At 64.8% G+C, this 134,968-nt stretch overlaps 6 protein-coding genes and 1 pseudogene across 8 annotated transcripts; 4 read left to right on the plus strand and 3 right to left on the minus strand.

The window, feature by feature from the left end:
• The window catches only part of LOC118501024, a 27,348-nt pseudogene extending 583 nt beyond the window's left edge, over positions 1 to 26,765 (minus strand).
• Positions 26,766 to 32,617: 5,852 nt separating this feature from the next.
• LOC114499456 (trafficking protein particle complex subunit 12) lies at positions 32,618 to 51,527 on the plus strand. The gene is made up of 12 exons (XM_028515647.2): positions 32,618 to 32,743; positions 35,182 to 36,398; positions 38,543 to 38,659; positions 40,390 to 40,503; positions 41,814 to 41,952; positions 43,899 to 44,011; positions 44,736 to 44,808; positions 46,112 to 46,185; positions 47,345 to 47,443; positions 49,603 to 49,703; positions 50,038 to 50,125; positions 50,271 to 51,527. The coding sequence occupies exons 2-12, from the start codon at positions 35,187 to 35,189 to the stop codon at positions 50,511 to 50,513; spliced, it is 2,373 nt and encodes a 790-aa protein (XP_028371448.1). The 5' UTR covers positions 32,618 to 32,743; positions 35,182 to 35,186; the 3' UTR covers positions 50,514 to 51,527.
• Positions 51,528 to 52,156: 629 nt separating this feature from the next.
• Positions 52,157 to 70,589, minus strand: RNASEH1 (ribonuclease H1). Of its 2 annotated transcripts, XM_036027624.1 has the most exons (10): positions 70,374 to 70,589; positions 69,971 to 70,086; positions 67,203 to 67,376; positions 65,510 to 65,609; positions 64,624 to 64,678; positions 64,187 to 64,271; positions 63,508 to 63,632; positions 62,543 to 62,673; positions 60,331 to 60,341; positions 52,157 to 52,171 (listed from the first exon to the last, which is right to left on the minus strand). In XM_036027624.1, the coding sequence occupies exons 1-8, from the start codon at positions 70,493 to 70,495 to the stop codon at positions 62,587 to 62,589; spliced, it is 864 nt and encodes a 287-aa protein (XP_035883517.1). In that variant the 5' UTR covers positions 70,496 to 70,589; the 3' UTR covers positions 52,157 to 52,171; positions 60,331 to 60,341; positions 62,543 to 62,586. The 2 variants fall into 2 exon arrangements, with proteins under 2 accessions (XP_035883517.1, XP_028372578.1); XM_028516777.2 differs by lacking the exon at positions 60,331 to 60,341 and having other exon boundaries at positions 62,535 to 62,673.
• ADI1 (acireductone dioxygenase 1) lies at positions 52,871 to 57,196 on the minus strand. Its single transcript, XM_028516849.2, has 4 exons — positions 56,993 to 57,196; positions 54,751 to 54,870; positions 53,918 to 54,097; positions 52,871 to 53,755 (listed from the first exon to the last, which is right to left on the minus strand). Exons 1-4 carry the CDS (start codon positions 57,110 to 57,112, stop codon positions 53,636 to 53,638), a joined length of 540 nt encoding a protein of 179 aa, XP_028372650.1. The 5' UTR covers positions 57,113 to 57,196; the 3' UTR covers positions 52,871 to 53,635.
• A 2,768-nt stretch (positions 70,590 to 73,357) lies between the features above and the next one.
• RPS7 (ribosomal protein S7) lies at positions 73,358 to 77,596 on the plus strand. Its single transcript, XM_028516394.2, has 7 exons — positions 73,358 to 73,503; positions 73,703 to 73,786; positions 73,904 to 73,975; positions 74,298 to 74,441; positions 74,870 to 74,934; positions 76,976 to 77,126; positions 77,485 to 77,596. The coding sequence occupies exons 2-7, from the start codon at positions 73,712 to 73,714 to the stop codon at positions 77,560 to 77,562; spliced, it is 585 nt and encodes a 194-aa protein (XP_028372195.1). The 5' UTR covers positions 73,358 to 73,503; positions 73,703 to 73,711; the 3' UTR covers positions 77,563 to 77,596.
• Positions 77,597 to 80,899: 3,303 nt separating this feature from the next.
• Positions 80,900 to 88,910, plus strand: COLEC11 (collectin subfamily member 11). 2 transcript variants are annotated; one of them, XM_028516890.2, is made up of 7 exons: positions 80,900 to 81,063; positions 83,652 to 83,795; positions 84,263 to 84,334; positions 86,736 to 86,807; positions 87,701 to 87,754; positions 88,170 to 88,265; positions 88,481 to 88,910. In XM_028516890.2, exons 2-7 carry the CDS (start codon positions 83,678 to 83,680, stop codon positions 88,870 to 88,872), a joined length of 804 nt encoding a protein of 267 aa, XP_028372691.1. In that variant the 5' UTR covers positions 80,900 to 81,063; positions 83,652 to 83,677; the 3' UTR covers positions 88,873 to 88,910. The 2 variants fall into 2 exon arrangements, with proteins under 2 accessions (XP_028372691.1, XP_035883518.1); XM_036027625.1 differs by having other exon boundaries at positions 80,901 to 81,062; positions 83,647 to 83,795.
• Positions 88,911 to 93,391: 4,481 nt separating this feature from the next.
• ALLC (allantoicase) lies at positions 93,392 to 105,554 on the plus strand. The gene is made up of 12 exons (XM_028517717.2): positions 93,392 to 93,505; positions 94,442 to 94,536; positions 95,826 to 95,876; positions 96,326 to 96,413; positions 97,395 to 97,520; positions 98,457 to 98,536; positions 99,170 to 99,302; positions 102,353 to 102,508; positions 102,813 to 102,886; positions 103,725 to 103,836; positions 104,581 to 104,705; positions 105,328 to 105,554. The coding sequence occupies exons 2-12, from the start codon at positions 94,447 to 94,449 to the stop codon at positions 105,532 to 105,534; spliced, it is 1,242 nt and encodes a 413-aa protein (XP_028373518.1). The 5' UTR covers positions 93,392 to 93,505; positions 94,442 to 94,446; the 3' UTR covers positions 105,535 to 105,554.
• The last annotated feature ends 29,414 nt before the right edge of the window (positions 105,555 to 134,968 follow it).

Genomic DNA, 134,968 nt, shown 5'->3' on the forward strand with positions numbered 1-134,968 from the left:
CCACCCGCCCACAGCACTCACTCACCTGTCCTCCGGACGGCGCTCCTCCTGGTCACTCAGGTCGTCGTCGTCCACCAGGTGGCCGAAGGGCTCGGACGAGATGGACACCATGTTGGAGGGATGACCCGGCTGTCGCTGCTGCCCCCGTGAGGACCAGCTGGTCGTGCGAGTGGTTGTAACGGACATTCCACACCTGGGGGCGAGGGGCGGCAGCTCGGGCTGGGGCCTGCCCGCCGCGGAGCGGGGCCACCCGCTGGGCGCTGGGCAGTGTCCAGCCGAGGGGCGGGTTTGATGCGTATTCTCCTGAAACTGCCGCCTGAACCCCGAGGACGGACACGAGGCCCCGCTGGGGCAGGAGGCTCGGCCGCAGCAGGAGGCCTGGATGGCAGGCGGCTCCCGCAGCCCCGCAGCCCCGCCTGCAGCCCCGGCCGGGAGCCCCCGACACTCGCCCGGGGCCCAGAGGGCTGAGCGCCGCAGTGCCGGCGGCTGCCGGTCCGCCGAGCGGTGGAGAGTGCCCACAGCCCGCACACCGGGGCCGGCGTCTGCCCCCACAGCGGTCACTGCGGCCGCTCCCTGGATTCGTCCAGGGCGCTCCCTGGAGCGCCCGAGCACCGTGGGCCTCCTAACCTCCTGGTCGTGGAAACAGTGTAGCTTCCGGCGAGCAGCTGAGAGGGCTGGGGGCAGACACCAGGGAGTCGGCGGCCCAGGGACCCGCCCCCGGCCAAGTGAGGCTCCTCAGAGCAGCCGGGCCTGCCCTGCTGGGTGGTTGCTTCCTGTGCGTGCACACGCGGGCAACCACAGACCCGCACATGCCCCACTTGAAACGAGAGCCGCTGCTGCTGTGTGCACCCTCCTGCACCCGCGACTCCCAGCCAGGCCCCGAGGTGCGCGCTCCCACAGCTCGGCGGAGGGAGGGCGGGCCTGGGGCACCCGTGCACGCGTGTGCTGTTGCACACATCCACCCATCCTGACCCAGGGCCTTGGCCCCCCCCCTCCCGTGGCCCCCCCCCCCGTGGGTCCCCCCGGTCAGGCGCGTGGGGGTTTCCAGCACGCCCCCGCACTTCGTGCTCATTCCCTGCTGCGCACTCGAACGGCAACCGTTTCGAGAGGACGCAAAAGCTAATCGTCTCCCCTCCCTTCCCGCGCTCACAGGTCACACACACGCGGACTGGGAAGCAGCGCTTCCTCCTCCGACGACCCAGAGCCCGGCCAACTGGCTGGGTGGCGGCAGCGAAACCCAGGCCGGCCCGCGGACCCCCAGAGGGGAGGGAGCGGGCGACCGCCCCCCGCCCCGCCCCGGCCGGCACGCCGATGCCTCTACCAGTGGGAGTGCTCCTCCAGGGGTCCTCACGGGCTCCGAGACGCTGCGGGTTGTCCCAGAACGTGACCTTGCAGTTCGTCCCCGGCACTGGCCAGTAGTACTGCTGTTGGGGTTGAAGTCCAGGTCCCTCACCAGCTGCCCATGGGCGTTCTCCGAGGCAGTAGATCTGGCTGCGGGCGGGAGCACGGGCCTGCGTCAGGCAGAGACAGCCAGCCGCGACTCCCAGCCCCCGGGGTCCTGGCCCACCTGGCATCCCAGGGCGCCCGGCCTGGGGCTCCCCGGCCGCACCAGAAGTGGCTGCAGGGCGCTACGGAGCCCGGCGCCCACACCAGCTCCTCCCACACTGGGGACGCAGCACCCCAGGGACCCGCGGACGGCGGGGGCCCACATGGCCCTGGAGGAGCGAGTGGAGACAGGCTGGGCAGGGCACTGGGCCCGTGCCTGGAAGGGCACCGCAAGGAAAGGGTGGAGAAAGGACGGGAGTGGTGAGGGATGAAATGCCCACCACGGGCACGGGAGGCCAGGGAGGGACCAGCAGGACAGAAAATCCGCCACAGACCGGGGTCAGCGTTTGCCGGGGAGTGCGTGGCCGTTCCTACCCACACCCTCACCGCCCCGGGCGGCACCCGAGTGCCGGGATCCCGCACAGCCCACCCGCTCCGCGCCCAGAGCTACAGATGCACGCACGCATGCCCGACTCCCCGGCTCGCGCCGCTCCAGGCTGCTCCCCACAGGGCCTGAAACCCCCGGTGACTGACTCGCGCAGCGGACAGCTGCACCTCCCGGAGGGGGCAGAGCTCCATCACCATGACAACAGCCACCTGTCAGCGGGCACCTGGGACCGGAAGCTGCTCCCGTGTGACCCGTGAGAATGCGGCTGCTGCGTGTCGTGACAAGATGACCCGCTCCGGTCACCCATCAGACACAGAAGCAGTCGCAGGCCATGCCACACACGCAACCAGGGAACCACGACGCCAACTCTGTGAACGGCCAGTGCTGGCGGGAGGCCCGCCCGGAGCACCCAACAGCCGACCGAGCACCGATGGGCCACGCCACGGCTGCTCACGGCGGGGAGGAGAAACCAAAGGAGACGGAGGCGGACGAGCCGCCTGCCCCAGATGCACCGGCCCCGAGGGGCCTGCGTGGGCGGGGGGCAGAGAGAGGACGCGTCCCCGGGCCCCGCCCACCACTGACCTCATGGTCCGCGTGTCCCAGCCTCGCACGGCCGTGTCGTTCGCCGTGGCCACCTGGGTGCAGTTGTGGTGCGGGCTCCAGCACCCCGAGGTGAACTTCAGCTGCCCTTTCCCCTCCAGGGAGGCCGAGCTGGCCAGCTGCGAGGGAAGGACACGGGAAGGACGCGTGACCTTTCCCCAGAAGCCGCTGGAGGGCGCCCCGGGCCACTGGGGGGCAGCGCGTCCGCATTGGGGACACCGGGAAGCAACCAGGTCTTGCTGCCCAGCCTCAAAAGGCGGGAGTGAGTGTTCGGGCCCCGTCGGGGAGAAACGGTCACAGCAGGCACGGCAGAGGGCAGCCAGCACATGGGCAGACCCACCGCCGAGCAGGGCTGCAGGGCGCGCTGAGAGCGAGCCGGCTGGAACCGGAGGAAACGGCGCGGGCCCACACACGGCTGGCTGCCGCCCCCGAGACGGACGCAGAGCCGGCGCAGCCCACGCGGCCGCGGCCCGGCCCGCCGAGGGGGACGGCAGCTGGGGCCTGACCACACGAGCCGCACGCGCACCCCCTGCCCCCTGCCTTCAGGTGTCCCCAACCTGCCACACAGACGTGACCCGAACCTCAGCGGGCAACGGCAACGGCCTCACAGACACCCCTGGGCCGTCTTCGGGCAGAACCCCCGCCTCCCAGATGCGGGGGGGGGGGGGGGGGGGGCGGGGTCTGGGGGAGGTCAGGCCCAGGTGCCCTCTGACGGGGAGTGAGGGTCACCTCACCCTCTGCCCCCCCCGCCGGGGGCTTGTGCGAGCGTGTCACACTGACCGCCTCGTCACTCCGACCTGGGGCTGAAGCCCGGTCCCCAGGGTGACTTCTGCGGGGGTGAGTGTGGGGGCCGGCGTCTCTGCGCTCTCCGCCACTGGTCCCCGCCGGGCGCACGGCCCCGTCCCTGCCTCGTCTGAAGGCCGGCCCTGCTCTCAGGGACGCTGGGCGAGGGGACCGGGACCCGGAGACAGGGGCCCAGAGATCTGGACGGAGGCCCGAGGGAGGCCCATCTGTCACTCCCGGATGCCACAGCCCCCCGCAGCCCCCCAGCAACGCGCCCATGCTGCTCAGACGCTGCCCTGACCCCCAGGAGACCCGGGCCACACACCCCCGTCCTTGGTGTCCCGTTCCCCCCAGCCACAGGCCCACGCCCGTGCCGGCCACCCCGGGCAGCCCTGCCTGGGCAGGCCGACCGGAGGCACCGGCCGTCCCCACAGACCTGCAGCCGGGGACGGCGCGGCAGACGGCACGGGCAGCCCCGGGGTCCCCGCTCAGCGCAGGGGCCCGTGGCCCTGGGGCAGGACAGTCACCCAGCCCAGGCTGGGCGGCGGTTTCCGCGACAGACCCTCAGTTTTCGGGCGCGTTCTCCACTTTCCGCTGCCGGAGAGAATCCTTCCGGAGCTGGGGACACACCGCCCACCGGCACCCGGTCTGTTCTGTGTCTGCTGACGTGCCGCCCGGCCCCGACCGGCAGGTCGGGACAACGGCGGTCTCCAGCGCTCCCGGAACCGTGTGGGACACCTGCAGCGCCGCCACCGCCATCACGGTGACCGGTCTCGGGTCCCCCCGAGAGTCGTGGCCGCGTCAGGCGAGCCCCGAAGCCCCTGTGCCCTGGGCGGCCCTCCCAGGGGCTCCGGCGACACGGACGCTGCTCGGTGTGTCCGGGGTCTGGCCCCGCCGTGAGTCCCGGGAGAACGCCCGTCTTCACGGGGCTTCCACGGGCTTCCGTGAGCCAGCCTCCCGCAGCTCGGGGGGCCGTCCCGCCTGCGCACTGGACTGGGCCCTGGTCACTCTCGGCTGCGGCCAGAAATCAACCTGCCCTCGCAGACAACGGTGTCTGTCACCCACCATTCCAGACGTCCGAGCGCAGGCCCACAGGTTCTGGGACGTGGCCAGGGCCCCCGTGGGTGCGGGCTGGCAGCAGGCCAGGCCCGTCACTCCCACCACAGGGGACGGCAGGAAGTCCCCGAGCCTTCTCTTCCCGTCTGTCACCTGAGAGAGTCACAGCACGCGGCCTGAGGCCCATGTCCTTCTCTAAAGGGGCAAGTCCCGACTCGGTGGAGTGACGGTGTGTGTCGGACACGGCGCCAGTCCGCTGTCACCTCTGAGCATGGCTCGTGGTGGTCTTCGGGGACCCAGGGGACCCAGGGGACCCCGGCGCTGTCCTCGTCAGCACCAGCCACACCAGCACTGGCTGCGTGGAGACTCCAACAGGATCTGTGTCATCCCACGTGGGCACCGGAGTGGCCGGAGTTCGCCCTCCGGTCTAATGGCGGTGGGACAGCTGCCCGTCCTTGGAGGACCGCAGGCGCCGCGCTGCGGGGAGGAGGCAGCAGCGTCCCAGAGAGTTCATGACGCCGCCCGCTCCGGTGGGGGTGCCGACTGGGGGGCGGCGGTGCACGTGGGGGCCGGAGGGAGAAGGGAGATCTCTGGACCTTCCCCTCAGGCCCGCTGGGAACCTCAGATGGCTCTGAAGATTAAAGTCTATTAAAGAAATTCTTTTTTGAAAAAATTTACCCTATATCTTTAGAGAAGGAGAAAGGAGGAAGAGAAACATCAGTGTGTGGTTGCCTCTCGCGTGCCCCCAACTGGGGACCTGGCCCACAAGCCAGGCCTGTGCCCTGACTGGGAATTGAACCGCCGGCCCTCTGGTTCGCAGGCCAGTGCTCACCCCACTGAGCCAGGCCAGCCGGGGCGGTTTAAAAGACTCACTCGTAAGTGTCGCCCTGCAGAAGACCCCATCGAGAGGACGCGAAGTCCAGAGGAGGGCAAGGACACGAGCACAAGTGCTTCCTCGCCCGGGAACCAGGACACGGGTGACGGGGACACGTCCCCTCGGCGCGGGCCCCTGCCCGGAGCCAGAGGCCACTGCCACCCGCGCCCGCCCGCCCGGCGGCACCGCACTGCGAGGGAGGCTGGCGGTGGGGTCTGCGCCCTGGGCCGTGTCCCGCGTGGAAGGGCCCGCACAGGCCCGAGGCGGTGGGGACAGCACGGGAAGCAGGCGTGGGAATGGCACCCAGGGGAGTCCCCTCGCCCGCACCCAGCTGGTGGCGAGCAGCAGGCTGACGCTGCGTCCGGCCCGCCAGGCTCCGGACCCGAGGCTCCGGACGGTGAGCCTCGAGCGCGAGTGAGACGGGCCTGGACCTGCCCCTCCTGGGCCTCGTCCCGAGGGCCGGGGGCCGAGTGTCGGGGGGCCAAAGGCCCTGCACGCGCACGGTGCCCTTAGAGCCCACTCCCATCCTGCAGAGGGGCACTGCGGCAGGCGGGTGACACACGGGCCTGCTCTTCAAAGGCTCCCGCACCGACGTGCCGGCCGGGGGAGGGGGGGGAGGGAGGGAGGGAGGGCGGCCGTGGCACCCGGCCACCCAGCGTCCTCTGGCTCTGCGCCCACTGCGCGCCGCGGCCGGAGCCGTCCCTCTCCACGGCTGGTGAAAGCTGCCGCAGCCCAGAGACAAATGAGCACACGTCGGACCGGGGGAGGGGCACTCCCTGCCCTCACCGGGGTCTGGGGCCCCGCAGACCCGCCCCCAGGCCTCCCCTGGGCTCTCGCTAATGGTTACAAATGGCACAGAGCCTCTGGCTTAATTGCAAAGGGTAATGATGCAGCGAGCCCGAGATTAGATTCCCCGCACGCCGCAATATCCTCCTCCAACAATAAAGAGGTCCGGGAGCGGGTGTGGAGCCGCCGGATCGATCAGAGGGTCTCGGCTTCCCGCGCTGCGGCCGGGTCACAGGGCTGCACCGGCCGGCGTTGTCGGCCGACGGGAGGGGCTGAGGGGGCCGACGGGTCCCTGCAGAGAACGCATTCCCGGGGGGCCGCCCACTGTGGGCTCCCGGCGGGCTGCGGGGAGGGGCGGGGGAGGAGGCTGACGTGGGGGCGACGGCGGCAGAGCTGGGGTGCAGGCCCCGCTGAGTCCTGGGGCAGGAGCCCGAGGCCCCCTGCCTGTGGCCGCCTCCTGCTGGGAGAGCTGGGGGGGGGGGGGGGGGGGGCGGCACTGCGGGCTCCCCTGCCCAGACCAGCAGCCGAGCCCCACACCCCACGTGCCCCCGCGCCTCCGCCAGGAGGGGGCCGCCCGTGCCCCAGGCTGCCGTCCGGGGAGCACGGCTGTGCACAGCTGGAGGAGGGGTGGGGCACTCCCCGGACGCTGGCCTGGGCGCCCCCTGAGCCCCAGACCTGCGGGCCGCGGGGAAGGGTCTCAGGCACCGGGTTCCTTCGGGCGAGTGCCCTCCTTCACCCTGACACCGCGGCGCGACTGGCACCGCGCTCCATGCAGGGAGATGTCCCGTGTCCCTCCCTTCTAGTGAGAGCAGCGACGGTCCCCGTGGATGCCACTCTGAAGCGCCCTCCGGGGGCTGCGAGGCGCCCCTCTGACCACGAGGGCTCTAAGGCTCGGACGGGCACTCCGGGTCCTGTGTCACCGATCGGTGGCGACCAGCCGCTGCCCACGCCGTCTCTTCCACCGGGCCGGGGGGACGGACCGACCGACGCTGTGCGGCCCGTGAGCGGAAGGAAGGGTGACTAACGTCGCAGGCCAGACACACGGACGTGCCCTCGATGCCCCGGCCTCGCGCGGCAGCCTGGCTCCCCGGGAGTGAGGCGCTAGGAACCTTTACTTTCTCGAAACTCTTGTTCTCCCTCCAAACTTATTTGGACATAAACAAATGCAACAAGTTTATGAATGCAGGTAAAAATCACACTTCAAAGGAGAAAATTTCAAGGGATCCCATGTGAAAACATACACACGCCAATCAGCAGACCGTTTCTCTGTGAGACACAAAGTATCTCCAGCGACGACCCCCTGACAGTGACCCGACTCCAAAGTGCCGGCGCTGAACACCTGCAGGTCCGAGAGGCGGCTGGTCGGGGAGACGGGGTCTCCTGGTGGGGAAGCTTGAGGACCCAGCTGTCCGTCCTTGGAGACGGGACACTGGCCGTGACGGGTGGGCGCCTGACCACGGCAAGGGTCCTACGGTCCCTCTCCCACATGCGCAGGGGCCGCCGGTGTCTGGTGGTGGCGCCCGAGCCCTGCCGTGCACGGGAGGGAGAGGAGGGTGCACCGGCTGACGGTCTGTCGCGCGCAGGCGTGAGGAAGGCTGGTCAGCGCCGAGCGTCAGCCTGCCCAAACGGTGGTCTGAACAGAACAGACTGCGGGAACCCCGGCCTCAGAAGGACAGACCACTTCACGCAGAAGAAACACTCCTGGGTGGCCCCCGCCTCCTGTGGACGGGCTGTGAGCGGGGGGGAGCTGTGCCAACCCTCAGGGCTCGGCCGCACCCGCACACGGCCCTGAGGCCCGGTCAGGCGGCCTGCACCCGCCAGAGCCAACCGCTCAGTTCTTTCGTCGATAATTCAATCCACTCCCCGATCCCTTCGTAACTGACGTCAAATCCCAACCACACGCGAACCAGGAAGTGCATTCTAAAGCCGGCCCAAGTCCGGCCCTAGAGTCTCCGGGCGGAGGACGCGGTCTGGGTACTCACCACGGCCCGGCGGGAGCTCGCCTGCAGGTCCCACAGCAGGATGTGGTTGTCCGCCAGCGACACGACTCGGCTCCCGTCCCCCGTGGGCTCCCACGCAACGCTGGGGGCAGGAGGGGGGCAGCGTGAGCTCGCACGGAGGTCCCCGAAGGTGCGTCTGGGCGCCTCCCTCCCGCACCCGTCGTGACCCGGAGGGGCCTCGGCCCAGCTGTCGGTGCGTCGCTGCCCTCGGAAGGACCGACCCCTGCAGGAGCCCTCATCCCGCCCTGTGAGCACACAGTGGGCAGGCACCGTCGGTCACCAGGAGAGGCCCACGCCGGCCAGGACCGTGCGGCAGAAACACTTCCGCTGTGTGAGCGCCTGCCCACGGTGTCCACTCCGTGGGCCAAGCTGCCCGACACCCTCGCCAACCCGTCCTCCCAGCACCCGACCGGACCCAGAGCAGGCCGTGCTGGCCAATGAGACAGGAAGGGGCCTGCGGCAAGGTCTTCGGGGGCACACGCCGAGGACAGCAGGCTCCACCGCGGAGGACGTGCCCCCTCCCTCCACTCCCAGGTGGGGGCAGGTTAGGTCGCTGAGCAAAACCGGGACCTCGGACGTGAGGAGCACAGGACGGCCCGGGTGCCTGCTAGAGCACCCCCATGCCCGTGGAGGCCCAGTTCATTCCCTATGGAGCGGGGTGCACGTGCACTCGAGGCCCAGTACATTCCAGAACATCTGTGACAAAGGACAGGGGAGCCGCAAGCTGTGCCAGTGGCCCTGACGACGGTCCCCCCAGCCTCCTCTTCCTGGTTTGCTCAGCGAGAGGCGGGCGTGCAGGCTGGCACGGGTGTCGGTTCCACAGCTGGGGCGCAGCCACAGGAGTCACCGCCACTGCAGAGACCGAACCACACAGCAACGGGGAGGGGGAACCCCCCCCCAGAGAACCACGTCCTCTCAGCCGGCGGTCAGCTGGTGGCCACCGGTCAGAGGAAACCCACTGCAAGGCGTGCAGCGGGTGAGCTCCCAGCTCACGCCCCACTCTTCCCGAGAGTGCACAGGCCCCGCGTCCGGTCCGCTCCCTGCACTCACGCTCTTCACTCCACACGGGAGCTCAGCGCTGCGGCCACGGGGTGGCCCCCAGAGAGGTCGCGGCTCCTGAGGCCACGTCCCCGCACGTGTGTGCGCGCACACACACACACGCACACACACACACGGGAGTGTTGCCCTTGTGATTGCGAACACCCGAGACACCATCACGCTCCCAGAGTCCCTTCTGGAAGCTCGGCCCTGGAACCTGCCGAGGCCGAGGACTCCGCAGGCAGCTGTGCGTTCTTGAGGACGGTCCCCGAGACCACGGTGGGCACGGCAGACCCTCCGCCGTCCACCGGACAGGGAGGCCCGAGCCCTACGGAGTGCCTGGCACCGCCGGTGACACATGGGGAAATACGCTCGGGATGACTGCGCGGAGGGCTCGGGGCGCGGCACGCACGCACGCAGCACGCACGCACGCACGCAGCACGCACGCACGCACGCAGCGCACCATGTGCGGCCCCCAGGAGAAAGACACGCCCTCCGCCTGCAGGAACGCGTGACCCGGGCATCCACGGCCGAATCCCAGAGCGCTGGCGAGCCACACAGCAGTGCCCCCAGGAGCCGCGCCGCGGTCAGCGCCCCGGCAGGGGCCCGGGCAGCGGGCCTGCGGTGGGAGGGCCCCGGGCGCAGGTCTGTCCGGGCGTGCCGTCCAGACGACAGCCGGGACGAAGAAGAAGTGGAAGCGAGCGCGCACACGCGTCTCTCCGCCGAAAGGAGGGGTGGGCGTGCACGGCCCGCGGTCGCGCTCTCACCGCAGGCCGCTCCGGAGGACCGACGCGCAGAACCTACCAGGCCGTGCTCCCGTGCGCCGTGTGGTCGAGGTCACAGAGCAGCTCCAGGGCGTGCGCGGTGCTCGCCGAGTCGTCGGGGGACTCGTGGCTGCCCGGCTCCGACTCCTCGGGCATCCTCCACACGGCGGCGCAGCGCAGGACTCGGCTGTCTGCAGCTGAACACACGGGCGGGCAAGGTCAGCAGAGCCCGCGGCCAGGCTCCGCCCACGGCCAGGCTCCGCCCGCGGCGAGCCCCGCCCACCCCAAGCCACGCCCCCTGCTCCCCACCCCCAGCAGCAGCAGCAGGGAGGCAGGCCCGCAGACACCCGAGCCCGCACGCCCGAGGGCCCAGCTGCTGCTTCAACACTTCTTCCAGGTTTGAAAACCATCATTCTGCTTCAGGAAAAAATTCAATGCCTCAACATCGATTTCCTTCCGCTCTTCAGCAGGTCCTCAACACACAGGGCAGCATGGCGGGCGGGGTACCCAGGGTCACCACGAATGGGGCTGGGGCCGCCTGAGGCTGGCGTCCGTGGGTCTTTCCTCCCCGCCCCCGGAGCACGTCCCGCAGGCCCCCGGCGCCCGGGAAGGGCTCCGTCGGTCAGGGGTGGCGCTGGTGCTGAGACCGCGCCCACCAGCTGCTGAGCGTGGGGGCCAGGAGGGCGGGCGGCGGGGCCCACGCAGCTCGAGCACAGGAACAGAACAGGAGTGCCGGGCGCCGCCCCCTCTAGTTAAGGCCGCACCAGAGGGCCCGCTGCTCCACTGCGGCGGGGACACGGCAGCCACACGGAACCAGAGGGGCGGAACCAGGAACAGGAACAGAAACAGAAACAGCAGCTCACGCTAACGATCAGATGTGCGGGAATCTGAGGGATTCCACACCACACCGTTAGCAATAACACAACAGAAAACTTAACCAAACTGCTGACCACAAAGCGGTACATAAAAATTAATTGGCCCTGGCGGGTGTGGCTTGCGGGCCGGAGCGCCGTCCTGCGAACCAGAGGTCGGGAGTCTGACTCCCAGTGGGGGCGCACGCCTGGGCTGCGAGCACGACCCCAGTTCAGGGTGCCTGCGAGAGGCAACCGGTCGATGCTGCTCTCTCACGTCGATGTTGCTCCCCCTCCCTCCCCCTCTCTCTAAAATCAATAAGCATGTCCTTGGGTAAGAGTAAAAAACAAAAAAACGTTAAAAGTCAATTGTAGCCCCGGCTGCTGTGGCTCGGTGGACTGAGCGCCGGCCTGCGAACGGAAGGGTCATCGGCTGGGCTCCCGGTCAGGGCACAGGCCTGGGCTGCGGGCCGGGTCCCCAGAAGGGGGTGGGTGAGGGGCAACCACACACTGATGTTTCTCTCCTCCTCTTTCTCCCTCCCTTCCCCTCTCTAAAAACAAGTAAGTAAAATACTTTAAAAACGTTCTTGAAGTCAATTGTGTATCTGTAGATCAGCAAAAAAAGTGAGAAAATGAAATTCGAAAAGTTATTAGCAATCCCACTGAAAACCAAACGCCCGACAGCCCCTGGCCGTCCTCTTCGTCGGGGCCCTGGTCTCTGTCCTCCCCCCCCCCGCCCCCGCCCCCCCGCACTCAGTCGTTCTTCCGATGTTTCTCTCAGTAAAGGTGTTCTCACTGCGCGGACCTCGGTAGGACGCTGACCCCGGGCGAGGCCTGTGAGACACAAAGCGCTCGCCGGGGGGCAGGGACGGCAGCCGGACGTGTCGGCAGAAGGAAGGGGCAGCCGTGTCCAAGGGGCCACCGTCGGGGGGGGGGGGGGGGGGCTTGGAGCTGGGCCCCCGCCCGGCCTTGGCGGACGAACCTTCGTCCCCTCAGACCACGTGCCGTGGCGCGGTGTCATCTGGGCGGGGCAGCTGAGTGTCCATCCTCCCCGCCCACCCCTGAGCTTCAGGCCCGACTCTGAGTGCCAGGCTGGTGCCCGGCACACCCACCGTGGGCCGGGCACCTGCACCGTGGGAGGGGTGGCCGGAAGAGCCGAAGCCAGGTCCTGAGTCAGCGGGAAGGGCGCGCCTGGGGCCGCGGCGAGGAGGTGAGCTCCCTGTGCCTCGGCCTCTTCCTCGGCAGGGCCGGAGGACACCGAGACCAACACCAGGGTCCACGGCACGTGGTGCGGCACGGGCTCACAGACACGCGGCCAGCGTGGCCTGCTGTGCCTGCACTGCTGCTGCTCATCCAGGCCCCCCCCAGGGCTCCTGCACCCACCAGAGCGCATGCATATCCACCACGCCCCAGCGGCCACCCACAAAGCCGGCCCGCTGAGTACGGGACGGTCCCAGGACTCGGGCGGGGCGGTCGTGCCGGACCCCCGCTCTCTGTCTGCAGCGCTGCAGGGGGCCACACGTGGCGCCGTGCCTGCACACCTGCGGTCCTCCCCACCCGGCGGGGAGGCCGCCCCCCAGCAGCCGCTGCTGCGCCCGGGCCCCTGGGCGCCAGAACTGGCCCTGCCCGGGGCTGGCCCGCACCCCCTCCGCGACCACGCTCCCCAATGCTGACGGCTGCGCGGCACCCACTCCGCCGACAGCGGAGCCCCCACGGCCCCTCATGGGATCGGCTCAGACCCTGAGCCTAGGTCACCTGCTGGTCCCTAGGGAAGTGGAAATGCAGAACGGGACTCGCGACCCAGGGACTTCCCCCAAATGTAGGCAGGCTGTTGAGAAGGCAGGCAGCCGCGGCGGCTGCACGAGGCGCCTCCAACCTGACTCCCGCGTGGCCCCCAGGCCCAGAGAGGAGGTGGGAGGCCGGTGACGGGCATGGGGCCTCAGAAGCCCGGGCGCGCTGCGCCCTCTGCTGGCCAAGCGCGCCACTCGGTCCGTGAGGGGCCCCGGCTGCGGGCTCCACGGCAGCCTGGCCCGGGCGGGGACACAAGCGGGGCTCCAACGCCGGGCGACAGCCACACCGAGGCAGTCACCGCTTTATAGGGCCGTGCGTATGGGCGCCGGGCTGGAGGGCGGGGATGAGCCATCGTGTGCGCCGCCTTGCGGAAGGGGTCTCATGTCGTCTGAGACGCTGAACGGCCCTGCTCCCCGCACGGGGTCGCTCCGGCTCTGACGGGGGCACACGTGCGCTGCGCCCAGGGGCACGGACGCCATCCCGACCGTCCGACGGGCCCCAGGGCACGCGCAGGCGCAGTGAGACAACCGTCCCACACCGTCACGGCGCCCGCACGCGGCTCAGGGCAGGAGAGACCCTCAGGGCCACGCCCCCAACTGCAGGGGGGAGGGGAGAAGGAGGGAGGAGGAGGGAAAAGGAGAAGAAGGGGGAAGGGAGGAGGATGAAGAAGGAGAAGGGAGGAGGATGAGGAAGGAGAAGGGAGGAGAGGAAGAGGAAGAGGAAGAATAAGAAGAAGAAGAAACCACAGCGTGTGGGCTCACACCACCCCCGCTCCTGTCCGGTGACCGGGAGGGGACCCTGGCGTGGACAGCAGGAGCGCGCCACCACCCTCCCCGCCTCACGGAGCCCACCGAGGGCAGCCGTCAGCAGCGGGCACCGCGGCGCCAGCGTGTGCACGAGGCGTCACTTCGACGCCACAGGCAGGTTCCTCGCCCAGAGCCTTGGTCCGAGCGCAGCGCCTCGGGGTCCCCGAAGACGGGCGGCAGCACACAGGCGCCTGTTCTGGGGGCCCCTACAGCCCGCAGGACGCCTGTGGCTTCCACAGGATGACGAGGGCGGGCGCCGTGAGGCCCTTCCCTGGCTGGGGTTCTCGCTAGGAAGGAGAGACCCACCAGTGTGTCCTCAGAGGCTCTTCCCGGTTTTGACGACTCAAACACAGGGAGCTAACCGGGGCTTCAGAGGAGGCTTGCCTCATGCCACACAGAACACACAAAAAACCCACGGGGTACACTTCTATCTGGGTCTGAAATGTCTCACAGGCACGCGAATGCCTAAAATACATTTTTATCTCTTAAATCTTGGTACACTATTGAATTTTTTATGATTCTTTTCCCCCAAAGCATCTAACTTTTTCAAATACACAAATCAGCCTCGTTTTCCTTACGTTGGGGGCACGGTCACCAGTGGGGAAAAGCGGGTTTGTGTGGAAACCTGACGCGGGCACAAGACCCGTGAGACCCTGAGCGGACGCACCCCTCTGGGCCCGGGCCCCTCGCCTGCACGGCGGGGCGCGCAACGAGGCCCGTGCCCAGACGGTGCCGGAGACGCCACGCTGAAGGCCTCCGAGACCCGGGACGCAGCCGCCGCAGCTGCCGCCTGTGCAGGTGGACCCACACACTCACGTCGAAGGAGCCTCAGTTCTCACGGGTGGAGTCTCGTCCCCCAAGTCCACAGGTTGGAGTCCCAGCCACGGCGCCCAAGGTGCCCGAGGCCGAGGCTGAGCTTGGGGACAGTGCACTTACGGAGGCGACTAGAGTAGGAGGAGGCTGCGGGGGGGGGGGGGGGTGACTGGGGCTGCAGGAGACGAACACCTGCATGCAGAAGGAGGCCCCGGGAGGACACCAGAGAAGGGGGCGTCCACGGGCCCCGGGGATGGGCTCAGGGCCCCCAGCCTGCCCACCCCCACCCCCCCACCGCAGCCCGCCGTCTCCAGGACTGGGGGGCTGGATGTGCCCACCTGCGCCCTCTGTCAGGGGTGCGCTGCAGCCCTGCACAGCGGGCCAGAAGCCCGCCTGCGGCACAGACCCCGGGCCTGGGGGCGGGACAGAGATAGCAGGGGCGGAAACCACCACTGGCCGCGGGAGAGCGCAGCAAACAGCTCGTCTGGGGACTCGGGAGGATTTCCGCACAAGCCCTTTGCCATCCTACGGAGAAATCAGCTCAGGCTGGGCCGGCCCGAGTGCCCCCTCGTGGCCTGGAGCCCGGCGGGAGGGCCGTAAACAGAGGCCGGGGCAGCCAGGAGCCTTCAGCTGTGAGGGTGTCCAGCGGGCTGCTCTGGGGACCCAGTCTTATTTAACATCTTCATTAGCGATCTGGAAGGAACAGTAAACAGCTCAATTAATTAAGTTTCCAGATGATGCTAAATTTGGAGGTGCCGCAGAAAGTCAATGAGGACAGAGGAATGGTGCTGGTGGGGTCCGGAGAGGCCAGTTACGAGCGCATCAAAGAAAAAGCCAATTAAGACCTTCCCTACATCCTGGAACCCCGTGTAACTTGTGCCGGAGGACGGTCTGAGAACATCGCGGGGGTCCCCTGTCGTCGGAACACCCCGTTCCCGCCCTCACATCCGAGGCGGGGCTCCAGGGACCCGCGGGGCTCAGGCGGACGTGGCCGCCAGGTCCCCACCTGCCCGTCCGACAGGGCACAGACGCCTGACCCGTCCCGGCGGCGCGGGGTCCCGTGCGGTGTGCTCCAAAGACACGGGGGGACTCTGTGCCCACGGGAGCAACGCCAACGGAATCAGGACACTCGGGGCGTACGCAGGCCGCAGAGCACTTGGGCCTCTCGTGGAATGCGAGCGTGTTTCTGAGAAGATAAGGGAGGCCGGTGGGTGAGGTCTGAGACGACCTCCTGCACGCCCGTGTCCACTGCGGCACCACGTCCAGCCGGGACTCGGAAACACCCTGCGCGTCCACGGATGGCTGGACGGTTAAAGAAGACACACACGACCCACACAGCATGCCCACGCCACACACAGCACACACAGTGTGCACAGCTCACACACACACACACACACAGCACCCCCTCTGCAGCCCCCGGGCTTCCGTCCGCAGAGAAACGGTCCTCAGCCGACACTCCTCGCTCCCAGCCACTCCAGCGAAGAGTCCACCCTCCCTGCTGTGTGTCAGTCCCAAGGAACGAGAGCCCACGAGACGCTTAGGTGCTGGAGCAGAACACGAAACGTCCTCGTTTCCGAACCCGTTTGCTGGGTCTGGGAGGGAGACGGAGACAACGGAGGGTCTGAGCGGCACTGCCCTGCACGCTCGCACGCCTGCGGGGGCGCTCCCGGAGGTCCTCTGGGGCGGCTCTCCTGCCGGGATCGCCCACCTCCCTTCTTTCCGAGGTGCGACCTCCTGGCACCTGGATCTCGAGCAAACCCAGCACTCTCCAGCCTAGCACCCATGCCCTGAAAAAAAGAAAGCGTCCCACCTTCTCCCACGCGCACGGGAAACACAGAGGCGGTCTGACCCGAGACAGGGCGCCACACCTTGGCCGGGGGGGGGGGGGGGGGCTTGCTGCACAGCCAGGGGCCCCTGCTGTCGCCAGCTGACCACGGGGCCAGGAGCCTCGGACGCCAGATCTCCCCCTGCGGCTCCTGCCTCCGCTCATCACAGGGGTCCCCGCCGTTTCACTCCAGGCGGTGGCTCATCAGAGAGGCCCTGAAACCGCTCTGTTCCAGGAACCGCGCCGCCGCCCTCGGCTCGCTTACACAATGTTGCCGTCTGAACCCAGCACATGCTCTTCCTCTGGCCTGGCACGCAGGTACACGGGAAGCTGCTGCTCTGAAGAACTGCTGTCCGGGGACCCTGCTTCCGGAGCCCCCCACCGGAGCCCTGGGGTGTCTCAGGAACCTCGGGTCGGCACCGCACCCCACAGGGGACCCACAGGGTCTTGAGCAGAGGAAGGTGGCACTTCGGGCCAGGAGGGCTCAGCACACCCCAGCGGGTTCCCGGGGGACACCGTGAGCCTGGCCACCCTCACTCCCAACTGCTCCGGAGGGGGTCTGCCCAGCCCCGAGAGTCGCCCTGGGCCATGTTCTGCAGCTACTAGGGGGCACCAGCTCTTGTCACAACCGTGGGGAGCGCAGGCCACCCCCACCCTCCCAGGGGCGATGTCCACAGACTGGCCAGGCAGCCGAGGCCCCAGCACATGGGGCCGGGAGCCCAGCAGAGCCCCCGGAGCCCGGGGCGTGGGGTGAAGGGGCTGACACCCACACCACCAAGGCAGGCACGCCGTCCCCTGAGTCCCCTCAGACAAAGGCCGGCAGCGAGCCTTATGCTGCCACATGCGTTCCAGGCAAGGTCTCCGTGCGGTGACAGGATTTAGAGGAGAAAAGCCTGAGAAGCTTCCGGACAGCCTCAGGCCAAGGGCACGGCCAGCAGGGGGTGGGAGGGGGGGAAGGACAGTCTGCGGGGGGGCAGGGTGGAAGGACCAGAGTGCTGAGGCACAGAGAGGGCACTGGCGCCCCCTGCTGCCCAAAGGGGGCCGTGGGCACAGCCGGGCACAGCGTGTGCACCCAGCCCACAGACAGACAGGACACGGACACAGCACACACAGCACACGCAGCACGCACGGCACGGAAGAGACGAGACACCGGCACACACACAGATACACGCGCACGCATGACGCACAACAGGCAGGCATGACAGACACACATGGCAGCAAACAGGTGAGACACGCGTGTAGAACACATACAGCAGATGTGCGTGACACACACGTGGCACACGGCAGGCGCACAGCAGGCGCTTGCACAGCAGGCGCAGGGGGCACGACGGTGAGAACAGACACACTCTGGTTCAGAAAGGACGGGCACGGAGGCAGCAGAGTCCTGGGTCTCAGACGCGGTCCACCTGGGCTCCTGTGAGGCACACTCCTCAGCCAGGGGGCTGACCGCCGAGGGCCTGGTGGCAGAGCCGGAATGGGGCGGGTCACCGCCCCGAGACATGCCTGCAGCACCCGCTCAGGCGCTGTGCTGTGCGGAGGGGCCGAGGGGACAGCCTCCCCCCCAGGGGCCCCCCTCTCGCCTCTGCAGCTACGCACTTGTCCTTGGGACCCTCGGGAGGAGAAGCCGAGGCTTGTTTTCCCACCCTCACCCACGCAGGAGAAGGGCTCAAGGTGCGCAGGGCGCCCCCGCCCCGAGACCGCCCTGCTCAGTCTCGGAGGTGACGGCTGCACTCCGACCGCCGGCAGTGGCGATCTGTGACGGCCCGCTCCCCGAGGGGTGGGGGGCGAGAGTGGGGAGACGGGTGTGAGGTCCGACGGAGCCCTCGGCCTCCCGTAAACCCGTGGTCGTCGGCCAAGCGAGCGGGGGCAGGGTGCAGAGCGAGCTCTTGGGGGGCGGCTGCGCAGGAGCACGGGAGCACGGACCCGGCGCCGCGGCCTCCGTCACGGCCCCTCCCGGGCCCGGGGAGGCTTCCTCCTGCTCGGCTCCACCCACGAGTGTGAGCTGATCGGACTTCCCTCAGGGACTCACCCGGCCACCGTGACGGTCCAGAGTGTGCGCACGAGTGTGTAAGAGCTCTACATAGTGCACACGTCCACCAGCGTGTGCTGTTTTTTAATCCCCACCCAAGGACGTGTTCACGGACTCTGCAGGCGGGGGAAGGGGGACGGGAGGGGGAGAAACACTGACCAGTTGCCCCCGCACGTGTCCGACTGGGGACCAAACCCAGAACCGGGGTGTGCAGTGGGGACGGAAGCCACGCCCCTCCCGAGTTGGGCAGGGGGGACGCCCCACCTGAGCCTCGATGGTCAGGGCCACCAGCACCTGCACTTTGCATGCAGCGATAAGCAGGTCTTTAAACACTGTTGTTTATGGCAAACAGCGATCCCCAGGTTCCTCAAGAGCGGGGCACTTACCTGGACCTGGTTTCTAGACTCTGCATGGAGCCCCTTCCCGTGGACCCTTGCTCCGCCCCCACCGCAAGACCCGCCCGGGGTTCCCGGACCCGGTGCAGGGGCACGGCCCAGGGCTCCGAGGGAGGGCACGCTGCACTAGGCGCGGCCACTCCCAGCAGCTCGCGGAGCGGACTTGCAGGCTGACCGCCCTCCGCCCCTGCCCCTCGCAGCCCGGCACGGGCCCTCGGTCTCTCGATGAGCAGGTACCACCGCGTCTGAATGCCACGCAGACGCCAGAAGCAGGGCCGCAGCAGAGCGGGGACCGAGGCAACACGTGCGGACACACCGGCGACGCAAACACGGCACACCTCCGTGGCGGCCACGCGCTCACAGCGGTGACGAGCACAGACCCATGATGGCACCTGCCCGAAGCCACGCACCGGCCCCCGTGGAGAGCGTGAGACGTCCCCAGTGGGCACACCTTTCTGGGGTGCCCCCTGGAGCGCAGCAGGAGCGGCGACCTGCCTCCAACCGCCAGGATGTGGCGCAGGCGATGGTGCCACCTGGTGACCGCGGCGTCACACGGCAGAGGCGAAGGTGCCCTGGAGGTGCGTGGACAGGTCCGGAGCGGGACTGGTCCAGAGGGCTGGGGGGGCCTCTCCGGAAGAGGACCACCCCCGTTTACTCACATGCACAGACACTTGTGGCTACCTCCAGCCACGGAAGGCGGCCACCCTCCCTTAAGAGGGGGCGGCGGGGACACCGGAGAGGACCGGCACTGCCAGGCTGGGTGGGCAGAGGGCCCCACCCGTGCCAGGACAGCAGACCGGACGCAGAGCTGGGAGGCCTCGCTGTTGGAGGGCAGACCCCAGCCGCCTGCACCGAGCGCCCTGGGCGGGGGCACTCACATGGGAAACCAGCTCACGCTCGCTCCCAGCTGTCGGCAGACTCACTCTTTACACACACGTGTAACGCACGTGTCCACACCAAACACGCTGAGGGGAGATTTAGGGCAGACACCCAGGCCGTCCTGGCCCCCACCGTGGCAGGTGGCTTTCCTCAGAGACAAGGGGGCAGAAGGACGATGCAGGCCCTCCGCCACCGAGGACGGAGGGGGACAAGGACCTGGGCAGCTCCCGGGGCCTGGCTCCCGGTCCGTGGGGCGCTGCACCAGAGGCTCGGGAGGAACCGGAGAGGCGCACCTGGGGCAGGGAGACCTGTTGGGGGGGACACCGGCTCTGCCCGGAGGGAGAAACGGGCGTTTTGGAGAGGAGGGCGGCGAGGAAGCAGAGGCCGCCGCGTGCAGAAGGCACCTGCGCGGGCAGACGTGTGGGCCGGGGTCCTGGGAACGGCGTCCTGGTGCTGCACGATGACGGCACCCACATCCGAGGCGAGGACGGGACAGGAAAGGCGGGCAGAGCGGGTGACGGGTGCCGGAAGGCCGCAGAACGGCCCAGAGGGTCCCCGCAGGGCCGACGGACGGAGGAAGTGTGTCAGGAGCGATGCAGCGGAAGGCTGCTCGGCTGCACTCCGGCCGGCACGACGGGAGAGAGGCCCGGACTCCAGCGCCCGTCACGGGCGAGACGGGAAGGAAAATGCAGGCAGGTGTGCGACCCAGACGTCCGGACTGCGCGCCCTGGGAGCCAGCTGGGAGCAGCAGGCAGACACGAATGCACAGCCGCACGGGTGCAAGGAGTGTTCGCAGGGTGGGCACCATCGTGGCTGTTCTCACACGCGTGCACACGCGTGCACACACACACGCAGGTGACAGGAGAGAGGCCAGCCCGGCTGCCTTCCCGAGAGCAGCACAGCTGACTGCCGGGGGAGAACGCCCACACCCGTTGTCCCAGCACCTGGGGCACATCGCTGCTCACCCGCCCCGAGGGCTCCGGGCTCCGGGAAGAGCTCGGACTGCGGGCCCGGGCCGTGCTCGGGGCTTCCATCATCCGCCGCACCGTGTGCCCACGCAGCTTCTCCGTGAACTGCGCGCCCGCACTGCCCGCAGGTCCGACCAGACAGACCGGCGCCACCCCCTCAGCGGGGCGACAGCGCCCCCCGAGCACCTCCCCCCGCGGCACGGCCGAAGGCGCCGCACTCACTCTTGCTGTAGCAGGTGGCCAGCACGCCCTTGTCCGCGGGGCTCGCGCTGATGTGCCAGATCTCGCCCGCCTGGTGCAGCAGGACGTTCTTGTTGATGATGTTGTTCTCGTCGTCGAAGTCGATGATGTGGATCTGCAGGCACAGCAGGGCGAGCAGTCAGGGCCTCCCTCCGCCCGACGGCCTCCCCCGCGTCCACCCGGGGCCGTCACACCGGCCACGCCCGTCATGCCCGCAGCTCTGTGCACCCACCTCCCAGCACGTGCGCCTCCCGGAAGACCAGCGCAGCCCCGCGCCGTGAGCAGGCGCCACGCCAGCGCACCTGACGTGCACGTCTCCGCGTGTTGGGCTCTGCGACGCTAATTCTGAGGGTGCTGCACGTCAGCCCCCACGCGAAGAGTTAAACGTGCTGTCTGCACGCTCTGCTAGGTAATTTGGGGGGAATTAAAATGATTTCCACATCCACTCTCTCATCAATACCCAAGTCAACGAGTAAGGTAAAACACTGACTTTACAACTAAACTCCCACTGAGAAAACCACCACGGATCTGCCCCCGGGTTCCGGTCAGAGGGTGTCCAGGGGCGCTGGCTGTCGTCGAGGCGAGTCGGGAGTCACCCCGGGGTCTGGCAGCACGGCCCTCTCACACAGAGTGCCGGGTGTGACCGCACTGCCACAGTGGGGCGCACTCGGGGTGCTGGGAGGGAGACCCTCCTCTGGGAGGGAGCCCACCGGCCCTGAGCTCACGCCCCCGCACCTGCTGGGTGAACGGCAGCCTCGTCCAGAGGGCCTGGGGGGACTGGTCAGCTGCAGAGGGCGGGGCCGGTGCTCTCCCCCTTCCCCCCCTCCCCTCCCCCATCCGGTCCGCCTGCGTTCTCAACCTTCCTCTCCCGGCTCGCACACACTGCTTCGCCAGCGGGGCGAGCACTGCACGCCGTTTTAAAGGACATTCTGTGGGCGCGACGGCTTCAGGGGCCTCCGTTCCATCCCGACCGTCCCCCCCCCCAGGGCCTGCGCCCGACAGTAACCCTGGCCCCTTGGGGGCCCTGGGGACTCTGAGTCACACCCGCCTCTGCTGCCCGTGCCCTCCGGACGGCACTGCCTGCCCCGCAGGGTGAGCGCTCCGCGCCGGCACACCAGCCCCGTGCACCCCAACCCTCATCCGTGGTCCCAGCGCTGCCCGGCAGCCCGGAGCAGGACCCCACACGCCACTGCCTGGCTCTGCCTGCGAGGGTGCTCCCTGGGACGGAAGGGGCTCCGTCCTTGGGGCACGTCCCGGAGAGCGCCTCGGGCGGCACAGCCTCGACACTGACCTTCGGGGTGGGGAGAGCGTATCGGAGCCCCTCAACTCGGCAGGACACCGAAGAACCTTGCAGAAATGGGAACGGAGGGGTTTCCGCCACCCTGCTGGGCCGCCGGTCCCACCGCTCCAGGACCCAACCCTGGGCCAGCAGGGTCCCATCTCACTGCAGGAATGGGGGAGGAGGGGGAGCAGGAGCGGGAGACAAGGGGGCCCCGGCAGTCCAGTGTGGGGCCCAGGAGTCTGATCTCTAATAAGGGCCAAGGCCAGGACCTGCCAGCAGAGGGGGCACTGTGCGACCAAGCGGTTCTCCATCCGCGTGCAGACACAGGACTCCCAAGCGAGCATGCAGATGAGAAGGGGAAAACGCACAGGGACAGCCCTGCAGTGTGGGGGAAGCACCAGCGAGTGGTCACGCCCTGGGGGCCGGGCCCGGGCCTGACCCTGACCCCAATCTTCGGGGCTGTGCTGGGAGAGGACACGTCAGGAGCCTCCTCCGGGCGGCCGCCTGACACTCACCCCCATCTGCGTAAGCAACAGGGGCCTAGTTGCCTGCAGCGGGAACCCGGGGGAAAGCAGAGTGGAGGCGAACGAACCCCTCCCTCCTGAAACCCCTGCCCCCCCACCCCCGAGCTGCCAGTCCAGCATGGCCTGTGTGCGTTTCCCCAGGGTCAGGGTCAGGGTCAGGGTCGGCGCCCCCCTCCCACACACTGCCACAGGCCTGTATTGAAGGAAAGGAACTCGGGCCAGCAAGGTCAAGCCATTTGCTCAAGGCCGCACGGTCAGGGTCAAGCCGTGAACTGAACCCTGACCTCACGAACACCCAACATCCTTTCTTCCCATGTGGCCAGAGCAGCCAAGTGCCTGCCGGGCGGGCGGCTGGTGGCCACAGCCCAGAGCGCTGCGTGCAGACGGGGCCGTGGCCTCGCCCAGGCTCGGGGGAGTGTGCTCGGAGCAGCGAGAGGTTGTCCCAGCCGGGAGAGGGGCTGGGGCCGACCGTGGAGCCCAGGCCGCCGCTCAGGTACCGCCACAGTAACTGCGCGCGACCACAACGGTGCTGACGGCGATGCCACACAGGTAAGTGTCCGTTCCCAAACCCAGCCAGTCCCTACAGCCAGACACCCAAGCCCCGGTGAAGCTTGGCTCTGCCTGTGTGGCGTTCGCCGGCGCAAAGGCTGCTGGAACCACCGAGAGCAAGACGGTCACCACACGAAGAGCAGGGTCAGCGGGGACACGCACGCACTGGCCGGACGCACTGACCTGGTTGTCGTACTTGAGAGACTGCGTCCCGACCAGGAACCGGATGGCGTCCGTCTCCGCGGTCTGCGGGCTGAGGGCGCGGGCCTGCGGAGGGAGGAGAGCACGGGCGTGGGCGGGGGCACGGAGTTGAGCGGTGGGGAGGTACACCGTGGCATTCATAAACCGTCACTGCGGACAGTGGCAGGCTGGTGGGGCAGTCACCCTTCCACAACACAGCACGCGGCAGCCCCCAGCCCTGGCGGGGCGGGGGCGGGGGGGCGCTTTTTTTTTAAGGATTTTACTTATGTATTTTTAGAGAAAGGGGAAGGGAGGAGAGAGAGAGGGAGAGAAACATCAATAGGTGACAGAATCGTTGACTGGGAGCGACTGGGGACCTGCCCGGCAACCCAGGGACGTGCCCTGACCGGGTCAAGCCAGAGACCTCCGGTCTGCGGGGCGACGCCGGACCGGCTGGACCACACCAGCCAGGGCCCCAACAGGCACTTCAGACCAGGTCTTTGCCAGAGGGTGACAGCCACAGAGCCGCCGGGCAGCAAGGTGACGCTCTCCGGGAGTGGGGAGCAAGGACTGGTGTGGGCCGTGCGCAGACGGCACAGCCACGGCCTGGGCCCTGCTGCGTCCTCACTCCCCGCCCTGCGGCCAGGGACAGGCAGACGGCCCGGCTCTCCTGTCGCGTGGGCCTGCCGCCCGCTCTCACTGCCCGGGTTCGTTCCCTCCAGCACAGCGAGGGGCGCGGCTCCACAGCTGCCCCGCGGACTCCGGCCCAGGGCACACGGTCGTCTCTGGGTGTCTCCCGTGAATCACGACCCTCTCAAGTGGGTCCCACCCTTCCTCGAGAGCCAGCGGCAGGGAACCGTCAGCTCCCGCCACACACTTCAGGGAGACCGAGAGGCAGGTGTCCGCGGCAGCGCTCGACCATCGGGCATCCGGGGAAGAACGCCCACTCCTTCCCGCCCCGCCTCTGCAGGCTCGCCCAGCCCCCGCTGCCGGGGGGCCCACCCCCCTCGGCCACCCTTTCTGAAGTGGGCTGACAGTTATTGGACTCTCAGGCCTCCTGGCAAAGCTGATGAATTGTTTATGAATCTATAGATTTTCTGCCAGAAATGTGCATGCATATACACAGAACTCTGTGCGTGTCAGCAAATGCAGAGACCCTCTGAACCCTGTCCAACGTAAACACCCCCGGCTCAGAGGAGAATGACCCGCGAGGACGGGAGGTCCAGGCCGTGCGCAGAGGACGAAGCCCGGCCCACCGCCCCCGCCGCGGACGGAAGGCGGGACGGAAGGCCTCCACTGCCGGCGGGAGGGAACCCGAAAGGAGCAAACCGAGCGTGAGGCCATCACACCAACCCACAGGGGCAGCTCACGGAGGAGGCAAGGGCTCCTGGGGGGAGGACGAGGACCCCGCACTCCGTCCGCTTCGCTCCGGAGCAGTGCAGGGGGCCGGGGCCGTGTGCCTGGAGAGGAAGGAGCGTGGGCCGACAGGCAGAACGAGGCTGAAGGCGACCCCAAGCTCCCGAGTCAAGGAGCCCCAGCGAGAGAAGCACCGCAGACCCGGAGCTTCCCCGTTCGTCCTCAGCCAGCAGGCACTGTGTCTCATCGAGGAGGAAAAACATTCCTTTTTTTATTTACTTATCTTTAGAGAGGAGAAGGGAGGGAGAAAGAGAGGGAGAGAAACATCAGTGCGTGGCTGCCTCTCTCGTCACCCCTGCTGGGGACCTGGCCTGCGACCCAGGCCTGTGCCCTGACCTGGGAGTCGGAACCGTGACCCTTGGGTTCGCAGGCTGGCAAATCAACCCACTGAGCCGCACCAGCCAGGGCGAAAACTACTCTTATTTCAAAAGAGAAAATCTAAACCGCATCCTTAAAAATTGTAGTGAAACCTCATAAAAGGTGAAGATCCTTCTAGTGCCTGCCTGAGCAGACTTACAGAAACAGCGTAAGGCTGGCGTTCCGGGCACAAGCTCCACCCGTGCCTGGGGTCCCGCTGCTTCGACTGAGGGGGCGACAAACGGCCTTTCTGAGCCTAGTCACGACGACGGTTGTCAGGGGCTGAAACGATGCCGTTGCAACGAGACTGAAATCTTCAGAGCACAACAGGCCGCAAAAAACGCCACCTGCCCCGTCTTGGCTCGCCTCGTCGCTCAAGGGGGCAGGCAGGCGGGAAGGATGGAGCTGTGGGGGCTGGTGCTCCGTCCCCACTCGGAGATAAAGACGCCGAGCACCAGGGAGGGCAGCGGACAGGGCCCAGCCACACAGCGCCCAGAGCAGGAGGACAGCCCGGGCTCCCGGCCGGGCCCAGGGCTCTCTCCGTCACCACGGGGAGCAGGGAACCGGAAACTCGGGAGGACATGCACGAACCTGGTGGCCAGGAGGAGGTCACAGGTGGCTTCACCAGAAGCCCCCCCGCCGCGTGAGCCCGCCCAGGGCTCCGAGGGAAAGTGCAGCCTCGTCCCCGCAGAGCAGAGCTCTCTCCCAGCCGCCACCCCGTAGTTGAGAGACCCGCACGGGTAAGAGGCGCAGGGAAGCTACTGCGTCCTGCCCCAGGAACACCGGCCGTCTCCGACTCCACTCGGCACAACGTCCTTAGGCCGTGCTGTCAGAGCCGCCCTACCGGCGAGCACTCTAAAGAAACTCATCAAAACTGGTGGGTTTGTATGCAGTCCCGTTAATACTGAAGATGTGCAAGGTTTTCAGCATGGTATGCTTTATTGTTTCAAGGAAGGTGAAAACTGAAACGCAAAAAAAAAAAAAAAGAAATTTGTGCCGTGTGCGGAGACGGTGTGGGACGGGTGGAACGTGCCGACAGTGGTCTGCGGCGTTTCTTGGTGCTTCGGACCTTGTGGCCAAGTAACCCTTTGCCGCGGGGCCGTCCCGTGGCTGCGAAAGAGCTCGGCAGCACCCGGGCCTCTCCCCACTCGAGGCCGACAGCGGGAGGGCGCCGACACGCTCCAAGCACCCAAATCAGTCAAGTTAGTCTGAGAGCGAGAAAGGCGTCTCTTGTTTTACGGAAAAAAACGAACGACCCTTGGGCCGACCCACCGGTGACCGACAGGCTGCCTCTCCCGGGAGGGCTTCCCGCAGACGGAGGCCCGCGGCACGGTGACCCGCCCGGGCTGCCCCGCCTACTCGGGGGTCCGCTCCTTGCACCCGCGCCGTCCGCTGAGCACCGCCGGCGCTGCCCCCGGGAACCGGGGCTGGACGACGCGGGACGAGGGAAACGGGGCGTGCGCGGGGCAGCAGCGGCACCCGCGAGCCGGGGGTGCCCGCGCGCCGGGGCCCGGGGCCCGGGGCCCGGGGCCGGGGAAGGAGCCCGCAGCAGGGAAGGGAGCGGGGCGCGGGTCCGCCGGAACTTCCCTCCGTCGGTCTGCCCCGGCTACTGGGTCCGAATGACCTGGAGAAAGCAGCGCTCCTGCCTCCAGGAGCGCCGGGGCGGGGCGGAACCGTACACGCGCGAGGGCAGCGGGCCCCGAGGGCCCCGGCCGCGCTCCTGGGGCCGGGTCCTTCGCCGCCGCCGCCGCCGCCGCCGCCCAGGGCCTTCGCCGCACGGGCACGCGGGGACCCACCTGGAACTCCAGCCCGTAGATCACGGGCGCGTCGTCCTCCATGCCGCGGCCGCCTGCCCACCTCAGGCCAGTCCCGAGAGCCCGCGCGCCCTCAGCTCAGCGCCCATTCATTCCCCGCCGCCCGGCCGGCGCCGAAACGAGACTCTTTCTGGCCCAACGCAGCCGCCGTAGGGCCCACTTCCTGTGTTTTCCTCGTGCGTCATCAACACTCCTCGCCGGCGGACCGGATCGCGCGCATGCCCAGTGGGCTCTCATCCGGGCTCTCGGCTTTGCGACCCTGGGCGGGCGCCGCGAGACTGCGCAGTTGGAGGGGGTTTGGCTTGAAGGGGCGGGGCGGGGCGGGGCGGGGCGGGGCGGGGCGGGGCGGGGCGGGGCGGGGCGGGGCGGGGCGGGGCGGGGCGGGGCGGGGCGGGGCGGGGCGGGGCGGGGCGGGGCGGGGCCTCGCCTCCCGGACTTGCTGCTGGAGGCTGCCGGGAATCTCCAGCCCGAATCCTGCTGGGCCGCCTCGTCCCGAAGGCGCTCGCCTGGGGTGGTGGCGGCGTCCTTAGTCACCCGAGTACCCTCCCCAGCACGAGGACAAACGCCTTCTATCCACTGTCCTTACGTTCCTGGCCCCCCCGCAACCTCGGGACTAAAGAATCATACTCCCATTTGCAGCCGAGGCTCTGCGAGCCGGGCCCGGATGCTGACTGCCCTGCCCGATTCCTTCGGGCTGGGCCCGGGGCGAAACCGGGGCCCAGCAGCATAGGGGGCCTGGGGGAAGGATCGCATTCCCAACGCCGCCTGACAGTGACGCTGGCGTGGCAGGGCTGGCGGAACCTGAGCAGCGTTTGCCGGGGAGTGGGAATCGGCTGGGAAAGACCCTGGGTTCCCCCACCCCCAGATGTCCAAGAACCATCGTGGTCCTCTTAAGCGGTGCTCCCAAAGTGTGCGCCTGGACGCCAGGCCACGCCCATGTTACCCAACCGAAGGGGTTTGTAGTTTGGGGTGTCCTGTTCAAAACTGGGGTGTGCTTGTCCTTACATGTTTTATTTACTTGCAGCAAGTCAAAGAGAAGGGACTCTCATCCCAAGCCTTGTTGTCTCCCAGAAGGGAGGCTTAGCCTCGGCTCCCACACACTCTTCCGTTAACTGAGGCCTTTTGGGCAGTTAGCTAACCCTGTTCGGTTGGGTTCCTGTCGGTCTCATCTGGCTGCAGCTGCCTCTGCAAAATACTGCTCTACATTTTAACAGGTAGCAAGGATAGCATTTAGCAGCGAGTGTCCCAGACCTCGAGACCCTTGTCCTATCTAACACCCTTGGCAGACAAATTACACTGAATAATCCCAAAATGCCACAGCTGCACCCCCTTCGATAACCTGGGTTCCAGACTTTTCCAGGACTATGCATTTTCCTCCATTTGTGTGGTTAGCTTTCCTCTCCACCATCAACCTTCCATTAGGTTTCATAACAAATAGCCGAGTCTGAAGCAGGTGTAGGAAAGACGGTCAACATCGCTAATCAGCAGAGAAATGCAACTCCAAACCCCAACGAGGTATCTCCTCACACCTGTTCTCAAAACGTCGAAAGGTAACAAGTGTTGGCAGGACTGGGGAAAAGCGAGTCCTTGGGCATTGCTAACGGAAATGTAAATTAGTACAGCCACTATGGAAAACAATATGAAGATTCCTCAAAAAATTAAAACTACCATATGAGCCAGTGATCCCACTTCTGTGATCCAAAGGCGGGGAGGGGCCCTATCTCAGAGGTATCTGCATCCCATGTTCATTCTAGCCTTATTCACAGTAGCCAAAAGATGGAAACAACCTAAGTGTCCATTAACAGCTGAATAAAGTCATGGCTGATGTGGCTCAGTGGACTGAATGCTGGTCTGCAAATCACAGGGTCACTGGTTTGATGCCCAGTCAGGGCACGTGCCTGGGTTGTCAGCCAGGTACCCAGTAGGGGGCATGCGAGAGGCAACAACACATTGATGTTCCTTCTCTTCTTCCCTTCCCCTTTCTCTAAAAATAAAATCTAAAAAATCTTTTATCAAAAGAGCTGAATAAAGAAGATGTGAGCTTATCTAGGTCAGCTGATCCTTGACCCATGCAGGGTTCGGGGATGCCGACCGCCCCTTGCAGTGGGAAATCTACATGTTACCTTAGACTCCCCCAAGACAAAAGTAGTCCCTCTGTGTCTGCAGTCTTGGTTCCAGGACCCCCGTAGGTACTGAAATCCACAGATGCTCAGGTCCCCCACATAAAACCGCACAGATCAACACATAGTCGGTCTGCCTTCTCCAGGGATTCCCAACCACAGATCAAAGATGAGACAGCTATTTGCTGAAAACGCTTGTTTAAGTGGACCCACACAGTTCAGACTGGTGTTCAAGAGTCACCTGTGTACATGCAGGTAAATAGAGTGGAACCTTATTCAGCCTTAAAAATAAAGGCAACCGCCCTGGCGGGCAGCTCTGCCACTCGGTCAGGTGGAGCCCCACCCCAGAGCCCCCGGCCCGCAGACTCAGCTCCCGGCCGGGTGTGTGTGGGGGTCAATCAGGGGGGCGTGTGGGTGGGTGGGACAGCACATCCAGGCTTCTCTCTCTAGAAAGTCAACACATAAACATAGCTTTTAAAAAGGGAAATCCTGCCATTTGTGACAACATGTATGAGCTTGGAGGAAATTGAGTGAAATAAGAAAGACACAGAAGGACAAACACTGCATGATTCCCTTTACATACAGAATGTAACAAAGAAATTTGAAGTCACTGTAAGACAGTGGAATATTGGTTACCAGAGACCACAGGCAGGGGGTACTGATCAAAGGGCACAAACTTTCAATTAGAAGATAATAGGTTCTGGAGACCAAATGTACAAAAGGTAACTATAGTTGCTACTAATACGTCCTATTTTTGCAATTTGCTGAGTAGACATCAGATGTCATCAAACATGCAAAAAAATGGTAACTGAGGTGATGGATGTGTTCATTCAAGTGTGGGTGGCCATCATCTCACAATGTATACACTGTACCCCTTAAATGCACACAATTTTTACTTGTCAAAAACAAATTAAAATTTTGAAGGCTTCTCATCAAGATGGTGGCGTAGGCAGACATGGCTCGCCTCCTCACACATCCACATCAAAATTACAACTAAAATATTGAGTAACCATCACCCAGAACCATCAGAAATCCAGCTGAACGGAAGCCTGACAGCCACAGAATTAAAGAAACCACATCCATCCAGACGGGAAGGAGGGACACAAATCTGGGAGGGATTTGTCGGGATCCAGGAGTCCCAGCCCCACACCAGGCCCCCAGCCCAGGGCTCCAGCGCCAGGAAGATGAGGCCCCACAACTTCTGGCTGCAAACACCAGCGGGGAGTCAGTGGAAGAAACTGCTGGAGCCCCAGCCAGTTCCTCTGAAAGAGCCCACACACAGACTCCCCTACTCAGATGCACTCCCTCTGAGCTCCACCCCCAGGATGGCAGCTTGAAGGGCACCAGAGGCACACAGGGAGAGACCGAAGGGTCTGGCATCAGGGGGAGCAGAAGCCATTGGCCCTTTTTTTAGTCCTCCATCTGCAGAGCCATGGAACTGGCTGGCTGGAGCCATATTTGAGACTCCACCAACCTGGCTGACACTGTTGGGCCCACCTTGGTGATGCCCAGAGGCTCTGCCCCATCCAGCTAAATGGCACACCCAACCTGCTTCACAACTTCCTAAATCCTCTCAAACAAGCAACAGCTGGCCTCACTGAACCCCTGTACCTCTTGCTAAATGGCCTCAGGTCCAGCACTAACAGCCACCAGCCTAGATTCACAGTTTGCTTGGCTTCACCCGGGAACCTCCAAGCCCAGCAGAGGTAGCAGCCTTCTCAGATTGCTTTGTAACTCAGGCAGGGTGGCCCCAGGCAAAACACAGGTGGAGGCTGACCTTGGGCAGCACCACCCAGGAAACCCCAGAGCCAGCACATGTAGTGGACAGCTACAGGCCGTGTCACAGCACCACCACCTGCCCCTGCACAGCTGACCCTCCACGGAGGGTGGAGATTGGTGATCAGTGGTCATAGCCAGCCCTTACAGCTGACTGGTCTGGGTAAATCTCTCCCACTGACCTGCCAAAAGCAACCAAGGCTCAACTACAACAGGAGGGTGAGCTCAGCCCACACAAAGGGTGCACCTCGAGTACCCAGCGTGGGGGATAGGGGAGGCTGTGCCACTGGACCCCACAGGACACTTGCTGCATTAGGCCACTCTACCGAGACATGGAGTCCAAGCAGCTTTACCTAAGACACAGGAACAGACACAGGGAGGCTGCCAAAGTGAGGAGACAAAGTCATTTGGCCCAAATGAAAGGACAGATCAAAACTCCAGAAAAAAGAGCTAAATGAAATGGAGATAAGCATCTATCAGATGCAGAGTTCAAAACACTGGTTACAAGGATGCTCAAGGAACTTAGTGAGGACCTCAGCAGCATAAAAAAGATCCAGTCAGAAATGAAGGATACAATAACCAAATAAAGAACAATTTACAGGGAAACAACAGTAGAGTGGATGCAGCTGAGGACCGAATCAACGACTTGGAACCTAAGGAAGCAAAAAACAACTACTCAGAACAACACAGAGAAACAAGAATAAAAAAATGAGCATAGTTTAAGCAGCCTCTGGGACAATTTCAAGCAGCTCAACATTGGCATCATGCGGTGCTGAATGAGGAGAGAAAGAGCAAGAAATTGGAAATCTATATGAAAAATGAGGAAAGAAAACTTCCCTAATTTGGTGAAGGAAACAGACATGCATGTCCAGGAAGCACAGAGATTCCCAGTCAAGTTGGACCCAAAGAGGAACACACCAAGACACATCATAATTAAAATGCCGAGGGTTAAAGATGTATAGAGAATCTTATAAGCCGCAAGAGAAAAGCAGAGGGTTAATTACAAAGGAGTTACCATAAGACTATCAGTTTCTCTCTCAAAAGTAAGTTTGCAAGCACAAAGGGGCTGGAAAGAAGTGTTCGAAGTGTTGAAATGCAAGAACTTGCAACCAAGATGACTCTATCCAGAAAAGCCATCCATTTAGAATGGAAGGGCAGATACAGTGCTTCCCAGGCAAGGTAAAGCTAAAGGAGTTCATCACCACCGAGACATTCTTACATGAAATGTTAAGGGGACTTATTTAAGAAATAGAAGATCAAAACTAGGAACATGAAAGTGACAACAAACTCACAACTATCAACAACTGAATCTAGAAAACAAAAACAAACTAAGCAAACAACCAGAACAGGAACAGAATCATTGATATGGGGATCACCTGGAGGGTTATCCGCAGGGAGGCTGGTGGGGGGAATAGAGGAAAAAGTACAGGGAAGAAGGAGCACAATTGGTAGGTACAATTGGGAGGTTAAAAATAGGACAGAAATGGGAGAAAAGCCAAAGAACTGGCACCCACAACCCATGGACATGAACTAAGGGAGGGGAGTGCTGGAGGGAAGGGGGTACCAGGTGGAAGGGGGCAACAGGAAAAAAATGGTACAACCGTAATAGCATGATCAATAAAATATACTTTAAAATAAATTAAAATGTTTAATAATGAAAAAGGAAGAAAAAGAAGAATGGCCTGGCTCTGTGGTATTGCAGCGCCTCAGGCCTTGTGCTGGGCAGAGTTCAGGCTAGACGGATATCTGCTGGATGAATGAGGGGGTCTGGGTACTGTTGGTGTTATTATTCCTACCATTTTTACCACTAATGTTATCATTCAAATAGTACAAATGCACGGCAGGAAAAGCTGAAAATACAGGTAGACACAATTCCCTGAAAAGACAGTCTTTCCAGGGTGCTTTGGCCCAGAGTGCAGAGGGCCGGCAGAACCACCTCCCTGCAGCTGCCCGTTGGACACAGGTCCGCCTGCAGCCTCCTGCTCCACTCCCAGGTGTGGGGCCACCGCGCTCCGCCCATTTCCCCTCCAGCGTTCACACCTGAGGCCTAGGCCCCGCCCCCGCCGCACTCAGTGTCTGGTGCTGCGCTTCCAGCCGCGCCCGCGCGCAGAGGGGGCGCCGGCTCCCGCAGTGGGCATGCGCGAGCGCCGCCGCCGCCGCCGCCGAGGGCCTGCGCGCGCAGGCGCCGCAGGAGCTGCCGCGCTCCCTCCCGGTTCCGGGCTTCCTCCGCTCCCTCCGGGCGTCTGGTTCCTGCGGCGGGTGACCCCGTCCCCTGCCCCGTGGGCGTGTGGCAGGTGAGGACCGGGCTGCAGGGCGGGGGCCGGGCCGGCCCGGGTCCGCAGCTCGCAGCGGGGGGCGGGGCGCGTGGCTCGCGGGGCAGCCGGCGGCGGCAGAGACGGACGATGGTCCGGGACCCGGGCCCGGCTCCGGCTCTCGGCGGCCCGTGGGGACCCGCCCGCCACGTCCGCGGCGGAGGGAGGCCAGAGGCGACGGTTGGTGTGCGGCAGCATCGGAGTCCCCGGGCAGCGCGGGCTGGCACGGCCCACCCGGTCCCTCCCGGAGCCGCGTCGGGGCTGGAGGTGCCGCGGCGCGGGCCAGCCCCGCGGGCCGAGAACCCACCTGCTGAAAAGCAGCCACCGGCCCGAGGCGGCTCTAACGCACCTCTCCGCTTCTCCCTCCGCCACAAGGCTCGCACCCCAGAACCCCACGTTCTCGGACCCCGGTTCCTGCCTCTTTACGGCTACTCGGGGACGCTGCCTCTTTGGGGTTCAGATAATTCACTCCTCGTTGTTTCCCCCCCTCCCATACATTCGGAGGACAGTGTCGGCGGCGGACACGGAGTCAGGCCCGGCGATGGGGTGGGAGCGGAGGGGGGATGCAAACGGCGTGCAGCTGTTTCCTTGCGCCTGCCCCCCAGTGCTGCAGGGTCCTCGCCGTCCCGACATTGTGTCAGCCCCGGGACTGCAACCACAATGCGTGTGTACGTGCAGCTCTCACGGTTGTGTTTGGAGCGAGAGGACCCGCAGGGAAGCCTTCCAGTGGGGGTGCACCCCCTCTCTGACGTCCCCAGGTCACCGGTAGTCCAAGCTCGCTGTCGAACGCTACAAGGAAAAAGGCTTTTGTTTCTTTTGTCATTTATAGCTAATAGTTATTAGAGGAATATGTGTCATACATGGGGACTTGTTAACTGACTGCGCTGGACAAGAAACTCCCCACGATGTTGGGCTCTGGTTTTCTGCCGCTCGGAAAAGTGGTCCTGGTCCCGGATGTCGGGGTGCTCCTGGCTGTAGGAGGAGGGGCAGCTAATCTGGAGTACTGTGAGGGCCGTGCTGGGGTGGGGGAGGAAATGGAGGCTTCGATCAGATAAGTAGTTTCTATGGGTCGAACGGTACTTTTTTCTGGAAAAGCCATCACCTTTTATGATAGTCTTGGGTTTCTTGAATTTGTTCGCTGTGAGAGTAGAACAGTAAGTTCTACTCAAAAAAAAAAAAACAGTCCTCTGAGAAAAGGAGCCTGGCCGAGTTTGGACTGCAGACTCCTGGTTGGTGCCGCGGCCCCCGCCAGCCAGCCTCACCCGGCACTGCGCTTGGACGGGACTTGGCTTCTCTCTCACCAGCCACGTGCCGTGGGGCAGGCTCCACAGCCCCACTCAGCCCCGGGTGCTCACCTCCAAAGGGAAGGCAGCGATAGCAGCCATTTCGTAGGGTTGTCCTGGGGGCCAGGGAAGAAGTCACGTAAGCGCAGTCCACCCGTCCAGTGGGCTGTTCTTCAGCCTTGGCAGTGGAGGGAGCTCTGGCACCGCCCACCAGCGGATGCACCTGTGGGTGACAGGCCAAGTAAGACACGCCAGTCCCAGGGGGACACGTGCTGTGTGGTTCCATGTGCACCAGCCCCCAGGGTCCTCCGACTGACAGACAGGAGGGTGATGGCTGCCAGGGGCCAGGGAGGGGCAGTGGGCAGTTGTTTGACAGGGGCAGGGTCCATGTCACAGGCGAGGAGAGGTCCGGCGGTGCGCGGTGGTGGCGGTCACACAGCCTGAACGTACTCACTGCCACTGAGCTGTACACCTGGAAGGACCTAAGGCCCTGGCCGGCGCGGCTCAGTGGGTCGGGCATCGTCCCGCCGAGTGAGGGTGGTTCGGTTCCCCGTGGGGCCACCACGTGCCTGGGTTGTGCATTCGGTCCCTGGTCAGGGGGCGTAGGAGAGGCAACCGATCGATGTTTCTCTCCCTGTCTTTCTCCTTCCCGTCCCCTCTCTCTAAACACATACATAAAATAAAAGAGAAATGACCAAGAAGGTGAAGTTTATTATGCTCTGGGTCTTTTACCGCAACAGGGCTGCAGAAGTGGCGTCTCTTGAGTCTCGGTGTGAACATGTGTGCATGTGAACATGTGTAGCTGATAAACCGTCGTTTTTCTAGAGCAGCGTGAGGGTCACCGAAGAACTGGGTGGCGGGTGCAGAGACGCGCCGCCCCGCAGCCGGCCCCACTCGCAGCTTCCCCACCAGCGGGGCCGAGGGCCACCGCCCGCCCCGGCACGTCACCCAGAGTCCGCCGTGGGCACTGGGGGCTGCTCTTGCCATAGGACGTCCTGCGGGTTTAGACAAACGTGCAGTGACCCGTGTTTACCATCATGATGACATTTGCCATTTTTATGGATTAAAGACAATGAGGGTAAAAGTCCAATAGCAACAGAGACAGCAGCCTGCTGAGCTTGGTGTGTCTTGTTTCAGAGACCATGGAGGAGGCGCAGGCCCCGAGCCTGACGGCGGAGCCCCAGCCGGCCGAGGGGCGCGCCCAGAGCCCGCAGGCGCCGCCGCAGGACCCGGGGCTGCTGTACCAGGAGGAAACCATCGATCTCGGGGGGGACGAGTTCGGGTCGGAGGAGAACGAGACCGTGTTGGAGGACTCCAGCACCTTCGTGGACAAGCTCAGTGAGCACATGATGGAGAGCGTGCTCATTTCCGACTCTCCCAACAACAGCGAGGACGACGCGGGCGACCTTGGCGGCGTGCAGGAGGCCACCGAAGGCAGCGCGGACCCCAGGCTGGACGGTGCCATCGGCCAAGGTGCGGCCGACACTCCGAGGCCGGACGGCGAGAGTGACAGAGACGAAGCACCTCAGGACGTCCCCAGCGTGACCCCCGACGTGACCCCCGGGAGCCGGGCCTCCTCGGAGGAGGACCTGGGGCTGGAAGGGAGAGGCCCGCGCACCTGCGTGGACGAGGGCGCGGGGGACTCGGGCTCCAGGAGCCAGGGCCCGCTCCCCGGGGCGCCGGGCCCGTCCTCCGGGCGGCCCTCCCCCAAGGACGAGCCCGTGCCCGTGTGCACCATCTTCAGCCAGTCCCAGCCCGAGGCCGCCCAGTCTCCCCCCTTTCTGCAGGACGGCTTCGAGTCCCAGGTGGTGAAGTCGCCCAGTTTCAGCGGGGCCGGCCGGCCGGCCGCCCAGACCCCTCCCCCGGCGGTGCAGCCCAGCCCCAGCCTGAGCACGTTCTTCGGAGAGACGGCCAGCACCAACTCCCTGGCCTCCGAGTTCTTTGACTCGTTCACAACGTCCGCATTCATTTCTGTCAGCAACCCCAACGCGGGGGGAGCTGCCGTTCCAGAGCCGCTGTCTCCACATGCGTCCCCGGTGGCAGGGGCTCCCCTGGGTCCCGCCGAGCCCCACCCCGCCGGGACGGAGCGGTTGGAGCCGGCCGTTCCCACGGCCGCTCTGGAAACCCCCCGGTCTCCAAAGCCATTCCCGCAGATCCAGGCCGTGTTCGCGGGGAGCGAGGACCCCTTCGCCACCGCCCTGAGCATGAGTGAGATGGACCGGCGGAGCGACGCCTGGCTGCCCGGGGAGGGGACCAGGGACATCCTGAATTCGGTGGCCGCCCAGCAGTACAGCACCGTGTTCATAGACAAGGAGAACCTCACCATGCCCGGCCTCAAGTTCGACAACATCCAGGTGAGGCCCGGGGTCTCCGAAGGGACCGCCTGCTCTCGACTCCCCTTCCCCAAACGGATGCCCCCGGGGCCCCGGCTCGTCCTTTTCACAGTCTCCGCGCCCGTGCGTGTCCGTAGCAGTCGGCCCGCTGTGCATCAGGCAGCCCTGTCTCTGGGGAGCACCCAGAACTCTGACGGCAGGTCCCTGTGACGTCTGAGCCCTGTCCATGTCCCCAGCCCCGGGGAGTCGGGGTCCTGTCGTGGCTGGCTCTGTGCAGCAGCTCCGACCGTGTGACGGGTTTGTCGTGGCCCTGGGCTCCAGGAGGACGGGTCTCCCAGTCCCTTCTTAACTCTGGAGGAACATGTGTGTGTGGTGTGCTACGTGCTTGAGGTAGTAAAAGGTCTTACGGGTCCAGTGAGAGAAGCAAGAGTGCCCCCCAAAGTAATAAATCGTGAAAGCATACAAATGTCATGCTGTAGCAAGTGGTAGTGTAAGTTCAGGCTCACTGGTACAGTGAAATTATTTCCGTTGTTCAGTGTCTGCTTAGGTTTACTCCGTGTTGCTGGCCTGTGGGAGAACCGCCTGTCTCAGGCAGCCCTGATGGAACCATAATTTAGTGCAGATCTTTTAAAGTTAAGTTGTGAAATCTGCACCCCAGTCCTGCTCTCGGGAGTCTTTAGACGGAAGTGGTCTTGCTGGCCTACAGGCGCCCAGCCTCTGGGGTGTCCGTCGGGGCGTGGCTGCTCCTCGCAAAGCCTGCAGGACGGTCCAAAGCCCTCTAGCGGGGGGCTGGTGGGAGCACCTTTGCACTGGATTGTTTACGTGGGTATTAAAAATGGTGCTGCACTGGAACGTGTAACGAGGGCCCCGTCTCACCAGTTGAGTGGGAAACCAGATGCCAGACAGCGCAGGGCGAGCTGTAACCAGGCAGCCAGTGGGGCCCCACCCCCACCCCCCTCGCGGCCAAGTTCCAGGGCGAAGGTTTGGTGGGAAAGGGAAGGGGTCTTCATTCACGAGCTTCCCAATTGGGGGGAGATGACAGCCCCCCACAGGCGTTCGTCACCTGAGCCTGTCAGTTAAGGCTTAACTCTGTAACTCCTTAGTCACAGCTTTAACCACTTAAACCTGTCCACTAAGGCTCACCCTTTAACACCCGAGTTCTCCGGTCATTCCCCTTGTTGGTTCCCCTTGTCCCCTTGTCACAGGAGGGAGAGGCTCCGGGACTGCCGCGGGGTCCGCACCCAGCACCTTTCACGGGCCGCAGCCCCCTGCAGGGAGAGGGGCTCAGAGCCCCCCCACAGCCCACTGCCCGCCCCCTGCCGCTCCTCGGTGGGCCCGGCCGCCGTGGGCTCAGCCGTGGCGTGCGCTGCCCTGCTGCCCCCAGCCTGTGGCGGGGTGGCCGAGCCGCCCTGGGGCCTGCGGCTCTCTCAGCACCTTCCGCCGGGAGCCCCTGTGCCGGAGCCCTCGGGCTTGGAGGCTCCCGGCTCGGACGAGCTCGCGAGCCCTCGCCCCCTTAGCCACAGGGGTCCTGCGGGCGCAGGCGGCCCGGCTCCTGGCCCCGTCCTGACTCGCCCCATGCCCCGCCAGCTGAGAGACTCCTCCCGGTCGTCGCAGGCTGCCCAAGTCCCTGCTCACCCTGGCCCCCCCCCCAGCACTCTCCCCCTGCCCCATCTCCCACCCTGCCTGCAGGGGGTCTGACCCGAGGAGCCGGGTCGTGAGGTCGCAGGTCCCGGTGCTGTGGCTCACGGGGACCTGGCCCCCCACCAGCATCCCCTGTCGGCAGTGGTCCGGGCTCGGGGGTGAATGCAGGCGCCCCCTCCACAGGGCCCAGCCGGGCTGATGGCTGATGGCACGTGAGCTACGGCTCCTCGTCCCCAGCGGTGTCACCACACACCCGGGGCCTCTGTCCGAGCCGGTGCAGCCGTGCTGCGGGCCACCGCCCCTTCCGGAGAACGAGCAGGTCCCAAGTGCACGGTCTCGGAGGACGGCCGTGCTGGAGCGCCTGGCCCGGCGCAGCCTCCTGTGCCCCCAGCGCTCTGTCACCTGCACACGCCGGCCGGCCGGCGGGGGCGGGGGTGGGGCAGATGTCGGCTGGAGACGGGTTCTGGTGGCTGAGTTCAGTCGGCGTCTCATCGCCCTGACATGTCCCCCTGCGTCCTTTCCAGGGAGACGCCGTGAAGGACTTGATGCTCCGCTTCCTGGGCGAGAAGGCGGCGGCGAAGAGGCAGGTCCTGAACGCCAGCTCGGTGGAGCAGTCCTTCGTCGGGCTGCGGCAGCTGATAGTGAGTGGGGCGCTCGGTCCGCACTGTCGCCGTGCCCGTGATGGGCCCCGACCGCCCGCCTGCGCGGCGTTTTCCCCAGAGTTAGCTGCTTGGATGTGCCGCCCAGGGCCTTGCACGTGAGTGCCGTGCTGCTGCGTGCCGGCCCTGCGTGGCAGAAGGCACCGCGCCAACACACTGGCGAGTCCCGTCAGCTTAAAAGCCGTTATTTTAAGTGATCGGACTACTGGAAGCAGCAGATACTTTGATCAGATACGCTTCATCAAATGCAATAACTAGAGACAAGTAACCTCACGCTGGTTCTTTAAAAATACTCTGCTCTCTGTGCTGGGTACAGGAAGGTCATTTCTGCACAGGGGGGCCGGCCAGGAGCACACGGGGGTGGGAGGGGTCGTTGCTCTCACACAGGGGCCGGCACGGGCGCCGGGCAGAGGCCATCGAGGGGCACGGGGGTGTGCTCGGACCGGGCACACACACTGCGAGGACTGCTGGGCAGGCATTGCTGCAGGTCCGGGCCCCACGGTCGCCCTTGTCCTCAGCCCCTGTGACCACCTTGCAGGAATGTCGTCCTCAGAAGGGTGAGCGAGAGCCCCTTCTTAGGTGGCTAGCAGACACCTTACGTGCAAACCACTTCAAGTCTGGTTTTTCATGCGTGTACACCGGCTGCTGCGCTGAGCGTCCTGTACTGACGTGACCAGAGCGCAGGTGGCAAACACGAGGCCCTCGGGCCGGATCCCGCCCCCCACCTTGTTTATCCGGCCCGGCACCTCCTTTCTACCCGAGCGGTAGAAACCTCGTCTCACTGAGCTCCCACTTATCTGTTAGGGAGCAGTTACATGTGCACAGTCCTGAGCTCACATCCGGCCCTTTGAAGGCAGCCGCGAGGCGGGTGTGGCCCCGGTGAGCAGGAGCTCGTCCCCCTGCTGCAGCGGTTGGGAAGCTCCGGGAAGGGAAGACGGGGGTGCTCTGCCCTGCAGGGGAGGGGTCTGGAGACTCGCTCGTCTGGTGACGGAGCTGCAGGTCTGAGAAGGGCGCCTACCCCCGCCCCCCCGTGGCCGCATCAACTGTGGCTGACGTGGCTCTCGTCCGGTGCCGCGAGGGCTCTGCCGGCGTGCCCGTCCTTGGGCCTTGGCAAAGCAGAGTGCCGTGACGCGCCCCCGAGCCCCGGGCTGTGCCGGGAGTGAGCCCTGGCGACGAGGAGTCTGGGAGGAGGTGCATGCGGAGCCACAGTCTCCGCGGCTCGCCCGCTGCCCGGGCCGGCTCCCGCCGACTCGTCCCGGCGTCCCACACATGCGGTGGTCTGATCGGTCTCCACGCTGGGAGCGCCTGCTCCGGCCACAGTGTGGAGCCAGTGACCACGTGCTGAGCCAATGGCCCGGCCTGCAGGAGGCGGCGTCAGCGTCGTTGGTTTTTTCATGTTAATGAAGCACAAACATGGTAAACGTGTGAACCACCGACAGTCAGGGCTGACCTTCACATACACGTGAACGTAGCCAACGCACAAGCTCTGATTACATGACTGCCCTTGAACTGGTGGGACCACGTGGCAGAGCTCTCCCGCTGAGGGAGCCCGCGGTCTCACAGGTCTGGGGCGGTGGGCGGCCCCGGCAGGAGCCCCTCCCCGGGGGTCGGCCCTGGAGCTGGGCCTGGGCCCGCCCAGCGCCCCCTGCCGGGTGGCCCCTGTGCACGTGGGGGCTGCCGCCGCAGCCACGCCCCGCCGCCGTGTCTTGCAGAGCTGCAGAAACTGGAGGGCGGCGGTGGACCTGTGCGGGCGCCTCCTCACGGCCCACGGCCAAGGCTACGGCAAGAGCGGGCTGCCCACCAGCCACACGGCGGACTCGCTGCAGGTACAGCCCCTCGGACGCCCCTCTGCGCTCGGGTTCGTGGGGACGGGGGGCACAGCCAGGACCTCGCGTGACAGTGAGAGCAGTCTGAAAACAGAGTTCCCAAGTTCAGGATCGCCGTGCCCCGAGTCCAGTCCCCACGTGAGAGGACCCTGGCCCTCCCCTCTGTGCCCACACAGTGTGGGCCGCACTTGTCCCCTCTGCCTGGAGACCAGGCAGCCCAGGACCCCGCACCCCGTCTCACGGAGCAGGGGCGGGGCTGCACTGCAATCATGGGGCTCTGGGCTGCAAGGGCCCGGGGGCGGGGCCTCGGGGGAAAATGGGGTCCTTGCGGGGGGTGGGGGGGCCCTCCCCAGCGTGGCGTCAGCTGTTCGCACGTGAAACGGTGCGGGAACCGGCGCCGTGGACACGGGGTTGGCGGGGGATGGGCAGGTCTGACGGTGAGGAGCAGCTGCCAAGGGCCCGGGTTCTCACCCCTCCCTCCCTGGGAGGGTTCCGTGCGGGGTCCCGGGCTGTGGGGGTGCCTGGGCGAGTGCGTGCCCGGCGTCTACATCCACAGTGGCTGGAGGGCAGGAGTCATGCTGCCCCCTCACCTGTGCAGCCCCGCCTGCTCATGTGCTGGGGGGCAAGGGGGCTCTTCTCTTGAGTCCCCGAGCTCGTCCTCACCCCGGCCCCACCCCACCCCGGCCCCGGCCCCACCCCATCCCCCCGGCCCCGCCCCGGCCCCATCCTCACTGCAGGGCTGCCTAGCCCCCTCCTGGCCTGACCTCGGGGCTCCCCACTGCCCCTTCTTCAGTGAGCTGCCTCCAGGCAGTCTTGTGCAGTGAGGTCGGCCCACCACCCCACGCCCACCCACGGAGGCCCCCATGGCCCACCTGCCCGCAGGGGTCTCTGGCCTCTGAACCCGAGGTCGGGTCAGCCCGTTTCTCAGTGGCTTCTGCCCCAAAAGGGACTCCGCAGCTCGCACGTGGCCCCTTCCCACTGGGCCCCGTCCGGTCCAGTGGCCTCTTGCCCAGACACCCCGGCACCAGCGTCCATGCCCCCTAGGCGGCCTCCCTGCCCTGCCTCACCTCCCCTCCCCCATCCCCGCCCCCGCCCGTGGCCTCTCTGGGGAGGGCGTGGCCGTGTCTGTGCCCGGGGCACACACTCAGCGCACACCCTGCCCCGGCGTGCCCTGGAGCCCCGGAGCGCGTCGAGAAGACCGCTCACGTGGCCGTGCGGCCGTGCAGACAGCGAGGACGGGCAGCCCGGCCCTCGCTCTGACGGGCGAGCGAGCCCTGACGTGGCGGCCGCTCTTTCCCTCGTGCCTCCAGCTCTGGTTCGTGCGGCTGGCGCTGCTGGTGAAGCTGGGCCTCTTCCAGAACGCCGAGATGGAGTTCGAGCCCTTCGGCGACCTGGACCAGCCGGACCTCTACTACGAGTACTACCCGCACGTGTACCCGGGGCGCAGGGGTGAGGCGGGGCGCGGGGGTGGGGCCGGGGCGCGGGGGTGGGGCCGGGGGCGTGGGGGTGAGGCGGGGCGTGGGGGTGAGGCGGGGCGCAGGGGTGGGGCGGGGCGCAGGGGTGAGGCCGGGGTGCCACCCGCGTCCCTGCCGCGTCCTCGGGTCCACGGTCGCCCTGTGGCGGGAGCCCCCAGAGGCAGCGCCCTCGCTGCCTGTCCTCTCCCCCGTGCGTCTGCACACGCGTGTAGCTTCTCCACGCGTGTGCACCGTGGCCACTTCCTGGGCGCCAGCCCAAGTCAGCAGCCAGGCGGCGCCAGGGCTGGCTCCGTGCCGTCCCCCCAGCCTCTGCTCTGATGGGGTCTGTTTAAGAATGTGGGTGCAGCCCTTCCGCGGGCCGGGGCGGCAGCACAGGGTGGGCAGCGGCACGCTGCAGAAGTGAGCACCATGAACGTGTCTGGGGGAGAGTCTGTCAGATGTCGGGGTGCGGTGGGGGCCGTCGGGAGGGCCTGGTGCCCAGAGCCGGGCCCTTCCCCCTCGATGGCCGGCTTCTCCACTGGTTCCGGCAGGATGTCGGTCGGGGGGTGCAGCGCCGATCCCACGGGTCCCGAGCGGGGAGCAGCTCCTGAGGGCCGTGCAGCCTGTCACAGCGTCCCACCAGACCCGCCCGCTGCCGTCTGCTGCGGGGCCACCTGGGCGGCTGCAGGAGCAGCACGGGGCCTGGCTGGGTGGGAGCTCAGGACAGGCCAGGCCCGGGCGGTGGCCCAGGCGAAGCCGCCAGGACAGCCCCGAGCAGTCAGCCAGCATCTGACCTGCCTCTGACCTGCCGGGGGAAAGGGGGGCCCTGCGGCGGTCGGGCCTCACGGGGACAGCGCCCGGGTGTCCCCGTTCCCTGTGGGCCCCTCAGATTTTAGTGGACGCCCTCCGTAAGTGAAGGGAGTCTCCTGCCCCAGTTTGCTGACAGCCTCCACCAGGGAGGGGGCTGTGTTCTGTCATGTGGCCCGGGCTGCGGTCGACGCCCCTGCGGGTTTTCTCGCTGAGCCTGCGTGACAGGAGGGGCCGCCTCAGTGGGCTTTTCAGTGTCGGCCCAACCCGCCTCCCTTGGTGGGGATCCCCACGGCTCCTCCCGTGGAATCCTCTCTGCCCACTGGGGCCCGCCCTGCACGCTGTTGGGGGGAGTCCTGCGTCCATGGGCGGGAGCCCCGCTGGTCTGCCACTTTCCTTCTCGGAACGTCTCTGGCTGTGGTACGGGGGTCGCGCTGGCCCCACAGAGTGAGTGAGGAAGGTCTTCTGCTTCCGTTTCCCGAGGGAGAATTCAGGGAGCTGGGACCACTTCCCTTGCAGGTTTGGGAAAATTCGCCAGCGAGACCATGTGGGCCCGACGCTCGCTTTTTTGGGAGGCTTCCTGACTCACTTTTTTAAATAGACGTTGGCCTGTTTAGGTTATTTGCTTCTCGTGTGAGGCTTAGTAGATGGTGCCTGCCAAGGAGTTGAACTTGGGCTCCGAAGGCACACGTGCACACACGCGTGCACACATGCGTGCACGCACATGCCTCAGAACTGGTCTAGAGCCACGTCCTTGGGACCTGGGCCCCGACCGCACCCCCGGGGACCCTCAGCTGCTGGCAGCCCCTCCCTCAGGGCCTCCTGCTGGGGGGGGGGGGCCGGAGCCCAGCGGAACCCCTGGTGAGCTTGTGTCCGGAAGCCCGGGGCCGGGTTCCTGCACTGGAGGCTGGCAGCCCTGCCGCAGCAGGTGGTGTGACAGTTGGTGCAGGCCGGGGCACTGCTGTGGGAGTGGTGGCCACCCACCTGCCCTCTGGTGGCCGTCCAGAGCTCTCGCGTGGTGACAGAGCGACCCTGCCGCTCGGAGCCTGCACGGGCTCCTCCTGACACGTGGGGCAGGGAGGCCCGTGGCTGCCGCTGACGCTGACGGCCCGACCTCCCCGACCTCGGTTGCAGGCTCCATGGTGCCCTTCTCCATGCGGATCCTGCACGCGGAGCTGCACCAGTACCTGGGCCGCCCCCAGGAGTCGCTGGACCGGCTGCACCGGGTGAAGGCCGTCTGCAGCAAGGTGAGGCTGCCCCCGGGCCGCGGGTGTCAGCCGGGGGCTTGGGCCGGCGGCTGGCCCGGCGCCCGGCCCGTTGGGGTGTTGGGTACAAATGTAAGTGGCCTGACACGGTCCGGGAAACCTTCTGCCTGTGGAAGGCCGCCTTCCCTGAGGTCCCCTCCGCCCGGCGGGGACACGAAGGCCCCAGGACCTTACACAGAAGTCCGAGCCATCCTGGGCGGACCTGCTGTCACCCTCGTCTGGGCTCCAGTGGGGCCAGAGTGAGCAGCCGGGTCTCCGAGTCGGTGCCGGTCCCCCGGGTCTGCTCCAGGGTGCTGAACTCATCCACTCTGCCCCATGACAGCCTGTGGCGGCCGCCAGGGGGACAGACACACGGTCCCCTCCTCCTGACCGTGGTCTCAGGCTGTCGTCAGCCCGGGTATGGCCTGGAGCCTGTCAGGAGCGCAGGGCGGACACTGCTCCACAGGCCCCCAGGTCAGAACCCGCAGTGCAGAACCGCAGATTCCAGGCCGTGTGAGTCCCGTACCCCGAGCCCAGTGAGTCTGGCCGGGGTGGCCTGCCGGCCACAGTGCGGCAAGCGGTGAGGCCGGGAGCGGGTCCGAGTGAAATGTTCCCAGCAGACCCCCCCCCCCCCCTCCGAGTGGGTGCTTCCCCTGGGCTCTGGGGCGACAGGAACGTCCAAGAGCAAGACTGTTCCCGGTGACCCACTCCCATGTGACACCCGCAGATCCTGGCGCACCTGGAGCAGGGCCTGGCTGAGGACGGCAGCGTGGGCACCATCACGCCGGAGAACAGGCAGGGTGAGCGTGGGCCCCACCGGGTCTGCCTGGCCCCCTGGGAGATCCAGCCCTTCCCAGGCTCCTCCCTCCTCCCTGGGGCGGGGGGAGCCACGCCCCCCGTGCTCCGTGGCTCTCTGTGGTGGGTCCCAAAGAGTGAGACTGCGTGTGATCCTGCTCAGGGCTCAGGGCAGCCTGGGTGCAGGGGACCCGCCGGCACCACCCAGTCCCAGGGATGGCTGTCAGCTTCCTCGGGGAGGCAGGCACTGAGGCGGGAGGGGGCGCCCCTCCTGGTGGGAGGAGCTGGGAGGAGGGGAGGCGGGCCCAGCAGGCAGAGCCTTGGTGAGGCCGATGATGACCCGGGGCTCTGTCCTGAGTGTGGGCAGCGGGGCAGCCTGGGGGCTGAGACCCCCACTCCCACCCCGGCTGCAAGCTCTGGAGAACGAGAGAGGAACGAGCTTCCACTCGGCTTCCGCGCCCAGCGGGGGTGGCACCCCTGTGACAGGCCCTCACCTCCCGCCCCTCGGGGCAGGGCCTCTGCACAGGAGCCCAGGGCTGTTGACCCCCCCTGTTCCCGCATCGTCTGTCCTGCTCCAAGTCCCCTCCGTGGTCTGGGGCCTGGCTGGGTGTGGGCCCGGGGGGCTGCTGCCCGGCCCGGACTGCGCTGGCAAGTGCTGGGCCTCCTGTGAAGCTGCACCCCAAGGGGAGAGAGGTGGGGGGTGGGCGGGGCGGCCTGCAGAGGGGTGAGGGGCAGGGAGTTGGTCCTCGGGGGCCGCCGGCACCAGGGTGGGGGGGATTCACTCCTTCCTGGAGAAGTCCGTGACCCCCAGGGCCGTGGGCGTGTCCTTCCCAGTAATGCCTGGCCGGTGCTTCCACAAGGGCCGCCCCCAGCTCCATCCCACCGCAGTGCAGGCCCGGTGGGGACGAGCCAAGTGTTGCCACGTCTTGGGGGCCTCGCAGCGAAGCGGGGATCCGTCAGGCGAAGGGGCAGGGCCAGCCAGGGAGAGGTCGGAAGGTCGCTGTCTGCGGCTCCGGGACGGTCCACAGCCACCTCGATGGGAAGGAACCCGGGCGGAGCTCCGAGCCGCGGGGGGGGGGGGGGGGGCGCGGGCGGTCTCCACGTGAAAGGCTGGGAAATAGGCTGGGGCAGTGGGCCCTCCCTGTTCCCCGTGGGTCAAAGGGCTGGGGGTTCTCCAGGCGCTGACGCTGGCCCTGAGGTGGACCCCTGACTGCCCTCCTGCTGCTCCTTTCCTGGCCCCTGTCAGCACGAGGGCGGTGGCGGTGGCCTGGGGACAGACCCCGTGCTTACCACCTCCCTCCCCTGCAGCCTCCGTGCAGCTGTGGCGGTCCCGCCTGGGCCGGGCGACCTGCTCCATGGCCAACTGCCTGCTGCTGATGAAGGTGCGTGCGCCCGGGGGAGGGCGGGGCGGGTCTGGTGCCCGCTGCCACAGGGAGGGCAGCAGCACGGAGGGCGTTCACGGCCAGGTTCCACCTCGCAGCCCGGGGCCGTGGTGACTGGACTGGAGCTTCCCTCCGACTCCCCCGCTCCGTCTGGGTTTTTCCAGGTTCCGCCCGGGAAGGCAGCCCCTGCCCTCCCCGTGTTGGGGGCGTTTGCCCTGTCTGGGTGTGACGAGATGCAGGAGGCTGAGCCCGCAGCCCGAGGGGCAGCGCTGGTCGGGGGGTGGAGGCTGGGCTGCGGTGGCCAGCCCTTTGTTTCTTCCCGTCCCTCCCGTCTTCCTCCGGCCGGCAGGCCGGCCCTCTGCAGCCCGTGCAGCGGCTCCTCCCCTGGGGGGCGCCTGCAGCACGCAGCCCGTCCCCCCACCCCACCGCAGCGGCGGGTGACCTGCACCGAGGCAGCCCGGCTGCCCCTGCTGGGGAATTAGGAGCGCAGGTGGGGGCGGCCCCTGTGGCCCCCAAGGTCACTCCCAAGCCAGGTCCCCCCAGCAGAGCAGGCAGACAGGCAGTCTCCCAGGCGGCGTGGGGGTGCGCCTGCAGGGCTCTGCTTGACCCTGCTGCGGCAGCCCTGCTCTCCATACACGGTCCCCTCTCGACCCGACGGGGCCGCCCTGGGCACAGGGAGGGCTTGGGGGCTTGGGTGCAGGGGCACACTCGGAGCCTCCGGGCTCGGTCCGTCTGGTCACAGAGAGGTGCGGCCGGGACCTGCTGCCCGGGGCCAGCACAGGGCAGTCCCCACACCACTGGGCTGCGTGGCCCTGGGGCGTCCTGGAGCTCCGGGGCCTCAGCAGTCCTTCAGCCCAGTGGGCGGGGCTGGGGGCGGGGCTCTGCCCTCAGAGTGTCTCACCCCCGGCACCGCCCCCCCCCCCCCCCCCCCCCCCCCCCCGCTCCTCCCCTGGAAGGCGACAGTGCCAGGCCCTCACCTGCGGCCAGGAGCAGTGCCTTCCCTGCTTGGTGCGAGGGCGGGCCGGCCTCCGTCCTGCTGAGGGGCAGGGCGCGGTCTCTGGCCGAGTGGGTGGGCGGGGGGCAAGGCAGGCGCTCCCCGGGGACACGGGTGGCTCCTAGAACACTCTCATCCCCGACGTCTCTGGGCCTCTCCCCGCAGGACTACGTGCTGGCCGTGGACGCGTACCGCTCGGTCATCCAGTTCCACCCCGAGCAGGAGCCGCAGCTGCTCAGCGGCATCGGCCGCATCTTCCTGCAGGTGGGCGCTGCGCCTGCGGGCACCAGGGGGCAGGCAGGGGCTTCGGGGCAGCGCAGGTGGTGAGGGGGCCGGACGCTGCAGCAGCTGCTGCTGGTGGGACTGAGAAGCACTGCTTGGGGCGGGGGGGGGCTCAGTGCGGGGACCTCAGGCCGAGCTGACCAGGAGGGACGGGCGTGGTCCCTGTGTGCAGAGCTGTGGGGTGGGGGTGGGGGGCCTGCCCAGACTCCCCCGAAGGAGGGCGGCGTGTGTCTGCTGCAGCCGCGCTCACGCACTGTCCACGGAGGACGGAGGACGGGCCGCCGGTCAGAGCCGCAGAGCCGTGTCCCGGGTCCCTGCACTCAGGACTGCAGAGAGCTGGGCGCCCGAGCGCACTCCCCAGAGCCCCGGGGCCGGTCTGCGTCCGTCTTCCTCAAGCTCCTGACGGCTGCCCTGCGCCCTGCACTCTGCCTGGGGTTGTGGGGGTTCGGAACCCTCTGCCCTCTGAAGGTTCGGACAGTCCACCCCGGTGCGGGGGCTGGTGCTGAGCCCTCGGCCCTCCACCCCGTGCTGGTGGGGGCGTCCCGCCGGGTGCGTCCCTGCCTCGGCCCCTGGGCCGAGTGTGGTGACTCGGCTGGAGAAGCCCTCGCAGCCGCCGCCGGCCCCGGCACAGCTGCACAGGCTCCTGTTTCCCCGGGACTCCGGTCCCCGCTGCCGCCCGGCGCCACCTCTCCCTGCGCAGGCGCGACCCTCTCCCAGCCCAGGCGCCACCTCTCCCTGCGCAGGTGCCACCTCTCCCTGCCCAGGCGCGACGGGGAGCGTTTGGCGTGCCTTTTCTCCGTGAGCTCGCCCCGCACTCACTCTTGTTGTCTTTGAACGACCCGAGAGGTTGTTGGCTCCCAGGACGCTCGGCCGCACGTCCGGTTGCCTCTCCACACGGCACCCCTCAGGAACGACGGAGTGCTTCACCTTCAAGCAGCCTCTGTCTTAGGAAACCCGTCGGGTTTTAAACCCGTGACGTTTTAGTTACGATGACTGTCTGCGTGCGGGAGCCGCGTGGCCCCGGACTGGCACCTGCCCCCTCTGAGCCTCGAGGCCTACCGCCCCGCTGAGGACAGCCGAGGCTCGCATGAGGGGCCCTGCCAGCGCCTGGCCACGGCCATCGTCACCCCCGTGTGTCGGCCATGCTCTCCTCGCCCCGTGGGAGGGCTCAGTGACTGTGGCAGGGAACTCGGGTCCGGGGGCTGCGGGCACGGCGTCTCGCCTGCATGGAGTGGACAGGCCACAGATGGGCGGGGGGCTGGGGGTGGACACCGCTGCTCTCTCCGGGGGTGTGTCTCACGTGTGTTCCCTCTGTTTTCCTGCCCCCGAGGGCGTGTGTGGTGGGCGCCGTGCACAGCCGGGCCCGGTCGGAGACCTGGCCTTGCAAGCTGTGAGGTCGGCTGCGGGTTTCTCGGGTGCTGGGGAGGGCATGAGGTCACGGGCCCCTCACGACACTCATGGTGTCTGGTCCACTGTGGGGTCCGTGCTCAGAGCCCTGCTTCTGCACACCGGTCTGGGGACACAGCGGCTCCCACCCCCATCACCCCCCTCCCGGGTCAGCGCTCGGCCCGCGGGTCTCAGGGGCACCAGGACGCTGGCCTCCTCTGGCTTCCTCGGCAGAGGGACCCGCCTGCCCCACAGGACGCCGCGGCACAGGGGCGGCGGCAGCAGCCGTCAGAGGCCCCGGCGGATCCTTGTGTATCTGAGGAGTGTGGGAGCGGGTGGTCTTTCCCTCTCCCCGCGGAGTTCTGTGCTGCGGGGTCAGCGTGACCGGAAACCTTCGCACTTTCCTGTCTCTACCATCTTACTGGTCACGGCCAGCGAGCCGAAAACCACGGTTTGAGGCCCGAGTGTCACACCCGGCTGAGAACGTCGCCCTCCTTCACTGTAGTCGTCCCTTTCGCTCTGCTCCGCTCCTCGCCGCCACGCCAGGGCCCCCCCCACGAGGGGCCGCGTGCATTCAGTGTCTGAGCCGCGTCCTGAGTGGCTCCGCGGTTTTTACAAAAAGTCGTCATGATACATGGTCACCACGCCTGCCTGTCCTGCCTGACATGTGAACGTCTCCCGGGGAGCTGCGTGCCAGGGCACGGCTGCATCCCCGGAGCCGGAGCCGACTGAAGGACACGCCCTCGTCCCCGCAGATCGGAGACATCAAGACGGCGGAGAGGTACTTCCAGGACGTGGAGAAGGCGGCCCAGAAGCAGGACGGGCCGCAGGGGAAGACGGTGGTGCTGATGAACAGGTGGGCGTCTGCCCCCATGGGGTGTCGGCCCCCGTGTCCATGTCCCAGCCTGGGGCGCCGGGCCGGAGCAGGGCGGGCGGTCGGCCGGACCGCAGGGACCTCCCTTCGGCCACGCGCGCTCTCGGAGGCCTTTCCCCGCTCGTCCAGAGGAGCCCCGCTGCCCTCCCAGCACCAGCGGGCCTCAGAGTGGCCCGCTGCCCCCGTGGCGGGCACCCGCCCGCCTGCTGGGGGAGATGGCTCGGGGGGGGGGGCGGCCCGTCGGACTCGCGGGCGCACACCACACCGGCGCCCTGACCGCAGCTGACGGGCTCTGCACTTGTGGCTTGTGTTCCAGAGCTTTCCTTCACCTCGGCCAGAATGACTTTGCAGAAGCGCACAGGTTCTTCTCGGAAATTTTGAGGATCGACCCCACAAACGCCGTGGTAAGGCGCTCCGGAGCGGTAGGTCTCCCGCCGGCGGCCCTGTCCGCCCCCTGCCCCTGGGTGGCCGCCGGGGAGGCCCCCTCCTCGAACGCCCCCTGGCACAGAGCCATGCGCCCAGGCCTGACTGCTACCCCCCGCCCCCCAGGCCAACAACAACGCGGCCGTGTGCCTGCTCTACCTGGGCAGACTCAAGGACTCGCTGCGGCAGCTGGAGGCCATGGTGCAGCGCGACCCCGGGCGCTGCCTGCACGAGAGCGTGCTCTTCAACCTGAGCACCATGTACGAGCTGGAGTCCTCGCGCAGCGCGCAGAAGAAGCAGGCGCTGCTGGGGGCCGTCGCTGCCAGGGAGGGCGACAGCTTCAACACCCAGTGCCTCAAGCTGGCCTAGGCCGGGCTGCACGGTGGGGCCGGTCCGTGAACGTGGGGGGCCTCTCGCTGGGAGCTGGGGGCGTGTCCTTGGTGCTCGACTGCGGCCACTGGGCAGGTGGTTCGACGCAGCCAGCTCGACCCACGGCGCTGCGCCGTCCGAGAATGGGGGCCAACGCGCTGTCCGGACGGCGGCCACAGACAGGACCCTCGCCGGCCCGAGTGCTGCACTGGCTGTGAGTGCCCGGGGAAGAGCCGCACACGCACCTGCACCGTCCTCGCCCTGTGCCTGCGCGCCCAGGGCACCGGGAGCAGGCAGAGGCACCCAGCGAGCCTCGCTTCTCCCCACCCCCAGGCTGAACACGTCTGTTTCACTCCCGACGCCCATTCAGCCCCTGCGGAGCCCCTTGGGCGAGCCTGGTGACGGGTGGGCTCTGGGTTCTGCACGTCACGGGGAGGTGGGGGTGTGGGCGGGAGTCCGTCAGACGGGAATCCAGGTGCTGCATCGCTGCCCCAGGCAGGGGGCCAGAGGGGCGTCTGCCTTCCCTCCCGGACGTACTTCCTGCTGCTGTCAGCCAGCCCCTTCTCCCCAGAGAAGCCCCAGCCGGGGCCGCCCGGCAGCTGGGTTTGCCAGGGCCTCCGGGGCGGCACCGGTGTCTCGGATGGACCCAAGTGTGTGCACACCCAGCGCGGCTGTGTCCTGCCCGTGTCGGTGACAGCGCGACCGCAGCGCAGTGGTTGGAACGGGTCAGCTACGTGCCGAGGCGGAGGAAAGGACGAGGTGGCCGGGGGGCTGCTGGGGCTTTGCAGTCTCTCTCCTGGAGGGGAGGGAAGTAGTCCGGCTGGGGTGGCCCCGCGGGCGGGCGGCGTTGCGCACAGCAAAGGGGCACAGGCCCCTGGTCAGGGCGCAGGCCCGGGTTGCGGGTTCGGTCCCCAGACGGGGCACGCACAAAAGGCCACCAGTGGGTGTTTCTGTCTCACATCGATGTTTCCCTCCCTCTGCCCCTCCCTTCCTCTCTAAAATCAAAAATAAAATTTAAAACAGGGAAATGTAAAGTCCTCTGTTTCACAAGCCCCCAGATCCGACATCATTTGAGCCCCTTCACCAAGAGGGTTTCCCTCAGCGCTGGCTTGGGCAGGGCGAGGAGACTCGGCCGGCAGCTGGGACCCGGCCGGAGGCCGCAGAGCCGTCCCCTCCCCAGGGACCCGCGTCCGGGTCAGCGGTTGAGGACGGTCCCTGGTCAGTCGCACAGAAAAGCAGGCGACGCTGGCCAGAGGCAGGCAGACTGGAGCAGGGCCCGGCGCCCCTGGGTGGGGACCTGCCTCCAGGTGACTCTGTCACTGCAGCTAACGGAACGGCCCCAGCGGAGACGAGAGAAGAAACCCCGTCCTGAGCTCTGGGACACGGAGACTCAGGACACTGGGACGAGGCGCCATGAAAACAGGAGCCCACGGCCGCACACCTGCCTGTGCACCTGGAATGGCAACGACCTTCCCGCCTGCTGGAGGGCTGCTGCCCACGGGGCCTGTGGGAGAGTGTGCGCCCGAGGGGGCCTGCAGCCTGGGGACAGGACACCCCCCGGGTCCCACCCACCAGTCACTGCTCCCGCGCACACGGCCAGCAGCCCTGTCCTCGGCTCGTTTCCCCGCAGGCCCGGCTCCACTCGCTCCACTTCTCACCTTAGGCCCCAGTAGCACCTCTGGGTGCAGGGCCACTGCTGAGAAGGGTTTTCCTCGGGCTGCCCGCTGTCAGCGCTGTTGTGTGCGACAAAACCGCCCCGATGGCGCGTGACTCTGACGAACCACTCACGGCAGTGGTGTGCCGTCCCTGCGGTCACCGAGTCAGGAGCCTGGGCGTGGTCAGCTGGCTGCTGCCAGGCCCTTGGGAGGGGGTCCTGGGGCCCAAGGAGCTGCTCCCTGACAGGGCAGCGGGCCTCCCTGACCGGGACCCCAGGGAGCGGCAGGGGACCAGCACCTTCTGGCCTAGTGGGAGCCGCCACGTCCCGCCCAGGGGCAACGCGTCACCAAGTCCGGCCCACACATGAGGGGAGGACCGGGCTCCGTCTTTTGGGAGCATTGTCCAAGAACTTACGGATGTATTTTTAAATCCCCATACTTCTAAAAAAAATCTCCCTTCATATTTCATTGGATTTGGGGCCACAGGGAGCAGACCGAGTGTTCCGCCGCCCCCACACGTGCAGGCCCTGCGTGGAAATTCAAGTGGAGCACTCGAGTGGAAATGCAGAGTCCCCGGGATTTCCAGGGCGTGAGCGGCTGCACAACGGGCGAGCGTCCCAGGACCAGCCTGGGGGCTCGGGAGACAGCGTTAACACGGAGACTTTGTATCCCAGTTCCAAAAATGCATAAAACAGCCTGCCCTTCAAAGCATGTTGATTTTAGTTTTTTAAAATGATTATAACAAAGTAGGCATAATTGCATCTCAGAATTAATAAAAAATTAATGTACCATTTTCTTGTTAAAATTCAAAAGCTTGATTGTAACAATATATATCGGAGTTTGACCTAGAAATCTCACACTAAACACAGTGGCACAGAGAACAGGAATTACAGATGATCACACAAAGCATCCACGTGGGGTGATCTGAGGGAGCCACGTGGAGCCACTTGCATTTAAGGGGGCTCCAAGGCACAAGCACAGAGTTAAGGCAGCTACTTAAACGAGGAAGCGGTGTGAGCAGCTGCAAGACCCCTTCCTGGGAGAGCTCGCCCCACCCCCGCCCGAGTCTGGGGGAAGAGTGCCCTTCACCAGCAGGTCCTGGCATCCGCTCACTCCGCCCGCAGGCGGGCGTGGCCTTGACTGCTAGCTGCTGAAAGACACGGAATCGGTCCCCACGGTGCAGCTAGGCCCTGCGGTGTGGGGACATGGGACTCATGGGGGTTCACGTGGAACCGTGTGTGGTGCCAGGCGACAGGGTCACAGGAAAGGAAGGGGACTGCCCGCCCATATTCCCAGTGGCTTTGACGTGAAAGGCAGTTTTATGGCTCCTTGCACTAAAACGTATTCCAACCAAATAACCTCGCAAAGCGAAGCTCTCCCAGCCCCCAGCCCACACCACAGACACGAGGACGCGGCAGACCGCCTGCCCTTATCCCGCGCAGGAGTCGGCGCCAGGGGCGCGCGCCGCTACGCCGTCTGCGCCAGCAGCGCCACGTACTGCTCCCGAGCCGGGAAGTGGTCGGCCGGCCGGTTGTACGCCGTCCACACCGGGTCGCCCACAAACAGCCGCATGGCCTTCACGTAGTTCTGCAAACACATAAGCACGGACACCACTGCGTCACCCCGGCTGTCGGGACGACGGTCCCCGCCGCGTGGAGCTCGCGCGTCTCAGCACGCTGGTCACACGCCGTCCTCCGGGCATCTGCGCGTGCGCGCGCGTAGGGACCTGGGGTCACGCGCGGCCCCCACCTGCTCGTCCAGCGTGAAGCGGTGGTAGATCCCCGCGGGGAGGGTGATCATGTCCCCCTTCTCCATGGCGATCCGGATCCAGCGGTCCTCCTCGTCCCGCACGTCGAAGTACCCGCTGCCATCCAGGACGTAGCGGATCTCGTCGTCCAGGTGCAGGTGCTCCTCGTAGAACATTTTAATCTAGAGCGCGGGGGCGGGCTCTGAGTCTGGCGCAGGCGCAGCTGCGGCGGGGCGCGCGCATCAGCCCCCAGCCCCAGACCGAGGCGGGTGGAGACTCTCCCCGAGGAAAGCGGAGGCAGCGCACCGGGGAGGAGGGGGCGGGACTAGAACGGTTTGTGAAACCTATCAGTCACCGAACAGGAAAGGAATTAACGCCAACGTGGCAGTCAGCAGGGGCAGGGCGGAGTTCCAAACTTGCGCCAGGCCTCCCAGGGGTGCTGACCTCGTGCCCGCTGGACGATGAGGAAACAGGGCACAGGACGGCCAGGTCGCTGCCCCGGCGTCACACAGCCACAGAGCTCACGCGTGCAGAGCACGCCTCCCAGACACACCCTGGCTCCTGCTCGCCACCCCGCACGGATCACACACACGCACGGTCACGTGACCACAATGGACGGGCAGAAGCCACAAGAAAGGCTGAGGAAGGCAGTCACATCTTAATAAACAGAGAATTTCCACCTGTCCGGCCCTACGTTCGTGTCTTTCCCTGACTTAACAAAACTACACCAACGTGCGTCACTCTGCTGTGGGACCCCGGGGGCACGTTAAGGAAACCTACGACGTGTGGGGAGTGACCCACGATGCCCCCTTGCCAGCGACCCCGCGCGCGTCACCTTCTCTTCGTAATCCGGCAGCTTCTCTCTGCAGATGGTGATGATGTCCATCCACGAATAGTTTCTCTCCCTCCGGATCTTCTCCAGTTCGGGGTCGTCCTCGTACCTGTCAGCATCCAGCTGGAAGGGTCCCAGCAGCAGAAAGGAGGGCACGTCAACGCAAGGACACGCATGGTCCTTCTCTCCCAAGACCCCCCGCTCGCTCCCCGCCCGGGCTCTGTCGCTCCTGACCAGCCTTCCTTCCCGGCCTCCCTGGTCCTGGAGGCCTCCTGGGTCTCTGGATGCTCCCCTGTTCTCCCTAACACCTAAACAGATTGCAGCTGTGTTTAAGCCCCGCCTCCTGGCTCCCCAAGCCCTTCCCCAGGCTCCTCTTCACCCTCCCGTCCCCCGCCCCGCCCCCACTCAGGGCTCCCGGGATGCACGGCCACGCCCCCCTCCCAGGCCTTCCCCCTGCCAGCCTCCACCCCGCAGTCCCACGGAGCTCCCGTGACCTCCGCTGACCCTCGGTGTTTCCGGGGTCAGCACGCCTGCATGCATCCTCAGAGCCCACAGGTAACGCCCAAGTTCAGGCTGGATCGGGGCCTTCGGTCACCTGGTCCCAGGAGCCTTTCTTCCAAACCCTGTCCCTATTCACGACTTTTTAAAAAATCTACACTATAAGGCCCTGGCTGGCATAGCTCAGTGGATTGAGCGCGGGCTGCGAACCAAAGTGTCGCAGGTACGACTCCCAGTCAGGGCACATGCCTGGGTTGCAGGTCATGACACCCAGCAACCGCACATTGAATTGATGTCTCTCTTTCTCTCTCCCTCTCTCTCTCTCTCTCCTTCCCTCCCTTCCCTCTCTAAAAAATAAATAAATAAAATCTTTAAAAAAAAGTTATTTTTTAAAAAATCTACACTATAAACCAAATGGGAGAACTTGATACTCTTCAAACATTCTTGATGCGACACCTCCCCACGCCCTTGCTCCTGACCGCTTCCCACACCGGAGACGGTCTCACCTGTTCCTGCACCACCGCCCACGTGCTCTTTAAGGTCCTGTATCAAAGCCACCTGTTTAAAGCCCCTCCCCCAGGGAGCAGCTGGCCACAATCCGTCTGAACTCCTGATGAAAACCACTGGCAGTGAATGGAGCACGTTTTGCTGTGAGTTGCCATAGAACGCACACGGTATCACGAGTGCCGAACGTCAGACTCCAGGATATCTCAAACTACCGGTCGTGAACACATTAAGCTCTGCACAGATCACTCCGAAAGTGAGCAGATCCGCCACGGCGATGCACACCACCCCTCGGCTCTACGACCGTCCAACATGAAATCAACCGTGTGAGGGACCGACAACTTCTGCCGCGCCCCGGGCCACCCGGAGCGCGTGCGCACTGCGCTCCTCTGTTCCCGCGACCAAGACCACAGACCACAGACCACAGACCGCAGCGAACGTCAGGCGGCCTCTGCCCTGGTCACCGGGAACCAGAAGGCGGGGCCTGGGTTTGGCCCGCGGGTAACTCAAGGGCACCTCCAAGGCCCATCTCGGGCCTTTGCGGTCCCCTGGGTGGAGACAGTGCCTCCCGGGCACCGGGACGCCGCCAAGGGCGGCCGGGGCCCCTTCTGAACGCTCGGACTGTGGGTGTCTTCACTTTATTCTCAAACAAAACTTGTTTTCCCGCCGTAGCGGGCACCGCCAGCCCGTTCACTGCTCAGAGGTGTCCCATCTCAGCCCAGGAAGACAGACACACCGGGGAAGAGAAGTGAGCGCACGCACAGCAGACACGCAGATTGAACCCCGTGCCGGCCCGCCGGGATCTGCGCCAACAGCGCGGACCTCGCAGCAGCGGGGCCGCCCCGGCCCGCACCCCTTGCCGCCGGCCCCCGACTGGGCCTGCCCGGTGTCACCCCGGCTCGTCACTCCCCGTGCCCGGGTCCCACCAGGCACCGCCTGGACCTAGAAAAGCCCCAGGGGAGGGGCGGGGCCGGCCCGCTGCTAGTGAGCATGCGCAGAGCGCCCGGCAGGCCGACCCTCCAGCCCCACCGCTGAGCGTGCGCAGTGCGCCCCGGCCTCCGGCTGCCCACCCAGGCTGCTAAGCGTGCCTGCGCAGCGCGCCCCCGCCCTTTCCCGGCCGCCTTCCCGCACTCCGTGCAGCGATTGGGGGGTGGGAAGTGGGGGGAACGGGGAGGGGGTCAGCGCACCGGTTCAGGGAGACCTAAAAGGCTACCTCGCTCGCCCGCCCCGCGAGCTCGCATACCTTCCAGTAGAGGACCCCGAGCCGGCGCAGCTGCTCCAGGCCGACCGGGCGGGCGGGCTCGGCGCGGTGGGGCAGGCGGGGGTCCTCGGTGGAGTCGTCCATGTACCAGGCTTGCACCATGGCGACCGTGGCGGCGAGCGGGCGGCGACACTAAGCTTCACTCCGGCCTGAGCGGGAGCGGGCGGGTCCTGCGTCCCCCGGGCGCCTGCGGCGGGGCGGGGCCGGGCCGGCGTGGGCTGAGCCTGCCCTGGGTCGGGGGACGGGCACCTGGCACGCGGTGGAGGCCGACCTGGGATTGTAAACAGGGACTCGAGGCTGCGCGCACACCTCCTGGCGGCTGCAGTCCCCCTGTGCACTGACGTCGAACACCTGATAGTTGACCGCGAGGATTGGAGAGACCGAAATAGGTGGTTTTGCTAAAGCCGTGCGGCCAAGTGACCACCGGGGAACCCGGGTATCCCTCCCTGGCCACTCCGACGGTTTCTACAACACTACCCTGTAATTTTAAGTGCAGCGCGTCCTAGAAGGAAAACACAAAACACACTCGGGCGGGCGGCTCAGTGAGTGGAGCGTCCTCCCCGTACACCAAGGGTTCCCTCCCTGGTCAGGGCACACACAGGAACCAGCCGATGGTTCCTCGTTGCATCGCCGAGGATGCGTCCTAAATGAATGCATCGGTCAGTGCAGCAACAAACTGTGGCGGGAACCCGGGCCACTTACCGAACCCGACAAGCTCAGGGGAGGCCTTGCACGGGCCTCACACACTCAGAGACCTAAGGAACCACATAGGGTGGTCTGAAATGAAAACCCAACTAAAGGCTGGTCATGGTGGGTGGTCACGTGCTAGGTCGCCGTTTTCCCCTAAGAAAGGTGAGTCTTAACTGAGCCTGTCCTCTCTGCATCTACGGTAACATACCTGTGGAGTACCAAAACAATTTCCTTTTCTAACCCCCTCCAAAGCACAACCAGCACACCAGACCCGGAACCACAGACCCCCTCGTCACTGTCATCATGTTAATTGCTGACTGTTACCTGTCCTGCACTCACCTGTGTGAAAGGCTTGTGTCTGTCGTTTTACTTTTTATCCCATCCCACAGGTTTCCCCACTCTGCTTGCTCCCGCCTCCGCAATCAGTCCTTCACGAGTGGATGTCATGGAACCCCTCACGTGTCCCCCTTGGATTCTGATGTACAAAGGAGGTGGTGAAATTGCCATCTTCTCCGTCCCTTGAGATTTTGCTTCCCGGCAGTTGCCAGTTTGGCTCAGGTCAACTCACAACATTCTCACAGGTTTGGGTGTTTCTTAAGTTGACAAATCCATGGGGTTCTCCCCTCCCCACACTCTAAAATCAGTTATAAAAACCACGAATTCTCCTCCCCAGTCCTCATGTTTCTTACCAGTTTAGCTGATAAGGAAAGTAAATCCAGCTGCTCAATCTGCCTAGCTTTATCTTTTCAAAGCCATCAATCAACCAAAAAAGGTCAGGTTGTCCCAGCTGTTCACCCCAGGGGATCCAGCCACGGAGCACCCATGGAGCTCGAGCCAGACCGCTCTACGGTGGCCCATTTCCTAAGTGCGCGCGTGTGGCCAGCTCTAGAACTTCCAGAAACCCTGCACAGAGAGCATGCGTGTACTTCACCTCTGTTTCTGCACGCCCCCTCCTCAGACAGCCGTCTCTCCCCCCGCCTTGACCCATCATCACCGCTCCTCCCCCAGGGCTCCGCCTTCGGGGGTCCTGCTGCTCCAGTCTCCTCACTCTCTCCACCCGGCACTCCCACTAGACCGCGCCCGGGACACCCAAGGTCATGGTTGCCAGGTGCAGTCACTGCTTTGGGGCTCACTGGCAAACTTCTCACCCCAGGGAAAGGAGTTTTTCTGTGGTGTCCAGGTATCTAGGCCTGTGGAAGGGTCCAGGTGGCCAGCTGGAGCCACTCGTCACCCGGGGGGCTCTGAGAGCCGGAGGACCTCGGTGGCATTGGGCGGGGGGTGCCGTGCAGGTGCTCACCACATGCAGGGCACTGCTGCAGGCCCTGCGTTCTGACAGCTTCTAATTCCTCTCTCAACAAAGAGTAAGAGCAGCCAAACCCCCTCTACTCAGCATAGGAGCCTGCCTCCTGTGACCAACCCCCCGTGGAGGCCAGGGCAGCCCCCTCCGTGGGAGCCTGGTCTGCAGACTGCGTGAGGGTGACCCTGAGCTCCTGTCTGCTGACGGGGACAGCCTGGGGCGCCTCTGGAAAACGCAGAAGTTCAAGGGCCTGACCCACAGGAGGCCTTGGCGGGAGCGAGCGGCTGCCCTGAGCGCCTGGGTGGGAAGTGCACAGGAGAGAGCCGCCTGGAGAGCTGGCCAAGAGGCCCGGTCCGGCTGCAAACCAGCCCTGTGAGCAGCGAGACTGCGGTGGGGGGGAAACCCACGGGGCTGCCCCACGCCCCAGTCTGGGGCACCTGGCACGTTCACGAAAGGCACAGGTGAGGAGACACCACCTATACAGCGACGCTGGGTGCAGAGATGAGCAGACGGCCCCGAATCCGTTCTTTTTCTGTATATTTGAAAAATCCCAACAATTCGTACAAAAAGTGATGGCGTTTTGAATTAAGAGATAAGCCGCCTGTGCATACGAATATCCCGAACTAGAAAAGGGAGCGCCGCTCAGAAACAGCTGCCCGGAGGCCACGGTCAGCAGCGTGTCGTCCGCGCTGACTGGGAGGAGAACACCTCTTGGGGTTTGACGCGTCCTCGAAAGGAGGCGCAGCCGTGTGTGGGACTCCAGGCTTTTCCCGGGGAGACGCAGGCTCACGGGCAGCCTTTCCGCGAGGTCCCCCAAACCTCCGTGCCCCCGAGACGGAGATGAAACCTGGCGTTCGCTGCGGCGAGAGGTCCCCTGTCACTCCCCCTGTGTCGTCGTCCTCGGGGTCACCCTGCCCTCAGGACGCTGGTTCCCAGAAACCGTCTCCCCAAACGCGCACCCTGTCACACCGGCCGAGGGAGAGCGTTTGTGGAGTTTTAGGTCAAAGACTCTCCCCTCCTCTGACAGACGGGGAGGCCTGCGACGAGGACGCTGTTCAGTGGGGACAGACGAGACACTCGGGGAGGCGGATGCGAGCGCCAACGAGCCCGCAGACCCTCCTTTCGGAGACACGGGGGCAAGTTCACGAGTGAGAGCTGAGACCCAGGGCCCGAAGCGGCGACCGGCGAGCTGCTGCGGCCACGGCAGGGGGCGCCCTGCAGGCTCCAGCCCACCGGCTGGGCCCCGGTCCGCACTGGCCGGCTGCCAGCGGGGCTCAGCTCACCCCTCGCGCCCACTGCTGCCCACTGTCAGAGCCGTCCTGCAGGGCAGGACAGCGGTCACTGCTGAGGCCTCATAGCAAACTTTGGGAAACAGCGTAGGATTTGCTCCAGATTTCCAGGGGCATAAACAAGAAGCTCGTCTTCAAAGTAAAGTAAACGAGGCTTTGTTTGTGCGTCTGAACTGGCTTTGTTGGCTGCCTGGGGCTCTTGGAGGCGGATCTGGGGGTGGAGGAGCAGAAATGTGAGCGCCAAGCTGCTGGAAACCTGAACCGGGCCTTGGGAGGAAATCTTCCCGTGGCGGCCCCCGCAGGGATGTGCGAACAGCAGACGAAACCTGAGCCCCAGGATAGTTTTTCAGGAAGCAGATCTCACGGGGCAAAGCCAACTTGTACCCACAGGTGCACGGGTGCAGCACCTGCAGGGGGGGCGGGATGCCAAGGACTTCAGCTGTGCGGAGTCAGCCTGCAGGGGGCTGGGGGAGGGGAGGGGTCTCATCTCCACCCCCTTCCTGCTCAGGGCCAGCACCTGGTTCCTGCTCCCTCAGACCATTCTGAGAGCACCTGCACCCAGCAGTGAGCAAGTTGGGGGGGGCGGTCTCCGCCTCCAGAGGCCGAACCCCCCTGGGGAGGCGGACGGAAGCAACGCAGAGGTCTGCAAGCAGCGAGGGCTGGGTGGGTTCGCTGGAGCAGCGCGGGTGAAGGGGGGTGAGGAGGGACCAGAGGGCACAGCAGTCTGGGAGGGGGAGGCAGAACCACGCATGCAGGGGTGGCCAGCCAGGCTGGATGCTGGAATCGGGGCAAACATAGGAGGGAGGGGAAGAAGAGGAGGGAGGGACCCATGAACACACCTGCGGGCAGGGGAGCCAGGCAGGGCGAACGGCAAGAACAGGGCCTGAGGCGGGGGTCCAGGCGCTGGGGGCCAAGGGGCATGCGCCCGGGGCAGAGCGGGAGGTGGGGCTGGAGCAGAAACCCTGGGGGGGGGGGAGGGCAGCTGCGATGGCCCGTGACAGAGGCCGCGGGCCAGGACCTCGTGTGGCCACGGTGGGGCGATTAGGTCCCGGGCCACTGTGCCTGGCGGCCACCGCCCACACACATCACAGAGATACACACGGGTCAGCGTCCAAGGGCGGCGGGAGCCGGCCGTCGCCCCAGCACCGACCCGCCTGTCCCCTGTGAACTGCTGCTGGGAGCCCACGGTGGCGTGGGCACCTCCTGCGTCCACTCCGGCTGGCGAGGGCAGGCGGGCTGGCCGCGTGTCACCACTCTGCCACCCAGACTCACGGACAGGCCAAGGCACAAACCTGGCTCTGGACAGGTCTCGCTGCAGCCGCCACCCTGCAGGGCCCACGGGGACAGAGGGCGGTGCTGGGCAGCACTGTGAGCACACGCACAGCGAGACCAGGGCCTCGGGACCCAGAGGACAGACGGCCCGGGGGCCGCACCAGACAAACTGCACGGGGACACCGCAGGGGGCACCTGAGAACGAGAGACTCGTCTCAGGGAGGGGCGGACGCCATCGGGAATCACGAGGAAGCCATCTGGTCAGAGGTGGGTTCGTCCGCGGGGAGGGTGGGGCGGGGGAGCCTCAGGGGCTTTGGCAAGGCTGCCTCTGGGCCTGGGGGGTCACAGGGCGCCCACCTCGTGGTGACAGTTCAATGAGCCACCCACCTGTCCACTGTCACTTTCTGTACGTTTCTGCGGTAAAAGGTAACAGATACACAAAGTAGTGACCGTGTCTGATGGTTTAAAGCTCGCATGGAGCTCCTAACACAAACAGCCCAGGAGAAGTTGGAAGGACTTGCTGGTGCATCCTGGTCTGAGAGTCGGGGCTGACCCCACAGGCGAGTCAGGCGCCGGGGCTGCGTGTGTGCAGGTCTTCCTGGCGCCCCGCTCCGAGGGGCCCTGCCCCCGCTCCACGGCCATGCCCTAAGTCCCGAGACCCGGTCCTGCCAGGTGGCAGGGAAACGAACCTTCCAGGCACGTCCAGGTTGGTCTGCACGGCTCAGCCAGCGTTTTATTACCGCACCCTCACCACGTGGAGTCCGAGAGTTGCAATGGGACAAAGGAGAACCGCATCCAGCCCAGAGCAGCATAACGCTGAAACCCCAAACGCGTCTCAGATCTCCGAGGACACGGAGTCCGTCCAGCACACACTGGAGCAGCTTCTCCACCCAGAGTCCCAGGTCCCAGCCGCCGTCCTGAGTCAGTGCGGGAGGGCCCGCCACCCACACTCCGCTGCTCATGGGGGCCACTCGACAGCCACACGACAGCCACCGGCTCCAGGGCTCCGCGCACGGCCGGGGCTCCGCTCAGACTTCAGGCTGCTTAGCTCCTTCCCTGGCCAGTCTGTCCGCTTCCTCGTTGCCCACCAAGCCTGAGTGACCGGGGACGTGCACCTGTCAGAGAGAGAGAGAGCTTTCCCTGTACCTTCACTCCTGCGCGGTGAGGCACTCAGCCCTGGGGGCGGGCGCAGCAGGAGGCAGCCCCCCGGCCCGGCCCCACCCCCGGGACACTGAAGGGCACGGGCTGCCCCACGGCACCGTGTCCAGGCCACGCGGAGGCCAGCTCCCTTCCAACTCCCCACAGGTGGGCTCTCACCGCTCGTCCTGCTTTCCAGGCAGAGCACCTGCACTGCACGTGGGTGCGTGTGTGCGCACAGGGCACGCACACTCACTCCCTGCACACGCTGCGTGCGGGGGCCGCACCTGCGGCTGGGCGCTGCTCTCGGAGGGGGTGGGGGGTGGAGAAGCAGGCCGTCGGGGGCCTGGCCGGCAGGGAAGGGTCGGCAGGGCCACTGCCCTCCGGGAAAAGGCACGTTACTGGGGCGCCGCTCCCACAGCCGCGCCTTCAGGGAAACGCGCCACACGCCGGCTGCTCCCAACACGCCGGCTGCTCCCAACACGCCGGCTGCTCCCAACACGCCGGCTGCTCCCAGAGAGGCCAGCGGGCGGGCCGCCTGCCCGCGCTTCGCCGGGAGGCGAGGTGAGCCGGGTCAGCGAGGGCGCCACGGAGGGCTCGGGGCAGCGCGTCCTGCCGCTCGCCCCCAGGAAGCAGCACCGCTCGCGTGATGGGAGGACGCGCCAGCGCCCTGACACTCGGGGCGACGCGCAGCCGGGGACCCGCCCCTTCGGCTGCGTCACCGAGCCGCCGGCAGCAGCACCGCCTCCTGGGTGGCTGAGACTTCGGTCCTGACAGGGACCACAGGACAGGGCCCCCGAGGGGACACTCACCCACCGGATGTCCATGCCCTGGACGAGCCGGTCCAGCTCCACGAAGTCCTCCCTGTTGATCACCTCCTTCCCGGCGCTCGTCCTCCACCCGTTCTCCTTCCAGCCCGGCAGCCAGCTAGTGATGCCTGGAGCCACGCCCCGGGCCGTGAGCCGCAGGTGTGGCCGTTTCCTCCCTGGGCTCCCCCTCGGGACCGCCCCACCTGTGTTGGGAGCAGCACTCGGGCCTTTCCACTCCCTCCCGGGGCGTGCTCGGGCCCCCGGCAGACCCCAGGCCCTTCCTTTCTCCCCCCCTTCACCCTGACTGTGCTCGACCTGCAGCTCTCAGCCCAGGATGCCCCCTCCTCCGGGAAGCCCTCCCCAGCCTCCAGCATGACTCCCTGGGCTCCCACACACGGCATTCCCCGAAGAGGCCACCAGCACGCCATCCTCAGTCACCCACGCAGGCCGAGACTGAAGTGCCACGGGAGCAGGGCCACATCTGCCCTCCTGCCACGTGTCAGGGGCCTGCAAAGCGACCCTTACGTGGCAGGCCCTGGGGTGGTGGACGGGGGCTCCAGACCTGCACGTCCCCCTTTGTTCCTGACAGCCTGGCACAGCGCCTCCTGCGGGGAAGGGGTCCCCGCTCCCCGCAAGCTTGCTGGAGCAACACCCGAGGAGGGAGGACGAGGCGGACGCTCACCGTTGATGGTGAACATGCTGTCGGTGTGCAGGACCAGCTTGTCGATGCCCTGCGCCCTCGCCTGCTCGAGGGCCCTGCAGGCCGCCTGGTGGGGGGGGCGGGGGGGGGGGGGCGTCAGGCTGCAGGGTGCACTCACTGAGCGTGCGACACAGCTGACGTCCAGTGACCTCATAGCGGAAACCTCCCTCTTCCCCTGTGTGGACCGTCACATCGGTGTCCTCCACGTGAAACAACACTACACGCAATGCTACATCCCGTGGACACGTCCGTCTGGAACGTCTCCTGACTCTCCTGGGAAGCGCCGATGCCTCCCACGTGCTGCCGCCCCCCACCTGGCCCCCCTGGGCTTGGAGTGGCTCACACGCAGGCGGTGGGTGAGGAGCCGCCGGCACGCTCCCAGTCGGGGCTCAACACGAGAACTGCGGCCGGCGACTTACGTGGATTTCTGCGCGCTGGTTGGTCTGCCGCCCAGGGAGTCTAACGCCCACGTTTCTGGTTTCCAAACAGAAGAGAACGAAATTATAACAGGTCCGCACACATTTTTGTTTGAAAGGCCACAGCACCGTAGGGAGACTGCCCTCAGACTCCAACGAGCAACACCAGCACTTGACCGAGGAGGCCACGTGTGCTGCTGGGGGAGGAGCACTGGGCCAAGGTCAAAGACCAGTCTCACCCTGGGCTGGGAAGCGTGAGCCCGTGGCCCGGGCTGGCACCCACCCTGAGGCGCTCAGTGCACACGAGTTCACCACTGGCACGCACGGCGCTCGGGGCTGCTGCACGGCCGAAGTAAAGGTGCCCCGCAGACCGCACAGCCCGAGGGGAACTCGGGGGGGGGGGGGGGCTGTTAACGCTGGTTAACAAGCAGCTCCCTCCCGCTAACCCTGCCCGACACAGCTGCGGGCCCCGGGGACCCAGGGACACTGCCCCACGGCCTGTGGCCGCCTCCCGCAGGCCCGGGCTCTCCCCCGCCACATCCCAGGCTGCCTGTCCTGGGTCACACTCTGACCCTGACTTGCCTCTGGCACCTTCAGGAGGGTCGTGGCCACAGGGTGGGCTCCAAGTCCTGTGACCTGCCCCTTTGCGCCCTGCCACAGCCATGTCCCCGGGACACGGGGCCTCTCTTAGGGCGGCAGGCAGGTCGTTTCGGCATGGAGTCTCATCAGCGAGACTCGGAAGCCGCCCGCTCGGAACGACACCGCCCGCCCCGCGCACAGCTGCCCGTCCCGCGGTCGAGCGGCAGGCAGGGCCTGCCCGGCCGTCCGGGAGTTCTCGGACGCGACCCGGTGAGCGGGAGCACCCCCCCCCCAGGCCCTGTCCACTCACAGCGGGTGGCCGGGCCCCCAGTACACGCCGATCCCCGCGCGCGCCCGCCTCCGCCCGTTCCTGGAGCAGCAGCCGTCCGTGTAGACGACGACGTGTTCTCCTGCAAGACAGACGGACGGACGGACGCCCAGTGAGGGCCGCCGGCCCCGCGCCACCAGCAACCGAAGCTCACCTAGCGCTTCCCGTGCTGGGTCAGCACGTCAGACGCAAAGGGTGCTCCACGGTTCTCCAGAAGCTTCCTGCCTAAAAACACGGTCACTCCTGACACGGGGGCACCTGACCCCTTCTGCCTGGACGCACTGGGGTTTGGGCCCCGCCTGCCGGGCACAATGAGACGCCGTTTGGAAGACCCAGGCCCTGCCACCGCAGCAGGTGCCGCTCACAGCCCCGCTGCAGGGTCACAGAGCCCCGCCCCTGTCCCTCCCCGTGGGGGCAGGGGCAGGGCTGCCTCCACTCGAAGGAGCCGTCCTCCCAGACAAGCAGGGCCTCGGCCTGATGGGGACCTGCCCGCCACGAGGCCAGGCCCTCTGACAAACGCTGCTGTTTGGTCTTCTCAGCGTCCTCGCCGCCAGGAAGCTGGCTCCGCCCGGCTGTCTTCCCGGGAGACAGAGGGTGTGCTCGACACACCAGCGCCGCAGAGGACGAGGCGGACAGGACTCACAGGCGGCCACCCGCTGGCCCCCACTGACCGGCAGGACCTTTGGCAGGGTGGCCGGTGAGGTCGGGAGCGGGGGTGCAGGGGCACACGCAGGCAATGTGCTCACCAGGCCTCTCTCTGCCCCAGGAAGGCGGAGGGTGGGGCGAGGCCTGCCCCGGTCACCAGGACTGGGCACTACGGAGCTGACCGCCAGCCTCCTCCCGCGTCACTGCCGTGTCAGCTGCCAGCACCCGCCCTGCACCGGGCCTGTGGGGGTGTCGCCGTGCCTCCGGCCACTGCCAGATCGCTGCCGGTGGCTCATCCCCAACCACCCACGGTGCGTGCTTCCGTCCCTTCTGGTGACGGCCACGGCAAGACCCCTGGGGTGGGGGCGTGCAGACACCGTGACTGCCAACACTGATCCAGCCGGTTCCAGCCCCGCCTGACCGAATGCTTCCTAACCTACAGGGAAAATGGCTGCTTCCTGGGGGAAACACGGGCCTACAAACCCCCTGACTTGGTCTTTAGAAAACGCTGCTGCCCCCCACCCCGTTCTGTTCGCACGCGTGGAGAACGAGAAGGAGAGTGTGAGTCAGAGAAGGAGAGTGGGCAGCCCCTGGAGTGGGGGCGGGGACAGGCCCGGTGGCGCCCCCTGGGGGCGGTGGGCTGACAGGAGGTGAGCGAAGGCCCCCAGTGAAAGGGTCCCCAGAGGGGCACCCTGGAGGCCACCCTCAGTGGAAGACGCCACCGCTGCGGCACCTTCTCTCTGGGGCCTGGAGGCCGCGCACCCAGGGCCACGGGTGTTTCAGAAGGCCGGGTCAGCCACTAGGAACCCTCCGAACGGCTCTCCTGCGAGTGTCCCAAGTTGTAACCATTCTGTACCACGTGATCAACCACAAGACAGTAGCCTTAGAGACGTTTCCACAAAATGCCCTTCAGGTAAGAACGAGGATGTTAAAGACACCAGCTCAAGCCTCCCCCATTAAAAGTCCGAGAGAAGTTTGCACACACACAGTCTCGTTCTACGTTAACAACCGAACCCCGAGAAAGCCATACCCACGTAGGAGAAGGAGTCCTTGCTGACGGGAGCCGCCGCCGCCCCCGGGGCTGGCTTCCCCTGCTTCATGCGCGGCTCCTCCTCCTCCTCCTCCTCCTCACCGGCGGCCGGGGCCTCCCGGGGCCGCTTGCTGGCCTTTGCCTGTGGCTCCTGCGCACACTCCTCTTTCCGGCCTGCAAGACAGGGTCCGCTCGGAAACCAGAGACCACGCACCCACCGGGCCGTGACTGGGGGAACCCAGAAGTTCAGTGGGTCAGCTCAGGTCCCCACATCGGACTTTAAACACCCTGTTCGCGTGGCCCTGTAAAGGGGACGACCCAGGGCACCCGCACGCTCAGACCCCCACGGCCTGTTCCTTTGCGCCCCACGTGCTGGGGCGGGCTTCACAGGGGCCGTGGAGGAGGAGAGCAAAGCCTCTGCTGAAACGTAAGTCTGGTTTCCATGCCGCCGGTGGGGACGCCAAGGGTTACCAGCCCTCCGGCATGGCAGGGCCTGAGAACCCGAGGGGCCCCTTCCCGGGGAAACAAAGACCCGAGTCCTGCACGGAAACTCGAGAGCCAGAGTTAGACGGGGCACCCGGGGCTGTGACGGAGCCGCTCAACCGCACAGCAGAGCTCTGAACCGAGGAGCGGGGGCCCCGTGTGGGCGCTCGCACAGAGCTCGGTCCCTTGACACGGAGTCAGCTCCCGGTGGCCGTGCTGGGAAGACGGTTCAAGTGACAGCAGAGGGCTCAGGATATGGCACAAACTCAGGGGCGACGCAGCGGCAGGGCCTGGGAGGGCCGACTCCAATTCTGCAAGAAGCCTGTGGGCAAATGCTCTCAAACAGCATCGCGCGCTGCAGAGAAACAGTCCGTGGAAGGAAGAGTCCACGGACGCGGCAGCCTTCACTGTCTGACTTTAAGAAATGGCCACAGCCTCCGCGGCCTCAGTGACCGCCCCGGCCGGTCAGCAGCCTTCACCTCGGGGAGAAGACCCTTCGTCAGCAGCACCGTTCCGGCTCGCTGAAGGCTCGGGGGCAGTGAGCAGAAGAGTATTTTTAATCAAGTGTGTGCATCTTTCTCAGGCAGACTCGACACTCTGCAGGCCAGTGTGAACGCCACTTCTAGACGCGCCGGGACACCAAGTCCCCGTGCCTGGCTTCCCTGCGCTGGCCGGGGCTGCACCTGCAATCTGTGGCACCCCTGTGTGTGCGTGTACATGTACGTGTACCACTGACTGGGAGGTCGTTGTGAACTTCTAAGGAGGGCAGACCCTCCCCAGACGCAGAGAACTAGCCTGTCTGAGTACCTACAGCCCGCACTAGGCAGACACACGCTTGTACTGGAAAACTTCAGACGTGAATAAACTACTAACTGGTTAGAACAGAAACCCTGTGAATGGGAAACAGCAGGAACCGAACCAGGGCGGGAGCTGTACCCCTGAACTTGCTCTGTGGCCCGAACCGACTTCCCCACCTGAGCGGACAGTGTGGCTGTCTCATCAGAGCCTCTTCAAACAGCTGGGGAGCTGGAGGGCGGGGCAGAAGCACAGGCAGCGCCATTCTCGCCGCCGGGGAAATGCGCCTTTCGGGACAGCTTCCTAGCACCACCGGCCGCTGCCTGAATTCTGCTCCACCCCGGGCTCCAGGGCACCTGACTCGGGCACCTCCTCGGTGCCCGGTGCCCGTGCAGCTAGTGGGGACTGGAGACTGTCCAAGCTCATCAAACTCCCCTCTGCTCAGCCTTAACCTACTACAGCAAAAAAACCCTGTGAGTAAAGTGAATGAAAAAGAAAACCCCGCTTCTTCAAGGTAAGTTAAAATCCATTTTTAAAAATGTTGTTCTCTGAAGCAGTCACTGTTCATCCTGCAAGCCTGCTGTCCCTGTGGCTGGCCTGCAATGTCAACGGACTACCCTTCCCGTGACCCGTGGAACTGCCGCGACTCTGGCCATGTAGCCCTGTCACGATGACAAAGGGACCCCCCCACCCCGTGCATGCTGGGAAAGCACACCACTCCTCACTCCGGAGCCGCAGCCCATCGGTTCCAGTGACACGGGCAGGCGTTTTCTCAGACACACTGCTGTGAGGACACTGGGTGGAAACAGTGAGAGAGCCGAGTCCTGGCTCGTCCCTAACGCTGTCACCACTGGCAGGCCCTGCCAGGCAGGACAGAGAGTGAATGGCGGCGGGAGAGGGACACACGTCTCAGTCATTCACCCAGCAGACCGGAGCCCGGTCAGGTGAGATCGCCCCGTGTTCTGATGATAGCACGGGAGAGGGTGGGGGTGTCCCCGAAGTCCTGCGTGGCTCGTTCCCACCACCTGGGGGAGAGAGCCTTTGCAACTACACATTCATCCCGAGGTCCGGAGAGGGGAGGAGGGGGGAACCTAGAAGCTGGCTGCAAGCATACAACCCTGAAAACCCCAACAGTTGGTGCACCCAGACTGGCTGGGTGCCCGCCTGCACCTCGTGTTCAAGTTCATTATTTTGCAAGCAAACCCGCGAGCTCATCTCCACTCTGCGTGTTGTGTCGTCCCTCGTCCGAACCCATCTCTACCAAGCAAGACAACCGAGCAGGGCGGGGGAGCCCCCTAACTCAGGTCTCCCGGGAACAGCACCACTAAGCTCACCTGCTCTCAGCCTGTCCCCTGGCCTGTAAAAGGGAGAAACGCCACCAGTCACATCTTCTCTACCTGCTCGCTACCTAGCTGCACAGGCCAAGTGACACCCGGGGCGGGAAGGGCTCTGAAGGGGCTACAAGGGCACCGGGGCTGCGCCGCGACTACCTTGTGCATCTTGGGGGCTCCCCGAGCTCCTGACGAAGGCCCAGGCTTCCTTCTCCGTGGCAAACTTCCTGAACCTGGCCGCGGGGAACCGGTCCACCTGCGCTCTGCACTCGTCCCTGGAACGGAGGGCGCCGTCACTCCCTGCCCCTCCCCCGGTCCGCTCCCCCTTTCCAGGTGGTTCCCACCCCGGACTGGGGCCAGGGTGAGAAGGCCGGGCTGCCCGCTCTCGGGGGCAGAGCCGCGCCCCGCGGTGTGCGGCTTCATCGCGCGTGTCCAGCCCTTCCCCATACTGGACGGCCCACCAGCAGCGCAAGGCGTCGCTCGGGCTCAGAGCGGACTTCAGCCCGGGGTCTTCGGGAAAACAAGGCGAGCGACCGCCTCCGCGGCGGCGCGGCTCGCTCACCAGGTCAGGAAGACCCCGGCCCTGCGGCCCCGCCTCACGGCGTAGAACATGCCCGGCTTGCCGCTGCCGCGGCGCACGGCTGCCAAAGCGACCCTGTGCACCGCGACCAGGAGGCGGGTCATCGCTCACTCCCGGGGACCCGCCAGCATCCTCCCCCTCGGCTCCGCGCCGCCATCGCCTAGACCAAACTTCCGGCGGCGGCGGCGCGGAGAGATGACGCTAGGCCCCGCGTGGCTGGGCCGGTGGGCGGGGCCTAGAGCCCGGCGCTCCTCAGGCTCAACAATCTCGGGGAGGTGCAGCCCGGATCGGGCGGAGTGGGCGGGGCCTGGAGCGGGGAGGGCTCTGGGGCGGGGCGAGGGGCGCAGGGGGCGGGAGGGGGCGGGGTCTAGGTTGCGGCGGCGGGGCGGCAGAGAGTTGGCTAAAGTGGAGAGAAGGCAGGCTCTGGGCGACCTGGGGGCGCCCAGGGGAAGGGCGGAGCCTATGGCGGGGCGTGGCCTAAGGCCCCTGACTGGAGTCGGGCGTGGGCCAGGCCTTGTGTGGGCGGAGTCTGGGACTTGTGGGCGTGGTCAGACTTTCTCCGGGGCGGGAAAGAAGGTGGGGCTTGTAAATGAGAGTACCCCAGGGCCGGGGAAAAGTGCTTCCCGATAGCAGCTGCCCCCTTCCGCGCCCGGGCGAGATCTTGTTGGGGTTAGAGCTACTTAGGACTTGCTTTTCCTAGTCAGTTGGCTGGCTGTGGTCGTGCTTTGTCACGGTGGCCATCTGTGCTCAAAATTTCAATCAGTGACCAGGGCAGTGAGAACTACAGGTGAAATATTTTTGTCCAAGTGCAGGTTTTAGTTTACACATTGTTTTATTCAATTTGAATGACGTCTTTAAAGTTGAAATGTACACTTTTAAGTGTTGATTATTGGTGTTCAAAGAACGAATTAAGGAAACGATTACAACGGATTGTTACGTGGCTGTAACTAAGACTTGTTGATGGGACAAGGGTGTTAACAAAATAATGCACTTCGGGCATCAAAGAGGCTCGGACGTCCCTGCCCCGTTCCTCCCGCGCGCACTCTCAGGTCCCCGCTACCGTGGGCATCTCGCCAGTCTGCTCCCCAGCGTGGACGGCAGCAGGAGATGCCCCTGGTAGCCCAAGGAATGCAGGTAAACTGCTGAGCTATGGGCTTTTCAAGTGCAATCCTCCAGAGACAGTGTGCTTTTGTTATTTATGTAACTGGCAACGCTACAAGGTGGTCGGTCATCCGGGTTCACCTAAAGCGATGTGTGAACAAGAATGATTCGAGCAGAATTCTGATCCCTTGGGGATGTTTCAGCAAGGCTTTGTCCAGTGATCTCCAGTTTCTCCGTTGGCAGAGGGGATGAACTCACTAGTGTGAAAACATCCGAACTGCGAAGGTCAAAGGAGAACTCAATGTGAACACACGTGAGAACTAAGTGGTAGATGTGCACAAATGCGTGTGAATGATTTGAGAACTAAGTGGTAGATGTGCGTAAGTGTGTGTGTGTGTGTGTGTGTGTGTGTGAAATCACTAATTTATTTCCCCCAGCGCCCTCCCTTCTCCATCCCTGAGCCATGCAGGTCACATACACTGACTCTGAGTTCTGGCCACAACTTACCAGCTGCGTGCATTTGATTTGCTTCGTCTGTTCTCTCCTTTGAAAAACGGAGCTCATGACGCTGCTCTGGTGGCTGTGAACATGGACGTGTGTGACGTCTCTCACCTGGGCTGACACAGGTGTGCTCTCCCTGTCACGCTAACCTTTTTCATCCTGCACATGTTTCATGAGTATGGGTGGAAGAATGGTTTGCTTTTAATGAAATATACCAAAGATGAACAAATGATCAGTTTATGACAAAAATTGTGTTACTTTTTCTACATTTTAAATTGTCAGCGCAAGACACATTCAGCCCTGGCTGCTGTGGCTCAGTGGATTGAGCTGCGAATCAAAGGGAGGCTGGTTGGATTCCCAGTCTGGGCACGTGCCTGGGCTGTGGGCCAGGTCCCCAGTAGGGGACGCACGGGAGGCAACCACACGTCCAGGTTTCTCTCCCTTTCTTTCACCCTCCCTTTCCCTGTCTCTAAAAATAAATAAAAGCATTAAAAAAGACCCATTCAAACATAATGGGTCAATTCTGCAGACAATTTTTGAGTTTGTATGAGCCAAACTGGCAATTCTGGGAAGCAAAAGTCTCAACGGATTGAGCAAATGCTCCAGAGAATGGCAGTTTTGCAGCTTACTTTATACATTACAATCAGAGGAGGCACAAGGAAGTTACATGAAATTCACTGGTGACAGACAGGAGGTGGGAGAAAGCAAAGATAGTGGGGAATCTCTTGAGATTGGATAGAAAGTAAAATGGCGATAAAAACACTTCTTTTACGTTGGTGGGTACCACGATAACCGTAACCATGGGGGGTGGAGGGTGGGGTGTCTCCGCGACAGCAAGGCAGGTCGGATTCCCCATCACAGCCTCCCCTCCTGGCTTTCCGATCACGCCGCACTCGCCCCAGCTGTCCGGACCGCCGGGGTCGCCTCCCCAGCGTCCCGCCCTCCGCCTCTGGGGTCCTGACCCCAGCCCCCAGGACAGGTGTCTAGAGGCAGCTCAGAACCGTCGCCGCACCATGGAGTCCGTGGGCCGAGAAGCACATTGCTCCCTAAGGCACTACGCTTCCAACGAACTCCGAGAAACCCCCTTTCACTTGGTTCTCCATAGGCAGAACCGGAATGTGGGTCGGGTTCCTTTCCCCTGATTCAGTGGGAAGTCAGTGACTTCCGGTGGTTGGCCTTTCTTAAATGTCCTGTCGTCGGGGGTGGTCGAAGTTGCTTTCTTCTGGCCAGGTCTCCCCCCCAGACCGCGGCCCGGGAGCCCGGCTGCCGCTTCAAACCCCGGGAGCCGGCAGGGGAACTTTCGCGAAGGGCACCGAAATTGAGGCTCCCCAGCCGGAAAAGTGTTACCAGCGCACTGGTTCCCCGGAGCCACTTTCCGGGACTCTCTAGGCTTCTACCGTTTCTCAGTGGTCCTTCCGATTCCTCTAGTTCCCGCCTCTTCCTTTCCGCCGCCGGGATTTGACGAGCTCTCGCGAGACCTAGGCCTCTTCCCAGGCCGGCGCTCATCCAGGTAAGTGTGAGGCCTGTCCTCCGCCGGGACTTTTCTGCCAATTTGGGGGGCAGCAGGCGTTGGAGTCAGCCTTGGGGTGGCGGGCCCCCCTCACCGGGTGGGGATGCGGCGGATGAGGCGGCGGGGGCCCCCAGATGGCGCCGGCGGGGTGGGTCGGGGCGCGGGGACCCGCTCAGCCCGGAGCTCCCTGTGGTCCTAGGAGACGGCCATGTTCAGTTCGAGCGCCAAGATCGTGAAGCCCAATGGCGAGAAGCCAGACGAGTTCGAGTCCGGCATCTCCCAGGTGAGGGGCGGGGCTGGCCGGCGCGGGCGTCCGGGTCGCGCGCGCGCCCCTGTCGCGCGTGTGGCGGGCGAGCGGCCGCCCGCGGGCCGCTGAGGTCGCCCCCGCTCTCCCCCCCAGGCCCTGCTGGAGCTGGAGATGAACTCGGACCTCAAGGCGCAGCTGCGCGAGCTGAACATCACGGCGGCCAAGGTGCGGCCCCGCGGGCGGCGGCGGCGGCGGGGCGGGGCGGCCGGGGGCCGGGGCGGGAGGCGGGGCGGCCGGGGCCGGGGCGGGAGGCGGCTCGGGCGGAGCCGGGGCCGGGGCGGGAGGCGGCTCGGGCGGGGGACGGGGCGGCGGCGGCGGCGGCCGGGGCGGCCGGGGCCGGGGCCGGGGCCGGGGCGGGAGGCGGCTCGGGCGGGGGCCGGGGCCGGGGCGGGAGGCGGCTCGGGCGGGGGCCGGGGCCGGGGCGCGGGCGGCCGGTGCGGACGGGGCTCCCGGCCCTCCCCCAGCGCCGCGGGTGTGTCGTCCCCAGGAGATCGAGGTCGGCGGCGGCCGCAAAGCCATCATCATCTTCGTGCCGGTGCCCCAGCTGAAGTCCTTCCAGAAGATCCAGGTGCGGCTGGTCCGCGAGCTGGAGAAGAAGTTCAGCGGGAAGCACGTGGTCTTCATCGCGCAGGTGGGGGGCGCGCGGGGCGACCGGGCTGGGGGGGGGGGGGGGGCCCCGAGGCCAGGTGCGCGCGCTCGGGCTGCTGGAAATGAGCCGTCGGGGCCGCAGAGACGGTTTCGGGGGGCGGGGGGGGAGAAGGCGCAGGGCCGGTCTGCATCTCCACCGCGGGGCCCAGCGGGGCACGTGTGGTGGCTGCAGGCGGTGGTCCGGCGGAGGTCAGTGGGTCTGGGCCGGGTTCCCTGCACCAGGTTCGCCTGCCTGCGGTCCCTGGTGTGGGCGGAGACCCGTGGGGCGGGCGGAGGAGAGCTTAGCGCCGGTCCCTGGCTCGCCCTCCAGGGTTTGACGGGTTCAGTTTGAGTCTGTCCTGGGAGTGGTTCTGCTGTTAGAGCAGCGTGACAGCTCTTCCTGCCAACCACGTGGTCGGTTTTCCCTTGCAGAGGAGGATCCTGCCTAAGCCGACCCGGAAAAGCCGCACGAAGAACAAGCAGAAGCGTCCCAGGAGGTGAGTGCTCTGTCGGTGTCAGCGTGGGGTGCTCCGCTCCTGCCCCCAAGGGGGACCTGCAGGGGCCCTGCGCTCTGCGGTGGGCTCCCGAGGTCACGGGCGGGGGCTGGGGAGAGCCGTGTGCGCCTCACCGGTGGTTGATTGAGGGGCTGGTTGCCCAGGGTCGCAGAGACCCCTTGTGATGTGTGGGGGGCAGCGAGGGCTGGGGCACATTGTCTTGGCCTCTTGTTTTGCTGTGAATTGAGGCTAAACCGTGTGTTTCTGGTGCATGCACCAGGGGTTGGACGTGTCGCTGCCCGTGTGCACGCTGGTGGGCGGTGTGCGTGACCTTGATTGACTTGGGTCCTCTGCAGAAATGCAGAGGCTGGGAGCTGGCTCCTTGGTTCCGGCCCCCGGGCCACGGACGTGGGTGCCCGGGGCCGTCCGAGGAGACACGGTCTGCCGTCCCTCTGAGTGCCGGATGGGCCGCCCGCCCTGAGGGGGGTGCAGTTTGTGTCATTCTCATTCCTGCTTAAAGATGGGGGGTTCCGGTGTTTGCTTAAAAGTAAGCGAGACGCAGGGTAGGGCACTGACCTGGGCTTGGAGAGCAGGTGCGCCATGGTCATGCGGGTGCAGGAAACTCAGGTGCTCCCCGAGCCCCCGGGGAGTGGCGGGGGCCAGCGTCACTGCACCATGGCGGGGGCAGAGGCTGGGCAGGCAGGTGCGGGGCTGCTGGGGCCTGACCTCGGGGCCCCGTGCCGTGAGCCGGTCGTGGCGGCCCTTGGAGCAACCTGAGAGTCCGGGGAGAGTGCGAGGGCGGGTTCAGGAGGCAGTGGAGCTCTCAGCTCATGGTCACGGCCCTTGGGAGAGCGGGTTCGCAGCCTCACTTCCGAGTGTCCGTGGGTGCCTGAGAGGGAAGATGGACCCTTGGCTCCTCGGCGGCTCGGGGGCTGGCTCCCTGGTGGGCTGTCTCCGTCCTCCGGCTCTCGGACCCGCCTCTCCTGGTCTCTCGGGCACCACTCGCTGCGCCCCAGCCACAGGCGCGGCCCCGGCAGCCGGCCCTGCCACTGCGCAGTGCCGCGGTGCCCCTTCAGATCGGCATCTGCCCTCGGTGTCCCTCCCTTGGCACGAGGCAGACGCTGGAGGGATGTCTTCTCTGGCCGGCCCGGCGGCAGAGTCGAGGGTTTCTCCCGGTGCGGCTCGGCCTCTGGTCCCCGGGGCTCAAGGGGGTGTTGCTGCCGCCCCCTGTAACAGCATCGGGGTCTGGGGTGACTCTTCAGGGAGGCTCTGACTCTCTCCTCCCCTCTGTCTCAGGGGAGCGGGGTGCAGACCCCCACGCCCGTGCGCCTGCCTTGCACCGGTGGTGAGAACATGCCGGGTCCAGGGCGGAAGTGCCGGGTCACGCCGTCGGCCTCCTTGGCTCTCAGAGAGGCGAGGGCGGCCTCGGAGCCTGCTTTCTGTGGCCTGTGCCTGGGGGACCAGGGCGGGCGGTCCCTGCAGAGCCCCTGGGGAGCGTGCACTGCGTGTGCGGGGCCTGGCGGGCGGGGGCGGCGGGGCGGTACCGTGTGGCGTCTGGCCCGGTGGCGGGGCCTGGAGAAACCCCATGGCCCAGGGCCGCTCCGTAAACGTTGAAAGGAGGGGCTCTTCCGACACACGGCCCCACGGTCCCTGCCACCCCTCCGAGGCCTCCCAGTGTGGGAGCCCCTGACCTGCGTCCAGCAGCCGGTGGGCTGTGAGGGTGAGGCGGTTCCCCGAGGCCGGGGTCCCATCAGCAGTCTGTGTGGCGGGGCACCGGCCTGGGCTTGGAGACCCTCTCGGGGCGGACCGTTGCCCCGTGCGAGTGAGGAGGGGGTGGCGGTCAGAGGCCTGTGGAGCTGAGGTGGGGGAGGTGTGTGGTCATACCAGCACTCTGCATGGGACAGGCGACGGGGGGTGGGGGCTGCTGCCGAGTCGCGGGTGTGAAAACTGGCTTCAGGGTGGTTTCCAGACCCGGCCTGCGGGGGGCACAGGCACCGGGAGCCTGGGCCCTGCCCCCACGGCCGACTCTGTCCCGCTCCCTCAGCCGCACGCTGACCGCTGTGCACGACGCCATCCTGGAGGACCTGGTGTTCCCGAGCGAGATCGTGGGCAAGCGGATCCGCGTGAAGCTGGACGGCAGCCGGCTCATCAAGGTGCACCTGGACAAAGCCCAGCAGAACAACGTGGAGCACAAGGTGCGGGCTGCTGGGGCGCCGCAGAGTGGGCTCCCCGAAAACTGGGCGGGGGTGGGGTGTGGTTTACATGATCAGGGCGTGGGAAGTACAGTGGTTCCCGGTTTTGGCTTTCAGTGAGGCTGTGGGAGTTGGGTCTGGGGAGAGCTGTCAGTCTCCTCCTTTCCTGCGACAGTGCCCCCACAGTGGACCAACCGTGGGGTCGGCAGGGGCTCTCTCAGAGGGGCACAGGTGAGGGGCACGGTGCTGCTGGCTGAGGGGAGGGACGCCACATGGGCTCATCGTCATGGAGCTGTGAGGATGCGGGGCGGGCACCTGGGTGAGCTCTGTGATCTGTGACGGGGTCTTTTTTTTCTCGTAGGTGGAAACTTTCTCTGGTGTCTACAAGAAGCTCACAGGCAAGGACGTTAATTTTGAATTCCCAGAGTTTCAGTTGTGAGCAGAAATGACTAAATAAAAGACCGTTTTCAGTATCCTGTTCAGGCGTGTCTTTCGAAGTCCTGGAGACGTGGGTCCCGGCTGTTCACAGGATCACACAGCCAGGCTCTAGGGTCAGAGCTCCTGCGGCCTGTCCGTGATGTCGGAGGCACGCGTGGGCCGCCCCCAGGGCCCTGGGGTGGCTGCGGCCCTCTGAGTGTGGCCTCTGAGCCAGCGGCAGCCGTGGTGCCTGGGGCTGCCTTGGAGGGGGCAGCATGTGGGCCCCGCCCCCAACCTGCCAGTCAGACTCAGGTGTCCCATGTCCCAGTTGCTGACGGACTCTGCAGCCACAGTGCCCCGTGCTGGGTGCTGTCCCCTGATTCCTGGTGCCACCTGGGCTGCGGCCCCAAGTGCCCTCCTGGGGAGGCAGGGACCCCAGCCCACACACTGGGGCGGGAGGCCTCAGGCTTGTGGGGCGGGCGGTGTCCCAGCCAAAGGGCTGCTGGGCTCTGACCGCCTGTGAGGCCCCGCCCACTGCACAAGGGGCCGGGACGCCCAGACTCCCGAGCTATCTCTGAGAAATGTAAACAGTGACCCGGAGGCAGCCAGATCCCCTCCACCTACTGGAAGCAGCCAGGCAGGGGGTCAGAGTTCACGAGGGGAAAGGCTGTTCCCAGGGGCCGGGATGACAGTGTTCCCGGGGGAGACAGAAGAAGGGGCGGGCGGACCCAGCGACTCCTGATGACTGGTGCTTGGGTGGCACGGTGCAGGCAGAGGCGAGCTTCGGTGTGAGGGTGGTTCCCGCGGACGGTCCGGCTGAAGCAGACCAGGCGGTGAAGCACTGTCATCCAGCCCGGCGTCCGAGAGGGACTCGCGGGTCATCGGCACTTTGTAAAAACTAAAGGTGCCCTGGCCGCTGTGGCTCAGTGGATTGAGCTGCAAACTAAAGGGTCGCTGGTTCGATTCCCAGTCAGGGCACATGCCTGGGTTGTGGGCCAGGTCCCCAGTCGGGGGCGCAGGAGAGGCAACCACACATCCAGGTTTCTCTCCCTCCCTTCCCCTTTGTCTAAAAATAAATGAATAAAATCTTTTTTTCTCTCTCTTTTTAAAGATTTTATTTATTTTTAGAGAGGGAAGAGAGGAAGACAGACATCAATGTGCGGTTGCTGGGGGTTATGGCCTGCAACCCAGGCATGTACCCTGGCTGGGAATCGAACCTGCGACACTTTGGTTCCCAGCCTGAGCTCAATCCACTGAGCTATACCAGCCAGAGCTCAATAAATAAAATCTTTAAAAAATATAAAAACGAAAGGGAAGTATGCACTCTGACCACGAGGCAGAAGACAGGGTGGGAAGAGGGGGGCGTGGGCTGCGCCCGCACACCACCAGCAGCCCCTCCCCCAGGGCAAGCCCCCCCAGAGCCGAGGCAGGGTCCGCCCCCCCCACGTCCCCGCGGCAGCGTTCTTGCAGTGACGGGCAGCAGCGACCCAGCGCTGCACCCCCGGAGGCCGGGTGCAGGGAACACGATGTGTGCACTGAGGGGTCCTCAGCCTTCCACGGGAGAGGAACGTGGACCCAGGCTGCCCCGTGGACGGGCCCCAAAGGATGTTCTGCTGCGTGAAATCAGCAGGCACAGAGGGACAAACACCGCGATGTGTATTGCACGCGCACACACACACACACACACACACACACACACACAAACCAGCTGGGGCCAGTGCGCGGTTCCGTGCAGCTCTGCTGTGTGCGCGGTTCGACGCTGGGTGCACTGACTCCTCCCACTTCCGTTTCCACAACAGCCCCAGCTAGTCTGGCTCTGTCTTTTAACAGAAACCTAGCCAGGTCCACAGCCTTGTCCGCGCCTGCAGACCCCTGCTGGGGCTCCAGCAGGGACCCAGCTGAGCTCGCAGGGCAGCCTGGGGGAGTCGACGCCTCGCTGACTGGCCGGGGCGTCCAGCACGATGGCCAGGGCGCAGAGGGTGCCCTGGCCCGGTGCCGGCCCTCGGGGCAGACGCCCAGCCCTCCGCCGGACGGAGCCGGATGTGGGCGGAGGGGTGGAGGGCCTCCCCGTGGTGCCGAGAAGCTGTCGACACACGCACTGTCCGGGGCGGAGGTGGGCAGCGGGATGCGCCTGCTCTGAGGTGCCTGCCCCGCAGCCTCCATTCCGTGCAGGAACGATGAGAAGAAAACTTCACCCTGGCCGGTGTGGCTCAGTGGGTTGAGCACCGGCCTGTGACCCAAAAGGTCATGGGTTCGATGCCCAGTCAGGCACATGGCTGGGCTGCGGGGCAGGTCCCTGGTCGGGGGCGTGAGAGGCGACCACACATGGATGTTTCTCTCCCCCTCCCACCCCTGCTCTCCGACAGGGTGTAAAAAGGGGAACAGAACCCGTGGGGTTGGCTCTCCTCGCTCTCCTGGTGTCCCACGGCACGCTCGCTCCCGCCGTCACACCCCTGGCACCTGCTGGGCCTGGGCGTCGCGCCTCATTTTAAAAAAGGTTTCGTTTGTTTCAGAGAGAGGGGAAGGGAGGAAGGGAGAGAAACACGGATGTGTGAGAGAGACACTGGCCGGTCCCCCGTCACACACACACCCAGGCAGGGGGCCGAACCCGCGGCCCAGGCCCACGTGCTGACCAGGAGTTGAACCGGGGACCCTTGTCTGTGGGACGACACTCAACCAACTGCACCACCCCAGCCTGGACGTAGCTTTCTTTTATTTTAAAAAGATTTTGTTTATTTCGGAGAGAGGGGAGGGAGGGAGAACAAGACGGAGAGACACATCCAGGTGAGAGAGAAACATCAATCAGCTGCCTCTCGCACACCCCCACCTGGGGACCTGGCCCCCAGCAACCCAGGCACGTGCCCTGACTGGGAACCGAACCAGCGACCTTTCGGTTCACAGCCGGTGCTCAACCCACGGAGCCACACCAGCCGGGGCAGGTACCTTCCTTAAAGACGCCTCCACCCCATTGTGTAGGCCGGATCCGCCCAGCCCACCACAAAGACATGTTTGGGGCATACGCCGCCTTCAAATGAAAGTTCGGGGAGTGGAGTGAGTTTGGGGTCCCCCGGGGTCTGGCCTGGACAAGCAGGAGGTGCACCGAGTGCTTCCTGTGAACCCCCGTGGACAGGCAGGGTATGTGTTGGGGGTCGTGTTGTCACCCTTCTTTAAGCTTAACTGATTTCCAAACACTCACGCTCGTCTGCCCCAAAAACAAAACGAGAAGAACAGCGGAGATACGGAGATACCGGGGTGTTTGGGTGGAGGGTTGGGCCTCTCTCTGCGGGGGCCCACGCCCCCAGCCCCGATCCTGTTCCCACGGTCAGAGCGCCACCCCCTCCCCCAGCTGTCCAGCGACGGGCTCAAACAGGAAGCTGTTTGCAGATAACACCGGGGCGCCCGGCCTGATTTGCTGGGCGGTGGGACGGCCCCGGGCTCACTGGCCTCTGTGCGGGGCTCCCGGGCCCAGTGTCCTCGCGGCCCCTGACGGTCAGGACACCCCTTCGCCTCCTGTGTGCCTCAGGTAGGGAACACCCCCCCACACACTGCCCCGTGACTCTGCCCCCTTGGAGACCGGGGTGGGGGGAGACGCAGAGCCAGGAAGGCAGATTCCAGAAGATCCCAGGGAGGCCTGGGTGGGAGGGGACAGGGTCTCTTTGCTGGGATCCGGGCCAGAGTCTGGAGTCCTCCAGGACCCGGAGTCCCAGGCTCCATCAGCTCACCAGCCCCCAGGGCAGTGGCCTCGACAGGGACCCGAGTCCGGTGACAAGGCAGTGGTGTCCGGTCTCATAGATTCGCAGGGGTGAGGCCGTTTCTTCCCTCCCCCCCGGCCCAGGATGGCCGTGCTGCGGCTGTAGGGGCTGCTCGGAGCAGGCAGCCTGGGTGGGGTGGGGAGCGGCGGCCGGTGGTCTGTGCCCAGCGACAGGTGGCTCAGTCACGGGGGGATGTCATCCTGGTGGGATGTCATGGGGGTGTGGGGGACAGGCGGGTCATCTTACACGGACTGGGGGTCACCTGCAGCCCCAGGCTGGAGACGACCGAAGTGTCGGGGCGTGGCCCTTCCCGCCTGACACCCGGCCGGCGGGGAAGTGAGGTGTGGGTTCTGAGCGTGTGCGTGCCGCCTGGGGCCGTCCCACGTGCAGAGCGACTGTCCGTTGGGTGGGGCACTCTGTCTGGCCACACGCAGGGGCTTGGTGACCTGGAGACGAGGGCAGGCAGGGTTCGGGTGAGGCTGCGCGGTCTCCGTAAAAGGTCCAGGAAGACGTGTGTCGTTGGGGCGGCGAGCTGCTCTTGCTGCGGCCCGGTGCCCGGTCGGGGGCCGGCTGGCGGTGGGCTCCGGCGGCGGGGCTGCCCCCCAGGCGCCGAGGGGGTCTGCCGAGGACCAGGGCTGCTGCAGAGACGGGACGCCGAGACACGGAGTCCTTGTTTCCCTGTTGATTTCTCCTTCCTCTGGGGTCCCACCGAGAATCCCGACGGGGTCCCTACCGCCCCCGCCGCCCCTCCCCGCCACCATGGGAGGGTCTGGCCGCCCGCCCCCCCCCCCCCGGGCCCCACTGCAGAGAAGGTGTTGTTGCTCCAGAGCTCAGGGAGGCTGTGGCTTCTCCGTTTACAAAACGGGATTCCTCTTCCCAGCCGGCGGGAGAGAGCTCCCGCCAGGGTCGCCCCCACCCCGCCCCCCTCCTGGCCACAGACATGGGGAGCTGCCCAGGGTCAGGGCAGGCTGGGGTGGGCACGGGTGCATGCAGGGCAGCGGGGTCAGGGGGTGGGGGAAGAACGGGCCGGGGGTTCCGGCCACAGCTTGTCCTGCCGCCCTCCCTGCACCCTCCTTTCCTGGGACGTGGCCGTGCACGGGTCTTCCTCGAAGCTGCACTCCCCCCGCCGTGCCCAGGTGAGCACTGCACCGCTCACCTGGCTGTGCTTGCCAGAGAGGAGAGCACATGTCGGCTCCCGACACCTGAGTTGCTGCCCGGTCGCATCCCAGGACCAAGGCTGGTGTCCCTGGCTGGAGCGCAGCGGTCAGTGTGGCCAGTGAGCACTCGCGGTGATGTTGCCCGAGGCGTCACCACCTCCTGACCCGTGGCCATCGCTCCTGGGAGGTCAGCTGAGCGGCGCGGAGTTTGTGGCGGCCTCTGCTGTCCCCGCGCAGAGCCCACCCTCATCCCCGGCCCTTTGTGCTCCATTCTGGGACCTTCCCGCTGCCCCAGGACGTGGGCGCTGTTCTCCGTGTGTGCTGCGTGCCACCTTCCTGTGCTTTCATTTGTCACAGCGTTTGGCCACAGGCACACGGAGCGGCCACCGAGGGGGCACTGGCCACGAGCCGGGTCCCAGGCAGAGCCCCGGGTGCCTCAGTCACAGAAGGGGTCCTGCCTCCGCCCCAAGGTGACCAGGTGGACCGAGGAGATGCCATTCGGCCAGGGCGCTGGTCTGGCAGGTGCCCCTCTGTCCCCAGCCGTGGTGCCAACACTGAGGTCCCACATCATGAGAGGGGGAGGTGTCAGATGCTCCCCCAGGGACCCAGGGACCACTGCCCTGCCCCTTCTAACTCCACCTGTCCCACCCTGAGAGTCAGGGAGCTCTAGCCGCCCGGAGCGCTGTGGCTGAGCCCGGGCACCCTGTGGCGGGGAAGGGGTGCCCCCAAAAGTCCATGCGCTGAGACACGCTGTCCTGTGAGACTCAAGCCTGCTGATCGGGGACTTGTGTCTGTGTGGTGACGCTGCTGCAGAGTCAGCAAGAGACAGGGGCACTCCCCATCCGGGGGCGCGGCACCGTGTGCGCGAGGGGCCGGGTGGGACGGACAGGCCAGGGGTGTGGGAACACGGCAGGACCCGGCTCTGGAGGCCAGCCATGCAGGCCGCACGGCTCCCTGACCTGTGAACACGCCTTCGTGTGAGTGAAGGGCCGGTCGTGACAACCTGGAAGAGACAGCCGTGTGCCGGATCCCGGGACGGGGACGAGAGAGCCCCACACGGCAGGAGCCCCCTGGGCAGCCGCCCTGCTGCGGCCCCGAGAGAGGAGGGGGGCCGGGGCCGCCAGCCCGGCGGGGGCCTGCACACTGTCACCGGCGGCCGGCTGCTGGGAACTGCCGTCACTGTTTATCCCTTCCCTCCCCAGGGGTCAGTGCCCTGCCCCCGCTCACCATGAAGAGGGCTCTGGCCCTGATCAGCCTGGCCTTCCTGTCGCTGGCCCCGCCGGCGGACCCGCAGCAGACGGTGGACGACGCCTGCTCCGTGCAGATCCTGGTCCCAGGCCTCAAAGGTAACCCCGCCCGGGCCCCAGGCCCCGGGTCTGGCCCCCGCCATGCAGAGGGGAGCTTGCGTTCGCCACCTGGGCATAGACATCCGGGGTCTCGGGGAGCAGGTGCGGAGCGGCGCATTGGGGCCGGGCTGGGACCCAGCTAGAGGGGGAACTGGGGAGAGTGAAGCGGTCCCGGGCGGCCCCCCACCACCCCTTGCGCTGATGTTCACGGCTCACTGTTCTCTGTGCCCATAGGAGGTGGGGGAGGGGCAGAGTCCCCAGAGCAGACGGGAGGAGAGCAGAGCGCCCTCTAGGGGAGGTCCGGGGTGGGAGAGGGTCAGGAGGAGGAGGGGGGCGGGGAGAGGGCAGCCGGGCCGTGGGGGGCACAGAGTGAGCTTCTCCTTGCTGACCCTCCACCCGTCCCTCCACCCGTCACACTGGGCCCTGCGCTCGGAGCGGGTCCTGAACGCACGTGACTTCTCCCGCAGGGGACGCCGGCGAGAAGGGGGACAAAGGCGCGCCCGGCCGGCCTGGCAGAGTGGGCCCCACGGGAGAGAAAGGTACCTTCTCAGCCGCTCGGAGCTCTGCACGCGAGGGCGCGGGAGAGGCCGGGTGGGGGGCGCGAGGGCAGTGTTGACCTCACCCGGCCCGGCGCCCTGCCAACCCCGCCGCGCCGCCGTCAGGCTGTGCCCAGCCTCCCGAACCACCGCGACAGCCCCAGTAAAGGCCGTTGAACGTGAGCTTCTAAACCCTCGCGCGGCGGTCTGACTTTTCTGCGGGGGGCTGCATGCTCCTCTTGAAGCATGCGGTGCGGCCCGTGACAGCCGTGCACGCGTGTGGACGCTCCTCGCGGTCACGACCCAGCGCGTCCCGGTCGCGGCCGGCCCCCACCAGCCCCCGGCGCCGAGGTTCCCGTCTCGCTTTTCTCTCTGCTCCTCAATGTGAACTGAAAAACCAGAACGTGAGCCAGTCCTGCGGCCCACGGTTTGAAACGCGCAGAAATGGCGCACGGGGAGCCATCTCCTTCCCGACGCCCCACCACAGCCTTGGCAGAGCCGCCGATCCTCGCGAGGTCCCAGGGCGCGGCTGCGCGTGGGCGCCCGGTCCCTCCGCTGGTGAGAGTGCAGCGCCCGGGTAGCCCGCACGCCGCCCTGGGCACCGAGCCGTGGCCCTTGGAGATCCATCCGCGGGGACCAGGCTTCCCTCTTCCCCTCCCCCGCGCCGGGGAGTCCCCGCGCGCAGTCCGCCTGGCCCGCTAGTCCCGGGGACTCGCACGTCCCTGGGGCTGCGCTGCCACAACAGTCGCGTGCTGCTCACTTTTTGAAGTGTGAGCGCAGCTGGAAGACACGCCTCGCAGTGCTACGGCGTGGGTGAAGTTCCCGTGACGCCTCCCCAGGGGCCGAGGCGGTGCCCGGCCCCACAGCCGCTGTGTGCGCGGCGACGCACCACCGCTGGGGGTCCCCGTGCCTGTCTTTTGGAGGAAGCAGAGTCGTTTGTCGGGGTGTCTGAAAGGGGCTCGTCAGTCTCCCGTCTCTTTGTCCTTCGCCCGGTTGTGTGTCTCTGTCTGTCTAAAGGCCCTTCTTGGGTTCTCTCCCTTCTGGGCGCATCCTTCTGGCCCGTCTGTTTGCCGAGAGAACCAGCGGCAGCGGCAGGGCCCAGGACCAGAGGCCCCTGGGGGTGTCGGGTGGGCGGAGGGCAGGCTCCTGTCCACCTGCGGGAGGAGACCACTTGGCGGCTCCAGAGAGTTCCGGTCACGACGGCTGAAAGTCCAGCAGCGCATGGGGTGGCCTCACCGGGTGTCACGCGCAGACGCGTCTCCGCCTGCCCATCCCCCTCGCCGGGCGCTCAGCCGTCTCTCAGCACCAGTCTCCTTTCCCCCTGGGAAGGCAGCGCAGGCCCGCGGCGGCCCCTGACATTCTCGCTCCTCCGAGAGCGAGGACAGGCTCTCCCCTCCCGGGCACGGAGGTGGGCTGACTCGCGGGGTCCCCCTCGCTGAATTCCTACATTGACCGAGATCAGGGGCCGAGTGCCGGGGGACGCAGCCTGGAGCCCCTGGAGCCCAGGGGGGCGATGGCTGTGTGGATGCAGAGGGCGCACCTCGGCAGAGAGCCACGCGTGGGGCCGCCGTGGCTGGGTGACGTGGAGGCCTGCTGGGCTCCCTGATGCACGCCTGGCAGACGCCACGCTTCCCGCCGGAAGACAAGCTCTGGCCCCGAGGACTCACGCGTCCATGTGGCTGGGCTGAGAGTGAGGCTCCGTGTAGAGGCCCCTGGACTGGCGGCCACAGGCCCACGCACGCCCACCGCCCAGAGCCTCGCTCCACAGTGACGGACAGCCAGCCTCGCAGCCCCTGCGGTCCTGGGCCGCTCCCGCCTGTCCTCCCTCCTCCTCACCCTCAGGGGCGCCCCTCATTGGGGGCACCAGCTGTGTCCACGCGCTGTCAGAGCAGGCCTCCCCGGGTCTGGGAAGCGGGGACGGGGTGCGGGCAGACCGCTCCGTGGCCGCAGGGACTGCCTTGCAGTGCGGAGCAGACAGTGTCGGCAGCGGCAGTCACAGGGGCTGGACGTCCCCACCTTTGCAACGTGCCCCCCACACAGACTGTCCCCTCAGAGACAGCAGCCGGCACCATGATGGGGCTCAGTGTGGGCAGCTTGTACGGGGGGGCGGGGGGTGCCGTGGGAGGGCCTCCTGGCCGCTCAGCACTCCGGCCGCACACCCAGCTTGTGCTGACAGCCTGTGCGGGGTGAGCGGGAAGGTGTGCATGTGCACATGCGTGCCTGTGCATGTGTTTGTGTGTTTGGTATGCGTACGGCACGCATGCATGTGCACATATGTGCGCCCATGCATTTGTGTGTGCAGCATGTGTGTGCATGAGTGAGTGTGTGCGTGTGTGTGATGTCAGTGGGAGGGACATGGCACTACCTGTGCGTCAACCACCTTCTGTCGCTCTGTCTTCCCCAGGAGACTCGGGTGACAAAGGACAGAAAGGCACTGTGGGTCGCCACGGAAAGATTGGTCCCATCGGTTCTAAAGGTACCCCCCATGCGTCCTGCCTCCCCTTCCTGCCCGGGGGGTCCCCATCCCGGGTCCTTGCCCGCTGCCTGTCATTTCCCAGCCCTGTTGTGGATGAAGGAGACAGAGGAGCCCCCTGGGCGGAGACTGTCCGGCTCAGTCCCTCCCGGGTGAATGCCCCTGAATCCACGGAGGGAGTGGTCGCCGGCCCCTCGCTGGCCCCCAGCTGAGACTCGGGGGTTCCCGGGGAGGAGGAAGATAACGCTTTCGGAATGTCAGGTGCTGTAGGGTGAATACTCACCGTCTGGTTTTAGAGAAGCTAGGAGGCTGTGTGGCCGGATTTTGTTCGAGAGACACGGAGGGGCAGGTGGCTGTGCGGAGTGTCCCACGCAGCAGGTGACAGGAGCCCGGGTCTGGGGTGGCCACGTGTGCCCGGGCCACCTCGCTGCCTCTCAGGGCAGGGCCAGGAGGACCGGTGTCCGCAGGATGGGGAGGTCCCTTCCGTCCTGTTGGTTAGATGATCCCTGAGGTCCCCTCGGCTCCAGGGTCACATGTTCTGTCTGCATCTCCTGCCGTGAGGAGGGACCCGGGCAGAACTGGCATTGGGTTTAGTGGCCGCTTGTTCGTGGTGTCAGGACTCGTGGGGTGACATCCAATACATGTTCCCAGATGGCCCGGGGTGTCCCAGAACGTGAGCAGAGGACAGTCGGTCATCTGGCCTCTGAGGTCCTGGGGGAGGGGCCTGCTCCGCCTCGCACGTGGGGCATGAGGGTTGGGGTCCACAGAACGTTGCTCCCTGTGGATCGGGGGACCCGGGGCGTCCCCACGTGAGGGACGGGACACGTCATCCTTGTGAACTTGTGAAACACGTCCGACCTCTACTTGGTGACTTTGACTTTGCTTTCCTTTTTTAGGTGAAAAAGGGGATTCTGGCGATGCAGGGCCCCCGGGCCCCAACGGAGACCCAGGTATTGCTCAGAAGGTCCCAGGTGCGCCTAGAACTGGAGTTAAAATCGCGATTCTGAAAACGCGTGACTCCTCCCTAAAGCTGCCCCGGGCTGGGAAGCGGGCTGTGGCTGGCGTGGGCTCCCCTCGTCCGCCCTGCCTTCAGCTCTTGGGCTGCTCTGCTCCATGCAGCTCAGCGCGGTGCCGCCTCCCACTGAGTCCCCGAGGCAGGGACCCAGTGTCCCCAACACTCAGTCACTGTGTCCCGGCCCCGCCCCCAGCACTTTGTCTGCGCTCCACCTCCACGGTGGCCGCCCTGGGCCAAGTCCCGAGGGCCCCCCGGGGTCTGCTGAGTGACACCTCTGCATTGGGGAGCAGCCCCTCCTGTCCTGAGCCCCGCCCCCGAGTCCTCCTCCTGACCCCCGCCTCGCCCCGCAGGCCTCCCGTGTGAGTGCAGCCAGCTGCGGAAGGCCATCGGGGAGATGGACAACCAGGTCACCCAGCTGACGACCGAGCTGAAATTCATCAAGAGCGGTAGGTTCTTCTCGGTGCCTTCTCTGCCCCGGGCCACGCCTCCCCCGGACCCCCGACCCCCGGAACCCAAGGAGAACGAGGCCCGCGGTGGCCGGCGCAGGCGTGAGGTCCGCCACGGCGCATGCGCGCGCGCACTGGGTCCGTTGCAGGAACGCCAGCGCTCACGTCCCCGCACCGCCCCACCCCCACCCCCACCCCCACCCCCACCCCCGCAGCTGTCGCCGGCGTGCGCGAGACCGAGAGCAAGATCTACCTGCTGGTCAAGGAGGAGAGGACGTACGTGGACGCGCAGCGGTCCTGCCAGGGCCGAGGCGGCACGCTGGCCATGCCCAAGGACGAGGCCGCCAACGGCCTCATGGCCGCCTACGTCGCGCAGGCGGGCCTGTCCCGCGTCTTCGTCGGCGTCAACGACCTGGACCGCGAGGGCAGCTTCGTGTACGCCGACCGCTCCCCCGTGCAGACCTTCCGCAAGTGGCGCGGCGGCGAGCCCAACAACGCCTACGACGAGGAGGACTGCGTGGAGCTGGTGGCCGAGGGGGGTTGGAACGACGTGGCCTGCCACACCGCCCTGCCCTTCCTGTGCGAGTTCGACAAGGAGCACGTGTGAGCGCGGGGGCGCCCTGCGCGGAGGGCCCCCGTGGCGCGGCTGAGCTGGCCCAGGGCGCCGGCCGAGGAGGCAGGCGGGGCTCCCGGTGGCTCCTGGGGAGCGGTGAAGGCCCCCCACTATGTTGCAGTCGGGGTGCTCGCTGTGCCGCGCCGCCGCTCGGGATCGCCCCTGCCCCCGCCCCAGCTCGGAAGTAGCCCTCGGTCGCCACCGTGGCCACGCCCCGCAGTGGCGCCCCTTCCCTGTGATTTCCGCGTGGAGAAGAGCCCGCCGCACCGCGACCGATGTTTCTGTGCATTAGAGCAGAGCGCACGATCCCCCTCCCCGGCAGCCGGTAGGGGCAGCTCCGCTTCGCCGCAAACCCGAGTGCAGGAGAAAGAGAAATAAATGCTCCAGCCCTAACCATCGGGTGTGCGCTGCTTTACTGTCTTCGTGTCTCCGAGAGCCGTGTTTGTTGTCTGTTGTGTCATATTCTCCCCGACCGTGGCGGCCTTTGACAAAAATATGCATGTCCCCGAGTTCCCGTGTCCAGGGCCTGGCTCAGGCCTGGTGGGGCCCCGTGGGCGTGGGCAGGACCCCGTCCCCTCATGCGGCCTCCCCACCTCAGCAGCGAAGGGGAGAGCCAGCCTGCGGGCAAGCCAGCCACGGCCGTCCGAAACCTCGCCATTGGGACAGCCGGCAGGCCCAGCCTGTGCACTGGGGGCGGGGACGCCATGGAGACGTGCACCCGGGAGGAGGGGCCCTGGGAGCCATTCCGGAAGCTGCCGCCGGCACCACGTTCCGTGCACTGGACACAGTCTCTAGTGAAAAGTAAAAAGCACACTTTTTTTAAAAAAAAGTAAGAAGCATAAAGCACCTCACATTTCAAAGATGACACCCACATGCATGTGCGAGGGTAACGAGCGGGGGCTGGGGGCCCGGAGGGGGCTGCTGGATGCGCCCAGGCCCGGCGGGGCCTGCGGATCTGTGTGCGTCAGGCCCTGACCCCGCCCTGGCTGCTGGTGGTGAAGTCGGGCGTCTGGGCCCCAGGGTGTGCGGGAGGAAAGGGCTCCTCTGTGCGGCCTGCGGAGCCCGGCCGTCACCCTTACCGACCTTTTCGCCGGCCTGGCAGGGCCCAGGAGCAGCAGGGCAGGGCGGGCATTCTCTGGCTGCTGCTCTTACTGCAGGAACCGGGGTGGGGGCCCCAGACTCCTGGTGGACCCCCATCAGCAGCCCCCGGCCAGGTTCCGTCCGTGGGGACCCAGAGAGGTGAGGGGGGCGAGTAGGACAGCTAGCCCAGTGTGGTCGGGGCCCGGAAGGAGCAGGGCAGGGTGGGGCTCAGCCTTGGCGCCCACAGCCTCCCCGTCTGTCTGCTGGGCAGGCGCCCCCAGTCCCAGAGCGGCCCCCCCGCCTGTGTGCTGTGTGGCTGTGTGCAGGGTGAGCCCCTCTGAGGGCAGGCTTCTCTCCTGCTGGGGCGCCCCCCCTGCCCCCCCCTCCACTCCCCCCACCCCCGCAGTGGAAGCAGAGGTCCGCCTCCTGCCCCTCCTCCTCCAGGCTTGTCTGCAGAGCTGAGCTGACAGCCAGCACCAGAAGCCACCCTGCCCTCGGTTGTCCCGGGTCGCACGCGGGTGTGGGGCAGGATTGTTGTACACAGCAAAGTGACGGAGGAGTGACAGCTGGCCTGGGGTCAGAATGAGCCCCCAGCTCTGCGGGAGGGCAGGGTCCTACGGGCCGGGTGGGAGGGGACTGGCAGAGGACGGTTGCGTTTGTCAGGTGCTGGGCTGACAAAGCCGGGCTGCAGAGGCAACTGTGCATCTGCTCGGCCACACTGCCATCCAGTGGCGGGAGGGGGCGGTGCCAGCAGCTGCAGAGACGCTGGGGTCAGGGTGGTGGGTGGGTGTGTGTGTGTGTGTGTGTGGGAGGAAGGGAGGGAGGGAGGGGGGGAGGGGAAGGGGGAGGGAGGGAGAGAGAGGGGGAGGGAGGGGAAGGGGGAGGGAGGGAGAAGGGGGGCTCAGAGGGGCAGGGTTTGTCAGAGATGAGGGAGGTGCAGCAGGAACAAAGGGGCGGTGGGGCCGCGCCCTTCAGCACGTCCTTGGGCAGCGCCCCCGCGGTTTCTCATCCTCAGTCCAGCGTCCCCGGGTGGCAGCATCCACACTGACCAAGACACTGGTCAGGGAAAGGACGGGTCGTTCTGACCGCTGGCAGGAAAGACCAGGTCGAGGGGGTGTGTGTGGCTACTCACGGAGGCACACGGCTCTGTCTGGGAGGCGGGGGCAGGTGCGGGGCCGCTGGTGGACTGTGGTCCTGGGAGAGGCCCTCCCCCCCTCCCCTGCAGCCCTGGTGGTACGGGCGGTCCCGAATCCCAGGCTCGGGCACTGCAGTGCTCTCGCTGCGGGCCCGTGCTGGGTGGCCCCTGCTGGTCACGGGCTGGCACAGTGCATCCACCCTCTGTCCTGTGATGGGGAGGGGGCAGGTGAGGGCTGCGGGGTGGCCCCCTGGCCTGTGGGCTCGGGGGACGGCTGTGGCTTGCCCGGGGCCACCACTGTGCCCTGCAGGGACACGGGCTCTGCCCTGGTGCTGCCTGGAGCTGTGGAGGGTGGGAGCTCAGCCCGCCAGACAGAGGGTCTAAACTTCAGATTGGACTGACCTGTGCCTCTCCGTTTGGGTGTGACCATGGGTAGTGTGTGGCATGGGGTCCTGCTCCCCGAGTGTGGTCTGGGGGCCAGCACGCTGGCCTCCCTCCGGGCCCGGGGGCATGTGGGTGGGGAGGGCCAGCCCCTCTGGTGGAGGTCCCAGCTGCCACGCCCCCTCCGTGCACTGGAGGCTCAGGGGCCGGCTGCGGCATGCAGGTGAGGGCCGGGGCAGTCCCGCTGCCCCTGGGCAGCTGGGCGCTGTCCTCTGAGCTGTGGCCTGGACTCCGTAACGACGGGGCAGGAGTGGGCCCTGCAGCTGCAGTCGTGAGACTGAGCAGAGGCAGCGAGTAAAGGGCGTGTTAGCTGCTGGCCCAGGAAGGTCACCGGTGACGGGAATCGTGGGGACGGAAACACAGGTTGATGTGGTGGGACGCAGTGTCGTGGGGACGGAAACACAGGTTGATGTGGTGGGACGCAGTGCAGGGCAGCAGAGTATGGGGTTCGTGTCCTTCGGAATCTCATCCAGAGGAGAAGGCCCGCGTCCGTGGGGACCCAGGGGCCTGGGGCCTCTGGGGAGGGCGCAGGAGGTGCCCGGGGACCCAGGCTCACCAGGGAGGGGAGGGCGGGCCAGCCCTGGAGAGGAGGGCCCAGGAAGGACGTGGGGAGAGCAGGGCTGTCCTGGGTCCCAGAGGTGTGCTCGCTGGGGCCCCCTGGAGCCCCGGGTTCCCGCTGTGGTTTGGCGGGAGAGGACCCCGGAGGCCTTGGTGGCTTCCCGACATCCTGGGCCTGTTGCTCAGCTGTGAGCCGGGCCCACACCGCTGGACACCGGTGCCACCAGGGGGCGCTCAGCTCCCGCCTCCCCGGGGCCCCTCCTCTGAGCCCCGGGGGCTCCGAGGGTGGGTCACGCAGTTTTTATCTCAGGTCACCGGACGCAGCTCCCACTGGGCATGGTGTGTTTCCTCCCCCAGGTCAGGAATCGCGGCAACACCCCACCTGACTGGTCAGGGGCACTGGCTTCTTGTCCCTTAGACCATCAGGGAAAAAAGTGACAGCCGCCAACACAACAGTAGCTGTCGTGTGATACAACGGTAGCTGTCCGGTGTGCTGCCGTCTTGAACCAAAAATAATAGTCACATCTCATTGGTCACGTCACATGACAAGGTTGTGTCTGATTGGTTAATTCTTGGTACCAGACATCCTTCTATGCGAGTCTAGGCACCTGAGTTTTTATTTGTTTTTTTGTTTTTTTTTTTAATTTTATTTATTTATTTTTAGAGAGGGAAGGGAGGGAGATAGGGAGACATCAATGTGCGGTTGCTGGGGTCACAGCCTGCAACCCAGGCATGTGCCCTGGCTGGGAATCGAACCTGCGACACTTTGGTTCACAGCCCGCGCTCAATCCACTGAGCTACGCCAGCCAGGTCACCTGAGTTTTTACAAAAGTCACTTTGGAGAAAAAAGGGCAGGCAATGAGAATTATTACTATTCTTTTTGTAAATAGATCAAAATTATACTTATTTATTGTTAGAGCAGCAAAAACATATTTTTTGGTGTGCTGTCGGGTTTTAGCACCTAGTTCACGTGCACCCTGAGATGGGAATGTCTGAAAACCGCTGCTCTGCGGGGTTCCAGAGCCCGCCTCCCAGAGCGGGTGGGAGCCCGGCCTGGGGAGCCCTCGGGAGAGGAGACTGGCTTGGAGTCACAGCTGGATGGGGAAGGGGGCTCAGCCCCCAGGCTGGGGACCCAGGGTGCACCTTGGCGAGGGGACCAGGCCAACTCCCTCTGCACAGGGGTGCACAGGGGTCTTGTAGAGTCTGCTGGGCTTCTCCAGGGAGGGGCGGCCCTGCCCCCAGCCCCGCCCCCAGCCCTTGTGACATCACACTGGCCCGGTCACTCTGGCCCCCCTCCTCACAGCGGGTCAAGCCCTGCACCTTCCCTCCCGGCAGGTACCACACGCCATGAGACCCTGGCTGGCTTCTGAGGAGCAGGAAACCCAATCCTAGACCTGGACTTCGGACTCCTGGGTGAGCCGTTCGTAAAGAACTCGCTGTGTCACCGTGGTCACTGCCCGAAGAACAGGGTGGTCAGTGCCTGAAGAACAGGGTGACCGCAGAGACCACTGTAATAGCCATGAGCGTGGGGCACCTCTGAAGGACGGGTGGGAGGGGGCAGGTCACAGGAGACGAGACTGGCTGCTGTCACGGTCCCTGGGGAGGGCCCAGCGCTGGGAACAGTGTGTCCAGGGCCAGGAACAGCCCCGGCATGAGACGAGAGGCTGTGGGCTCAGGGTCCCGCTCTGCTTGGGCCGAAGTCCGGTGACCTTGGGCCTCAAACACCACCAGGAAACTGAGCTCACAGGTGAAACACACCTGTACTCAAACGAAGAGGCGCACATCCGAGGGAAACCCGAACCTGCACCGGTGCTGCGGACCGCAGCAGAGCGGGCACACAGTGGCTCCTGGGGCGCGGGGCTTCCCGCCCCAGAGTGGACTCACTCACTTCTGCCTGTGAGAGCAGCTGTGCCCACGCGCCAGGCCGCGTTGGGAAGAGCCACGGGAGCCCGGAAGACTTCTGCCTGGGTCGGAGGTGCGCTCCAGTGAGCGCGGGCGGGCCGAGTGAGCTTGCGAAAGCAGGTTCGCCCCGCGTTCCCCCAGCGATCCATCACCCAGCGACTGCCCCCTGTTCGCCCAGGTGCACGAAGCGCGGAGTCCCCTTGCCGTGGGCCCTGGGTGCCGCTGCGGCGTGGGCTGTAGAGGGCACTGCTCCGACTCCCTCCCGTTCCCGTGTCTGGGCAAAGTCGCCTTTTAGTTCTGCCCGGAGGGGCCGTGCACCCTGCCACACCCGCCTGGCCCCCTCCGGGCTGCTCGCCCAGCTCAGCCTGGGGTTTGGGGGCCTGGAGGAGGCCCGGCTGCCCGCCCCCCACGGCCCGAGGGTGACCGCGCCTGCCTCTCTCCCCCCAGGCAGCATGGCGGACTCGCCCAGGGAGGGAAAGCTGTCCCGGTCCCCCGACTTCGTCCAGCTGATCGACATGGCGTCTGAGTCCGTGGGCGGAAAGGTGAGCGGGGGTCTGGTGGCAGGAGCGAGCTGCAGCGAAGCCACGCGAGGGGCCCAGGTCCCCACCGCAGGGACAGCAGCGAGGGCAGCGGGGTCGGGCAGAAGGCCCCCTGGCCGCGGGAGCCCCCGGCCACCAAGGGCTTCCAAAGAACTTTCCTCTGGGGGTGCCTCAGGTTCTCTCCGAGCACGGACCCTTTGTGCCGTGGAAGGAGCTCGCTGCCCCGCTGTGGGCGCTCTCACGGCGGGGAGCGGTGTCCCCGGACTTCCACACGGGAGGCACCCGCAGAGCCTGTGCGCACCGAGGGCCGGCGCGGTGGCGCCCGCAGGGGGCAGAGGGACTGAGGTGTTGCTACATGCAGAGGCAGGGAGGCACCAGCCATGCACCGGGCACTGAGACACCATCAGGACTGTGCGCGGGTTCTCGCCCCGCCACGGGTGGGGGTGCTGTGTGTGCTGGGCGGGGGGAGGACCCGGCCGCAGTGATGCCCTGAGTGGGGCAGGCAGCTCCCGAGGCAGACAGAGAGGGGGCCTGGGGAGCTTCAGACAGGGGGGCTGCAAAGGGGCAGACGTGGTCCAGTTGGGCTAGTGTTTCTGGAACATTCCAGTGTTTGTGGTGGGCGGGGGGTGCGCAGGGTGAACCTGGAGAGGCAGGAAAGACCCTTGGTGCCCCCAGGGTTTCCACCGAGGAGGGGCCACTGCTGGCTGTGGAGCCCGGGAGGGGCCCCCGCGCGGCCGCCCCCCTGCGGGTCACCTGGGCTCGCTCCCAGGGGCAGCCCCACCCAACCCAGCAGACCAGGGCGCCCTCCTGGCGCTGGGCGGGGTCAGGCCAGCGCACGGGGCCCCCTCCGGGGCGCAGCTGTGGTTGCTGGGCGCCGGTCAGGCAGGGTGGCCCCGGCCGGGTTTGCTTCTGAGTGCGGTCTGGAGGGCACCCCGGTCTCAGAGACGTCCGGCTCCCAGCCAGCGCTCCCAGGCGCTCGGCCACAGGCTCTGGGTGTGAGGGGCACACGCCCGGGGTCCCCGATCCTCTCAAGAAGAAAGCCGGCTTGTTTTCTCTCCGGGTCGGGACCCAGGTGGAGAGGGGAGTCAGAGAAGGGCCGAGCGGGAGGTGGGGAACTCGGGGGGAGGTGGGTGGCGGAAGGGGACCCCCTCCCAGCGTGGGGCTCAGGAGCCCCTGGTCTCACTCCCCGCAGGCGGGTTCCCGGCGTCCTCCTCTTGCGCCTCCTCGTGGTCCACCGGGGAATGGGACCAGGTGGTGGTTAATTTACCGTCGTGTCTTCTTTCTCTGCCCAGATTTTGTTTGCAACAGACGACTTTTTCGCTCCTGCAGAAAACCTCCTAAAGGTGCCGTGGTGGGGGTTCGGGGAGGGAGGGGGTGCGGTGCCGGCGCGGGGGGGGGAGCCGTGGCCCGGCAGGCGGGTGGGGGTCACGGGCCGTGGGGGCCGAGAGCTGGCGGGTGGACAGCGGACGCGGCAGTGGGAGCCGCACCGTCGCGGGGCCGGGCGCTGGCTGTGACGCGGTGTTGCCCGCTGCTCGGAGGTCCCCGCTGCGAACAGGAGGCTGCACGGGGCGGGGGGCGGGGGGGGACTTCTCCCTCCGAGGGCCCTATGAGACCCGGCTGGCGGGGCGTGGGTTACCTGCGCGGGGCGGGAGGGGCGGGCACCGCCCCGCCCACCGAGCGCGCCCCCAGTGCCCTGTCTGCAGGCCCGCCTGGGCCGCGGGCAGAAGCTGACCACTGGGAGCCCAGGCGGAGCGCAGGCCAGTCACGGCCTCGCCGGACCCCTGTCCCCCAGAGCGACGGCCCACGCTTCAAGGAACACGAGTACACGGAGTTCGGCCAGTGGATGGACGGATGGGAGACCCGAAGGCGGAGGGCTCCAGGTGACCCGGCGGGCCCCGCCCCTTCCCGCTGGGCGTGTGCAAACGGGCACCTGGGGGCAGCGCGGACTCGGCCTGGGGATGCTCCGTGACCTCAGCGGTCCCTGGTGGACAGCGGCCGGGAGCGTTCAGGGAGGGGTGGTCGGGGCCCGGTCACCTGGGGGCCCTGGGTGTGAAGGAGCCAGCGTGTGGGGGGGCATGGGGGGCAGGGAGGGCACCGTGCCTTCCGGCTCTGGGGGGACCGCGTGCTCAGCCCCGCCCCGCGTCTGGGCCCGCTGCCGGGTGCACTGTCTTCTGGACCCTGTGAGGTGCCGCGTTTACTCATCGCCGCTCCTCAGAGCCCCTCGAAACGCGTCTCTTAAAGCCAAAGACACGCCTGTAAAGGCGCCCTTGTCTGTTGTCCCGAGAACAGCGGACGTGCTGGGTGGTGGATTCTCCGCGTTTCCCGGGGCTGCGGGCACCACGGGACCCCAGCACATCCGCACGCGGGGCGGCGGGCAGGGGTCTGCCTGCGAGGGGCACGCAGTGACCCACTGACCCCCCAGACGGCAGCCCACGCTCCCACCGGAGGGGCCTGGGCGGGGGCGGGAGCGGACACCTCAGAGCCTGTGGTGGTGCCAGCAAGTGAGGCACCTGCTGACCGGGGCCTGGTCCCCAGGGAGCACAGGGAGGCCCAGAGAGGCCGGGCAGTCGGCTGCGGGAGGACACGCAGCACCCACGATGGCCGTGGGCTCAGCCTCCGCCCTCGGCATCCTGGGCCTGTCCCAGCTCTGCTCTGAGAACGAGACTCCCGTGGGAAATGGGGGTGGTGGTCCGTGGGGCTCCGGGATGAGAGACCCTGAAGTCGTAGCTGAGAACCGACCCGTCCCGTCTCCTGTGACGGGCAGAGGGGTCACCGCGGGACATTAGTGTGTTTGCTCTGCTGTGTCACCGGCTCCCCGCCGGCCTCGGGTGATGGGGTGCTCTGTCGTCCGGGTCCCGCAGGTCACGACTGGTGCGTCGTCAAGCTGGGGGTACAGGGCGTGATCCGGGGCTTCGACGTGGACATTTCATACTTCACGGGCAGCTACGCCCCTCGGATCTCCATTCAAGCAGCGAACTTGGAAGCAGGTGCCTTGGGAACGCCTGGCCCCGGGATGGCCCTGTGGGGTCCTGAGGCCCCTCGGTCCCCTGGCTGTGCGTCACCAGCCCGGACAGACTCGGCAGCTCGTCTCGGCCACGTGGCTGCCACGGGCCTCCAAGCTCGGATTCCCAACGGCCCACTCCGTGACTTTTGTTCTCTAGCTTAGCAACGCCCTCTGACCCGATTCAGGGCGCATTATCCCCACACTCTCCCAGAGTGTCACCGTGCAGTGTGGCGGGCAGGGTGCTGGGAGGGCGGGGACGCCGCCGGAGACCTGGACGGGGCCCGTGGCACCAGCCCCGGTCAGGTGACACTGGCCCCAGGGTTAATTTTCAGAAACCAGGCCGTCGCCTGTGTGTGCAGACACGTCCTGGGAAGATAAGTCAGCCGGGAAGTTTGTGTTAGAAGCACCTAGCGTCAGGGGCTCTGCCCCGGAGAGACAGCGAGCGGGGCACCCCGGGACTTAGGTGCCGCTGGGTGGCAGGTTCCTTTGCGAGCAGGAGGTGACTCCGGGCAGACGAGCGAGCCCGCCTGCCGCCAGCCGTCCACGGAGCTCCAGTTCCCGGGTCACCCAGTGGGGCCGGCTCTGAGGGTGCCCCCCGGGGTGGGGGGAAGTGTGCTTCTGGGAGGGACCCCACCAGATCCCCACGTTTGAAAACGCTGGTCAGGGGAGAGACCGGCTCCGGTTTGGCCTGGAGACACTGCCTACCCTGAGGGCAGGTGTGCTGGCCGACGCCCGTCAGCCCCCACGCGTGAGGAGCACCCACAGGCCTGGGTCACTCTGCTCATCGGACGCTCTGACCGCAGACGGGGCGTCACTGATGTGGTCAGCAGAATGGAATGACCACGCAGCCCACTCAGGGCACTTGCGTCCTTCTGCGTCCTGAGCCCTAACCCCGCCCCTGCGGCCCCTCTGACTGCAGATAAGGAGCCGGAGATGCCGGAGCGAGGAGTCCGGGCGGGGGTGGCGGCCACGCCCACGGAGTGGGAAGCTGTTGCCCAGGTAGGTCTCCAGGAAAGGGCGGGGGCTTGTCAGGGGCCGGGAGGGCGGCCACGCCAGGTGCAGGGACACGCTCCTGGCACCTCCTGCTCCTGCCCGGGGCCACCTGGCCGACGTCCCTGAGCGACTCCGGCAGCCGGTGCTCGAGGGGAGGCCACAGCCGTGGGCCCAGGGGAGAGGTTCTCCCAGGGTGCCCTGGGGCCCCTGGGTGCCCCTCCACCTGCAGACGCCGCCCCCGAGACCCAGGCAGAAACTGCCGGAGTCCAGATACGTTCCGTAGGCATTTGACAAGGTGAGCCCCTGTCCGATGAACGTAATGACACGGCCAGTCTGGGACTGCGGCGCTCCGGCCCCTTCTTGCGCTGTGAGGCCTGCTTGTCTGGTAATGAATTCACCGGCGGCTGATGAGAGTGCTGGGTCCGCGCCAGGCGGGGAGACGAGGGACCGCCAGGCAGCTGGGGCCGTGCTCTGCACGTAGTAGACCTGGACCTGCCCCACGGTGTTCACCAAAGTGCTCCCCGCACTGCCGGCCGCAGGGCACCTGCGCCCCGCCAGCCCCACGCAGGCAGGAGACTCGAGGCCGCCACTCCGGGGAGCCGCGCCGACTCATGGTTTTCTGCCTGCCGCCCCTCGCAGCTGAAGTCGGACGGCTGGGACTGCCTGGTGCCCATGACGCAGCTGACGCCGGGAAAGCCGGCCTGCAGCCACAACTACTTCCTGGTGAACTCCCTGCAGAAGTGGTCTCACGTGAGACTCAACCTCTTCCCGGGTGCGTACGGCGCGGCCCGGCGCCACGGGTCCCCTCCTCGCCCTCCCTGCGGAGCGGCGCAGGCGCACGGGTGGGAAATGCAGCCGCCCCTCGGCCCCCGCCCGGGTGTGGGTGTCCCGAGGGTGGCCGTTGGCTCGTCTGCTCTCTGGGAGAGTGTCGTGTCCAGGCCTCGCCCCGTGGGAGTGACGGGAACCGCCCCCTTTGCGGTGGCGTCGTTGCTCTGAGACGCGCACACAAACGTTGCAAACCCAGCGACACGGGGTGACAATCCCCCGAGTAACCGTGTGTCTCTGAAGAAGCCCGAGCGGGAGGGAGAGCCGGTCTGCACTCACGTTCACTCAGCGACCGTCTGTCGTGGGAGCCTCCCGGGGCGTCACCGCTGGTTTTCCCCGTCTGTCCCGTGGAGCCAAGCTGAGCTTGCGCGGGGTCAGTTCCTGGGCCCGGCCTGGCTGCGCTCCCACGGCCCGCCGGGTGCCGCGTGTCCCTGGTCGACGTCGCACAGAGGCCGCGTGTCGCGTGTTGTGTGCATGCACACCAGGGTGCTCTGTTGCACTGGAGAGAAGGGAGGGGACTTGTGCCTTCACGCCGCCTGTTAGGACGATCGCCTCGTTGCCTGTCCAGGTGCCCGTGGGGTCTGGCCGTGGCTGCGTCCACTGGCGGAGCCCAGGTCGCCGTCCCGGTGGGAGGCTCCCGAGGCCACTCCTCAGGGTGTACAGCCACCTCGGTGCTGCAGGGACCCGTCGGGGTGGCAGCCGTGGCCGGCCGAGCGCCCTCAGGGTCCCTGTTCCTCCCCACGCCGCCCGCAGTCAGCCGCTCAGCGCCATCTGGTCGCTCTCTCCGCTGGGTGGTGCCCAGGGCTCGGGGCGCTGCACTGCCCACCCGGTCAGACTGGGCTCCCTTGGAGGGACGGTTCTGAGGCTAGTGTTGAGGTTGCTTGGTCGGATCTCAGGAGGGCTTCCCTGCGCTCTGTCCCTCGTCTCTCCTGTCATCCGTGTGGCCTGCCGCTAGAGACCGCCAGCCGTGTGGCCTGCTGCCGAACCAGCTTTCCAGCTCTCACAGAAGTCTCTCGTGGACCCCCAGTCCCCACTCAGGAGCCTTTCCCGCGGCCCCCGCTGCTTCTGAGCGAGCCCGGGGCCCGGGCTGCTCCATGCCCTGTGGCCCTCGGACTCAGCCTGTGGGGGGAGGGGCCTGGGCTCTCTGCTCTGGGACCAGCTTCTCCCAGGGCAAGGCTCCGAGCCCTGGATCTGGGCTGGGGCTGGGGACCTCGAGGACACACTTCTCTCTCTCTCTCGGGGACACGCCGCCTGAGGACCTGGGCACCTGGAGGAGGGGCAGTGGGGGCTGGGACCCACCTGGGACTCACACTCCAATGGCACAGAATGACAATCGCCGGGGTCCTGCCCCCCTCAGGAAGAAAGCCCCCCGGCTGTCAGATGGGGCAGAGGCTTGTGGGTTTTTTTCACTTTTCAAGAACAATTTTATTATTATTTTAATTTTTAGAGAGAGGGGAAGGGAGAGAGAAAGAGATAGAGGGGAAGGGAGAGAGAAAGAGATAGAGGGGAAGGGAGGGAGAAGGAGAAGTAGAGAAACATCAATGTGTGGTTGCCTCTGGAGCGCCCCCTACTGGGAACCTTGCCAGCAACCCTGGCCTGTGCCCTGACTGGGAATCGAACCGCTGACATTTAGGTTCGTAGGCAGACGCTCAAGCCACACCAGCCAGGACGAGGCCTGTGGTCCCGGCCACCCCCGTCTGGAGCCAGTGCCTCGCTGGAGCGGGACCAGGGAGCAGAGCTGCTGGCCTGCTTCCGGAACCGGAATCTCGCGGTTCTTGCTGAGCTCCAGCCGGTTTTCTGGAACGAGTGTGGCTCCCTTCTCCGCATGCCCGTAGGACACTCTCCAGAGATTTTACGTGGCTGGTTTTGTCTCTTCTGATCTCCACCAGCTGCCCTGGGGTCTCCTGGCCCGCGCTTGGGCGCAGTGGGTGTCTGCTCCCCACGCTGTCCCGTGAGACACCGGCGTGTGAAGACCGGCCACACGCGGCTGAGCGTGACCCGCGCTGCAGCACCCGTTCCGGCACCCGCTCCGGGTCTGGTCGGGGCATCACGCCCACGTGGTCTGGGCTGACTCACTGTCAATCGAGGTTTCCGCCGTTCCACCGACACGGCTCCAGATCGCCCGGGCTCACCGTGTGTCTCCTGCAAAAACGCGCAGGGCTGGGCTCCAGCGGGGCACTCTGATGATGATGATGATGCCTTTGAGTTCCCACGGGAAGAGACTCGGCTCCTAGCTCCGGGAAGTGATGTTCAAACCAGTGAAAACCGTTCGCCCTGCGAGACGCAGACGGCACATGCGGATCTTGGTGCCTGCTCTCGGCTCCCTGAGGCCGGGGTGGCTGAAGCTCTCAGCTCCCTGAGGCCTCATCGTGCTTCTGCGAACCTTAGCTCTCGCGCTCCCAGAGGCACCGTCGAGCGCTGCATCCTCGTGAAAGCAAAGCCGCACGGTTCTCGCCGCAGCCTGTGCGGGATTCGGCAATGCCGACTGGTGGTACCAGGCACTGTATCATGTCTGGTGAGCTGACCAGCTGCGCTTTGACTTTCCTGGAGTCGTTAATTCAGGTGGAAAACGAAGACCTACTATGTGCCGGGATCGGTTCCAGGCAGAGAGGATACAGAGGGGACGAGAGAGGCAGCGATTCGGAGATTCTCTGTTCTGGTTCCTGGGAGGCCTGTGAGCAGGGACTCACACAGCAGACAAGGGGACTCCCGCCTGTGGTCGGACGGTGGAGCAACTCTGCGGTGGGGGTCGGGGGGTGGTAAACCTACCAGGGAGGCAGGTGGGCAGAGGTGACCTGTGGGAGGTCAGAGGGGGGCCTCCCTGAGGCCACGACACTTAGGCGACACCGGCGTGCTCTGGGCAAGCAGTGGAGAACTCGGTCCAGGCCCTGGAAGGCAGGGCTCGGGCGCGGGAAGGGCGCTCGCTCTGGTGGTTTACCACCCACAAACAGCTGCTCTTCCAACCCCCAAAACCACGCCGGCGCCCCTCCCTTCCAGACGGGGGAGTCGCACGCCTCAGGGTGTACGGGGTCGGGCAGAAAGACTGGACCACAGTCGACCCCAAAGAGCCGCTGGACCTGGTGGCCATCGCGTACGGCGGGGCCTGCATAGGATTCAGCAACGCCTACTTCGGGCACCCGAACAGGATGATCGGTGAGAGGGTGCTGTGGGGGCGGCGGGGGAGGGGCCGGGGCCGGGCGCCAGCGTCAGGGACCCCGAGGGGGCGTCTCCCAGACGGGCGGGGAGGGGCCGGGCCGGGGCGTGCGGGGGCGGGGCTCGAGCCTCTGCGACGTGACGTCCCCGGCGGTTTCCCTTCGTGATTTCGGCTGAAGCGTCACCTTCCGCGAACACGGCCGCTGTGGCCGCGCGCAGGCCGGTGGGTCTGCGGTGCCGCCGCTCCGGCGACCCGCCCGCACGCGGGAGGTGGAGTCACGTGCGCCGACGCCCTTCCCCGCAGGTGTGGGCCCGCCCAAGGCCGTGGGCGACGGCTGGGAGACGGCGCGGAGGCGTGACCGGCCGCCGGTGCTGCAGGTGAGGCTCGCGGTTCCACCCCGCACCAAGGAGACGCGTTCTCTGAGGGGCCATGTGCTCGCTGTTCCGGAAGCTTGCTTCCCACGCGTCCCGGGCACGCCTGCTCCGTTGTCCCAGCGCCGGGGCACAGAGCCAGGGGCCCGACCAGGGGTCTGCGAGTTCACGGTGTAGGACCCGGAGCAGGCGCACGGACAGGCCCGGCGGGGAAACCAGTTTAGTCGTTCGTGACATCTGTGTGTGCCCGGGCGGGAGCGCTCCCGTGCACGCAGGACGGGGGCGCGTTGCCCGAGAGACGGTGCGGCTGGTGGCTCGCCGGCGTTAGCCAGTGGAGAGGAAAGCAGAATAAGGAGCCCCTCCCAGCGCGCGAGTCCCACTGAGGACTCGGCGGTCGACGCCCCTCTCTCGGGTGGGTCTTCACGAACCCCCCCCCCCCCCCCGTTTCTGGAGACAGGCGAGGGGGTGCTCCTCGCCACGGACTAAGGTTTGGGGGCAGGTTGCACGCGTGCGGCTTAAACCTGGTCGAGAGCCTGCCCCCTTGAAAGGCCGCAGCGGACTGACTCGGGGGCCTGCGGGCGGGGCCGGGTCGGGACCGAGACCCCCCGTGCACAGCCCTCCGCGCGGGTCCAGAACCAACACGGGAATCGCATGACAAACCTGCAAGCGTCTCCCGACCACCCAGCGGACTCGGCAGCGAAGAGGCGGCGGCACAAAAAGTCGCTCACACGCCGGGTCGCGGGGCGCGCGTTCCGGGCGAGAGATGAACGGCCTCAGCTCCCGCCGGCTGCGCTCAGGCCGGTCTCCCCGCGGCTGACGGGCGCGCTCCCCTCTGGAATCCCAGGGCCACGACGGCGGCGGCGCGGTCCTCCCTGGCGGCTGCGAGTGGGCCGTGTTCCGGCTGGCCCACCCCGGCGTGGTCACGCAGATCGAAGTCGACACCAGACACTTCAGAGGTGACCGTGAAGGCCGGGGTGGCAGGGACGGCGCGTGCCCCGGGGGCGGGGCTCGGGACAGTGGGCGCTGGGCCTGGCGTCCCCGCCCACCGGCTGTGAGGCTCTGAGTAAGTGGCCTCCAAGCGTGGTGTTCCGGCTCCCCGGTTATGAGATGTCAGGTCGACCGGGTGACCCCCAAACTCGCATCAGCACCTACGATGCCAGATGCCATGTGTCTCTTGACCGCGGAGGAGAAACTCAGGACGGTGTATTTGCACCCCGAGACACTCAGGGACCCCCCCAGGTTCCTCCCCTGAGCTCAGTGGGTCTGCTTCTTATGGCCACGTTACAAAGCGAGCTGCTGCCGTCAGGGAAGATTTTCCAGCTCCGTGAAGATTTCAGATGCGCCCCAGAGCGGCACCCAAGTAGTCAGTCAGAGCTGCGGCCCAGAAGTGCATCAGACACACGCCACCTTCACAGCCGAGTGCCGGGCACCGAAGCCCAGATGCGCAGCCCACCAGCACACGCAGCCCACCTCCGAGTCCCCTGAGAAACGAAGGCCGATCTCGGGGGGCGACCCAGCTCCATCGCGGGTGGGTGGGCTCCCTGCTCCCAGCCTTCGTCCGGTTGCTTCTGCCGAGAGGGGGCGCCGGTCTGCTCTCTGCTGGGCTCTGGGTCCGGCTTGAAGTGCCCGCGGTCCCGGGACGCGGTCGGTGCCGAGAGCCGACGGCGTGGAGACAGCCCCTCCCCGTCCTGTGCCCGCAGGCAGCTCCCCCGCCAGCTGCAGCCTGGACGGCTGCATCCTGACCGCCCAGGAGGAGGAGGACATGGTCAGGCAGAGGTGGGACCTGCCGGGCCACAGGTGGAAGGCGCTGCTCCCGGTCACCAAGGTGCGGGCTGCGGGGCTGGGGGCGGCCTGGCGGGGTGGGCGGGGCGGGGCCTCCCCTCCCTCTCCCCAGCCCCCCCTCCCCAGACCGCCCGCTCAGCCCCCCGGTGACGCGTCTCTGAGCATTGACGCGGCACAGAGGAGGGGTCCGAGCTCCACTGGTGTTCACGGCAACCGAGTTTGGGTGTAAGTCGGCGTGTGCGGAGAGTCTGGGGAGAATGGTTCTGCGTTACATCGACTTTTTAGGAAGGAAGTAGCTTGTCGAGGCTGCAAGGGTGCGTGTGCCTGAGGCGTGGATGCCGGACTGGCTGCAGGGGTCTCCTCTGGTCGCCGGTGGGGTTCAGCGTGCAGGCTGCTCCCCCGTGAGGCAGGGGACGCCTCCGGGGACCACGTCCATTTCGTCCTATCAGTCTGACTCCTTAACGACTGTCAAGTGCCGCGCCCACCATGGCACTGGAGCACTTGAGCCGCGCCGTCTGGGCATCGCCCCCGCCCTCGGCTGCCGGGCCACCGCCAGGGAGTGACGTCTCCCTCGGAAGGCCCCGGTCCCGGCCGACGGTGGCGCGGGGGTGGGGCGGGCCGGCCCGCCGGGGTGGCCCGCAGCTCTGGGCCTGCCTCTCTTGCAGCTGTCCCCCGACGAGAGCCAGGTGTTCAACAGCCTGACCCCGGAGCTGCAGGACGTGGTCACCCACGCCAGGCTCACCATCTACCCGGACGGGGGCGTCGGCCGCCTGCGCCTGAGGGGCTTCCCCAGCTCCATCTGCCTGCTGCGGCCCCGGGAGAAGCCCATGATGCGCTTCTCCGTCAAGGCCGGCTTCCGGTCGAACCTGTGACCCGACGCGGGCTTGCCCACAGCTGCAGAGCGCTGCCCCCCCAGCGGCCCGGTCCCCCCCGCCTCCTCCGGAAGGGCGTTCCACTCCTGAGCCCTGAGGAGCTTCTGGCAATTAATCTTTCTCAGATCAATAGAATCCCTGGTGATTTAATGAAGTGGCCACTCACACACGGACCTCTGTCTTTAATGCTGCCGGAGAGTGTGGGGGGTTGCGAACCGGCTGCAGGGGGCGCTGTGGGGATGACTTCCTTTTTAATGTCACACGGTGGAGACCGTCACAGCAGCGACACCCACACTCTCCGTGTGGGCCCGGCCCGTGAGACGCGGGCCAGCTGCCGTCACGCGGTCCTCACCACCTCGCTGCTCCAGGCTGCCCGAGGCCGTCCTGGGTCTGACCTCTGGAGCCGCCCCGGGCCCTGGACCGAGTCACCTGGCCTCTGAGTCCCGACCCCCAGCCCTGGTCCGTAGGCCACTGGCGAGTCCCAAGAGCTAGGGATGCAGGTGAGGGCCGCTTAAGGGGGTTTGGGGCCCCCAACACCAGGGTAAACCCTCACGGGCACCTGGCTTCCACACTCCTGTTAAAGAACCTGCAGAGTGTAATGCAGCTCTGAGAACTCAGGAGCAAACGAGCGTGCACAGGGCAGCAGGCCCCGTGCCGGACCGGCCCGTTCACGCGCCGGCTGGAGGCTGCGGGAACTTCAGGTTTGTAGAACTAGGAGTGTTCACTCCGTGCCCGAGCTTCCCAGACCAGCTGTTCGTACTTCTCCCTGTAACTCAAGGTCAAGGAAATCCAAACGCTCGCAGACAGAGTGGCGACTGACCAGGGCAGCGCACGTCCTGTGGTCAGCTGACCTTCCTCGCCCTGCGCCTCGAACTTGTGGAAGTGCATCCAGTCTCTTAACTTGGTTTTCTAAAAAAATATTTATTTTTAGAGAGGGGAAGGAGGGAGAGAAACATCAATCAGTTGCCTCTTGCACGTTCCCAGCTGGGGACCCGGCTGGCAACCCAGGCATGTGCTCTGACTGGGAATCGAACCGGCGACCTTTCGGTTTGCAGGACAACACTCAACCCCCGAGCCACGGCCCCCAGGCCCCTGTCTGGGGTTTGACACCCTGGGACCCCCAAACCTGTGGCGGTGGAGCGGGGCCACGCGCAGGACACAATAAACTCCTCGAAGGCGAAGAGGACACATTTTCCTCAGTGACAGTTGTAGCTTCTCGCCGAGTCCCTGGCGTCCACGGGCGCTCCGTGAGTGTCGGGGAAGTGAAACTGTAGCTCGCACCTGGGAGCTGGTCGCCGTAGCAGGCACATGCACACGCACAGGCACACACAGGCCTCTCCTAGCCCTGACTTCCCACCCTTGGCCAGCGTGTGAGCTCGCGCTGCCGGAGGCTGGTTGGTCGCGGTGGCGGCAGGACAGCAGCCAGCAGACTGCAGCGGCGTGACACTGGGTGCGGTGGCGCCCGTGACTTTCCAGCTGAGCGTCACGCCCCAGCATCCTGCTGCAGACCCCGGATGTGAGGTCAGCGGGGTTGACCGGGAGGGGACCTGCGAGGTGGGTGGAGCCCCGAGCCCCCTCTCTCTCCAGAGCTTTGCTATTTAGTGCGAAGCCTGAGCCCTACAGCCAGAGGCAAGCCTTAGAGACAGACCCCGGCCTCGGGCTCGCCTGCTCCAAACAGCTGAGGGGTGGTCCCCGGGCCCCTGTCCCAGTCTGGGACTGCGGGACCCAAAGGACCCTCGGGAGGCCGGCGCCCACCCCTCGGAGCCCCCACAGCCCCGCTCCTCCCAGCAAATAGGCCCAACCCCGTTTCCCAAAGCCGACCAGCGTCTCCGCTGCTGTCACTGGACTCCACGGCCCCTCACTGACGGGGCTCACACTTCCTGCTCACCCTTCTGAAGGCGCTGACCTCGGGGCAGACCTCGGGCCTTGGTGATTCCGCCGTCTCCCCCACGAGAACCCATGGGAGGCCCTCCCCGCTGATGACGCGCTGAGCCTGCAGTCTTGGGGGCCGGCCCCCGGCCTCCCCCCCTCCCCCTCTGCTCTGAGGCGGGGTCCCCCACAGGAGGGGAGGCTGTGTCTGTGCACGCCCTCCGCCTCGCCCTCTGCTGTGAACAGATGTTGGTTTTTTTTTTCTTAACTCCCCAGCCTGTCGTCCCATCTGCCGAGCACGGCTCTGGGAAGCGTTCAGGGGCTCTGGGCAGCTCGAATCCTTTCAAATGCTGGGCCTTTTGGCACGCCTGCCCTGCCCAATCGGTGGGGCCGCCTCGACCAGGAGGCTTGGAATGTCTGCTTCTCGGGGTCCTGGTGGGGGAGCCGCCACGCGGCGGAGCTGGCCTGCAGGGCGGGAAGTCCGTCCGGGGCGTACAGATTCCTTCCTGGATCCGTCTTCCCCACGGGGGCTCCTGCAAGGCAGGTCTGCAGCACAGACTCCTCCTCGGGGACAGGCAGGAAGGGGACCCCCGCTTGGCCGGGGGGGGGGTGTGTGCGACTCTGGGGATACACGCTTGTCCTGTGTGGCCTGCGTGGCCCCACTCTGGGCTGGGGGTGAGGTGTGTGTATGTGGGGTGCTGAGGGCGCCTGAGGACGCGGCCCTGCAGGGGGTGGGGGTGGGGGGGGGAAGCCCTCCAGGGGCTCTGCCTGCATCCCTGATGTCTCGGACAGAGAGCGGTGAGCAGAGAGGACAAAGTGTCCCGTGCCGGGGGGTGACCGGTCACCCAGCTGGAAGCCAGGCATGGGGCTCAGCTCACACAGGCCGCTCCAGGAAAAAAACAAAAAAGATTTCGTCTGCTTGCTCGAGAGGTGGGCAACACGGCCCCCTTCCTTGACAACGATGGGCTCTCAGAGGGGGCGACTGGCTGGGGGTGCAGCCCTCAGTGGAAAACCAGGCCCCTCGAGCCCTTCCCCTGGGTCCTTCCCCCGGATCCAGCCCCAGAGACGCAGGAAAGGGACAGTGCACTCATCATGAATGCAGGGCTCGGCCAGTGCGGAGAGGGGCGCCGGGACCCCCAGCCTCCCGGGACTGGGGGTGCACCGTGGGTGTCCCTTGACTCAGCACCCACAGGGCCTCCAGCCAGTCCCCCGGGGCCTCGCTGTGGCCGGGAACCCCGCAGAGCCTCCTGTTATTCCCCGTGGGGTTCGCCGACCCCTCTGGCCGGGTCGCCGGGGGCCTTTTAAAGAGGATGGGAGGCTCCAGGTATCATTTTTTGGTTTCTTTTTTAGGGGGTGGTTTTGGTGGGGAGGTCTCTGTAGGCTTGAAGGGGGTTGTATAACGCCCAGCATAACCTCTAGCATGTTCTAGCTTCCCACAACAATCTGTGGAATAACACGATACAAACTATTAAGTTCTCTACGCTGATGGTGCACTGGAGAGGATGCACTTGGTGAATTGGCCACTAGATGTCACTGTTGATCCACCCACCGAGAGCACCATTTTTTTTTTTTTTTTCCTTCCTCCCCTCCCCTCCCCCTCCACCTGGCCCGGACAAAAGCCTCCGGAAGCCGCTCCAGGTGCAGACGCTTGGAGCTGGTTTCTCCCGAGCAGCCGGTTTTCCCAGTGAAAGAGAGATTCCACTCAGCCCGGGTGCCTCCTCCTCAGCCCCGGAGGAGCTGGTGTGCTGGCCTGCCCTCCTCCACCCCCTCGAAGGGGTTTTCTCTGACCGGCACAAACAGGAGCTTGTTTCCTGCAATTCCACTCTGAAACGGGAGCGTCTGCTCTCCCGAGACCGTGAGGTCTCCTGCGTCACGTGCCCACCACGCGGCTGCAGGTGCCTGGGACGAGTTGTTCCCGTCCGCTAGTGGGACGCGGCGAGGGTCCCGGAATCACGGGGCGTTCTGACTCCCGGGCCGTGAAAACAAACCAGACCCGAGTCCCGCTGCCGCTGCCGCCACCGCCCTGTCACCGGTGTGACCCTGGAGATGCCGCCCCGCGGCTCTGATCCCCAGGGTGCCCGACGCTCGGGCGGGGCCTCCCGGGGTGCTGCCTCCCAGGATGGCGCCGAGTTCCTCACGTGGCTGTCCCCCCCTCCCTGGGGCCCGCTGTTCCCGCCCGGGCTGATCGGAGGGACGGGCTAAGGAGCGTCTCGTCCCCTCGGCTCCTTCCCAAGACGGCCCGGCGGCTCACAGGGCCTTCGTGACGCGGGCTGGACGGTCGGTCCCAACGGCCGGGAGTCCCGGGCCTGAGCTTCGCCGTCTGCATCGTCTTCCTGGATTTTATCACGGCGACGGAGAACCCCAAAACGGCTGTCTGGAGACCAGAGGAGACCTGGAATTCATTGTAGCACCGATTTTCTCGCTCTCCAGTCTTTTTTTTAAACATTTCATTTATTTTTAGAGAGGGGGGAGGGGTGAGAAAGAGAGGGAGAGAAACATCGATGTGAGAGGAAACATGGGTTCACACGCACCGCCCCCCCCCCACACTGGGGACCTGGCCCGAAACCAGACATGTGCTCTGACGGGGAATCGAACCAGCGATGTTTGGGTTTGCAGGGTGACCCCCAACCCACTGAGCCACACCAGGCAGGGCTTGCCCTGCCGTTTTAATGTAATTCAGGTCCTTGTCCTACTTTGATGATCCGTTATTTATCTTCATTGTCAAGAAGAACTTGAGGCTATTTTCAGTACGTGCTGCTGTAAAACAGAGTAAACATTGAAAAAGAGAAACAAGGACCCCAACCAGAAGGGAGTGGCAGTGCCCCCCGCCCCCGAGGGTGGGCGAGCAGACAGCCCCGCTGCAGAACGTCACCCTGTTTCGCTCTAGGCTCCCTGGTGTCGTGGGCTGAACGAGGGGAAGACAGTCGAGGGGGATTGAGTCTTTCATTGTCAGACAAAACACACTTGAGCACAGTCTGCACGGAAGCCAGCTTTTCCTGACACACATTCTGACTCGGACCTCTGGGGAAACTGATGGAAATAACGGGCCGTGGCAGCTGTCGGAGGGCCCCGGTCCCTCACCTCTTGCTTTGGGTTCCCGCCCAGCCCCCCAGGAGGGAGGGGGCGGTTCTGAGAGCTGCCGTCTGTCCGTCTGGTGGTCCCCTCCCCATCGGGTGGGGCTCAGACCCTCCCCAGAGGGGAGGACGGGGAGGGTGGGCCGCATGTTTGTTCGGTTTGTGGGCGGTTCCGGCCCTGACTCCCTGTCCCATCCCCTCCAGCTGGCGGGAGGGTCTGCCTGAGGCAGAGGGGAGGAGACCTGGGTGGCCTTCCTCAGTGTCTGGCGTGGGGGCCCCCCAGACACGACAGCCCCTGTCCACCCATTCTGTTCCATCAGGTTCGAACCGTCCAATCTCAATCCACTCGGCTGAGCTCCGCTGGGGCCTGCGGTGTGAGGGGCACCACGGCGCCAGAGGAGGGGTGCGGGGTCCTCAGGCTGGGGTCCTGTCCTCGGGGCCGCCCCCCTGGGAGGCGAGGAGGGGAGCTGGCCCGCAGAGAGCCCGGGGCGGGTCCGGGGGGCCGCTCAGTGGGGGTGCCATGCAGGCGGCCCCCTTCTTACAGCCTCGGGGGGCCCCCCACCCCTCACCGTGAGTGTGTGCGACCGCCCCTCCTGTTACGCATCGTTGTGGGATTCCCATTACGCCGCCGTTTAGGCAGTATTTTTCCGGAGGGTTGATGTTTACGTGTGAGAATATGTACAGCTTAACTAACAGTTTAAATGGGAATTTTAATGCACTCTATGAATTGTTGGCCCATTTGCATATTTTATCAGTTCCCCGCCATCCTGGGTTGCACGCCGCGCGGTAAGTGGAAGTGGAGTTAGAGAGGACCGTGCATTCTCACAGCGCCGGCTCAGACCGGGAGACGCGGGCTCTGGAGCCGCCGCCTCACCCGGCGCGCGCCCGGCTGAGCGTGTGGTCAGGGTGGGGGCCCCGGGGCCTGGAAACGCGTCTCGTACTCTGGACGCGGCCATGGGTGGGTCCGGGCGGGCCGGCCCCTCAGCATGGATGGCGCAGGTGTCCTGGGTGTCCTGGGTGCCCTTGTCCCCACGTCCTGGCCCAGACCCAGGACTGCAGGTTTGAGGTGCCGGACGGCCGAGCAGGTGGGCACTGCGCACGGGCAGCAGCTCCGGTCACGGTGAGGGGGCACGTGGGGCCCGTCCACTCCTCGGACAGCAGACGAGCCTTTGGGAGGAGCACAGGTGAGGGCTGGGTCTCACGCCGGCCTCCCCTCCTGCCCGCTCTGGGTCCCCAGTGTCCTCGCTGTAGACAAGACTGGCAGGGGCCCGGGGCGTCTGCACCGGTCGGCGTCCCCTCCTGGAACCGGGGGTCAGCTGTGGAGGTGACACTGAGGACGCCGGCTTCTCTCTGATGGCTGCACCTGGACGCCCATGTGTCCTGACCACAGTGGTGGGGAAGTCCCTTCCCTGCCGCTCTCCGGGGGGACTGGGCGCAGCTGTGACAAGCAGGGGCTGCTCCTGGCGCACCCGGCCCGACCGGCTGTGTTCCCTCGGCCGGGACCTGTGCTCTCTCTCGGGGGCTGCTCAGCGCATCAGCCAGGGTCGTCTGGATTATGCTGCGTAACGAACACCCAGCCCAACCCTCCAAGGTGTTGGTCAGAGCCGCGCTGTCGGAGCTCAGGAGCACGGACTGGGGGCGGGGGGGGGCGCAGTGAGCACCAAGGCCAGGTCAGATAAAGGGGAGGCGCGAGGACAGGACCCCCGAAGCTTACTGGGGGCAGTTATTTGAGGTGAGCCTTTCGGGGGGGGGCAGATGTCAGTGTCAGTGTGGGGGACGTCCCGGAGGGCGGGCCGTGGCCCTGAAATCAGCGAGGACCCTGTGTGAGTGGAGCCATCGGAAGTGTGTTTTACCGAGTTACGGAAGTCTTGACTTTGGGCTGATCTGTTGTTTGGTTTGTAAACCAGTAGACTGCACGTTATTTTAAAGAAGATTTTATTTATTTATTTTTAGAGAGAGGGAAAAAGAGGGAGAGAAACATCAATGTGCAGTTGCCTCTCTCATATTTTACTGATTATGCTATTACAATTGTCCCATTTTTTCCTCCGCTTTTTTCCTCTCTGCCCTGCAGCTGACGAGGCTGGTGCAGGACACACCCTGCAGCCTGCAGAAGGGCCCAGTTTCAGCGGGTGGTGGGGCATGTGACGTGCGTTGGGAGTGGGTGCTGGGCAGGGCACAGTGGGGCCTCCAGGTCGGGACCCGAGTGGGAGGGGCTTCTTCAGAAGCTGGCTCCGCCCTTTGGAGTACTGAATGATTGACAGTGGGTGAGTTTCCAGGGAGGAGCCTCCAGGCGAAGGGGAAGCTGGTGCTCAGGGGATGACGCCCTCAGGCCACCGACCCCCCCCCCCCACGCAGAATTATTCCCTGTGGACGTGGCACTGGGTTCGTGTCCGCTGCACGACACAATGGCTCTGTGTCTGCAGACACTGCAGCGTGGCCGCCACCAGGAGAGCCTAGTCAACAACGTCACCAGACACAGTCGGTCCCCAGTTTTTTCCCTTGCGATGAGAACGGAAAGTGCTCGTTAAACAGGTCTGTTGTGCGAGTGTCTGCGTTTAAAGAGGACGTCCCGCAACGCCAGCTGCAACTGGGATCCGTGTGGGTGCACTCCACCCCCGCAAACGGCGCGACGGAAAGCCTGCATGTGGTGGACGCTTCTCTGTACATAACAGATCTGTGTGCTCTTACACGGGATGTGTGTGTACATGTGCACACACACACGTGTAGTACATGCCCTCACAAGTCGTTTCTGGGTGTGGACTTGATGGTCCCTGCTGTGACTCTCCTGTGAGAGCTGGGCGTGAGGCAGCGGCTCGAGAGGAGCTGTGCTCGTCGGGTGTGCACAGGTGTGAAAGCTGCGTACCCGACCTGGCCATCTGGCTGTCCCCCACCTCGGGGAGGCGGCGCCCCGGACTTCTGTCCCGGGTTTCTCCCTGTCTTCCTGTTCAGAAACCACTGAGCGGGTTCTATGGTTAAGGCTGTAAATGCTTTTAAAATATGTGAAACTTATAGCCACTGTATTTGTGGAATTTGTGTTCTGTGGGCTCATTAAATCATAGTGGATGGTTTTAAATAATAAACCACAGTCCATAGATTCAATACGTCTCCATTATGTACGCCACAGACGGCTGTGGGTGCAGATCTGTCCCGCTGAAACCACGTTCCTAATGTGTGACTAATATCACTGCCACCACCACCACCATCTCCATCACAACCACGATCGTCACCACCATCATCATCACCACCACCATCATCTCCATCACAACCACCATCATCACCACCACCATCACCATCACAACAACCAGCACACCACACCATCCATCACAACCACCATCATCACACCACCAGCCAGCATCAATCATAACCCCCCACCAACAACCAAGAACCATCACCAGCATCATCATCCACATCATCACCACCATCATCACAACCTTCATCATCACCAGCACCACCACCACCACCACCACCATCACCACCATCACCACCACCACCATCACCACCACCACCATCACTATCACCACCATCACCATCATCATCTCCACCATCACTATCACCACCACCACCACCACCACCATCATCATCTCCACCACCACCATCACCACCATCACCACCACCATCACCACCACCATCATCATCATCACCACCACTATCACCATCATCACCATCATCACCATCACCACCATCATCACCATCATCACCATCATCACCGTTACCACCACCATCACCACCATTATCACCACCACCATCATCACCATCACCACCACTACTTTTGAGTTCCTAGTTTTGAGTTCCTGCTATGCGCTATTTAAGTGTTATTTCATTTGATAAGTTTCCTCATTTCAATTTTTTCACCAATAATGCCTTCTTAGGAAGTAGACATCATTATTCCCAGTTTACAAGGATGGGCACTGGGCCTGGACTGAAGGACACACTCAGATGCTCGGCCCCCGTGGGTGGGACGAAGGACGTGCCACCTCCTGTGCCCCCCCCACCCATCGTGCCCTCCGACTGGTCCCCCTACCCACTCTCACTGCTCGGAGTGTGGGCTGACTTCACACCTGCGTCTGGGCTCCTGGAGGGCGGAGACCCTGCCTTCTGTTTGCTGCGTGTCCCTGCGACGGACAGTCACATGGCGATGTGCTGTGTATCCACACCCCCGGCCCCGTGCACCGGTGGGACACATACAGCAACACATAAGACCACACAGTGTGATATCGCCTGTGTTAGGGCAGCTCATGGTAACACATGCAATCCGCAGTTGTTATTGATAACTAATGTCGTTACTGATCCTATCGATCGTAGGCACGTCTCTGCTTCAGGAACCCTGACGCAGGTCGAGGAAAGCGATGAGGTGGTGGCGGAGGGTGCCGACCCGGCTCCGCCCCTTCCGCTGCTCGCGGACCCTCCGTGCTTACAGGGGGCGGGGGGGGGGGGGGGGTGGCAAAGACCGCAGCGCGGCGAGAGAGCCGTCCCGCTGCCGGCTACAGCCTCGCACGTGCTGAGATAAACCGTCTTTGAAATGAAAAAAGTCAGCATAAACACGATTTAATGTAGTAAAAGGTTCACACTCGTTTTCATCGAGTGTCTGTTTCTCACAGCTGGGCCCCGGGGCGGGGGTGGGGGGCCGCCACGTGAAGCGTTCCCGCTGCGCCGCCTCCCACGCGCCCGGGCCCCGCTCCCCCGGGCACGCGAGGGCGCGGCGGACGCACGCCCGTCACCGTCACTGCCATCGCGCGTGTGCCAGCCCGGGAGCCCTGTGGTCATCGGTACGGGGGGGGGGGGGGGGAAGGGCAGCCTTTTGTAACTGCGATGACTCTTCTCCATTAGAAAACGATGTTGATTACTATCCCCGAATAACATAAAAGTGATTTTTGATACGGGGTTCGTCCCGAGTTTGCATTGCCTCGTCAGGTCTGCCTGGACCCCTCCCACGTGGCCGGGGGGGCAGTCCTGAGGGTCCCTTCTGTCTCGAGGTCTTCGGGGACCACCGTGGAGGCCGTGGGCCTGGACGCGTGGGACCCCCCCACCCCCAGGGGCATCGGGGGCTCTAGGCGGGATCTCCGCTCCCCTTGCTGTGTGGAATAATAAACACGGCTCAGACCTCGTCTGGAAACAATTACACAATTAAGGCTTCGGAGGGACCCGGTGTGTTTGTCTCCAGGTGGCGCGTGGAGTGACGGCTCAAGTGCTTCCAGGCCCAGGGCCGCGTCCCGCAGGGGTGCGGCGGCGGCGGCAGAGCGACAGCCCAGCCTGAGCACTCGAGGGGGAGCGTGACCTTGAGCACCGCCTCGTGACCTTGTAGCCTCCTCGGCTGCGAGGAGGCCTTGGGCTCTGGCGGCGCCATCATTTCCCTCCGCGTGAAACACTCGGCTCACGGGTGCTGGCGTTCCTCCTGCTGGGGTTCCTGGGTCGCCGCGCCGTGCCGGCCACCCAGCACCAGGAAACACCCCCCCCCACAGGGGGAGTGGAGGCAGGGGCCCGAGATGGGGCCCCCCACCTGGAACCTTCCGGAGCTCAGGCCTCAGGGGAGCACGTCAGCGCCCAGGGCCCCCGTCTGCCAGGGCTGCATCCTTCTTCCCTGTAACCGGTTCTGAGTTTCCGTAAAAACGCTCCTGACTCAGTTTCATGTGCCAGGGTCCCCCACCCACGGGGGGAGGGTCCGGAGGAGTCGGGCCTCTGTCCTGGGTCCGTCTCCTCACAACCGCATCTCCCGTGCACCCAGGGCCTCCTCTTCCCGCGGGACGGCGTGTTCCAGCCCTCACCCCGAGGAGGCGGCAGGAGGAGAGAACAGGAGGGCCGGTGACGGCCGAGGGGAGGCGTGTGTCGGCGTGTGTTGGCGTGTGTCGGCGTGTGGACTCCGGCTGCCTGCAGCTTACAGCCTCACACGTCCCCGCCCCTAAGCCCCCCCATAAAACCGCCCAAAACTTACTCCTTAAGGAAGGAAGCGGGAGCCTTCTCTCCAAACAGAGCCGTCGGTAAAACCCGTGCAGGAACCTGGCAGGAAAAGCGGGCCCGTCTGGTACAGACCTACTTACTGCACGGCACGGACGATGTCCCGAGGTTTCATGTCTCCTCACGGATCGCACCGCCGGCCCAGAGTCCGTGTGCGTGACTGGGCAGCCACCTCCAGGCCTGTCCCTCGACCTCCCCTCGGGTTCCCGCGCGCCCCCTGCTCGCATAGCGTTCAGTCGGCGACACGCTGCGGGGGAGGGAAACGGCTTCCACCGTGGGGTGCTCGGGGACACCCCAAACCATCAAGCAGCTCTGGAGGAGGAGCATGTTGATTTTTAAACCTTTCCCCAGCGGGCCCGGCCAGCAGCGCTGCGGAGGGGGTACTCGGGGCACAGTGGGATCTCGGGGAGACAGTGGACGCTGGAGGGAGGAGCAACATCCTTCCGTGCGGCCCCAGACCTGCTTGGGCGGGTGCAGGCTGTGTGTGGGGGGGTGGCTCACCCACTCGGAGGCTGGAGGGCGGGGCTGGGAGTGGGCTGTAAGGGACGGGAGAGGCGCGTGGCCCCTGCACTGGGCGTCATGGGCCAGACGGCGTCCCTGAGGGCTTTTCAGGCGGGAGGTGAAGTGACCGGGGCCATCTCCTCAGCTGAGCGTCCGTGGCCCGGGGACCGAGCGGGCAGCCGGAGCAAGCGGCAAGCAGGGAGAACAAGGGGACGGGGCAGTGGGTCACGGGGCAGCGGGAGCCTTGTGACCGGCCGTCAGCAGCAGTGGGCCGCAGAAGGGAACCGGGGTCCGGAGCGTTCAGGGCTGACAGCTTGGGGGGTGCGGCGTGGCAGGTGGGGGGTGGGGTTGTCCAGAGCCCAGGAGGAGTTCGGGGGTGTCTGACTCAGGCAGCTGTCAGGGTCAGAGGGCAGGGGAGCTGGCCTGCAGGACAGAGTGGGGGCGCCAAGAACCTGCCGGGGCCGACTCACCCAAACCTGCACCGTCAGGCCCGCGGCTGTGCTCCGGGGCCGGTTCTCCGCCGGAATCAAAGGCAACCCGGGTTCCTCAAAACAGTTTTTTAAAAAGCCTCCCATCCTCATTGACTCTGTTGTTTTCTGTCGGTGGGTTTGTGTGACTGCTGCCACCCAGCAGGGGGTGGTGGTCTCTCTCTGGGGCTCTGGTTCCCATTTCCCTGACAGGTGGGGTCGGTGAGCATCTTTTTACATTGCTATTGGTTGTCCATATTTTTAACCGGGTCCTTATTTTTTTCTGTTATTTATAGAAGCTCCTCATGCCTGTCGGAAGCCAACCCGTGTTGGACGTGTGGTTCGTGCATGCTTTCCTCACTCGGCGGGTTGCCTCCCGCCCTGTGGGTGGTCCCCTTTGCTGTGCGGTGCTTTCTGATTCTGTGGACACGACCCCGAAAACACGGGCCCTGCAAGCAGAAGTGGACAAGCGGGACTCTGCCCAAGTGACTGCACGGAGCCCCCGGGGGCCCGGCGTGTCTGGGGTGCCCACGCTGTAAGGGTTCTGGCTCACGCCACCTGTGGGTGACGGCGGGGCCTCCCCCCACCCAGGGTCGGTTTGCTCCCTGGAGAAACACGAGGCCCACATGCCCTTCCGGCAGCTGGAGGAAGCAGGGAAAGACGTTCCAACGTGGCTACTCAGTAAACAAACGAAAATGAAGGCAGTGAGGCTGGCATTGTGCCGCATACAATGCTGATAAACACAGAGAGATCATCGCCAGCCCGGGGCCCGGGCCGCTGCCTTCAGCTCGGGGAGGGGCGGAGCTGGGGCAGTGTCCCTGGAGGGCAGCGTGGTCCTCGGAAGTCTCGGGACCGTGTCTGCAAAGTCCGAGGCTGGGCATCTAGGGACGCAATTCCAGCTTAAACGAGAAAGATGAATTTTACAGTTATAATGTTTGAGGTTGAGGATTGTCTAAGCGGTGTGTCCACCCATACGGAGTTGGTTAAGTAAATAGCTACACACTGGACCACGACCCAACCGTTTAAAACTTCACGATGGACATCTATTGACCTGGAAGGTCGCTTGCAAAGTCGCAGGTTAAGAAGGGGGAGGGGGCCGTGCACCATCGGGGACAGTCCCGTGCCATCCCTGCAACAGCACGTGTGTGCAGGCGTGACGATCTGCCCACAGAGCTGTGTTCCGGGCTGCGGGCCGAGGTTGCGTCTGGTGCCGCGTGTTTTAGTTTCCTTCTCGCCTGCTTTGACTTTTTCCTGCGGTGAGAACGGGTCGCTTTGGTGATGGGGAAGGGTCCGGCACGCACGGGGTCTCCTGTCCCGTTTCCCCGTCTCGGAGGGTCCAAAGCCCAGGTGCGGCGAGATCACCGGCAGCCCCGTCCCAGCCCCACAGCCGGGGTTCACGTTCTGTGTGTGGTTTTAGGCTGGGAGGTGCTTTCAAATGCTGTTTTCTTAGCACTGCTCAGCCCTGCAAAAATTGCAGCGTGCAGTGTACGGCCTGGGGGCTGGGCGGCCGAACGCTGCCGCCGCTGCAGCGATGACCCCGAGGAGGTCAGAGTGCTGGCTCAGGGGACCCAGTGCGTTTCTCACTCCTGCGGGGAGAACGAATGTGAGCAAGATGAGGGCGCCCGGCGGCGGCCAGGGCAGAGCACGGCCGTGCAGACCCGACTCGACCGAAGCGACCCCGGCGCGTTGGACAGACACAACGTTTGCTGCTGGAGCGCTGCCCGCGTCGGGGGCGTGCGGGGTGTTGCCGCTGCAGGACTCCGTGGGGCTCTCACCTGCCACGGACCGAACGCCAGGCGAGGTGGCTGGAGAGCAGCCAGGGACCCGCCCGTGTGTAGACAGAGGTGGGGGGGGGCACAGAGAACCCCTCCAGCCCCCCCCCACCCCCCGCCGTCTCCTTCCTGTCCGACCACGTGTCTGACTCTCCGCCCCTCAGCGGCTCACCTGAGGGGCCCTGCCCACCTGCTCCGTGGCCCCGGGAGGGGGACAGACACACCCAGAGCTCTCTGTGTGGAAGGTGAGCAAGCTCCTCCTGCACCTGCCTGCAGAGATGCATCACTTGGTGCCTCTGTACCTAGGTCCCCGGCCTCACTGTATGGCCGCACGGGAATGTCCCGCCTGAGACGGCCCCTCTGGGGCCCAGGCTGGGCATCAGGGTCAGCGGAGACCAGGCAGGGGGTCAGGGTCAGCGGAGGCCAGGCGGGGGCCCCCTGGTAGGGGCACGCTGCGTTACTGCCTCTGGGAAGAGCTCACGCCCTACCCTTGCCTTCTGAAGAAATCCCGAGCGGCACAGAAATGCCCCTCTGTGCGACTCGGCCGTGCTCTGGGAGCTTGGACATCCCCCCTCGGCGGCCTGTCCCCACGAGCGGACCCTCAGAGCTGCAGAGGCTTGGGAAGCGCCCGTGCGTCCGCCAAGTCTGGGTAGCCTGCGTTCTCCGCTGTAGCGCGCACAGCGGCCCCTGTCTTGTCACCTGTGGGGAAAGGGGACATGGACTGCTGGCCATGTTACAAAACACCGGGTTTCAGCTTTTCCATGGATGGAGCTCTGTGGCCCTACTGCCGGGCAGACTGGTGGCTCTCACCCGAGTGCCCGGGAGACAGGAGGAACGCTGCTGGGTTTGGCTGGAGCTCACGATGCACACGTGCTCTCCGAGCAGCCTGGCCCGCGGCAGCACGAGGCTGGTGCGGACAAGTGAGCTGGGCTGGGGCGCTGGCCCCGACACGCAGCTTCCCACACACGGCCGGTTCCTCACCGGGAACCACCTTCCAGTTGTTTGTGCTGTGGGGAGTTCATCTTGCTCCTCTGTCAATTTTCCCGATGAGGAGGTTTATTTACTTCTTTTAGGCTGAGATGCGAGAACTTGGCTCCACCCAAGCGGAGAACCTCGGGGAGGAGAGACAGCATCTCCATCCCCAGGGGGAGGGGCAGGGGCAGGGGCTGAGACGGCCCATCATCTGCACGTCACCTCCTGGCGTTGAAAACCTCGTCCAGGGACCCCGCAGACCGACCAGCTGAGCAGCCTGGAGAGCAGGGCCCCGGGCCTCCCGCGTCTCCGCTGCCGGCGGTGACAGCCGTCTGTCGGCGTGTGACACGCCCGGGAGGCGCACCGGGCTGTCACGCACGGGAGTGCCAGGGCTCATGATCGCAACATTCCCCGAGGACGCTGCCCGAACGTGTGCCCGTGACATTCTGTCTTCCCCACGACTGACATCCTGTTAACAGCAGCCTGCAGCTGCCCCCGTCAGGAGAGGGTGGTTCAGCCAGTGCGCAGGGGGCCAGAGCCCGGAGCCTGTCGGGCGGGCACGCGAGCACGCTGCCCTCGCACACAGCACACGGCGGCGCTCAGCCGGCTGCGGCCTCCTCGCTCGGGCGGGAGCTGCAGGTGGGAGCGAAGGCAGGACCTGGAATCAGATCGTGTTCCCAGGGAGACGCAACGACCCCCTGGGTAGACGCTCCAGACACAGCCCGCTGCCTGCCAGTGAAATACTCCCACGTGGGTCTCACCCACTGACCACCGCGTGTGTGTGCCCGTGTTCACACGGCGCTCGCTTGGCACTTGCCTTTTCCTGCAGAAATATTTTGTTGTGTCTGTGGGCTACGGTTCACGCCCACAAGGGTCCATCGTTTGGGCAAAACAGCGGTTGTTCATAAGCTACGCCATTTTGGGGTAACCTGTCCTGTGGTGACAGTGACTGACTCAAGGGGCCGGAGGAAGGGACCAGGCTGACTTTGAGGCCCTCGGAGGCCAGACCTGGAACCTGGGGTTCATGCTGTAGACCGGGGCCTCCCCAACACGTGCTGCTCCACGTCGTGAGTGTGTTAACCCTCGTGAGCCATGACCAGTCTCCGTTGCCTTTCCCCCCTCTTTTCTTTCCTTGTTTTTCTACAGTCCTATAAAAGCATAAAACTACTTTGTCCCTGAGGCCATGCACACACAGGCAGCCGGCCGGACCTGGCCGTCGGGCTCCATTCTGTCCACCGCGCTGTCGCCACGCGCAGCCACGGGCTCGGCCCATGAAAGGGGACGTCGACCTGACCCACCACCGGCTGCCACTCGCCGCGGCGGGGTTGGTCCCGGCGGGGGCGGGGCGATGTGTGGGCGTGCCACAGGTGTTTTTACATGCGAGAGCGGGGCGCGAGCGTGTGTCCACGGCGTTCAGACCTGGGGTGCTAACGCACGCTAAGGAGCATCCGAAAGATTGGGATTGAAAACAGCACTTTTTAAAAAAAGATCCATAGGACCCAGGGCTGTTTATTGTAAAGACCTTGAACTCTGTTGTCTGAAAAACGCATGTGTTCGTGGTGTTTCCAAAATCCCCTTTATCTGGAGTTTGGTTTGGAATGCAGACCCTCAGGTCCCGCTGTCCTTCTGCCCGGGGGCGTCCTTGAGGTGCGGCTGTGCGGGCTCTCTGTCTTTTCAGCGCAAGTGTTTGCAGGCAAAGACCGGTCCCCGGAGCCCGTGCTCAGGCTGCGAGCTGTCGGGGCTGCGAGCTGTCGGGGCCGCGGCCTTCGGAGCCCGGTCGGGCTGCCGTGGAAATGAACGCGGCTCCCGGAAGGCACCGATGTCACACGAGTTCCTCTTCTTCACCCACAGAGATGGGCTCCCCCGACCACCGGCCAGCGGGGCCTGGGGGCGCCTCTCATGACCTCCAGGTGCCTCTAGCGGATCAGCCCTCTGCGGGGGCGTTTTCACTCTGGAGCGGAGTCCTCGGGTCTCAGCCTCCCAATGTCTGCACAGGCCGCCAAGAGGGGACACGGCCCATTTCATGCACGCCGACACCGTGGGGAGACCACGTGGGGCGTGGCCTGGGAACACGCGTGAACGCTCTGGCCAGTTACTCGGTCTCTGGGAGCCTCAGTCACTTTATCTGTAATTGGGGTATGGATGAGTGAGTGAGTGAATGAAAGAATGAACGACAGAGTGACTGGATGAAAGAATGAGTGAGTGAGTGAGTGAATGAGTGAATGAGTGAATGAGTCCATGAACAGTTAACGAGTGCCAGACAAATAAACCTTCAGTTCCTGCACGTACGTTGCTCGATGTCCTTTTCACCACGGTTTTGTGGAACAGAATACCCTTTACGTTTCATTGACACAAGGCAAATCGCCTCTATCTTGCTTTGTGAAGTGGTAAACTATAATATAAGGCAAAATGGGCTTTAATACATTGAGAGATACCAAGAAAACGATCATTTACAAATGCATGGGAAAAAAATCACTTCACACCTCGTGAGGAGGAGCTGATAATCTTTTATAAAAATTAGTGTTTTTCTGACCAAGTCAATTAAAATACTGCTTTCCTTGGTAGACTCCTCCTGTTGCAAGTATAAGGTTCTTCAATCACCTCTTCCGTGCAGAGCCAAAACCAAGCACGTCTCAATTCTCATGAGATATCTCTCTTGGCTTTGAAACATCACGCTGTTTACTGGGTGCGGTTGTGGGGACATCTCAGCCACGCCTGTAACGACGCCCCCGTGATTCCTCTTGTCATTCTCAGTCCCTCCGGCGCCTTCCCCCGCTGTCTGACTTCTCCCAAACCACAGGCGTGATGACCTGCTGCTCGCCCACAGCACAGGGATTCCGGCCCAACGCCTGGGCCCTCCAGTGCCCTCGGTCCTTGTACAGGGCTCCCTCGTAGGGCCCCGTGATGGAGACACCAGCCGGAGTCAGGCTCATCTCTTAAATTATTCGTGACTCCTATTCCTGCTCTGTCCCTCCCCTCCCTCCCCTCCCTCCCTCCCCTCCTCCCTCTCTCTCTCTCTCTCTCTCCCTCACTTCTCTCTCCTGTCTCTGTTACTCTGGCCAGCATGCAGATCACACCCTTTAGAAGGCTCTCTGGACGCTGACTCTCTGTGTCCCCTGCCCCTCCCCCCCACTCCCAGTGCTGCCCCATGCATCCGCGGGGACAGCTGTTCCCAGACGGTATCCCCCTGCACCTGCTCCAATGGGTGGGCACATCCTTTCCCCCATGCTCCACCCCCCCTTCCCTGGACCCGCCCACTTCTCTAGCCGCTCAGGCGGGTGGTGGCCTGCTGGGCAGCCAGAGCTCAGGTGCAGAGTTCCCTCCTTCCCGAGGACACACCCCTGACTTCCCCATCCCCACCGCTCCCTTCCTCCAGCTCTGGGAGGGCTGGGTCCCCTTTGCTCGGGGATGCTCCCCATCTTGCAGCTGTGTCCCCCCAGCTGTGGCTCGACAACCACTGCGTGTGCCCCGCTGCTGTCTGCGCCCTCCTCCTCCCGCTTTGACACCTATGAGGCGCATGGTGCCCACCAGCCCCAAATCCAAGGAAACATGCAAGAAAGGAAGAGAAAGGAATCCAAACGTGATACTGCAGAAAGTCACCAACATGCAAGAAGAGGGAGCAAGGGTATAAGAGAGAAACAGGGAAAACCCACAAAACAATCAGAAAACAATGAATGAAATGGCAGCAACTACACACCTGCCCGCAACTACTTCAAACGCAGGTGGACCGAGTGCCCCAATCAGAAGACACCGCGGGCGGGACGGACAGGAAAGCCCGGCCTGTGCGAGTGGTGCTCCTCCCCGCTCAACGTGCTGCCCTCTGATTGTTGAGGGTGCCCTTCATGCTCTCTGGGGTGGTGCTCATCCTAAATTACATTTGGTCTGACGTAAGCGTATCTCTATTGGTTTAAGTTTACATGACATGTGTTTTCTGTGTTCGTTTTTATTTTCAAGCCCCTTGGGTCTTTGAGTCTAAATTTTGGTTTTTGTACACAGTACCTCGGTGCATCTTGCTTTTACTTATTTATTTAAAATATTTCATTTATTTATTTATTTTTAGAGAGGGGAGGGTGGGGGAGAGAGAGAGAGAAACATCCATGTGCAGTTGCTGGGTGTCATGGCCTGCAACCCAGGCATGTGCCCTGACTGGGAATCAAACCTGCGACACTTGGGTTCGCAGCCCGAGCTCAATCCACTGAGCGACGCCAGCCAGGGCATCTTGTGTTTAAAGCCGGCCCATCCATCTCTACTTTTCGGTTGGAGTGTGTAGTCCATTCACATGTTTTCAACTGTCGGTGTAGTTATGTTCACACTTGCCATGTACTATTTGTTTCCTCCTTTTTTGTGACTGGTCCCCATTTCGGCCACCTTATTTTGTGTCGAGCACATGTTTTTAGTCACCATATCAACTCACGTTTGCTACATTTTGAAGCTACTTTCCTGATGGTTGCTCCAGGAATGACATGAGCGTCATGCAGCGGAACAACTCACTTCAGGGAACGCCCCATTAAATACGGAAGTTCTGCTCCAACGTGGCTCCACCCAGCCCCTCCGCGGCTCTGTCACGGTCACACATGTCACAGCTGTGCGTGTTCTGTGTCTCATACTGCATAGTCGTGATCACTTAGCCAATCTCACGTCTTTTACAGGTTTTATTTACTGAATTTTAGAGAAGGAAAGAGAGGGGGAGACAGTAGGGACAGGAAAAAATCGAGGTGCAAGAGATACGTTGACTGGCTGCCTCTCTCACTCCCGCTACTGGGGACCAGGCCCACAACCCAGGCATGTGCCCCAACTGGGAATTGAACTGGCGACCTTTGGGTTCACAGGCCGGCACTTAACCCACGGAGCCCCACCAGCCAGGGCCATTGTCATCATATTTTTATTTAAAATTTTAATCATGATTTTCACAATTCTTTGAATATTTTTGGCTGCTTTAAAATGTTTGCCTCCTAAATTTTACTGGTTGATCCCACCCCACCCCCACCCACTCACATAGGGGTCATTCTTCCCTGGTTTTGCAGGCCTCATGATTTTTTTTAATCGAAAATTGGACCTTTTAGAGAATAAGTTGTTGCAACTCTGAGTTTTGTCCCTGAGTGTTACTGTTGTGATGCACACACACACACACACACACACTCTTGTTTGTTTGTTTGTTTACGATAAGCTGCCGGGACTCCGTGTCCGTGTCTGTCTCCCCTGCGGTGAGGAGCCGATGAGGTCTTCCCACATTTTGTCTTTAACCCTTATTTTAGTATTTTTGGTCTGACTTCCTGAGGGGGGTCACTCCTGGGTCTGCAGAGTCTATTTTTGAGCTGGTAGCTTGTTTACAGTCTGTGCTTCAACTCCTCACTGAGCAGATGGAGTTTCCTCCCGGCCGATGGACGCGAGTGTGGGCCGAGGGCACGTCCAGGCTCGGGCACGCCAGGCTCCCCGGCTCCCTCTCTCGCCCCCCCCCCTCCGGGGGCAGCGGCCACTGGGCCGGCAGGAGGGCAGAAGCAGCAGCCCTCGGAGGCACAGGGCAGACCCATTGCTGTTACCCGGAGCCCAGAGGTCTGCCCCGAGCAGGCACCGCTCCGTTCACCGTTTGCTTTCGGCCCGTTTCCCGGGGCCTTGGAGGGGTTCCTCGGATCATTTCATTGAGTGTGACGTTTGTGTTATTGGAGAGGGGGTTTTCCTGATCTTTTCATTCCAACAAAACTTCCACCCCATCCCCAATTTTTATTCACTTTTGTAAACTATATTATGGCTGTGTTTATAGCTAGGAAAAAGTCAAAGTGAAAAGTTGCCGTGGAGAGAGAACGCTATCTTCTCCTTTTCTCTGTGACTTCACTCTTTACCATTCTTTTTTTACAGAGGGGACACCCCAAAGGCAGATACTTCTCTCCTCACGAGTGCCCAGAAAGTGTGTCTAAGACACAGGGTCCCCCGTCTGCTGCCCCGTCCCCTCCCAGCCCAGGCCAGGCGCTCGCAGTGAAACGTGGGGAAGCGTGCTGGCGCCGGGGCACAGACACGCGTGCACAGAGGGAGTGACCGTTCACGGCTGAGGCGGGCTCACCAGACAGTCGTCTCCACACCGTTTGCTTCTGCGGTGATCCCACTCTCCAACAAACGGGGGCTCGTTCGGCTTGGCCTGATCTGCCTTTCGGCCCCTCGTCGGAGTCCGTCCTGGGGCCCCGCTGTCCTGGTTCGGCAGGGAGCGGCTGTGCTTGGCCGATGCCACCGCGGCCCCTGGACGAAGGAATGCGATGACAGGCTGGTGGGCGGTCATCACGGCTGCAGCCCCAGCGCATGGCAGCCCGGCTGCCCCCAAGCACGCGGCAGTGCAGCCCGGCTCTGGCCAGGGGGTCTCAGTCTCTTTCGACAGCGGCAGCATTGGGGCTCAGGCAGGGGCCGGGTGGGCAGAGCGCAGGCTGTGCCAGCGCTGAGGCTCCCAAAACGTCGGAACTGCTCCGGCGTTTGCTCCTGGGGAAGCCACGGCTGATGCACTGTCGGTCAGAAAACACTGGTTTCCCTCCCCCCTCCTCCTCCCTCCTTTGCCCTCCCTCCCGTTCTCCTCCCTTCCTTCCTCCGTCCTTCCTCCCTCCCTCCCTCTCCCTTCCTTCTCCTTCCTTCCTTCCTCTCCTCCTTCTCCTCCCCTCCCTTCTTTTCTTCCTCCCTTCCTCCTTCCCTCCCTCCTTCCTTCCCCTTCCTCTTCCCTTCCCTCTCTCCTCCCTCTCTCCTTCCTTTCTCCTTCCTCCTTCCTCCCTCCCTTCCTTCTCTTCCTTCTCCTTCCCTCCCCTTCCTCCTTCCCTTCCTTCTTCCTTCTCTCCCTCCCTCCTTCCCCTCCCTCCTGCTTCCCCCCCCCCTTCCCTCCTCCCTCCCTCCTTCCTCCCTCCTGCCTTCCTCCCTCCTGCCTTCCTCCCTCCTCTCTCCCTCTCTCCCTCCCTCCCTCTCTCCCTCCCTCTCTCCCTTCCTTCTTCCTTCCCTCCTTCCTTCCTCCCTTCTTTTTCTTCCTCCCTTCCTTCTCTCCCTCCCTCCCTTCCTCCTTCCCTTCCTTCTTCTTCTCTCCTGCCTTTCTCCTTCACTTCCTTCCTTTCCTTTCTCTCAGAATTTGCTGTTCATCGTTAACGATTCAGCCTGTGAGGGTCTTGGCTGCAGACTGTCCTTTGTTCACTCTTGCCATTGGGTGACACTTCTATTTCCTTGTTGAGAAAAAAGGAGAAAAGGCCGCCCCTTTCTGCTACACGAATCCATTCCAGCGGCACAGGGCACTAAAACAAAACGAGAGGGAGAAGCTCCGTGGCCGAGGAGCGTGGGGGCTCCCGTCTCCCCCTCGGGAGCTGAAGCGGGCGCCTGCTGGCTACTGGGAGTCACGTGTCAGTCTCAGACACAGGGAAGAGCGCGCAGGAGGAAAGAGAACGTTTCACTTCAGGCAGGCGCTTTATTTCATGCTCTGTGTCTTTCGAGCTCTCTTTGTCGACTTGCAGGGAAACCACCCAGGTGAGCAGGTGTAATAAGGACGGTAAGGGTGCAAGGACGCTGTGTGGGGCGGCGTGAGCTAATGAGGCGGCATCGCTAGCGGGAGGGGACGGATAGGACTCAGCAGGATGACAGGCCTGCTCCCCCGCGTGTGGAGCACGGACAGGAAGTCAGGGGATGGGGGGGCCGTCCCTGCGCCCCACTGGCAGGAGCTGCATTTCCAGTGTGTGCAGGTTGCAGCCCGTGAACTTGGTTTCTGGGGCGCGCTCCGGCACTGGGGCTCCTGGCGCTGAGTTAATTGCACCTTGTCAACCTTCGCGGTTCCCCCAGGGAGGGGGTGCTTCGTGAACCCCACTGTCTCTCCTTTGAGGGGGGAGGCTCACATGCGGGAGGGGTCAGGAGACCTGCCCACGGTCACCCAGCACGTGACTCGGAGTTGGATGACTTGTGTCCCGGTCCAGCTTTCTTCCCACGACATCTGTCCCCTCTCTTGTCCTGGGTGTCCCAGCACTATCTGACTGCTGAGCCCTGTCAGGGCTCTGGGGCACAGGGGGCAGAGAGCTGGTCACAGGGTCGGAGAGCTGCAGCAGGCACGGGAGTCAGGCGGGGGAGGGCCCCGAGGCCGGGAGCGGGGCACAGAGAGGCGCTGGGAGACCAGGAAAGTGCGCTGCTTGTGTGGCTTTTCAGAGCGGGCTTCGGAGTGACCAGTGCTCCCCCCCCCCCCAGCAGGGGGCCGGTCGCTGATGAGTCCCGGGTGCACTGGGGACCAACACGGGACACATTCGTTCCTCCACCTCTGGCCAACCCCCAGCTGCCGTGACGGGCACCAGAGCCCGCCGGTGAAGGAGAGATGCCGGTGAAGGTCGTGAGGCAGAGACCCCCTGCCTCTCTGCCCAGCTCCTCGTCCTTCCTGGCTGTGCTGACCCCTTCCTTCTCCCACCACCCAGGCTGGATGCCCCAGGGCCCCGGGGCCCTTCTCTCCTTTCGTTTCTGGGAGCGGTGATGACAGCCCGCTGATCCTGCAGCTGCAACGAGTGTGCACACAGCGTCTTTCCTGATCTCTCCGTTGCTCCCCCCGCATCCTGGCGCCCCCGCCCAGCCCGGATGAGGGTGTGGGGACGCGGAGGGGTGACCGTGCCTCCACTCCGCTCGGAAACCGGGGCCTCCACGGGGGACGGAGCCCCCTCCTCCCCCTCGCCCACCTGGCCTTCCCTTCCTGCGCCCCAGTCACAGGACACTCGGTCCCAACGTCAGGACCGGAAGCACCCTTGCAACACTGGTGTTTTGTTAAAAAAGCTATTAATCTGTGCAAACCACTGTTTTTAGCCTGAGTAGGTATAATCGTACCTGATCTTTAGAGCCGAGATTTTACCTGATCACCCCTCTGAGCTGGAACAGCCATTTCCTATGTTGCTTCTTTCCAGCCATCACGGCACTTTCCAGGTAACGCTGAAAAACAGGTAGATTCTCTGTTATAGATTTTTTTATTTTCATTTTTTAGAGAGAGGGGAAGGTAGGAAGAAAGAGAGGGAGAGAAACATCAGTGTGTGGTTGCCTCTAGCACCCCCTACTGGGCACCTGGCCTACAACCCAGGTATGTGCCCTGACTGGGAATCGAACCAGTGACCCTTTGGTTCTCAACCTGTGCTCAATCCACTGAGCCATGCCAGCCAGGGCTATTCTGTGTTCTAATTTTATATATCTTCATCTTATTCCTGATTTGGAGCTGGGAGCCCCCTCAGTCACCAGGGAGGGAAGGATGGAGAAAGAGCGGACGACACTGATGCAGCCGTGACAGGAAACGTCGGCGCAAAAAGTTGTGCTTTGGCCGCATTTTTAGTGTTTTTTTCTGGGTACAGCTCAGTCAAAAGCTTTGCTACAGTAGGAGTTGTATTTGTGGATTTTTATGTGTGAATCCAACTACTCATACAAGAAGCTTAAGTTAGTATGGAGATTCCTGTCATACAACCTGGTTTTGTTCAATTGGAAGAGTTTTCGATATTTTTTCAGACGCAGGATTTAATTTATAATCTTAATTCTTCATGTCCGCCCTTCTCCGTATCGACGGAGACGGACCTCGGGCGGCTGTTGCCGCAGCCGCGGTTGACGACACCGTCCTGACGCGGTGGCGCTGCAGGATCTTAGAACCAACGGGCAAGGACCTAAGTTGCAGGTGGCGGAGCTGGGGACGCCCTTGGTGTCATTTGTCTTCGGTCAACGTCACTTCGGTAAAAGTGACTTCCGTGTGCGGGACCCTGCGAGGCCCTGGGGATCAGCACGTGACACGGGCGACCTTGAGGAGCACGTGCGGGCGGAAGGAGAGAGTCACGGACGGGCAGACGGACAGACGCTGGTCCGCAGGGCTCAGGGTCGCCACACGCGCAAGGACCGGGAGCGGCCGAGGTGGGGGCCGAGCTGGGGAGGGGGCCCCCCCGGGCGGGAGGCACTGCTCGGTGGGGCGGAGCCTCAGTTGGAAGGAGGGTCAGGTGGGCGCAGCGGCCAGATGGTGGGGATGGCTGCCCCGCGGCGTGCACGCGCTGGACCCCCGGCCTGCGCCCTTGGAAGTGATGGACACGGCGGACGCGTGCGGTTCGCTGCGACTTAAAAGGTGAATGATAGGCGAGACTGATGTGGTGGCGCGCGGTGAGCCCGCCTCGCCTCCGCCGTCTCTGCCCCTGGCCTTGTCCTCCCGGGGTCGTGCTGGATCTCTGGGGTGGGGGGGCGGAGGGCAGCGACTCCGCAGAGCGGGGCGCACCCACCCGTCAGGGCCTGAGGACCGGCCTGTGCGCCCCCGTCCGGCCTGCGCTGCTGGGGGCTGAGCCCCCGCCATCCCCGCGTCCCACGCAGCCTCTGACCGTGCGGGTCCTGTTGCCTGGTGATCGGATGGGGTCCCCTGGTGGGGTCCCTGGGAGCCTGTCCCCTGAAGTGGGTGGAAACACAGTCTCTGGGTGGGCGGTGCGGTGTCGGGAGAGAGGCCCGGCTCCCCGGCGTCTCCTGCCTGGAATCCCTCGTTCCGCGGTGCTGTCTCTGCTCTTTGGAGAACCTCATTTCTCTTTCCCTTTCCACATTTATTTCTTTCTTGCGTCCCATTTTTCTTAAAACAAACTTTTTTGTTTTATACATCTGAGGATATATGAAATCCCCCAACACTACACTCACAAATCAGAGAAACAAACTCCAATGTAATTAATTGACAAACCAGAGTTTTTCAAAGTCTACAGGGTCACACGTCTATGTTTTAGGATAAAAAACCTGATGTTTAAGACCATGATATTTAATGATCAACTGTAAATCATTTTTTTCATTAGGCTTGGGTAGGAAAGTGGATCAATATACACCTTTCCCTCATTAGCATGCATTAAAAAACATTTTAAGATCCATCTTTATGTAATTAGGAAGAATTCCATAAGTGTTTTCATTGAGATTTTACTATTTGTTTATTTGATAGCAACACACCATTGTTCTGTGCAGTTGACGGGGTTAAGTTTAAAACACCGTAAGGTATTTCTGGTTTCTCCTCTCCGTGGGCTCCTTCCCACTCCCCATTTCTGTCTGATCCCCTTGCCCCCCAGGTGCCCGATGCCAGGACTTGCTTGCTCACGGCTCAAGACGTCTGTCTGATTAGAAATAGAAACCACGTTCTACCCAATGGATGAGGACTCAGGCCTGAGAAACTGTCAGTTCTCTTGAAGAACACCTTCCGAGGGTGAGAACCCCATCTAACGATTACGGAGGGTCTTTGTCCTTTCCTTGTGTCCGGCCAGGTCAGCGTCACTCACTGTGACACTGTGACGTAACTCAGAGTGTCTGGGCCCCTTCGTGCTAGCTGAGTTCGAGATGTGCAGCGTCGCCCTGCCGACAGGACAGGAAGGGGCACTTCTGCGGGTCACTGACGGAGGCACTTCAGGCGGAGGGTCCGGGCCGTCCCCCGTCACCCGTGGCCGCCGGCCGCGGGCTCCGCAGACCTTCCGGAAAAGGGCTGGCGACGTCGCCGCGCTGGCGTCGGAGGACTCGCCGAGAAGTGACAGCCGCAGCATGACCCGGGTTCCCGCTCCCGTGCACCGAACCTGCCCAGCATCCCACCCGCCCGCCGAGGTTTCAGGCCCGTGTGGAGGAGCAGGGACAGAGGGACAAGGAGACAGACGGTCGCGCCGGCCCGACTGTTCCAGCGTCCGGAGACGGCTCAGGGCGCCGTGAAGGAACCAGGGGCATCAGGACGGGCGGGACGTCTGCCACCAGCACGCTCTGGCTTCCAATTCTCTCTCTCTCTCTCCATCCATCCATCTCATTTCTCTCTCTCCGCCCACCGCCCCTCCCTTTTCAGGACAATCAGTGGAAGGGAAAGGAGAAGGAAAGAGCAGTGCCAGGTGGGACAGTGTCCTGGACAGGTCTGTGCGGAACTGCCCTTTCCTGTTTGCGTCCCACCCAACGGCACTGCTTCGGCTCGCTCTCCGGCCACCCCGACGTCCGCCTGAGTTTCCTCTCCGAAGCTGCGCACGGGTGTTCCCCTGACGCCGGGACGTCGGTGCCGCCGCGTCTGGCCGGGCGCCTGGTGACCTGCTGCCCGGGAGGGCGGTGAGGGCTCTGCGGGCGGCACACGCCTGTGCCCAGCTCCTCCGTTCACCCCAAGTGTGGACGGACGGCCTCGGCTCGACTCGCGCTTATCGACACTAGGACCTGGGCACTTGTTGTGGGTCCTTGAATGAAATTGTAAAGAGAAGAGTCTGCGGACCCCGAACTCCGTCTGCTCTGCTCTGCCCGTGAGCAGGGTGCAGGGTGGGCGTCCTTGCAGCGCCCTGGAGGCTCAGGCCCGTTGTGAAGTCCAGGTTCGTCACTCAGTGGCTCTGCTCTGTGCTCCTGGGGGCGCGGCACCGACCTTGTCGAAGGCCAGCTGTGCACCCACGGGCACTTGGACGCGGAGTCAGAGCGCGAGGGGCGTGCCTGGTGCGCTGCAGCCTGGGGGTGGGGGGGCGCGAACATCCCGAGCCCCGGTTTCCCACAGGTAGAAGGGAGAGGATCATCTCGACTCCCAGATCCGTTGTAAAGATTTTACGATTCGGCGCATGCCTGGATCTATTATAGTGCTTGGGAAGGAGCCAAGCCCTAAATAAATGCCGTTTCCACTCCTTTCTCAACTGTAACCATTGCTTGTCTCCGACAAATCTCGCTTTATTTGACATCTACCCGCCGGTCGTAAAATATGAGCCCGTAACCACAGTCTGAAGCGAAAGTATAAATTATAGTCGGTGAAATTAAGTCCATTAAATAAAAACGCCCTTTACGTTGGAGGCGCTGTGCTTGGCACGGCGGACGGCAGAGCGGAGCAGGAGCAGAATCCTGGCCCTGGGGCGTGTGCATTCCACTCAGATCTTAAGGGGAAGGTTGAGAAATTCCTAGGTTGTTTACCGGGTTGGAACTCACATCAGGATGAGTAATTTAGGTGGTAAAGGGCTGCTTAAATTGTGACAGCAGTAATCCGAGGCCTGGGGTGCTAGGACTTACCAGGGACCTTCCTAAGGTAACTAGTAGAGCAAAGACGCCCTGGCTGGTGTGGCTCAGTGCGGTGAGTGCCGGCCTGTGAACCGAAGGGTCAGCGGTTCGATTCCCAGTCGGGGCACATGCCTGGGTTGCAGGCCAGGTCCCCAGAAGAGGGTGCAGGAAAGGCAACCACACATCGATGTTTCTCTCCCTCTCTTTCTCTCTCCCTTCCCCTCTCTCTAAAAATAAGTAAACTCTGTAAAAAAATTAAACAAAGAAATACATGGATGAATTAACTGAAGACAAAACAAGGTAAACACAGACATCCCTCGATTTCGTTCCGGACCGGAACCTGGCCGCAGGCTTGAACTGCACTTGGTGTAGCGTGTCCCCCAGTAAGCCCGCTGTTCGGGGTCCCTGCTGTTGGGGTGCCGGAGGCTCCTCCGGGCTCCCCACGGCAGCAGCTGTCTCTGCCGTGTGCGTCTCTGCCGTGGTCTGCCATCGGTGCACGAGGTACCTTTCCCTCCACAGGAGGAGCTCGGGGGACCCCAGGTTCCCTTCTGGGTGTATATGTGAGCACTCCTGCTGTCTCGAGCCTTGGGGCGCACAGTGGGACTCTCGAGGCGTGAAGCTTACCGTGCTTATTAAAAGAAAAAGTCAAGTCCAAGGCGACACCTCTCTGAGCCTAAGTAAATGCCAGCTAACATCAGGTGAGATGAAAAACCCGCCCGGAACAAAAAGCCTGAAAACTATCACGGGGGACTAAGGGATTAGGTGACTTGCACACTCATCACCCCGTCCTCAGGACCGCCTCAGCAGCGCAGAGCCGCACCCCACGCGAGGGCCTCTCGGAGGAGGAGCGGCGGGTGGACGTGGAGGCGGGACCCCCCACCGGACGGGAGGGGGAGGGGGCGCCGGCCGCAGCAGCCGTGCCTTGGGCGCCTCCCCCTCCACGCCTGGTCGGAAGGATCGCTCGCTTTCTTACGCAACTTCCTGTGTGGTTTGGAGGAGGAAGTAATTTCCTAATTTTGAGCTTAAACCACTCCTGCAGGCAGCGTTCTTGTTGTAAGCGTATGACCCCTCTTTGGAGACTCGGTTCTCCGTAAAGCCGCCTTTCCCCGGGCGTTTGGAGAGGGAGGATTGGACGGGTGCGGCCTTCTCCCTCTGACGGCCGGAAGCCAGTGGGTGACGCTGTCTGGCCGGGGGCTGGCCGTCACGGTCCCTGGGTCCCACGCCCACGGAGAGCAGAGGCTGCCATAAGCACCGAGCGTGTGCGGCGACCCCCTCCCCGTGCCCAGCGCCCAGCCGTGCCCTCAGCTCCAGGACTGAAGGCCAGCGTGAGAGAGGCCGGGCCCGGCTTTCACGGTGCAGAGGGACAGCCACCACGAGCTGACCTCGAGTCCGCTGGCCTGTGTCCCCCCTGCCCTGGACTTTGGGGCGCGGGGGTCCCCTGGCGTGAGAGCGGCCCAAGAGCTGCTGTCTGGGGGACCTTTCTTCTGCGGGGTCACAGCGACAGCGTCCCCTCCACAGAGGAAATTCCCACCTCGTTGCAGAGCCCAGAGGTGCTGGTCATGAGCACCCAGCACAGCGTCCCCTGTGGTGCCGGGTTTCCCTTTCAGTCTGTCCCCGGCATTTGGGGGCGCAGAGCTGACCGTGCGGCCCGTTTCTCACCGTCGTCGTGACAGGCGCGGGACGAACCCCACGGCGCGGCGCCTGCCCACCTTCCTTCCTTCCTGGCACTCTGCTCTCCCGCGCACACCCGGTGGCACAGGTCATCGTGTCGCACATGGCACTGCGCCCTCTGAACCCTGTCTGCTCAGCAGGCTGGTGGTCGCCGAGTCAGCGAGAGGCCGAACTCACGTGGGAGCCAGCACACCCGGGAGCGGTG

The sequence above is a fragment of the Phyllostomus discolor genome, chromosome 6 (genome assembly GCF_004126475.2).
Source record: "Phyllostomus discolor isolate MPI-MPIP mPhyDis1 chromosome 6, mPhyDis1.pri.v3, whole genome shotgun sequence".
In the NCBI taxonomy this organism is placed as follows: domain Eukaryota; kingdom Metazoa; phylum Chordata; class Mammalia; order Chiroptera; family Phyllostomidae; genus Phyllostomus; species Phyllostomus discolor.

Excerpts from the sequence above, each read along its gene's own strand:
- LOC114499456 (XM_028515647.2), top strand. The coding sequence starts at position 35,187 with ATGGAGGAGGCGCAGGCCCCGAGCCTGACGGCGGAGCCCCAGCCGGCC. Across the intron at positions 41,953-43,898 it reads CGTGTACCCGGGGCGCAGGG|GCTCCATGGTGCCCTTCTCC; the intron begins GTGAGGCGGGGC and ends CCTCGGTTGCAG. Across the intron at positions 44,012-44,735 it reads TGAAGGCCGTCTGCAGCAAG|ATCCTGGCGCACCTGGAGCA; the intron begins GTGAGGCTGCCC and ends TGACACCCGCAG.
- ADI1 (XM_028516849.2), bottom strand. The coding sequence starts at position 57,112 with ATGGTGCAAGCCTGGTACATGGACGACTCCACCGAGGACCCCCGCCTG. Across the intron at positions 54,871-56,992 it reads TCGGGGTCCTCTACTGGAAG|CTGGATGCTGACAGGTACGA; the intron begins GTATGCGAGCTC and ends GGACCCTTCCAG. Across the intron at positions 53,756-53,917 it reads GCTTCACGCTGGACGAGCAG|AACTACGTGAAGGCCATGCG; the intron begins GTGGGGGCCGCG and ends ATGTGTTTGCAG.
- RNASEH1 (XM_036027624.1), bottom strand. The coding sequence starts at position 70,495 with ATGACCCGCCTCCTGGTCGCGGTGCACAGGGTCGCTTTGGCAGCCGTG. Across the intron at positions 64,679-65,509 it reads TGGGGGCCCGGCCACCCGCT|AAACGTGGGCGTTAGACTCC; the intron begins GTGAGTGGACAG and ends TTTGGAAACCAG. Across the intron at positions 64,272-64,623 it reads ACCAGCGCGCAGAAATCCAC|GCGGCCTGCAGGGCCCTCGA; the intron begins GTAAGTCGCCGG and ends CCCCCCCACCAG.
- RPS7 (XM_028516394.2), top strand. The coding sequence starts at position 73,712 with ATGTTCAGTTCGAGCGCCAAGATCGTGAAGCCCAATGGCGAGAAGCCA. Across the intron at positions 74,442-74,869 it reads ACGTGGTCTTCATCGCGCAG|AGGAGGATCCTGCCTAAGCC; the intron begins GTGGGGGGCGCG and ends TTTCCCTTGCAG. Across the intron at positions 77,127-77,484 it reads AGAACAACGTGGAGCACAAG|GTGGAAACTTTCTCTGGTGT; the intron begins GTGCGGGCTGCT and ends TTTTTCTCGTAG.
- COLEC11 (XM_028516890.2), top strand. The coding sequence starts at position 83,678 with ATGAAGAGGGCTCTGGCCCTGATCAGCCTGGCCTTCCTGTCGCTGGCC. Across the intron at positions 84,335-86,735 it reads GGGCCCCACGGGAGAGAAAG|GAGACTCGGGTGACAAAGGA; the intron begins GTACCTTCTCAG and ends TGTCTTCCCCAG. Across the intron at positions 88,266-88,480 it reads GCTGAAATTCATCAAGAGCG|CTGTCGCCGGCGTGCGCGAG; the intron begins GTAGGTTCTTCT and ends CCACCCCCGCAG.
- ALLC (XM_028517717.2), top strand. The coding sequence starts at position 94,447 with ATGGCGGACTCGCCCAGGGAGGGAAAGCTGTCCCGGTCCCCCGACTTC. Across the intron at positions 95,877-96,325 it reads CTGCAGAAAACCTCCTAAAG|AGCGACGGCCCACGCTTCAA; the intron begins GTGCCGTGGTGG and ends CCTGTCCCCCAG. Across the intron at positions 97,521-98,456 it reads AGCAGCGAACTTGGAAGCAG|ATAAGGAGCCGGAGATGCCG; the intron begins GTGCCTTGGGAA and ends CTCTGACTGCAG.